Source organism: Biomphalaria glabrata, chromosome 7 (assembly GCF_947242115.1).
Source record: "Biomphalaria glabrata chromosome 7, xgBioGlab47.1, whole genome shotgun sequence".
NCBI classification, from domain to species: domain Eukaryota; kingdom Metazoa; phylum Mollusca; class Gastropoda; family Planorbidae; genus Biomphalaria; species Biomphalaria glabrata.
Window position 1 is genome coordinate 15,544,987 of NC_074717.1, and position 107,346 is coordinate 15,652,332.

The following is a 107,346-nucleotide window of genomic DNA, read 5'->3' on the forward strand; positions in this document are numbered from 1 at the left end:
AAGAGGTTTTGAAGATCAAGACTAATACCAAAAGATAGTCCGACTGTTGGCAGAAGCTCCATGAGAATTTTTTTTTGGCAATTGTGGCTAGTAAACAATGGCAGATTAAAACAACAGACATCAAATCTGCGTTTTTACAAGGAAAGCCCAGGGATAGAGATGTACATATTATACCACCAAAAGAGAGTAATACTCCAAGTAAAGTTGTTTGGAAACTAAGTATGGGCTATATGGACTCATGGATGGTGCAAGACAATTCTATTTAAGTGTCAAAGAAGAGCTTATTGAACTTGGTTGCAAACAGTCAAATCTTGATCCAGCACTGTTCACATTAATGACTGATGGAGATGTATGTGGCATCATTTGTTGCCACGTCGACGATTTTCTTCATGCTGGCAATGACGTCTTTGAGAAGACTATGTGTGAATTGCGTCACAGATTTGTGGCAGGAAAAATAGAAGAGCGAAATTTTAATTACATCGGATTCGACATCAGACAAGTCACAGATGGGATCATCCTGGACCACACAGCGTGCATCGAAAAAACTTGATCGCCCATAGCTAGACCCAGCAAGATGTTTGCAAAAGGACTTGCAGTTGAATGATGCAATGATGTTTAGAAAACTCATTGGCCAGTTAAATTGGGTCGTTCAAGGCTCCAGACCTGATATGGCTTTTGAGTTAGTTGATCTCAGCACAAAGTTAAACAAGGCTTTGGTTACGGACCTAATGCGAGCAATAAAAGTCATCGGAAAGCTAAAGGACTTAAGACCCATACAGTTGTATAGAGGTCTAAATGGAAAATCCGAAAAAGACTGGAAGCTGCTTCTGTTCTGTGATGCCGCCTTGGGTAATCTTAGTGGTGGTACAGGAAGCCCAAGTGCCCATATTGTATGGATTAAAGACAGAGACGGGCATTGTTGTCCAAATTTTTTGGAAAGCCTCGAAGATCAAAAGGGTAGTGAGATCTACCAAAGCTGCTGAGGCATTAGGCTTGCAAGAAGGCCTAGAGTCTACCATCTTTTACAGAACTGCAATAGAAGAACTCTGTGGTGTTGAGAAACAGTCGTTGCCTATCACAGTTTTCATTGACAACAGAAGTGTCATTGAAGCGTTGCAGACCACCAAGCTAGTGGAAGACAAAAGGCTGCGTATTGACATTGCTTCCATCAATGAGATGCACAGGACTGAAAGAATTGAAATTCGCTGGTGTCTTGGGAGAGCACAACTAGCTAATATGATGACCAAACGAGGCGCATCGGGACTTCTACTTCTGACCTTACTGCAAGAAGGAAGACTCCCTGATGAGTTTGTGTAAACAGCACTGTTATTTCATTTTTTTCCCACCATATTTTTGTTTCTAGTTTTATGAACAATGACACGAAGAGAAAAAAAAAGAAGAAATAAATAAATAAAATAAAACTGACTTTGTATGTTTGAGTTATTTTGCTTAACACAACTCGTCTACATTGTAGGCCTACTATTGTCATGTATTAAATACATTATAATATGTACTATGCTATTTCTAAATTGATTTCTTCCATTTTTCCTGATTCTGGTTTTTCGCCTTTAAAGTTAAAAAAAAAGAATGAGTGAGAAAAAGAAAAGAGAAATTGTAATGAATGTTGACATTGTTTATAGGAGTAGCTTGAATGATTCCCCTTGACTAAGGGAGTGAATGTTGTAATGTCATGTGTGTTAACACATGTGTAAAAAATTCACTCATGAATCTGGGGTTACAGTGTTGGCGTTGTTTATTAAGTGTAGCTTTCCTGCAAGAAGATTTTTTTACAATATAGGCCTGCTACAAGATGTCTTGCTGAACAAGATGTATACTCTACTGCTTAAAGGACTCTAACTAGAGTATCTTCTTAATTTCAATTTATTTGACCTGGGATTTCCTTACTAGGAGAAATAGTGTATTATGGATACCTGACGAATACATTTCTGAAGCTCAGAATGCAGGATGTCACTTGGCTGTTCCCAATTATTGATTTACAGGGATGTTACTAGTAAGAGTTTGAGAAACGCTGATGCAGACAAAAATGATACTTAACTTTGGCAAAAACCTAATAGTCATAAAACATATATGTGTTTTATATTGTATCATTTTTATGATAATTTGTTATATTTAAATAGATAAATAAAATAGATCAATATAAAAATTGCACATAAACACATGTCATAATTTTTGGGTAGAAGAAGCAAGATAAAATTTTCTTTTCACAGATGATAGATATTCTGTCTTTATTATGAAATTTATACCAAAAGAAATGTTAGTTTTAGTATTATGTTTGATTAAAATAAAAAAAGTTATTCAAACAATTCTATTTAATATTTGCCAGTATGTTAACATAAAAGAAGTAAATAAAATTAAAAGAAAACTAGACTAACTTGTTAGATTCAAATTTTCCTCATCAGAAACATAACAATTATGGCAAGCATTTAATAAGGTAGGTCATTCAAAAAGGTTGGTAGGCCTATGCGAGTTTCATCTAATTAAAGGTAAAGAAATTAGAGACCTGTAATCATTTAAATCTAGTAAAAAAAATCTTTTTTTTTTTAAATAGAACAAAGAAAAATATTTTAAATCAACTGTTTTCACACTGGTCAAGACATCAAACAACTGAACAAGAATTTTTAGATATAAATACTGATTAGATCAAAACTGCTTCATTTTAAAGGCTTGTGTAGCTTAGATCCAAAAAATATCACATAGTATAGTTACTATCGAAACTTGTCCATGGCAATTCCTTATAGCCCTCTGGTGCTCTACCATCGGATTGTTGGGTTTACACTATTTCTTTCAGCTGTTGCATATAAAAATATCACAGGGTGAACCGTCAATTACAATAAAGGTTGAAACTAAAGTTGTTAAGAGGGAAATATGCAGACATCATGGCCTAAACATTTAAATACTTATTATCTTTAGTTTTTAACTCACTATATTTTACAATCTACTAGTTAGATATCCTTCTATTACCACAAGGTTGTGGTATTAGTTAAGATAATAGATCTTTTTTTTATTCAATGTAATAAGAAATGGAGAGACAATTCAATAATAGTTTGTAAACAAAACAAAGTCATTTCAATATGTTTGAAGTGCTGAAAAGATTATGCAAATTTGTTAGTGGCAAACAAATGCTAAGAAAAACAAATGAGTTAGTATATATAAACAATTTGCACAATATATGCAAAACATTATTTCAGCTATTTAGGAAACTTGTAAAAACTCTTATTGGGGAGGTAGAGGATTTGGCTACATCACAGGTTTTGGTGTCACACAAGGAAGGTAGCATGGAATCACACAGTGTTTTGTAGAAGGTAGTAAAGATTCACACATGGATTCTGCTCTGTAAAATATAAACAATTTTTATGAATATTTAAATCACTAAAAGTAGTTGTCCTTTTTTTATTTTTTGCATTACCAAAATATTTTTAGACTAAAAAACCTCATGATTTAGTCTCAATCCATTGTAAGGGAATGTATTTTTATTTCCATATTCTAAATGTGAAAAGATGGATCCAGGCATTAGAGTTATTGTTCTTAGTTTAACCTAAGTAACTAAATATTTAAAAAAAAAAAGATCTAGCATGCATGTATAATAATCATTTTAAAGCATTCTTAGGATAAGTAGGTTTATAAAGGTTTATAAACTAAAGTGACTATTTATGTATCTAGTTTCTGGCTAAAATATCAAGCTGTAAAATCTTTTCCAAAAGCAAATTTATAGAAACAAATTATTATGGAATTGGATTTTAAAATCTTTCCAGAAAAGATTTTACAATGTCTAATAAAATGCATGAAAAAAAAAATGAAAGGCCGTTTACAGTGTGATAGTAAGATTCATAGTGATTTACAAAGCAAGTGAGCAGTGTATTTGGGATCAGTGTATTTTTCAAAACACAGGTAGCACACATGAACAGAGACTAGGTGTAAAGCTTCAACAGCGAGTCTTTATGAACAATGTGCAAACCTGTTCCAAGAGATTAATTCATCCCAGAAAATGTTTTGACTCAATTATTTTATCTATTTTAACTACCGGTACCAGAAAATATGTATGAAGATGTGAAATTAAGTCAGTGCACCTAAACCCCTAAAAGTCAAATGAATTCAAATTCAGTCAATGAGAAAAACAAGTGTTAGAAATACATTCAGATTTTAAAGAGTAAAAGTGACAGTCTTCATTTATTTGGGAACAGATCTTCACATCAATTGGTTACTGCCTCTTATAATGCTGAATAATCAAGCACATAGTCTAGTGCCACTAATTAAGACTTATAACCTTCAGGGCTGTTTACCTGTGAGTGGTCAGTCTGACAAATTATTTTATGACCTTTCTTCCAGGCCTCTTTCTGGCAAACCACACCACAGTACCAGGCTCGCTTACATTGACCACAAGCTAAAAATTTCTTCCCATCTTGAGCCTTAAGATGGCAGTTAGTGCATTCATTAGGCTGTTCTCCTTCAAACTCACACCGCTGACATGAACACCAAAAATTGAAGGATTTATATAACCAAGCTTTTCGTAGTAATTTTGGCATAGCAGTGTCTATATAAGTTATGCAGATCTCTTCTTCTTTTCTAAAATTGGAAATGTAAATATTTGATATTATTATTTATTACAATACAACCATAATACTAAACATAAAGCAGCTTTAAATCGATTAAAAATGTTGAAAATATAAATATTATAATAATAGTATTTAACTAAATTTAGGATATGAAATTCATGAAGATCTAGAAAATAATAAGTCATCATATAACATTTATGAACAGTAAAAAAATTGGGGAGTTTTTAAGTTTTTAGTTTGTTCTGAAAACCTTCTTGACAAAACACAAATAAAGTAAATTTACTGTGACTTTAGGTACTGTACTCTGAACTATTTTTTAAATATATATATTTTTTATTGATAATATTTTTGCCTCAGTTTGCTATTAACAACAACAGTCTATTTCAGAATCTTGTATTTATTGTCAAAAAATAAGAAATAGCTTACTTGATATCTCGTTTAGCTATCATCTGTATCCCTGGGCGGCCATTAATGTCTAAGTCACAAACCTCAGCATTATTAAAGCAAGAATGATTACTGCATGCATGCAAAGGACACATAGCTGCAAACTGGGCCTCTGGTGGTCTTTCTGTCAAGTATTTCAACATACCAATCTAGAAAAAAAAAAGAGTAAAAAATAATATACCTCAAAAAAAAAATTTCTCTGCTAATTGGATGTAGTTAATGTGAACAACCTTTGTTTAAGCCTTTTGCTGTTGTTTTAAGTATTCATTAAGCTTAAGTCACAAAAAGAAACTTGAAACCTACAGCTCTGATGTCTTCCTTGATGTTATCCATAAATTTATGATATGGTGTGATTGATGGTGAAAAACACTGCAGATTGCAAGCAGCTTGGTAATAGCGACCATTAAATTCTTCTTCTGTTATATTAAATTTTAAACCTCCTCCACAAGTAGCAAATACAGATTGAAACACTGGCAATATATGAGGCATACGTTTGATAGCAGGCATGGTACCATAGGCAATGAATCTAAAACAGAAAATTGTTAGAAAATTTAAATCTAAATATTTCTGTTGACCAATATTTTATTATTTACAACAGAGACAACTATCAACAATGACCTTCTAAATGGTGCTTTTGCTTTAGCCCAATGTTCTGTTGTTGGCTCTGTGAGACCATCTTTAGTCATCATATCTTGAGCTTGAGATGCAATAATGGCCCAAATTTTAACCAAAATCATTGGGCTGAAAATAAAAAGATAAAAAAAAGGAATGTAGCTGGAGAAATCCTACTTTAGACGTGTACCTTGATCATTAAAGACAACAAAATCCCTACAATCTAAAATGCAAGCTAAACTTATTTCTTAAGGCATAATGAAAAAAGAAAAAAGCCAGATTTAGAATAGAACAGAAATTAGAAAAAATAATAGCTCTCTATATTTTATAGAGCAATCTCAATGCTACAGCTCATTGCAAATACAAATTCTAAATACTGGTACCAACCTTTTAGTCTCTTTTAATCTCAGCTTGCACTACCCTATGTATTCTAAAAAAAATCTAATACTCACAGTTCAAACTAACATATTACCTGTAGTGTCCTCCCCATATCTCAGTCCATTGTCCATCATCAGTGTACCCATAACCTTTGGTTTGACAAATAGAATAAATCTTTGCTGCTGCTGGGTTCAAACTTGGACAAATGATACGATGGTATGTATCCCAAGCCTCAGAGAAAAGAAGAAAGCTTTTTTTTTTCTGATTTTACACATTATAAAAACAGAAAGTCATCTTAAAAAAACTTTTTTTGGACTCTAAACCTGATTTCTTGAAGTTTTTAAAAAAATAAATGCTTGAAGATATTGTTGGCTGGCCATGGGGCAATATATCTTAGTCTTATGTGACTAGTATTGGTAGCTATTTAAAGATGTGTGCTTCTTCTTCAATGCCCTATTGATATTTTCAGTAATTTCTTTTATACTCTTCTAGTAATCATGTTCATTATGTCTGAACAGTGTGCTAATTAATATGGTAAATTTCCAAAACTAAGTTGTGTAGAAGTAAAAACTGGTCAGAATTCATTTGTTTTTTCAGCAGGGGATCAAAAGAATTCAGTAGAAAGTATAGGAAGAAAGCAAGTTATGTAATCTTTTGAAATAGATTGGAATCCAGATAATTTAAACTTGCACAAAACAAAATTCTGCATTTGAATTTGTTTCATTGTTTGGGTTTTTAACATTCTTTGTTATTTGAAGAAAGTGATTCATTTGAAATCTTCATTCCCAGTTCCTGATTTAAAAAATAATAAAATTTTCAGTATCTATTTCAATTACTCATTACAAACCAACAGGTTTACTCTGTGAAACACTTTGTCAAAACAAAAGCAAAAATGATTTGTAAAAAGTTTAACCATAAAATACAAAATACCCTAATGTTTGAGAACTACCCCAACCAAGGAATTAACTTTATACATATCCATATTATTCTGTTATTTCCCTTGTTGAAATGTAATTTGATTGATAATTTAAAGTCACTCCATATTCCCTACCACTGCATAAGAAAATATTAAATCATTCTTTCTTAGCAATATTTGACAATAGCCTATGAAATGATAACTAAAAACAAGAAAATGTAATCTGCTAGTATTTGCTTAAAACATTTCAAATGCTGAAAAAAAAATTATAAAACAATTTGGTAAAACCTTTACACTAGGACTGGTTACTGTAAAGGTTCATGAGAAACATTGGAATGAAAAGGAAAAATGTACTATTCTGGATCCTAAATAAAAACCATGGCCAGGGACTGGCAACAAGCAACATATTATGGAGCCACCTGTTGCCACCTTGACAAATAAAAATGCCACAGTACTTTTGACAAAATTTTTTAAAATGGTAATATTTATGAAGGTATATAAGCATTTAGTAGAGGAAGAATATGGTGTGCTAAGAACAGGAGAGTTGCTAGTTGGCCTGATGGTATGCAGGGGCATTTGGTGCGCAGATTGGTGCCAAGGTCAGTCAGTGACCAAGGGTTGTAATAACTGATATCAAATGGGGCTTTAAAATGGACATAGGTAGGCCTGTAGAGGTAGGTGTCAGAGTTTTTAAATACCCCAGAGTTGTAATTCAGACAAAATAATCAAACCTGAACTACTGGCCAGAATTGATGTCAGTAAAACTTTACATCAAAGGTCCCTGGTTTTTCAGGTCAATTATTTGGCAGCTGTCTCTCCACATGTATGATGATGTACTGACTTAACATTCTTCAATGGAAGCCTTCGATGTAAAGTTTTACCAATCCATCTTCAGCAGCACTTATGAAGCTGAATTAAGTCAAGCTAGTAAGACAAATCATAGCCCTGGCATTAAAATCAGACTGATGTCATGTCAACTTTCTGACCACTGTAAAAAAAACTCAAACTTAAATAATGTGGCAATGTCACAAGGTCCACAGGGCTTACAAAGGGACCTTCCTGATGGGAACAACAACATAGAAAAAAGAAGAGACAAACAGAAAGAGGGCTGGAAAGACAACATTAAAACAATTCTATAAATCTTTATATTCTTTACTGAAAACAAATGCATTGTTGTCAAATGTCTAAGTAATGCTTAATAACAATGACGATTTCTTCTATATTCTAATAAAAGACAAAAAGATCTCTATTGAAATGAAGTTACAGAATAAGAAGGAAATGTTTACAATGAAAGATATATTAAAGAATATTCACTTAGGGCTACATTTCTGATATTTGAGAGAGGCATAAATATTAGTTTTGCAATATAGAAACTAGATCTAGCTGGATTGTCATTATGTAATGTACATCTACTGTTTTAAGATGTTGATCAAACACTTAGAGACCTATGTTTGGCATGGAATACTTTACCAAGTATCAGTACTGCTACAAATAGTGATATAAAGAATTTGTGTCAAAATAGTAATTATTGCAACTATCATTTTACTTTATGCAGAATTAAAACTAATTTTTTAAACATGTTGTAAGGAAATTCATAATAAAAACAAGCAAAATACAAAAAAATACTTAAAAAAAAAAAATTTTATTAAGTGTATCGATTAGTTTGGAGTAATGTAATTAAGTTTGTAATAGATCTAGACGAGCAACAATAAATCTGTGCAATAAGAAATATTTTAACCAATTATTTTTGTTAAGTGCAATTTAATGCTTTAAGTTTTCTCAATACGCTATAATCCTGTCACCTGTCTGAACCAGTTGGAAAGGGATAGAGGAGAAAAAAAAGGGGTATCTGGGTGATCGTTTATTAAATGTATTTACAAAAAAAAAAGTGAACAACCTGAATTTGAACTCATACGCTAAAGCCTTCTCGGGCTTCTTAAGCCAAAAACGGTAACCACTCTACTATGAACATGGAAGACTGTATAGTTATCTATTGTTTCTATTTCATGTTTGTGTTCATTAAGCCACAGAAAATGACCTATATTGGGGATTAATTCAGCTCCACAATAATATTATTCTCTATAGTCATGCTATAGTTAGTTTAATCAGTATAGAAAGAAGGAAAGTGCAAGTATACATTGAAGTTTTTTATATTTATTACAAAGTTTATATCAACTCACTCGTCTCTCTGCATGTCAGACTGGTAAAAGTTTGACCATGTTATTTCTCCCACACCCACTTCACAAAGTTTTGTTTATTACTTGATAGATATAAGCTTTGTTTACTTAAACATTTTATGGTACATTATATTTTCCATTTATTCTTATAGCATTATGTCTATTCATTATTTTCTACTAGCCCCATTCCATTTGGTGATGTTTTGTTTCTTCTTGATTTTTTAATTCTTGCTATTCTAATTTTTTTATACATAAGGAAAAAACAACAAGATTGTTGACAAATAATAGCTAGACATGATACCTCTTTTCTACATAGTTTGCTACAATAGATTTCTTCCTTGCAATGAGTACATTCTTCTATAGACACATTGGGCCAGTATTCTTGAACCAGATCCAGTTGATCTTTGTCCATTAGTTCAAGCCTGAAAATGTAATTATATTGAAACACTAAATTTCTGTTACTTTCTTTTTACTTAAAAAGTTATTTGAAAATAAAGCAAGGTAAGTAATCTTTTCTGAAATTAATTACAAAAGACTAACTTATCATTGAAGTAAGCCTTGGGGGTGATTAGTGAGACAGCACAGTTACAACAAGCTGGTATATCCCTGGAACCAAGGGACTGAGCCATCACCATTGGAATATCTGTCATGACAGTGTGACCTTTAGGGATATCACCTAAAGAGAAGTTTTCACATACATTGCTAAATAAATATAATACAAGTTAAGTAATGGTGCTCAACTACATCTGTAATTAGCAATTAACTTGGAAATTATTTGACAAGGACAATGACCATTTATCTGACAACTAATTCACATATCAATCTTAAGATTGGATCTAGTACACCTGACTTTGCTGAATGTAAACAAAAAAATGAAGGAAACTTATCTACTTACATTTAGCAAATACTGCCCTGCCAAATTTTGTGAAATCAACCTTAATTGGTTGATCTTCAGTAAGTGGTTCATATAGTCTTCTAACTCTGACTTTTTGAAACAGAAATGCTGCCTCTTCATCATTCCCTCCTGATAACTGAGTTGCCTTACGCAGCCAAAACTCAGCCAGTACGGGAAGCCAGAGTTCTAGAAGAGCCTTACCTTAAATGAAAATGGAAATTTTTAGCTCCATGCATTACATTCCCAGGCACTATTGAAGCTGTTGATTAAAACTGTTAGCTCAATGCATTACATTCCCAGGCTATTGAAGCTGTTGACTAAATCTAACAGACTAACCTCCTTGTTTCCATACTTCAGGTTTCCTCTTTGGTTTAGGGATAACCCAGTAATCCTGAATGACTTTATGCCATTGTTTCATGTTGAAATACACCTAGAAATTAAAATGAGCAAAATTGTTTAAAAATAATTTGCCATTCTAAAAGACTAAGTATTTTGGAAAAAGTAAAATTGTTTTTTAAGTATAAAATTCATTTCACCTGAGCTCTAAATGATCTGTAAAAAACATTCCCAGGATCCATACTGACAGCTTTAGAAATTAGATTTAATGAATCCTGTAGTTGCTCAGCAATCAGACACTCATAGGCTGCTTGCACTAGATGAGCTTCAAGCTGAACATCTTTCTGTAAAGATTTTCTTTTAAAACTTTTAGGTTGAACTTTTGGATAACTTTGAATTACACTAGTCCTTATCTAACACAAAGTTGTGATCATACTCAATTTTTATTTTGATTTTTTAAAAAAAGCTATAATTTGTTCAAATTCAAAGCTATTCAGGAGAAAAAAAATTAATTGGCAGTAATGCATTGGAAAACTGAAAGAGTAAGGTAGAGACTTTTTAGGAGCTGACCAAAAACTAAAAGGAAAACTTTTGGCAGACCATAAGTCAATTTGTATTTCAAAAATGAAGTGCATAAATGGAGCCCTTTATATCGTATCAAAAATTGGAAACTGCCCCGCTAGTGTCTGTCAAATTTTGAAAAGTTATTTTGAACACTGAACTGTTCAGCAGACAATCTATTTTTGACACAGCTTTGTTAAAGTTTTATTAGAGAAAAGAAGCTGCAACCAAATTTATAAAGATACAAACATTACACAAACTCTGTAACCAAATAAGGAAAACTGAATTTTTACAAAATCTTTTTTTTAAGAGATAATTGTTGAAAGATGATTGTATTAGATTATAGCTCAATTAATTCAAGCTTTAGGTCTGATTTCACTTCTTCACAATCCACAAGATTGCTGAAAATATCAAAATCTTTTTTTAAATCTACCTTACAATGACATCTTGAAATCTTCTTTACATTTTGCACTGAGGTTTTCTCTTAGATTCTCTTCATGTTTCCCATGCTTGTTTTCTTTCACAACCATAAGTGAATTTAACCTTATGATAGTGAACAAGTTGTTTACAGCTAGATGATTTGCAAATAGAACATGTTGTATGGAACCTTTAAGAAGGCCCCAGATATCAACAATAATTTTGTTTTCTTTAATTTCATTTTTTCATGTTACAGATAAAAGAACTTTAAAAATTATAATTTTTACATTGTAACTGTAAAAAAAGTAAAGTTCCCTTTTCAGGCCTTGTGATCTATGAGTCAGAGGCAGATGATGTAAAGGTTATCTGTTTCTGTGACCCACTGTTAATGAGGGTGTCATATGTGGCCAGCACAACCAATAACCACCTTTACTTTTACCCAATTAATGTCAGGTACCCATTAGAGCTGGGTGTACTCAGAGGTTTCCTTAAGATCCCAAAATTTAAAATTCCAGCCCACCAGGATTCAAATTAAAGCCAAGCACTTTACCACTCAGCCACCTCAGCACTATTGTAACTGTGATATTCTTTATTTTATTTTTAAAAATGTGAAGGGCCAGATTGAATCTTACACTATTGTGGGTGGGGTGAGTTACAGCAATGAGGCAAATAAAAAAAAATGCTCCTTAAATCAATCAATCATATAAAATAAATCATTATTCTAGTAAACTAGTGAACATACTAGCATACTTTTTTAACAAAAAATCACTGTAATGTAGCATGTGCGATTTGTGTTAGGACAGTGGTAGGCATAACTAATGTCTAAATATAGGTATATTCCCTATATATATGCTCTTCTAAAAAGTGATTTTATTGAGCAGTCATATACAGACTATTTTCAAGGTGGAAGGAATTTAAAACTGGAAAAAAAAGAACTATTTAAGCCCAATACATAACTTGAGCAGTATTAGTCAAATACATAAAATAGTAAAATTAATAATTCTATGACCTAAATTTGTCCTTATGAGTCAAATGATCTAAGTGTTTATAAAGAACAGATTATAGCTAACAATCATGGATTTTATATTTGCAAAATACCACTAACTGAATAGCCAAACGGATTTGCCTGATTTTTACCTTTTATATTTTGCTAAAAAACAGTTTTGATAGATTTGTTGTCTGAATGCAAGAATTCACAAAAAAATCACAAGCTTTCTATTAAACCTTTCTATTTATTTTTTATATTTAAAAAAAAATTGGCTCTATATATAAAGCTTAAATACAAATCGCATAATGGGCATATTTAGCATATTTTCTTCTTTATCCCTAAATAGAAAATAGCTGCATAAATGTATTTGTTTGTATGTATGACATTTTCTTTGTGTGTTATGGGTGCAAGTGAAAGAACATTACAACCCCTAGATTAAAAAAAAAATGGAGGGGGCAAATCCCCATTTCCCTGGGCCATCTCATTGACTGGAGTCAACAAGATGTAATTGTTCCTCTCCAGTCAAGCATGCACCAACCCTATTTTTCCTGCTCTTCTGATCTTTTCTTTCTGAACAGAGAGACAAAGAGGCACAGAAGACACAAATTGTTCCTACTGTTCATACCTGGTCATCTTGTATCAGGTCACCATTTTGGTGTTAAAAGGTCCCTTTCCTTCGCCTTTTATGGGCCACCACCCTTCACACCACCATTCTGTCAGTTCTAGCAATGGGTCTACATTTTAATTTTTTTCTTTCTTGAACATTGAGACCAACTGAATGCTGTCCCCTGTGCTCAATCTATTTGATAGACCTGCTTGTGTGACCTAATTGTGTAACCTTTAACCATTAATTCTGGCACAATTCTAATTCAGTGTAACAGATACCAAGATTCATGGGACAAAAGTTTGTTAGGAGAGAGCATTAAAATGATGGCTGTTTTATTTGAAGTGCCAAAAAAAAGTGGAAGGGTTCTAATCAAAATATTACAAATATTACACTTGATATTCATAATGGAACTTTAAAAAAAAAGTTTGGATGAAAAAGTATCACAGAGCCTATAAATTATTTTGATAAAGCAATGAAAAGCCAAAGAAAAGTGAGAGATTGTATGTCAGATTGTTTTGGAGATGAGTGAGATAAGTGAAAATTTAATTCATAATTCAAGTATAGCTTGGGGCGTTATAAAGCATGCAGCTCCAATTCAAGATAACAGAGCCTGGGAACAAATCAAGGGGCATAGCCGGTGGGTAATGCTAGTTATAATTACATATGTATGGCGTGTGGTTACTATTTAAATAATACATTTGTTCATTGCAACAATATTATCATTAAAACAAAGATTGACTTTATAATAATGAGTATTAGTTAGAATAAAATAGATAATACATACGAAAAGATATATTAAAAAAAATGTTTTATAGTTTTAAGAGAAATTATTTCATTGCAAACCTTTGCTTGACTTGCTCTATTGTAAAACTCATCATCAAGAATTTTATACTTGATTGTTAAAATTTCTTTCTCCAGATTTAGAAGTTGATCATCTCCTGGATATATTGCTTGTGAACAAAGAGAGACAGCTGAGTACGTACAGTCCTGAGTATCTGATTCCACCTTTTGTTCCTAATCAAAACACAAGTATTAACATTTTAGCTTAAGGTTGTTTTTGTATTATTTAAAACATATTAAAGAAAACATTTGTTCATTACTTTAAACATCTGTCAAACTAACATATTATAAAATTGTAAAGTTCCACTCTCAGACCTTATGATCTATGGGGCAGATGATGTAAAGGTCATCTATTTCTATGACCCACGATTAATGAGGGTGTCATGTGGCCAGCACAATAACCAACCACCTTTACTTTTCCCCAACTAATGCCAGGTACCCATTAGAGCTGGGTGTACTCAGAGGTTTCCTTAAGATCCCAAAATTTAAAATTCCAGCCCACCAGGATTCAAACCCAGGTTCAGGGGCCAAGCGCTTTACCACCGAGCCTCTAAACTAACAAATCTGTTTTAAAAAATCATTCTTACATTTAGAATAGTGGTTTGCAATAGTTTCAGTTCTTGAATGATTATTGCATTTTTAGAATCCAGCTTAAGACCATCTTTGAAATATTCAAGAGCCTCTGTATAAAAACCAAGCTTTGAACATGCCTTTAGTAGAGAAAAAATATTACATTATTAAACAATTTAAAAATAAAATCTTTACGAGACATCTGTATCTTACTGCGATAAAAAAACAAAAGACAAATGACTTAGGGATGAATTTAAACATGATACAGGATTAAGAGAATTAGAGATAAATGATATAAAATATAAATATAAGTGAAATGTATCAGTCAGACAGTGTTTGGCTTTAATATACTGGTAGTTACTAAATAGTATTACGTCTAATATGAAAAAGTATAGGCTACAATCTTCATTATTTGGCAGTAATGACAAGAGAGAAAGATATATGAACAAAAGGAGGATTAAATAACATAATTTAATAAAATAAACAAGAAAGGATTTGCTATTTTCGAAGTGTTTTTTTATTACCCAATTAGTTTTTTACTTTCTGGTTTAATAAGGTAACCAGATATTTGAGCGAGCAAAAGAGGATGCAAGTTGATCATGGAATGTAAAAAAATTTTTTTTTTTAGTGTTTCCACCTGTAACTGCATATTTTCAATGTTCCACATTGTGTTCACTGCAGAGAATACTCTTTCAGTAACAGTGTTAGGTCCTGGTAGATACAAAACAAACAAATGAAGGAAAATTTCATCCCAATTGAGCATCAATGTTTGTCTTCCTGAAATCCCAATCAGATATCTTGTCTAAGGAAAGTGATCTATGCCACATAGTTAATTTTGTCAAATAACTATCTTGAAATTTAGTGAATTTGCTTTTGATTTTTTTTATTCAAGAGGAGGGAGTTAAAATTCTATGGAGGGTGTTTTAAACTCAAAACCATCTGAATTTTTTTTAAACTCAACCCCCCCCCCCATGACTATGCTCATGGAATTTGGTGACAGTAGATTGTTTTAGTTTTTGTTATTGAAGAAGAATGATAATGGACAGTATGTCTGCAAAGTAGAAGCACTACTAATGCTCCAACACAGGGACTCACAAGCATGAAATAAAGATCAATGCTGAAAGGCAGTAACTTTAAAGTTATTAAACAAAAGGCAATGAGTAAATTAGATTTTGAAATAAGTGGTTGTTTTTTTAATTTGGCAAATAGGCCATCCCACCCAGACATTTTATGAAAAGCATGACAAGTGTGACTGTTCCATCTCTTATCTTATATAATACAGACGTTACTTCAAAAAAGAAGATGATTACGTCCTATGCATCATGCATTCAGTTATGCATATTAAACAATGACTTAAATTCTGCCAAGTCACTGGTTTTCCTGGCTAGCTCAGGCAACCCATTCCATGCTCTAATAGCACTAGGGAAGAAGGAGTATTTGTACAAATTTGTCCTAGCATATGGGACGAGGAATGTGCCTTTATCTTTGTGTCTTTCTGAGTATTTTATTAGATTTCTTTTTTGTATTTGGAGATTATGGTTCAGTGTTTTATGTATAATTGCTACTTTACTTTTAGGCTTCTGTCCTGAAGGCTTTCTAAATTTAGTGATTTTACTAAAGGTGTTACTCTAGTTAAATGTCGTTTGTTATGACTCTTACTGCTTTATTTTGTGTCTGTTCCAGTTTCTTAATGTTTTCTTGAGTTGAGGGGTCCCAAACAGAGGATGAATATTCTATTATTGGCCTAATAAACGGGGATCTAGTAATTAGATACAATTTAACAGGGATCTAAATCTACTAAGGGGATACGAATCAACGAGGGTCTAAATCTATTTAGATGATACGAATCAACAGTGATCTAAATCAAGTCAGGTGATGTGAATTAAAGTGGATCTAATCAGATAATACAAATCATAGCAGGCTTAGTAAGGTAACGTGAATCTCATTTTTAAAAATGTGTATATTTTATCAATAGTTCTTTCAAACAAATAATATTCTAGCAAAGAAACATATATTGACTGACACAGGATTCTAATTTAATTTTTCAAGTCACTGGTTTTCCTGGCTAGCTCAGGCAACCCATTCCATGCTCTAATAGCACTAGGGAAGAAGGAATATTTGTACAAATTTGTCCAAGCATATGGGACGAGGAATGTGCCTTAATTTTTTTGTCTTTTTGAGTATTTTATTAGATTTTGTTTTTGTATTTGGAGATTATGGTTCAGTGTTTTATGTATATTTGCTTTCTAAATTTAGTGATTTTACTAAAGGTGTTACTCTAGTCAAATGTGAATATTCGTTTGTTATGAATCTCACTGCTCTATTTTTGTGTCTGTCTTTTTCTGATAAGAATGTTTGTTGAAAGTTTAATGCAGCTTGGTGTAGTTGTGTTAGGTTGCATTTGTTCCAGAGTAAGATTTTTCTTTAGGGTTTTATATTGGCTACTGCTTTTTTATCTGACTGTGTATTTTAGTTATCTCATTGTCTGATAGACCAGGGATAATATCATAATCAACTACTAATCCAGTTCTGTTGGTTAAGAAGAGATTTAATGGGTTGTTTAATCTAGATGTTTTTTTAATGATTTGATCTAAACTTAGGTTGTGTAAAGTTTCTATGAAAAGCTCATTTTCTCCTTTATAAGCTCACACTCTTCTTTAGCCCATTAGTTTTAGTCTTTAGATATAAAATGCCATTGCTAAGTCAAAAACAATTGTCGTGTAGTTTAGACAAGTGTCTTTTGCTTTCTCTCCACTCTGTTAAGATTTTTTCAGCTACTCATAATCCTTGTAAGGGGTGAGAGTACCCTGTATTTTTGTTTTGAATTGTTTGCTACGTCATAAAGTCCAGTGACATTTATTGGTCATTCTTTGTCATGAGGCAGTTCACCCTCTGAATTTGGTTGAAACGGTGTGTTGGGCCATAAAAAGATTATTAGTTTGTGTTAACAAATACTAGTTCATTGGACTTATTATTCTGTAGGATTTTTGGACCCCTGTTTAGGGTGAGTGACTTCGTTTGTGATATCTCTTATTATAAGTTGTATGAGGTTGTCGCTATTTCTAGTTTTAGAGTAGAAGTTGAGTTTTGTGTTTATTTCATTTATAGGGTGCCAGTGTTGGAGTTGTATTTACTGAACTCGATTCTTTGCCAGTGGGGGCGTTGCTTATCTTCTCGGAAGTATCTATTACAGTCTTGAGTGTCTTTGTCTGATTGGCAATTATTGATGGCGTTGAAAGTCAGTGGCTGTTACACAACAGTTCATGCCAGTTGGGGATCAGTTGAGGTTTAGCTCAATCATTGCCAATGTTGACAGTATTGTGACGCCAATCGGTCAGCATCTGGTTTACTACGAAACCAATATGGTAGCAGTAGCAAGGTGCTTGTAAGGGGCGAGATATATATATATATATATATACTTTTATATATATTATCTGTTCATCATTCTATTATTCTCATTGTACATATACATATACATCAGTATATATATCAGTATCATACAATTAAAGTCATAATTGTGTTATTTAAATTCATACACTTAGTTGGTTACTATATGTACGACTGTGTGTGAATGATGTTCTTGTCAGGTTGAACCTCGGGACCTTAATTTTGTTCAACTATTGAACAACCTAAATAACTCCTAAAGCTGACAACAATAAAGCCCCTTTGCTCCTTCCCCCCCCCCAAAAAAAAAACAACAACAACACTAATAAGGCCTACATGAGCAGTGACAGTACTAACTGAGACTCAGCCTCATCAGTTTCTTTACTAATCCTGAATGATAAAATACCTTTACTTTGCAATTAATGTATTTATTGTAACACTAAAAATTTAATCCACACACTTGCATGCACATAATATAATATAATTTTAAAAAATTATTCCTATATAACTTTCCTTTATAAAAAGTTGTCTTACATTTCCAAATAAAGTGAAATAAAACAAAATTTAATATAGAAGAGTTGATGCAGGTAGTTTCAAGGTGCCAAGGAACATGAAAAGTGCTTACTCATTTCATTGACATATTTTTTAAAAAGTATTGGTAAATTTCACATTCTTTTATTCTCCAAGAGGAAAAATTATAAGATAAATTCATGAAATGCATTAATTACCTTTCCACACAGAATGGATGCTCTAATAATAAATTCATCAGCTGATGTATTCTTGTCTTTATAGGTCTGACTTTCCTGTATTGCTTTCTTTCCATCTTCTAATGCCTTGTTCCAATTGGTTAATTCTAGATAACATTCTGCTCTTTCTAAAAGCCACCTTAATTAAACAAAAATATTTTTTCAAAAGCCCTAAATCAGTTTGGTGCAATGTGTTAATCATCTTTTTTTTAAATTAATAATCCCTAGAAGGGATTTAACCCAATTGTTATGTTGTTCCCTCAGAATATATGTTTGCATTGGGATGTTTTCAAATCCACTTTAAAAAAAAAAAAACATACTTTTAGTATTAATGTTGTGAAATAGTCATTTTTAAAGTATATGTATATTTAGTATTAGAATAATATTTCAGAGATATATAGAGCTACATTGTATAAACTATAAAATACAACACGTACTTGACTGAGTTAAAACTGTCTAGATTTATCAACTCTGTATATTTAATTAAAGCATCAGCAAAATGCCCATCTTTATGTAGTTTTTCTGCCTCTTGTTCTATGTGTAGTAAGTCGGACATTGTGAAGACAATGAACTGCCAAATTATAACCTGGCAGACAATGTTTTCTTTGAAGGTTATGTAAATCAAAGAACCTAGTTTTAAAAAAAAGACATTAAGAATAAGCAGTATTGCATGACATTTAACTAGATCTATAAATAGTATAAGCATAAATATTCTAGATGTCTTTCTTAGTAATCTTAGGCAAGGGTAGGGCCTACATACTTCAAGAACTTTGATACCAGCACAATCAGTAGCTTAGTAGACTAATCGTAAAACATACAAAGCCAACACACAACTGACGAAACTCAACTCACGCAGTTACACATCTGGAAGAAACCGCAGGTAAGAAAGTTAATGATCTAGAATCTATTTATAGACGTGAGCGATGTTTTTTTACACGGACCAAACCCATAATTTAGATCTAGCTTACTAGGCTACTTAACAAAATAGACACTTTTCAAATCTAAGCCGCATTTTATATAAGCCTATATCTATCTATCTATCTATATATATTTATATATCTATATCTATCTATCTATATTAGAGTATTATAATTGGACTTACCGATCTACAGAACCTATTTTTTTTTTTACTGTTAAAAAAAGTCAAAATTTGTGTCTTGCAATATCTGTTTGAAGAATTGAAAACGCATGCATTTAATATTTTTATTGTCACAGTTAAAGAGATTTCGCACCGCAGATTCATTAACGTGAAGGATATGCTTATTTAGTTGTATACATAGAACTATACTACACTGTGCCGTGCTTGATGTGCTTATCTCCCCATAATCACAGTCGGATCGCGAAAAAGGGGGGGGGGGGGGGGAGCGGTAGTGGCAGACAAAATTTGGTACATGCTGAATCTGTGAATCATACACATTTAATAGGAAAATAGAAAGCTAGACACTTTTTGGACATAGTATTTTCTAAAGAAACGGATGTTCAGAATTGAAAAAAAAAGCATAACATATCTGATAGGCTACTCGTTGAAATAGTTGTAGGCTATATACATATCACCTGGGACCCTTTTAAATTCATATATAAAACAGCCCGTACTGCAATTGTATTGCTACCTCACATCTAAAACATTCTTCTAGCAAGTCTCCTTTATTGTTGTCTCATTCATCTTTTAATCATTAAACGGCCCGCAAACCCCATTTATGCACAAACACTTCTTTGGCTCATCAGTTGTAGTCTAGCTTCCAGCTCACTGCATTAAAATGCACCCCTTATAAACACAAAATATTTTCAAATGAGACGCCCCATCCCCCAACGACACAACTTTTGGTCATTGCATCTTCTAATGAAACGGCTGTCCTTGAATTCTAAAAGCGCATAACTATACATGATACCCGTACGTGATACGCTACTGTTGAAATAGTTGGTAGGCCTACATGTGTAGGCCTATATATCGCCTGAACACTTTTAAGCCCATCAATAAAACGGCACGCATTACAATGCTACCATACATTTTCAAGCCCTCAAATTCTATAAGTCCCTTTTATTTTTGTCTCTTTCATCCATCCATCGATAGACCCACAAACCCCTATCATGTAGTATGCACAAACCCCTATCATGGAGTATGCACAAACCCCTATCATGGAGTATGCACAAACCCCTATCATGGAGTATGCACAAACCCCTATCATGGAGTATGCACAAACCCCTATCATGGAGTATGCACAAACCACTAGCGGATACAGAACTTTGGAGGGGGGGGGCGATTTTTTTCCAAACCCTAACCCCCAGTAAACCCTAACCATGATAGCTTGGGGTCTGGGAGAGCGCTGTAAGCCTCTTCAGTGTTGTTCGTCGGGGCGAAGCCAAAAGCGCTTTCTTGCATTTCTTACTGCAGAAATGTATTGTCCTGACATTTACAGCTCATTAATCATCAGTGGGGTTCGGGTCGAAGCCCCGATATCAAAAGCGTTTTCTTGCATTTTTTTACTGCAGAAACGCATTCTCCTGACATGTACAGCTCATTATTCATCCTATTAAAAACTTGTGAAAAATGTTTTACTTGAAAAATATTCTTATATGAATTTATAGGCCCTTACTACATTGCAAATAAAACGATTTGAAGATACCCCACATATTTAGATTAAGGCTTTGAGGATAGGCGCCGAAAAAAAAATTCCAAAAACAATATTTATAAATTGGTCATTTGTAAATGATACATTATGTTCAATAGCCATGTTTTTAAAACTTTGTTTTGTTACAGAACTAGAATTCAAAGCTCTAACAAAACATGTCGGAAGTTGGAGGTAAAATTAAATGGACCAATTAGATTCTACTCTAAATTTGTTTGCATTTTTAGGATTCAAGCATAAATTGTGAGCTATAGTGCCAAATTTATTTAACTAGAAAAATGACAGATTGAGTAAATGTTTGAAAAAGACGACTAGTAAAAGGTTACCTGGGTTTAGAACGCATCTCAATCGTTACTCTTATACTGAAACATTTCAAATGAATTCTAACTTTTCCAAAGCAAAGTCTTTCGTAAAATAATTATGATAAATTCATGTGAAATTACATAAACTCTATCGCTATATTTGACTGTTTTAAAACGTCATATTTTCGTCTGGAAAGTGGAGGGGACGGTAGACTAAATGTGTTAATATTAGAAGATATTAAGTCATTGTTTGTTGTTTATGTTTTATGCGAAAGCAAAGAATCGGACGGAAATAAAAAGTTAGTTATATATGTCTACCTTGATCAAGACAGTCTCGTTATTATCATTATTAATTAGTAAACGTCTACAGTAATTTATTATTAATCTGTGACAACAGAACATGGTGTCAGATTTGGTTTCAGATCTTGTGTCAGATCTGGTGTTAGATTAGGTGTCAAATCTAGTGTCACATTGCTTTAAAGTGCTGGTAACAGGTAGATTTAGATCTAGTGGTTTCTAAATTGCTTAAAGTAGGCTACATTTTATTTGTGGTGTCGTTAGTTCATGTTGTTAGATCTAGATCTAGACATAGAATCTAGAATCTGTACGAATAATGGAATTATTCGATCCTCCTAAACCGTTGTCACTGGACGGTAATCTATCTGAAAGATGGAAAAAATGGAGACAAAGTTTTGAACTGTTTATGGCTGCCACTGAAAAAAATACGAAGCCCGAGCCAGTGAAGAAAGCTTTATTGTTACACCTGATCGGTGAACCCGCTCGAGACATCTACAATACTTTTCAAGTATGTGAAGATGAGACTGTAGACAAAGTAATTGAAAGGTTTCAGAATCATTTTTTGCCTAAGTCCAACACTGTGTATGACAGATTTAAATTCTTTTCAAGAAAGCAGAAAGACGGAGAAACGTTTGAACAGTATTATACTGAGTTAAAGAATTTGGCAAAAGAATGCAAGTTTGACAACCTTCGAGATGAACTCATCAGAGATCGATTGGTATGTGGCATACAGTCGGATCGAGTGAGAGAGAGACTTCTGAGAGATGTAGACTTAACTTTAGAGAAGGCAGCAAGCATAATTTGTGCTGACGAGCATACCCAGAACCAAATGATAGATATGAAAGGACTACATGTGGATGCTGCTAATAAATTAAAGAAGAAAGAAGATAGAAAGCCAGTCAAAACCTCACAGGAAAATATGGCAAAGAATCATGTAACAAGTTTCATTAGAGATTGCAGATCTTGTGGTGGATCTCACAGAAAATACTATTGCCCAGCATTCGGACAGACATGCCGAAAATGTAAAAAGAGAAATTTCGCTGTAAAATGTCGTTCGAAACACTTCAAGGCTGTTGATTTACTGGAAGATGAAAGTCAGTCAAGCCAAGTAAATGAGTTGTGGTTTGAGGCAATTGGTACTGACAACAATGTCAAAGTTTGGATGGTTGATGTCAATATTATGGGAAAAATAGTCAAAATGAAGATTGACACAGAAGCACAAGCTAATGTGATATCAGAGTCAACGTGGAACAATTTAGAAACTGATACTCAGTTAAAGAATTCAAATACTACCCTACGAGCATTGGGGGATGAAGCATTAGAACTGAAGGGAGTTGCATCGGTCACATTTAAAGTCGGCGATGTAGAAGTTAAAGATGATCTGAACGTGATCAAGAAAAGTATAAATCCTATACTAGGTCTGAAGACATCTATTGCTTTAAAACTAATTGAGGCAAAGAGAAATGTCGAAGTACACGATGTCAAGCAACAAAATGAAGTTCCACGAGTGTTGATGAAAAAATATACTCAAGTATTCGAAGGACTCGGTACATACAAAATGAAGTATCACATTAAACTGACGTCAGATGCAAAACCAGTTATTCAATGTGCGCGCAGAGTTGCACCATCACTCTATGAAGAATTAAAAAGAAAACTCACACAAATGCAACAAGATGGAGTGATCACAGAAGTTGATGAACCAACAGAATGGGTTCATAACTTGGTTATAGCAAAGAAGAAAGATAATTCTTTGAGGTTGTGTTTAGATCCCCGAGAACTGAACAAATATATAATGAGAGAACATTTCACTATACCAACATTTGATCAAATCAATAGTTCACTGGGAGCAGCAAAATGTTCTGGAGAGAGCTAGAAAGAACAATGTAAAGTTCAACAAGAACAAGATACAATATAAACTTTCTGGTGTTAATTATCTCGGAAGACAAATTGGAGCAGATGGTATTCGTCCAGATCCAGCTAAAATCAAAGCAATAATGGAGATGCCAGCACCAACAGATCGAACAGGAATTCAAAGACTGCTAGGAATTTCTGTCAAGTTTCATTCCAAACATGTCAACAATTACCAGTCCATTGCGTGAATTGCTAAAGAAAGATGTATTGTGGCAGAAAATGCTTTTCAACTAATAAAGAAAACACTTAGTGAAGCTCCAGTTCTGCAATTGTTTAACCCTGAAAAGTCAGTTACTATTCAGTGTGACGCTTCTTATAAAGGGTTGGGAGCATGTTTAATGCAAGAAGACAAACCAGTTGCGTATACGTCAAGATCATTGACAGAAACAGAGTGCAGATATGCACAAATAGAAAAGGAAATGTTAGCTATAGTGTTTGCAGCTGAACATTTTCACCATTATATTTTTGGAAGAACTGTGACTGTACAATCAGATCACAAACCTTTGCAAACTATTGTGACTAAGCCTTTACATAAGATTTCACCAAGACTTCAGTTGATGATGTTAAGACTGTTGAGATATCAATTAACAGTAACTTACACTCCAGGTTCAAAAATGCAAATAGCTGATACGTTATCGCGTGCGTACATCAATGGTCAAGAACAATCAAATTCAAATGATGACATGGTTATGAGAATTCATAGCGCAACAGCACAGTTTCCGGGAAGTGATCAGAAGATTATTGAAATTAGAAGGAAAACTGAATCTGATGCTAAATTAAAACTTGTAATGAATTATGTCAGAGAAGGTTGGCCAAAGATAAAAACTCAAGTTCATGAAACAGTGAAAGTGTATTGGTCATTTAAAGACAGTATTCATGAAGAGAATGGAATATTGTTTTATGAGAACAGAATTATAATTCCTTCAAGTATGAGAAATGAAATTCTCGACAAGTTGCACATAGGTCATTTTGGTCTCGAGAAAACCAGATCGATGGCAAAACAGAGTGTGTTTTGGCCAGGATTGTCTAAAGATATTTTTTCGACAATAATGAAATGCGCAACATGTGCAACGTTCAAAAGAAATAATGTGAAGGAAAAATTGCTACCTCATGCTGTACCAGACAGACCATGGAAAAAGGTTGCGACAGATTTGTTTGAATGGCGAAACAATGACTATTTGCTAGTTGTGGACTATTTCTCCAAATATCCTGAAATAAAACGACTAGAGAACTAAACAGCAGAATGTGTTATCAGGGCAATGAAAGGTATTTTTGCTAGACATGGCATACCAGAAGAAATAGTGAGCGACAATATGCCATTCAATAGCTATCAATATAGAGAGTTTGCTTCTGAATGGAGTTTCAAGATAACAACATCAAGTCCCAGATACTCTCAATCAAATGGACAAAGTGAGGTGTATGTTGGTATCGTAAAGCAGATATTCAACAAAGCATACAAAAGTGGGAAAGATCCATATCTCGCTATGCTCGAGTATAGAAATACTCCGATAAGCGGACTGCTTTATTCGCCATCACAACTGCTGATGAGTAGAAGACTCAGGGACATCATTCCAACTGATCCCAAACTATTGAAACCATCGGTAGCTGAAAATGCAGAGACATTACTCAACGAACGACAGAGGAAAAGCAAAGTGAGGTACGATGCAAAAGCAAGGTTACCTAAAGACTACTCTGTCGGGGAGAAGGTGAGAGTTCGTCTAGGACAAACATGGCAGAAAGCAGTCGTCATTAAGAAACATCCATCACCCAGATCTTACATCATAAAGACAAATGATGGGAAAACATACAGACGAAATCAACGGTTTTTAAACAAGAGCTACTGTGATAGGTGGGGAAATGTGACGTGTGTTTGGCGCGTTTTATGTCTAGGGGATGATTATTTTTAAAGCTATCACTTATCACTTATCAGCATATGAATCGGGAGCAGACACGCAAACGAGACAAAGCAATGAAAGATAGATACAAAAGTTAAAAATGAAGAATATTTATTTACATAAATATACATATAAGAATAAAAAGAGGGAGGGTTTGCATCTATCTCTAATTAGTAAGGTATTTTGATCATCACTCTAGCACTTAATAAGAGAGCATGTCACTTTGTCCTCTGACTTAGCTGGTTGTACTGTTGATGTCGCAGCTGGCTGTGTCCTGGCTTGAGGTTCTGCAGCTGGAGGTGGCGCTCTAGCGGATAGAGGGACGCCGGTGATATAGTTCTTGTGGAGTTTCAATCCCAAAATCTAATATCTGTAGTGGGCACAGTAGGGCGGGTGGCCGGCTACCGTGGGCACACGTGTACTGCGGGCAGAGCGGATCTGCCTGGGCAGCGTAGTGAACAGGATATGTCCAGTGAGTTGCAGAGCGTTGGCGTAGCTATGACGTCTCGCACAGATCTGAATCCATAGGGACGTCGCACCTAATAGCTTGACAGGTGGGCTGTCGAATAGGCGGGCAATGCCGATAGCGCCAAGTGGTAGAGTTGAATAGTTCTCAGTAGGCAAGTGCAGTGCTGAATAGCACTAAGCACAGATGCAGGTAAATAGATCGTTGATCCAATGAATAAATAGGCAGGTCAGTGAGCTAGTGCAGTGCTGAATAGCGCTAAGCACAAAGAGAGTAGGTGATTCTTGATACCAAACAAATAGGCAGGTAAATAGGCAGACACCTGAGGGAGGCTGCGGATAAATAAAGACAAGTTAGGACATGTCTCTCATGCATCTTATCGATGTCCTCGACTGAGGTGCATTCGTCAGATTGGTAAAGTTGCTTTAGAGCACAAAGGGGAGTTGATGACAAATGGGAGTTGGAGAATAGATGGCAGATAGTAGCAATATAGAAATGCACATAAAAGGGGAAATAATAATATAAGAATGTACATAGAAGGGGAGATAATAATCTGAAATAAACAACACAGGTGGATAGAGAAAGAAAAAGGGGGCGGGGGTGAATTGGGCGGTGGTCGGCGACCAAGACGGTTTGTTTACATATTACCGTAGGTCGAGAACAATGGAGCGCGCTTGAATGGAGAGGGTGTCATTAATAGATTAATGCAATACATAAAATATACATTAGACATGTTTATGTTCTCTACTTACGCCAGTGAGAAATGCAAAATACACATGATAATATCCAATGGAAATAGCACAAAAGTAATTAAGATGGAACTTGTGATTAAGTTCGGCTTACCACCAGGTATTCCTCTAGGAGTGAGAATAAATGATATAGTCCAGACTCGATAGCTCAGCTCGAATGAGAAAGAGAGAGTCTGACTCTATTTAATTTATCTTATATACAAAGGCCTGGGAAATGTGAGCGGAAACAGGAAATGTCCTAGGCTTAGGATTATCTTACACGTGGGTGAAGTCCGACAAGAGATGGGATTCGCACATTGGGAGGTCAATGGGCGTGTTTGTCCTCGTGGTCTCCTAGATCAAAGATAGGCATAGGAGAAAAGGGTGGGGGGAGTGACTTGCATTCCACACAAGGTGGTGTCCACTGCGGCTGTCAGACATCCTGCCGATAAGATCAAAGAGTCTGCGCGTATCTTTGCCCCGGTCAAGGGAAGATAAATCGAAAGACGTGGCCTAGCTATCTCCAATGTGGTCAACTAAGTCTAGCCTGGAGCGGAAAAGGTGATGCGGGTGAAGAATTTTGGGGGTAGGATGGGGAAATAATTAAAATAAAATAAATAAATAATGAAAAATAATAATTAATGCTGTGATAAATTTGAGTGACTCTGACAGCGAGTTTTTGACTTGTCACAGCTACGAAGAAGACATCTCTGGGTACTATGACACCGACGAAGACAATGAACAGCAAACTGTTAGAACAAAAGAAACAGACAATTATAAACCAACATCTAGAGAACTTGCTGTGCCGGTCAAGACAACCAGAAGTGGTCGAGTTGTCAAAATTCCTTGTAAATATAAGTATTAAGAACTTTAAAAGGAAGGATGTGATGATAGCTTCAAAAGGAAGGATGTGTTAATATTAGAAGATATTACGTCATTGTTTGTTGTTTATGTTTTATGCGAAAGCAAAGAATCGGACGGAAATAAAAAGTTAGTTATATATGTCTAACATGATCAAGACAGTCTCGTTATTATCATTATTAATTAGTAACGTCTACAGTAATTTATTATTAATCTGTGACAACAGAACAGTAAAAACGATTAATCCTCGCTCCTTTTTTTAAAATTTCTGCTAATGATTACATTTGGCATTAAAGAATAGGGGTGGGGTGACTCGATAAAAGAATTAATTTATAGCATATTAGTGACAGATTCTTTTTTATTTTGTAATTTCTTAGCTATAATACAAAAAGAAAAAGTATTGGTTTGTCCGATGGGGGGAAGGCAATTGCATGTATCGCCCCTCCCACCTGGTACAAGCCTTTTTCATTTTATATTTACTAATAAATTTTGAGATTAGAGTGTGGTGCGACATAATATACAAATGGGTTCACATATCAATACGTAGCTTACATTATATATAGGCCCTATATTAAACTAATTTTGTTCACGAGCTATAATTTCTCCATAAAAATAGAGCCGCCCCCCCCCACTCAGAGGGCTATAGTGGGGAGGGCATTAGATGCAATCGCCCCCCCCCCTACCCCAACGAATCGGCCGAGATACCAGAAGGGGAGCGACATAATATAAAATGTATATATCAAATCAACCAATTTTGTTCACAAAATATGATTGCTCGATAAAAGTAGAGCCGCCCCCCCCCTCAAAGTGTTTAGGTTGGAAGGGCAGTAGAGGTATTCACCCACCCCCAATCAGCCAACAGGGGAACGACATAATATATAGATCGGTTAAAATATCAAAAGTCATATATGGCTCCTTTTGTCTCGAAAGGCAATGGATGCGCCCAAATGAGTCACTGGTTTTGGCTTAATCTTGAGACGGGGCAGAATCTGGTGTGGCTAATCAAGCCAATTCCAGAACGGCAGACTTTGCCACAATTCGTACATGTGTATGCCTCTGATTTAGGGCTAGCAGACAGGGCAGCTTTCTTTTTATCCCTCTTGATTAAAGCCGCTTCAATTCTTTTGTTCTCAGCAAGGGTTGTCCCAGCACGCACAGTCTGTCTCCATGCACTCCGGTCTTTGGCTATGTTTTCCCACATACTTTCGCTGATGCCTGAGGCTCTCATGTCTCGCTTGCAGACATCTCTATATGTTAGTCTTGGGCGGCCCTTGGGTCTGACTCCTTCCAAAAGCTCAGCATATAAGATATCTTTCGGGATTCTGCCATCTGGCATGCGGGTGACATGTCCGAGCCAGCGTAATCTTCTTTGTGTCAGGAGAGCATACATGCTGTTCATATTGGCCAATCTTAAAACTTCCTGATTGGAGACATGGTCCCTCCAAGAGATGCCCATTATGCGTCTCAGGCAGCGCAAGTGGAAACTATTCAATCTGTGCTCTTGGTACATGTATGTTGACCAGCTCTCACTGCCATAAAGGAGAGTGCTCACAACACAGGCGTTGTAGACTAGGATTTTGGTCGCTGTGGTCAATTTACCATTTTCCCAGACGCGCTTGGAGAGTTTTGCCAATGCTGTGGTAGCTTTTCCTATCCTTTTTGTCAGCTCGATGTCTAAGTCTAGGTTACTGACAATTGTTGAACCCAAGTAGGTAAATTCCTGCACCACTGAAAGGGTGTGGTTCCCAATTTGTATTATAGGTATTTCTGCGACGTCTTGTGCCAGGATTTCGGTCTTGGAGAGACTTATACTAAGGCTAAACTCTTGACAAGCAGCTGCTAAGGCGTTCACTAGCTTCTGTAGACCTCCTTGTGAGTGAGATACGAGTGCCGCGTCATCGGCAAACAGCAGCTCCCTTATCAAGATACGACGCCTTTTCGTTTTGGCTTTAAGACGTGCCAGGTTAAAGAGCCTTCCATCGGATCTGCTATGGATGTATATTCCGTCTTCCAGGGATTTAAAAGCACTGGATAGTACGACTGAGAAGAAGATGCCAAATAATGTAGGGGCCAGTACACATCCTTGTTTGACACCGCTCTTAATGGAGAATGGCCTGGAGGAAGAACTTTCAAACTGAACGGTGCCCTGCATATTTTCGTGAAAAGCTGACACTAGTATATATATATATATATATATATATATATATATATATATATATATATATATATATATATATATATATATATATATATATTTGATTGATTCTGTTAGCAAGCTGTGATTTCTACTAATAAATTGGACCGCCCCCCCACTCGGAAGTTTATGGGGGGGGGGGGGGCTTGATGCCATCACCCGCTCCCAACCCCACCAAATCGGACAACATACTAGAGAAGGTGGGCGAAATAATCTAAAAATAGGTTGAAATATAAATAATTAGTATATATTATAATAAATTCGTATACAAATTGTCTGAATTCTACGGCCGAGTGGGGTGGGGGGGGGAGGGCGATCCGCACCATTTTATTTTCATCCTTAAAATGAAAGGCCGGTAAAGCACAGTTTTAAACAAAGCATATCCTTCTAGCATGTAATAATGCACCCGCACGACACATATTTTGTACCCTTAAATAATAGAAGTACTTAGGCCTACTGATAAAATTTTTTAAGCTTTGTTCTTACCGCGTCACAGTTTGAAAGAAGAAACATTCACTATTAGTCCACTCTTTACATCATTTTTTGTTAGTCATAGATCTAGATCTATAATAATAATAATAATCTTTAGTATCCATAAGGAAGACACCTTTTTAGGAAAATACGATTTTTCCAAACACCTCCCCAAAACACACACACAATTTTAAAAAGCGCTCATATTCACTGTGACAATTTTTAGGACTTTTTAATTTTTTTTTATTTAGAATAGAGGCCTAATTGTAGATCTAGATCTATTCATTTTGAAATTGTTCTACACATTGTCATTAAATAGTCTTAACATTTTTCAAATTGTAGTAATTTTCTTCACACACACACGCGCGCTTTCATACTGGTGATAATCACATGGTCTGAGGATAATCCCTCTCATTCACTCTGACAATTATCCACACCTAGAGTTAAATTAATTAGATTTCAGATTTGTGAAGAAATAAACAGAAATAATAATAATAAAAAAAAGAACGAAAGAAAGTTACACACCAAAAAAAAAAAAAGAATAAGTGCTTGACGCAGAAGGAATTATAATTTTGTACTTGAAACATTAAAATGTCGGTTTTCAAAAACATATTGCGAATAAAAAGTTTTTTTTTTTTTTTTTTTTTTTTTTTTTTTTTTTTTTTTTTAAATTTAACCGCAAGGATTTTAATCTTGAAAGTGGCTTTATATTTGTCCTAAGCTTCAGTTCAGTAAGAGCATGTTAAAGTTTCGTATTTTATCGTCCACTGTAAGTGGAAGAATTAGTGATCATGAGCATTATTCCTTGTCTCGTTAGAAGCAGAACGCAATGGCGCATTCGATTTTCCTAGAAATTAATTCATAAAATCCATTTATCAGAACAAACTGTTCAAGGATTTAAGTCAATTCAGTTAATCACAAATCAAGTCTTTTGGGTATGTATGCTCACCATTTTGCCTGACTGTGTTATGTACGGTAGGCCTACATCACTAGCGGATCCGCGAGGGGGGTGCGGTATGGGCGAAATCGCGAAATACCTGATAAATGTGAAGCAATAATGACCAGTTCGATAAATTGTCAGCCACTTCGCGAACTGACCGATTTCGGGCTTTGGACGTAATATATATGTAGGTTATGGTTTTAAAAAAATCGCCTCCCCAATTCAGGGAGATGATCTCATGAGGGACACGCATTCGAAAGCTGGAGAGTTTCCATCTTCCAACTATGTTTATATAAAGGGCGAATTCAGTACTTAAGATTGTGGGGGTGGGTTTCCAAATAGAGAATTCACAGCATGTGCCTTGACTGACCCTCACAGACACCAACACTCTTAAAGGGAAACTCCGATAGTTTTTCAAATTTTAGTTATAGACATATTTAAATTCTGCGTAAAAAGTTGTAATAGTAAACATTATATCATTTTTTTATTTAAATGCTCGGAAAATTTTATATTTAATAAATTAGACAGAAAATTCTCCACGCCCCCCAAAAAAACGGGGTTCTGCGAGATGTTTTAGTTTTTAAAAACGTGACGTCACGAGGGTGCTGGCTAAATATAGATCTAGACCTATATAACCGATAAACTCTCTAGTCTAGATCTAGACCTATCGGATCGCATTTATTGTTACGCTTCACAGCTAGATCTAGTCTCCACGTTGATTTATAATCGGTCATTGTTTATAAACCTCTATTTCTACTTGAAGAAAATTAAATATTGTTCTTCAGCTTGTTGCAGTAGTTCCAATCACAAAGATAAAATCAGCAAGTATGCTGACACAGAAATTAGTGTCTCTTTTCATTTGTTTCCAAGAGATGAAGTTTTTAAGGGAAAATGGGGAAAATTTATTCGCCTGAAGAGCAAATATTTTACAAAGGCATTAGCTAATTCGTGTTTATGCTCAAACCATTTTGAAAGAAGCTGTTTCAGCAACTTCATTGCTGTGGAAATGGGATTTAAAAAAAAAATTGAAGTTAATACCAGGTGCAGTACCAACAATACATTGGATTTCCAGGCCAAAGAATTCAATTAATGATACTACTGAGACATTTTAAACAACTGAAGTTCATAAATATAAATGAATCAGAATTGTGAGCTAGAAATTTACTACGAATACTACATCTACTATTAAATTTCTTATTTAATAAGTAGATCTATCGTCTACGAAACTCAATTCCAACTTTTTAACTTTTGACCTTGGGGGTGTGTCTCGCCGGCTGAGCCAGCGTCAAGCTCTCTCATCACTTTTTCCATGTCAACCAATGTTAGGTCGAAACAGCACACAAAAATCATAATTTTCTTACGGTCAAACATAGTCATAATTTATACACCATTAGAAATTTCTTTTAAAGTATTTTAATGATGTAATAACGAAAAAATTTTTTTATCAAAGATAATTTCTTTTTCGCCTCCCTATCAATGAGTATCAATAGGATTTGAGTGCACCGTCGTGACGTCACACAGAAATTCAGTGAAAATCTGACTGTTTTGGATGCGCAGAAAAATTATGTCACAAAAACATCAATTACTAAGTTATTCTTGCAAATAAAAAAAAAAAGAATAATATATTCATTATCTATAAATCAAAACACATATTATATCAAAAATTGTCAAAACCATCGGAGTTACCCTTCAATGTGTAACCATTTTGTAATGTCTAATGAAAGAATGTTCGCCAGGAAATCTGTAGATATCAGGAACTAATTTATGTAAAAAATGCTTTTGGATAATCTAGTGGATTGGATTTAGATGTATGTTAAACGTAGCTAATGATCCTTTCACGTTATTTCTGTTTCGCTACGAAAATAAAATTAGTTTTCAGAAAATGGGTTTACCCGAAGGAAGTCGATACATTCTTATCTATTAAAAACGAAAAGAGCGATAGCTTTGTTAAATGAATGGGATTATAAAGTGAACAATTAAACGAAATAATGTTTAGTACGCGATTCATGAATGAATATAGATCTAGGCCTATCTCAACTCGGCTTCGCAGCTTTCGTAAACGAATGTAGCTTTAGAAAACCAAATTTGAATGTTTATTTGATCAAAATATGAAATGAATGGACTTTAATTAATATGTTTATGTGTTAAAGTATAAAACTATCTGTGCGAAGAGAAGTTTTATCATCTTAGAGTTGAATTAGAGTTTTAGATCTAGGGATGGGATTATAAAGTAAACAATTAAACGAATTAATATTTAGTACGCGATTCATTACGGAATTGTCTAATGAAAGAATGTTCGTCAGGAAATCTCTAATCACAGATATAAGGAACTAATTAATGTAAAAAATGCTTTTGAAACACAAAATTGAAGGTTAATTTTATTATATAATGAAATCAATGGATCTTCTTTTGTATTTTCATGTGTCAAAGTAAAAAACTATCTGCGCAAAGTGTATTTCTTAAAATTAGATCTAGGTCTAAATCCTTTCTATCTTTTCTCATGTCAACATTGTAGACATGGCCTAGATCCATAAAATACTATAGCTGTAATAGAGTCGGACAACTTTATTTTTTTTGAGGGTCTTAAGTTTGTTTTAGGGCTACAATACATACACTACGGTCTAAGTTGGTACCCAAGGAACATTCCTGCCTAGTTTTATCAAGATTGGTCAAGCGGTTTTGATGTCTATAAGTAACATACATACATACATACATACATACATACCCCTCACATTCTACTTTATAATATAGAAGACTAGACATATGTTACCCGCGACCCGCGGGTCTTTATTTGCGCATTACTTTCGATATAGTCACTGAGAGTGTTTTGTAAACAATTAAACGAAATAATAATGTAATAAGTAAAGCGAATGTGTCAATGTAAAAATAGCTAATAGGCTTAAATCCATTTTTTTTTTAAATTAAAACATTTGCTTTTGAATAATCTAGTGGATTGGATTTAGATGTATGTTAAACGTAGCTAATGATCCTTTCACGTTATTTCTCTTTCGCTACGAAAATAAAATTAGTTTTGCGAAAATGGTTTACCCGAAGTCTATACATTCTTATCTATTAAAAACGAAAAGAGCGATAGCTTTGTTCAATAAATGGGATTATAAAGTGAACAATTAAACGAAATAATTTTTAGTACGCGATTCATGAATGAATATAGATCTAGGCCTATCTCAACTCGGCTTCGCAGCTTTCGTAAACGAATGTAGCTTTAGAAAACCAAATTTGAATGTTTATTTGATCAAAATATGAAATGAATGGACTCTAATTAATATATTTATGTGTTAAAGTATAAAACTATCTGTGCGAAGAGAAGTTTTATCATCTTAGAGTTGGATTAGAGTTTTAGATCTAGGGATGGTATTATAAAGTGAACAATTAAACGAAATAATTTTTAGTACGCCATTCATGAATGAATATAGATCTAGGCCTATCTCAACTTGGCTTCGCAGCTGTCGTAAACGAATGTAGCTTTAGAAAACCAAATTTGAATGTTTATTTGATCAAAATATGAAATGAATGGACTTTAATTAATATGTGTATGTGTTAAAGTATAAAACTATCTGTGCGAAGAGAAGTTTTATCATCTTAGAGTTGAATTAGAGTTTTAGATCTAGGGATGGGATTATAAAGTAAACAATTAAACGAATTAATTTTTAGTACGCGATTCATTACGTATTGTCTAATGAAAGAATGTTCGTCAGGAAATCTGTAGTCACAGATATAAGGAACTAATTAATGTAAAAAATGCTTTTGAAACACAAAATTGAAGGTTAATTTTATTATATAATGAAATCAATGGATCTTCTTTTGTCTTTTCATGTGTCAAAGTAAAAAACTATCTGCGCAAAGTGTATTTCTTAAAATTAGATCTAGGTCTAAATCCTTTCTATCTTTTCTCATGTCAACATTGTAGACATGGCCTAGATCCATAAAATACTATAGCTTTAATAGAGTCGGACAACTTTATTTTTTTTTTGAGGGTCTTAAGTTTGTTTTAGGGCTACAATACATACACTACGGTCTAAGTTGGTACCCAAGGAACATTCCTGCCTAGTTTTATCAAGATTGGTCAAGCGGTTTTGATGTCTATAAGTAACATACATACATACATACATACCCCTCACATTCTACTTTATAATATAGGTACCCAAGGAACATTCCTGCCTAGTTTTATCAAGATTGGTCAAGCGGTTTTGATGTCTATAAGTAACATACATACATACATACATACATACCCCTCACATTCTACTTTATAATATAGATATGACTCCTTCTGTCTTGAAAGACAATGGATGCGCCCAGATGAGTCACTGGTTTTGGTTTCGTCTTTAGACGGGGCAGAATCTGGTGTGACTGATCAAACCGATTCTGAAGCCTCTTCCCACCTGCTCTGAGGACCTCCATGAGAGTGTGGCGCCAAGTTGTATTAGGATGTCCCTGTTTGCGTTTTCCTCGTAATGGCCTCCATGTCATCGCAACTCTTATTATGCGTAATTTATTTTGTCGGAGAACATGTCCCGCAAACATCATCTGAAGCTCTGTCACAACATTACAAAGGGATCGACTCCCAGTTCAGCAAAGGATTTCCTTGATTGAGACCCGATCTCTATAACTGACTCCTAAAATCCGTCTTAGCCATCTTTGTTGAGCCACATTTAGTCTTTTTCAATTTTGACAGATGACTATGGGGCCCAGCCACTGATAGAAATGTGTAACCTCTCTTGGCTACGCTCTTGGAATTAGGTGACTGTAGTTCACTTTAGATTTTATATCGTAAAGGGAAGTGTTATCGTCATAATCATTTTTGGGGAGTTTTAAACTAAAAATCTGTGGAATTTGTTTTTTTTTTTTAATTCAAAACCCCATTAGCTACGCTCATAGACTCTGGTGACTGTAGTTTGCTTTAGAATAAGATTGAAGAGAGGTTTTCTCACATCAATCACATTTATTTTTCCAATTGGACATTATACCATGTCCAGAAATTTAGCGTTGTAGAACGGGAAATAAATTGTCTATGACAGTTCAAAGTGTGTATACATTTTTTTGACGTACCTTTTACATTTATTTCGGATTATTTATCATTCACATTATTCATTTTAATATCATGGTATAAATATCATTATATTAAATTCATATTTTATTTTAAATCATCATACACACGTCACAGTCTCAGTTGACATTGCCTGATCTAATGTTCACGTCATGTTAAGAGTTTAAAAGACACCTGATGTAGAAAACAGGAAAGGGCGGTCGTACTCTGATTATTTTGTGGACACATTTTTTTGACACAACACTTGTTACAATTGATTACTCATCGATGGAATCTATTGATGCCATATTCTACGTAAATGTTGATTGTATTAGTACACATGACACTTCAAAAGGTCATATGTGTTCAAATTTTTGCATATGTGTAAATTATTTTTATGAGTCCATTTGAACAGAACTCAGTCGTATTGGAACCTGATTTTTTGAGAAGATTGTAATTCCTATGAGAAAACTATTGGTGCATTATTAATGGTTCAAAGCAATATATTTGATGATATGTGATGTAAGTACTTATTTTTAAAAGAACATTGTATTTGATTGATGAAGACTATTGGAGCACTATTAATGGCTCAAAGTAATATATTTGATTTTTTAAAAGAACATTGTATTTGATTCATGAAGACTATTGGAGCACTATTAATGGCTCGAAGTAACATATTTGATACTGTGTAATGTAAACTGATTTTTTTTTAAAAGGAGATTGTAACTTATACATATGTTAAAGCAACCTGAGCTCACACTAAGACATATGAGCCTAATAAATATCATGATAACGACCTTCATGCTCTAATATGCTTATGACTTTGATGATTTACAAGTAATATGATGATTATGATGATTTATGAGGAATATATTTTTTTGACTTGTCAAGATTTTTCATTTGATTATGTAACCTGATTGGATAAACTAAGTATATTTGTATACGAGCATTTTTATGGCTGCTCACTCTGATGAAAGATTGAGTAAATATTGAAAGCATTCTATTGATATGTTTTGAATCTACTTTGAAATTTTGTGTAAAGAAGAAACACTTGCTTTTTTTAAAATAATGTTGACAACTATGAGTACTGTCTACACACACAAATATTTTTTTCAAATATTGTAAAGTCAAAAGAGACCATATATTAGTCTCATCAAATTTTTTGATGGCATGATAAGACATGTGCAAGAGATTATAGCACATATTCTACATTTGTATAAATTATTTTTTCTCTCAAAAGATGTGACTTTACACATAATTGTATTGATACTTAAATTTTGAAAGATTTTTAAAAAATCTTTTTTGGGGGAAAGGGCGTAATGTCACAGTCTCAGTTGACATTGCATGATCTAATGTTCACGTCATGTTAAGAGTTTAAAAGACACGTGGAATTCCTGATGTAGAAAACAGGAAGTAGAATGAATAAAGTTGACTTTGAGTTCAGTCAAGTCAGTCAAGTAAAGTCAGTCGAGTGTCATCCTCTGTACGAGGCAGTTATATATTATTACCTTTTTAGTCGAGTTGATGCCAGTGGTCTTTTTGAGATATGTATTTATAGTTGTTAATCTGTATTATTCTGCACAGTGTTACCCGCTGAGATGCGGAAGTGATTTGTAATATACTCTGGAGAGTTTAACGTATTGGATATTTTTGATCCCGCTGTTACGCGGATAGAATTTTCTTGACTTGTAGCACTAACAAGAAGTGCAGTATTATTATGTTGTCAAATAAACTTTGTATTTGTCTGCTGAAACGGACTTAAGTCAATTTATGGTACATATGTTTGTCACGTGTCAAGAGTACTCCAGGAAGCACGAACCCAGCATTCCACGACATTCGCATTCTTCAACATTACACCATTTAACGTCATTTACAACACATTTTTTATTAATTTATGTACAACTGAATCTATGTGGTGTGTCTGTTAGGCTGAACTTCGGGAATAATATAATTATAAAAAGAAAACAATTATTCTTTAACTAGTCGACCGGCATACGCCGCTATTTTGCAGGGCCGGCCTTAGGTCACTGCAACCTATGCAACCGCAGTGGGCCCCGCACTTTCATAGGACCCGCGCTAGTCCTAGGGGTAAATTATTAAGTTAAACCATTTTATAACTTATAAAAGAATTCCCGCAGCCTCCTGATTTACCAGGAGCTCTTTGAAATCTCCTGAAATTGCAAAATATACGAAAAAGTCCCGGAAATCTCCTGAAAAGATTTTTAAAATTTTGAAAACTCATACAAATCTCCTGAAATATATAGACAAAAATTGTCATTTTGGGGTGTCATTCAATATGGAAAACGCCAATCCTACGCGCGATAAGTAAAAACGCCATTTTGCATTACTTGTAATTGTGTAATCTGGCGAAAGAAGCTTCTTGCACCTCAAACTAATGAAGAATTACTTGAGGTCAACAATTCTCGTAGATAGATTGAAACATTTGGTAATTCTTGATATTGAGCGTGATCTATGTAGGAAATAAAAAGTTCATGATATACTGTATGACTTCGCTAAACGCAAGGCTCGTAAAGTAGTTCTGTACGTAGTAAAGAATGAATAAAATGCAAAGACAAATTTACTTTCTAATACAAACTCTTAAATTTCACTTATTATCCGTATCCCTACCCAAACTTGGCCCCGCAAAATCCGTTTTGCATAGGGCCCCAGAACTGTTGAGTCCGGCCCTGCTATTTAGTGACTAAAACTAGAAATAAAAAAGAGTGATCTTTCCATGACTACTTTGTCACAACGGTTAAGTCCGGCCCTGCTATTTTGTGTCGGGAGAATACTACTTGTTCTCCCCCCCCCTCTTTTTTTTTCGTAGGGTAGCTCTAGTCCGTCCGACTTGCGTGTCCAAACTCTTGAGCCATGAAGAGAATTATATATATATAGATACACACACATATTGTCTGAAATACTTAAGCTACCTAGACGTTTAAAATATCTAATAATACATAATTAAAGTCCTGACAGGGACCATTCCTTGTTCCCAGCACAAGCTTAGCAGTTCATGGAGTGGCTTGAATAGGGCATGCGTTCCAGCCTGAATGGCCTCCACAGAACTACCATCTCCTCCTGGAGCTTTCCAGTGTGAAAGCATGTCAATGGATGTGCTCAGTTCCTTTACTGAGGGCGTAACGTCTAATTTGTTCAAAACTGAAAGTGATGGGAAGTTAGACAAAGCAGTTGGTGAGATGACATTTTCAATCTGGTAAAGTTCTGCATAGTGCTCTACCAATTGATCCATTTGCAGTGCACGATCACTGATGATTGAACCATCTTTTGACTTGAGCGGGGCACACTTGCTGGTGTGAGGTCCAAAGGCTTTTTTCATGCCCTCGTATAGTCCTCTGATGTTACCACATTCGGCACGAGATTGGATGTTTCCACAAAGGGTCCTGCCAGTATTTGTAAGCGCACCATCTCGCTATTCGTCGGGCGTTGTTCTGTGTAGATCTAAGCGCTCGTAAGTTGCATGGATGGGCTACCTCTAGTATTTTATAATGACTTCTCTCTTGTTCTTAGTTGCAGTTTCCATTTCTGACACACTTGCTTCAAACAAGTTCTGATTTTTCCTCTTTATACTTTGCATCACGTATGAAAGTCCAACTTTTTTCTTCATCAGTCACTGAGAAATTTTAAAAGCTTCCTCTAATTTGTTTGTAAATTCGATGCGAATGTCAGGATTGTTTGTGCTTGTGCTACTTAGGCGTGTTTTTCTTTTTCCCTGTAATATGTGGATCTTAGTAGGCAGCAGTCTTGTGAAATCATTCGGCTTCTCCGTGTATATTTTCAGATTGTACTTTGACCATTTTAATTCATGTGTAGTCTCAGCCTCTAACAGCTCTTGGCATTCACGTTGGATTCAAAGTCGGAGAAATTGTTATCACTGATAGGAAAAGGGATAAAGGTGAGCAACTAGCGCCTAAACCAGTAAGCTTCGGGTAAGAGAGGCACGAGAGCTTTAGCTCTCTACCCACCTAGGAGAAGGAAAACTCTTAATCCGAACCTCTGCTGCCTTGCGGATATAGCCAAACATTGAAAAAGCTTTGGGAGTCAACACTGAGGTAAAATCAGCTGTGCTATTAGCTTGCAGAACACAATGCTGCACCCTGACAAAACCTGCTACGCCGCTGACCCCAAAGAGAATCGGCACCTGCCGTTCCTTAGGCCACATCAGCTGTATGTAAAGAAGGGTAACTGCTTTGTGAGCGACCATTATGGTCAATCTTCTCCTCATCCTTCTACTCAATTCCTCTTTTTTATCCATTTGCCTCTCTAGACGCAAGACTGGGGCCTCTGTTAAAACTTTAACAGATAAACAATCTTGCAGGTCTATTTAAATGGAAAAGTTCTTAGCTGACTAGACATTGATTTATATACTTCTACACGTCACTAAGCAAAACATTTGGGAAAAGAATTTAAAATGTTTATTAACTCCCGACTTTTTCCTGCTAATGTAGTGCATCAAAAAAAATCCATAATTTTTAGACATCTTTATTTGCAAATTCAGCTATTTCAAATTGTACACATTGGACGTAAAAGCAGTAACAATGAAATAATTAAAATAGAAAAAGACTACAAAGAGAGTTTGTAATAACACACATTTTAGAGCAGGAATATTAGAAGCTATGAACTACAAGTTACCAACAACCACAGTCCTACCTTCCTGTGCTCATTTAAAGCATGATTGCCTGAGATCACTAATACCAAAAGGTCGGTGCCCGTCTAAATACGGCCAGCGTGAGCATTGACTGATTTTCTACATGTAGACAAAGAGATAGGAAATTTAGGGCAACATTTGTGCCCTGGTGTGTACTACTTTTAAAAGAACACTGCCAATTCAATCTTAATGGCAACATCAGGCGTATGTGGTCTTTTCTCATGTTCATTGTGCCACTCTCGTGTAAACGTACACGAGAAAATAGGCAAACAGGGAACCATAAACTCCAGTTGGCTTCTAAACTACCAGATGCATTGAAGCCGCTAGCAGCTCCAACACGCCACTCCTCACGGGCACTCAGATGTGGGTCAACACATTGTGGGGTTGGACATCGCCCTAGCATGAGCATCTGGAGCAGTGGTTCCCAAACTTTTTAGTCTCGTAGACCCCTTGCCATGTTTTCCAGTTTTCGGTAGACCCCCTGCATTTTTTTGTAATATTCATCAACCTCAAATGTGTTTTTCTCTGTGATTTCTAGGCCATAGGCTATATATTCATTGATGAAATTCAAATTAAAATGAAGCAAAATAAAATAAAGCTTTAAAATATGTTACAATTTTAAAATGTTATAATAGAGAAAAATTAATTCGATTAAAATTCAAAGGATTAACTTAGGCACAACTCTTTAATGGGAAATGAAATTTAAAGTCTCGACATGCTTCAATGAGATCCGCTATCGTAGACCCCCCGTTTACAGGCCTTAGACCCCCAATTTATTTTTTCACTTCCGTAGACCCCTTGGAAGTCCCCATAGACCCCTGGGGGTCTATATGGACCACTTTGGGAATCACTAATCTGGAGAAAGGCTTAATAACCCAGAATAACGGGTGTGATGGTGGCCATTTGGACAGTGGTTTAGCAAAGAGCCTTTCTCATTTCTGGCCTCTGGAAAAAAAATCATTCCCTTTGGTCAAGTGTCTCTAGACAGAATAAAATGAGCATGCGATGAACACCTAAGAGAAGAACAGGCCGGATTTAGAAAAGGGAAATCTTGTACTGACCAAATAGCTACACTCAGAATAATTGTAGAACAATGTGTTGAATGACAATCTCCTCTCTATGCAACTTTTGTCGACTTTGAAAAAGCTTTTGATAGTGTAGACAGAGAATCTATCTAGACTGTAATAAGACATTAAGCGGATCCCCAATAAAATAATAACCATAATCAAGAACCTTTATGATGGTTTCACCTGCCAAGTAACCCACTGTGGAAGGTGTCAGAGGAATTTCCAGTCACAACAGGAGTCAAACAGGGATGTCTTCTTTCACCACTCCTGTTCCTTCTAGTATTGGATTGGGTCACAAAAGAAGCCTACTCTAACGCAGGGAAAGGAAGCCAATGGACTCTCACACAAAGCTGAAATTCGCAGATGACATAGCCCTATTATCACACAGACTACAGGATATGCAAGAAAAGGTCACATCTTTAAGCGAAGTAGGAAAAAGAGTAGGCCTCAAAATAAACCACCAAAAAACAAAAGTACTTAAAGTAAACAATAAACAAATTGGAGACATAGTACTGGATTCTCATTCAAAAGACCAAGTAGAAATTGTATATACCTTGGGAGTGTAGTCGGTATATCAGGTGGAACAGATGAAGACATTAAACGCCGTATAAATCTAGCGCGTCAGACATTTACACAGCTAAAACCAACCTGGAAATCTCCTCACATCTCAAACAAGACTAAACTAAGAATCTTTAACTCTAATGTCAAGGCGGTCCTACTGTATGGTTCTGAAACATGGAGAACAACTGAAGCGACAACAACAACAAAAAAATACAGACCTTCATCAACAGATGCCTGAGAAATATCCTAAAAATACACTGGTATGACAAACTGTGAGAGATGAGTGGACAGAAAAATATAGAAGTGCAGATCTTAGAGAGGAAGTGGAGATGGATTGGTCACACCCTTAGAAAAAATACCAGCAACAGAGCTAGGCAGGCCTTAGAGTGGAACCCCCAGGGAACAAGACGCAGAGAAAGACCAAAAAGAACATGGCGACGCAGTTTACTTGAAGAAGCCGAGAGGACTGGGATGAGCTGGGAAACCATAAAAAAACTAGCAAGAGACCGTAGAGAGTGGCGTATTTTTGTCGAGGCCCTATGTTCCATGAGAAACTCAAAGGAGTGATGATGATGATGATGAAGTGTCTTAAGGGCCGTTGGCAAGACCCTACAGATATTTAGACAGGAGCGCAGCATAGCACTAATAAATATTTACCTGCACCACGTTTTAAAAGATCTGAAATCTACATACTATGTACATTCTTAGTTTCTTTGAAACGAAACGAAATTGTTAGTAGGTAATACACAAGAAAACACAGCAAACAGGGAAGTTTAGCATATATATATATATTTAAGCAATTTAGGCAAAGATGATAAGGTCATCTGTTTCTTTAGCCAATTTTTGTTTCTTTGGCCAACAGTTAATGAGCAGGGTGTCATGTGGCCAGCACAACGACCAACCGCCTTTACTTTCCACAACTTAAGTCAAGTACCCATTAGAGTTGGGTAGACAACAGGGGGCGCCCAAAAAATCCTAACGTTTAAAATTCCAGTCTTCACCGAGATTCAAACCCAGGACCCTAGGTTTAGAAGCCAAGTGCTCAACCACTCAGCCACAGACCCCCCCCCCCCCCCCCAACTTTGCAAGCTGCAAATATCATGAAATTGGATTTTTGGGTTAGGTGTTTAATTTTTATATACTTTTTGTAAACTTTCTGCCTTAGTTTCTTTAAATTTTCTATATAGGTTTTCCTTCTGTTTACAAAGCTTCTTTATTCTATTATTAAACCAGCATTTATTTATTTTGTTTGATGTGTATTTAGTTGGTATACGATTTTCTATAATGCTTTTAAGATGGTTTAAGATGAAATTCCAAAGGTCATCGACTGGTTGGTTAATGTTTGTTGAAAGTTTAATGCAGCTTGGTGTAGTTGTGTTAGGTTACATTTATTCCAGAGTAAGATTTTTTTATGGGTTTTGTATTGGCTACTGCTTATATCTGACTGTGTATTTTTATGACCTCATGATCTGATAGACCAGGGATAATATCATAATCAACTACTAATCCAGTTCTGGTTGTGTAAAGTTCCTATGCACAAGTATTGAAAAGTACTTTGAAATGCATATATGATCAATCTAATGTTTTAGATAACTAAATACAGGTGTAGGCCTACATATTTAGTTTTTAATAGCTCTTAAAAAAAATTAATTTAGAATGAAACAGAAAATCAATGTCCACTAGTGTGTAAATGTTGTGTCGATATTCAATACAAACAAATGCATAGAACTATAATTAATTTATTAGTTTTAAAAAAAAATCTAAAAAAAATGTATCACAGGATACTAAAAGTAATAATTGTAAGTTAATGATCTAAAAGGAAAACTCACACACAACACACAAGTAGACATCACAGTAGAATAAAGGAATTTAATCAAAGTCAGAATACCTGATTAAAAATATCATAAGATTCAATAGTGAAACTGGCCAAACTTATAGTTATAAGTTTAACTAATAAATAAATATTGAACTAATCAGAAAAGACCAACCAGAGCAGTTTAAACAAGTCAAGCTAGTTGGTATAAGAAGTCAGTACAGTTTTCACTTATCAATCAAAATAGGTGAAACTAGTCAGTTAATAATGAGACAATTCAATGAGCATTTCACACTTTGCCTAAAGCAGGTCTAGTCATTCTAAAGAACGCATGGGGCCTAAAGGACATGCCTAACATATATATACTGTCCTAGATTGTACATGCAAATCCACTATGAATTTATTGTTCAAATGACAGTAACTATAACAAGGTTTTCAAATAGTTCAAGGAAATGGTTTTCACTTGTTCAGTCATGCTCAGTCCAATGTACATCAGATAGTTTATTTTAAAGCTGTTAAAATATATTTTGAAAATATGGATGTTTTACTATACATATATTTTTTTTAAAAATAGAGAATTAATTAATATAAAAAAATAGACAAATAACAATAGAATAAATAATTTATCACAACATTTTAAAAAATTCTTATCACAACATTTTAAAAAATTCAAGGATTTCAATAGATACAATAAATTAATTATTGTGACACTCCATCACAATAGAGTTTTAATGCACATGTGCTAGATGTGAGCAGGAGATGAAGCTTTTTTTTTTTTTTTTTTTAGGTTTTATTGAAAGAAAAGTAACACAATTTTCTTCAAAAGTAACATTTTGTAAATGTTACAAGAAAATTTCTAAATGCAGACATTTTTAAACAAGTAAATCTTCCTGTTTCTTTTAATTCACTCACTCATTGCATTTGGTATCAATTTTCTTGTCAAATATAAATTTAAAAACAAACAGTATTTTGAATATATACACAAAGAAAATTTTGGCTTTTGTAATAGAGTAAAACTAGAATTAAATTTCAGATAAGTGTAACCTGTAATAGGCTTAAGTTTGTAGTTAATAAATGGCCCATAGGTTCAATATAGCTCAATTTGTGGCTGGAAGTAACATTAAATTAAAACGAACTAAAAACTGATGTTCCAAAAAAGTCTCATGAAAAAAGCAAATCATATTTTTCATAATAAATTTAAAAAAAAGAAGACATTTTTTTCTTATCGATCAGTGGAGACATTTTTATAAAATATCTGTCCATCACTAAATATACTAGTGTTATTCAACTCCACCAAAACCTTGCATGCTTTGAGAGGTTTTATTTTTAGTCGTATCTGAGGAAGCAGTATTTGCATAATAAGTAATTTATATTTTCAAAAATATTATATATAAAAATAGAACTATTTAGCACTAATACCAGATAATTCTTTTTATTTCTAAAGTTGACTAAGTTTTTAACAAACCTTTAAATAAATACAATTGATGTTGTTATAAGAATCCTGATAATTTTATCACAAAGATTATATAGTAACTTTAGGTCATAATGAATTAAAAGAAAAGACTTGAGCTTAAGATATAAAAACATTCATACTAATACCTTGCGGCATGTTTGCCCACAATGAACGAGATGACAAAGGATCACTCCACTGCATCTGTATAGGTCTGTGTATATTATACATATCTGGAGGCTCAAGAAAATCAGATGTTAAACCTTGGATTGCCTCAGAAGACCTATTCAAGAAGCCTGCTTGCCAGGGTGAATGAGTCTGTCATTTACGGATACAAAATAAGTAACTAAAACATGAAATTTGATGAAAAAAAAAAAAAGAAGACAGATCCTATTCAAGGCAAAAGCCAGAGAGAAATGGAGAAAGATAGTCAAAAGATCATGAGTGGGGCCCCAACTATTCAACAGACTAAGGGATAGGTGAAGGTAACGGTGAAGTTATATACTCAACATAGGTGTCTAGGATGTGAGTCAAACACTTTCTTTATATCAAGTAGAAGCGTCTGATTCCTATTCTAAACTGAAGTCTAAAGTGACTAGACATATCTTATTTTATACAGACGTTACTTCAAAAAAGAAGATGATTACGTCCTACGTGACACAGGATTCTAATTTAATTTTTCAAGTCACTGGTTTTCCTGGCTGGCTTAGGCAACCCATTCCATGCTCTAATAGCGCTAGGGAAGAAGGAGCTTTTGTACAAATTTGTCCTAGCCTAGGGAACGAGGAATGTGCCTTTATCTTTGTGTCTTTCTGAGTATTTTATTAAATTTTGTTTTTGTATTTGAAGATTATGGTTCAGTAATTTATGTATAATTGCTACTTTACTTTTAAGTCTTCTATTCTAAATTTAGTGATTTTACTAAAGGTGTTACTCTAGTCAAATGTGAATATTCGTTTGCTATGAATCTCACTGCTCTATTTTGTGTTTGTTCCAGTTTCTTAATGTTTTCTTAAGTTGAGGGGTCCCCAAACAGAGGATGCATATTCTATTATTGGCCTAACCAAGGTTAAATAACATTTTAGTTTTATGTTCTTATTTGATTTATAGAAATTTCTTCTAATAAACCCTAATGATTTGTTGAATTTTTTTATTGTTTCATCAATATGTGGATTCCATGAAAGTTTTTCATTTATTATAACACCTAGGTATTTTGCGTTTTTAGTCTGTGTTACTGGTTTACCATGAATAAGATAAGTGGAATTAATTTGTTTTAGTTTTTATGGCTAGCGAGCACAATGACCAACCACCTTTACTTTTAGCTAACTATTGTCAGTTAACTTTAGAGCGCCCTAGATAGAGATCATGAAATAAAAAATCCCAGTGTTTATTTGTCACTAGTGTAATTGTGTAGCAAGGTCGTAGTTGAAAATTGTTTGCTAGATAGTTAAAAACTAAGACGAAATTAAGAGGTTAAAAATAGCTTAGATAGTTCCAAAAAGGGAAAGACTAAAGAGAAGCATTAACTGTTTTGATCTTGAGAGACTGTTGTAAATGTATTGAAAGTAAATTGCGTTGTTTATTTATGAAGTGTGTTTATCATTATAGTGATTCCAAGTGCTAGAATAAATGTTTTGTATTTATTTAAAAAATATATCTGCTTGATTTTATACTTTAAATTATGATGTTGTTTGAGTGATCAGACATTATTTTGAGAGAAAATTATACAATATTGTAACAACAAAATCTCAACCAAAATATATGCAATCACATTGTATAATCTACACAAACCGGTCATTTCAGAGATGTATAGGAAAAATTTCCTATGTTGCTTCTATCTACATAAGCAATTTTGAAAAAAAAAATACAAATATTTCTGCTCATTCAGGATAGTAGTAGCTGTTGCCCAAGAAGATGTAAAATAAGAAATTGGATTATCCATCTCTTCTCTAGTTTTTGTGATCTAAATGGGACAAACAGACCACAAAAACGTAATAGAGGTTTTGTCACACTGAAAATGAAGGCATATAAAAGTGTCTGGGTGTGTTTGTTTAGGGGAGGATATTTTGTTTAATTATTACAGTCCATAGTGGTGGGTCTATTTGATCTCCATGAGCTTTAATGGAGTTTAAGTGTGAATAGAGTGCAACTCTAGATAAAGGCCCAATGTAAAGATTTGATCTATAACTAAAGAAATAAAAAAAATGTCATGTTTAAATAGTGGGCTAAATTGCGATATAACTGTTTCAAGGGAGGAGAAAAGCTTAAATCAAAATTCAAGAGTCAAAAGTCAATCTGCAGAGACTTATGATGCACAGGGTGTCAAAGAAAAAGGAGATAGAATATATTAAATTAAATATTATGATATTGAGAAGCCAAAGAAAAAGTCAGAGATTATATGTAGAACTAACTTTTTTGGTGTGGGCGGGACAGAAAAAAGATACTAGAATTCACTGGCCAAAAGTATGTTAGCAGGGGTGGGGGTGAGAGGGGGTGTTATAATGCAGGTCGCTATGTCGGAAAGCATTATGGTGCTTTGGGTTTAAAAAACACACACACACACACAAAAGGGTTCCAGTGAGAAAGAAGGAGAGAGAGTCTTTCCAATTCAACCTAACAGACAGTAGAATTCATGGACTAAAAAGTATGTCAAAATGCAGGCCTTTTTATTGCAAGTGAATAAATAAGAAGGGGATCTTATAGGCAGGGAAAAACTAAACAGAATAGTTTATCCATAAACATCTAAAAAAGCAATCTATTCTTTAACAAGCTGGCTTAGACGTACAATGCAACTTTCCGTTCAAGCCATACCAGTGCATATTCCAGTCCCTCAGAAATTTCTCATGTAAGCCAACAACCCAACATCCTTAGCATTAAGGATTCCACACATGACTTAGATTGTTATATTTATTTTAAAATGTGTACAAGTAGCTGAAAGGGCAGGTTAGGAACAGGAAGATTTAGGGAATCATGTTATAAATTGATCTGGTATTGCATTAGTAGAAGCTATTAGCCGATAAAGTTAAGAACAACTCAACTATTTCACTTTAAAAAAAGGTCCTTTTCAAAGCTTATGATTATCCAAGTAAAGGTCTAAAACTAAAATTCAAATAATTGTGAATTGACAGGAGGGGGGGGGGGGGTAAATATTCTGTGAAGCTCATTTGGTTGGAAACAAGGTAGAAAAAAAGGAAAACAAATTAGGGCGGAACCATCACATGATTGAAGGAGGGGGTAAAGATACCATTCAGACCTTGCAATCTATAGGGCAGATGATGTTAAGGTCATCTGTTTCTTTGGCCAACGGTTAATGAGCAGGGCGTCATGTAGCCAGCACAACGACCAATTGCCTTTACTTTCCTCAACTAAGGTACCAATTAGAGTTGGGTGGACTTAGGGGAGCCCTAAAAATCCAGAAATTCAAAATACCAGTCTTCTCCAAGAATCGTACCCAAGATCCCAGGTTTGGAAGCCAAGCAACCCCATTGCAAAAAAAAAAAAAAAAAGAAAGTTTAACCAATAAGTGAGTCAGAAAGGGACCAGTTGTAGACTTCAATTAGAAGAGAGTGAAGGAATTATTAATGGGACCAGAGCAGGAGTTTTAAGACATAATGGCTATTTTGAAGTGAAATGTAGCTTAGTTTTCCATACCAGTACATACATTAATAAAAATTTAATTGTATGCAAACTTAGTTGTTGCTTTTTAAAAATAATTTTTGTTTAATTATGTAATTCTTCTTCTTCATCGTTCTCATTGTTATGTTGGAGTGTTCATATGACTAGACCAATACATGAGATGAACTGCGCAGTGGTTTCCAAATCAGGGAGCTCTCCATATAGTTTTCTTTCTATTGGGGTGATTTGGGCCCAATGTCTTATACCTATCTTATCTTATATAATACAGACGTTACTTCAAAAAAGAAGATGATTACGTCCTACGCGTCATGCATTTAGTCATGCATATTAACCAATGACTTAAATTCTGACAAGTCACTGGTTTTCCTGGCTAGCTCAGGCAACCCATTCCATGCTCTAATAGCACTAGGGAAGAAGGAGTATTTGTACAAATTTGTCCTAGCATATGGGACGAGGAATGTGCCTTTATCTTTGTGTCTTTCAGAGTATTTTATTAAATTTTGTTTTTGTATTTGAAGATTATGGTTCAGTGTTTTATGTATGATTGCTACTTTACTTTTGAGCCTTCTGTCCTGGAGGCTTTCTAAATTTAGTGATTTTACTAAAGGTGTTACTCTAGTCAAATGTGAATATTCGTTTGTTATGAATCTCACTGCTCTATATTGTGTCTGTTCCAGTTTCTTAATGTTTTCTTGAGTTGAGGGGTCCCAAACGGAGGATGCATATTCTATTTTTGGCCTAACCAAGGTTAAATAACATTTTAGTTTTATGTTCTAATTTGATTTATAGAAATTTCTTTTAATAAATCCTAATGCTTTGTTTGATTTTTTTGTAGTTTCATCAATATGTGGATTCCATGATAGTTTTTCATTTATTATAACACCTAGGTATTTTGCGTTTTTAGTCTGTGTTACTGGTTTGCCATGAATAAGATAAGTGGAATTAATTTGTTTTAGTTTTTTTGTTACTCTTAACAACTGACATTTTTCTGGGTGGAAAGACATGCTCCAATTTGATTCCCATTTCTGTAATTCATTTAATTCTCTTTGTAAAATATCTGTGTCTTGTGTTGTTTTTATTGTTCTATATATTATGCAATCGTCTGCAAATAATCTGACTTTTGTTCCTGAACTAATGCAATTTGGTAAATCATTTATGTAAATTAAAAATAGTAGTGGACCCAAGACTGTTCCGTGAGGTACACCTGAGTTTACTGTTATCGGTGTTGATTTAGAGCCATTTATTATTACAGTTTGTTCTCTCCCTATCAGAAAATCTTTAATCCACTGATGCAGTGGACCATTAATGCCGAAATATTTTAATTTTTTAAGCAAACTATGGTGGTGAACTTTGTCAAAAGCCTTAGAAAAATCTAGTAAGATAGCATCTATTTGTTCACTATTATCTAAACCTTTTGAAAAATCATCAATTAGTCCTATTAGTTGTGTTTCACATGATCTATATTTCCTAAAGCCATGTTGGTATGGTGTGAGGACATTATGTTTGTCTAACAGGTTTATGATGTTGCTACATATTATGTGTTCTAGGATTTTACATGTGATGCTGGTAAGTGATACTGGTCTGTAGTTTCCTGGGTCAGATTTTTCTCCTTTTTTTAAATAGGGGGGTGACATTAGCTTCTTTCCAGTCCTTTGGTACTCTGCCCTGGTTAAGTATACGGGCCTCTTGGTAGAGAGAGAGAGCAGTTTTGGAGGACGTGGTCGGCATTTTCTGGTGATACTTCACATGGGCAGATTTCACTGGTTCCAATTTTGAGCTTCCGGAACATGTGTTGTCGCATTCTGTTTTGTCCGGTCCTGAGTCGAAAGATTAGACGTTGGTCTTGTCGGGATAGCTTATAGTAAGCGTCATCTTTCTTGTGATTTGGATGAGAGCTCGTCCATTTCTCATTTATTTTATCTACAATTAATTTCTTCATTTCTTCTGGATAGAGTGCAGAGTTTACTTGTGAGTTTGTTCTCCCACTCTTGGCGAGTCTGTCAGCCTTCTCATTTCCTGCTAGTTGTATGTGAGCTGGTATCCATTGAATAAGTTTTTTTGCTGTTGTTGTTGAGCTTTGTAAGTGCTGTTCTGAGGTTTTTAATATAAGGGGAATCAGAGTTTTGCAAGCTTTGGAGGGTTGTTTTCGCGTCTGTTAGAAAGACAATCTGACTGTGAGGGGAACTTGGATGATTTGCTAGCATGGTAGCAGCTAGTGCTAGTGCTTCCCTTTCTGCTCTGTGACTGTCAGAGAGCTCTCCAGTTGCAATGGACTTTTCTAGTTTTCCTCCATCTGGCCATTCGATAAGTATTCCAGCTCCTCCATTTGTGGTGGCTTTATGGGATGAGCCATCCGTGTAAACTCTGATCCACTGATTGCTAGGGTAATTGCTATGTAGAAAACAGTTCACTATTTCCTTGAGCTCTGTTGGTCTGTAATCAGATTTTCTTTTTATGTTTTCAATATGGTCCCTTATAGTAGGACGAGGGCTTTCGTCCCAGGGTGGAGATTCATTATAGTGTATCGAGGATTCCAGAGTAATTTTTTTCAAGTTGGTGTTTCTTTTTTAGGTTTAGAGATTCCTGTATGAAATTGGTCCTTTTGAGACGTTTTTTTGTGCCAGTTTTGTGGATTTTTGTTCTGAGTGGGTGCCTCTCCAAGGTTTCCAATTTAGTAAATTGGGAAAGGATTTTTATTTCTCTTCTTTCATCCAGAGAGATCAGGGCAGCGGTTTCCTCCATAGCTCTTATGGGTGTTGTTTTGATTGCTCCTGTCATTATCCTTAGACCAATATTTTGAACCTTGTCTATTTTTCTTAGGTTGGTTTGGGCTGCTGAGCCCCATGCTGTGGCACCATATTCTAGTACAGGTCTTACATAACTGGTATAGGTCTTTTTCAGGATGTTGTGATTAGCTCCTCAATCTGTGCCAGCTAATTTTTTCAAGAGGGATAGTCTCTGGATGCCTTTACTCTGTGTTTTATCTATTTGGTTTTTCCAGGTTAGTCTCGGGTCATAGGTGACTCCAAGATAAGTAGGGCTGTCATTTTTTTCTAAAGCTTCCTTATCTAATGTTAATTTTATTGTTTGTTGTTTTGTTGACAGTGAGAATATGGTATATGTTGTCTTTTTTGTGTTGATGGACATGCCCCAGTCTTTGGACCAATTATGAGTTTATCAAGAGCATCTTGGAATCGAAATTTCGATGTTCCTACATATTCTTCTGTGCTAATTAAGGCAAGGTCATCTGCATACATGCTGCTTTTAACTTTTCTTGGTAGGTTTTGATTTAGATCGTTTATGAATATTAGGAAAAGTGTTGGGGATAGGACTCCTCCTTGGGGGACGCCATTTTTTATACCCACTGTGTGGCTTCTTTGTCCTTGCATGCAAACTAAGGCTTTTCTATTATTTAGGTATTCCTTTATCCAGTTGTACATTCTGTGGGATATGTGATGCTGGATTAGCTTGAGCAAGAGACCTTGTTCCCAGACTTTGTCAAATGCTTTTTCTAAGTCAACCCAAACAATTGTTGTTGGTTTCTTTTCTTGAAAGCCGTCTTCTATTTCTTGTGTGATGAAGGCAATTTGATCTTCTGTTGATCTGCCATTTCTAAAGCCAGCCTGGGCTTCAGTGAGTAGGTTATTTGACTCAACGATCCATGTCAGCCTTCTATTTATCACTCTTTCCATCAGTTGGCAAGTACAGCTAGTGAGGCTGATGGGACGGTAGCTATCCAATTTATTTCTTGGTTTGCCGTGCTTTAGTATAGGGATCATAATGGCTTTTTTCCAGATGTTTGGAATTCTGCCAGATTTCCAGCTAGCATTGAATATTTGTAGCAGTTTTCTTTTGGTTTGAGGACCCAAGTGAAGAAGCAAGTCATTTGATATTTTGTCTGGGCCCGGGGCTTGTTTTGGTTTGAGGACTTTTAGGGATTCATCTAGTTCCTTCATTTTTAGATTAGTGGTCATTCCCAAGGAGTAAGCTGGATTGTTTTCTTTAATTTTATCTTGGATTTCTGAGTTTACATCTTTATTTCTACTTTCATTGATTTGTATTTGTCCTACGCTTTGGAAAAACTTAATGAATTCATTTGCTGCTTCTTGGCCTTTCAGGGGTTTGTTGTCCTTTTCTATTACTATAGGAGTTGTTCTGTTTTCTTCCTGGTTGAGACATTTGGCTATACGCCAGAGTTTGTGGCCATCTCTATCTACGTTTAGTTGTTCTGTTTTTTCATGCCAACTTTTCCTCATGGCGGAAAGGTAATTTTTCCTGAAAACTGCGTTAGCTGCTTTTAGATTTATGTTATTTTCTATACAAGGGTTATTTTCTACTGTGTTTCTGGCTTCAATAGTGGCATTGTGGAGTTGTTGAAGGTGATAATTATGTAATAACATCCCATTATTATTATATTCCGCAAGGTTGTCAATGCCGGAAGTGGTAGTGGATGCAAGCAATCCACTACCTATAAAATGCTTCCTAATGGCGTGCGTCTCAAATAGCCTCAGACAACCTGCCCAACTCTGGCAGAACTATTCTCACTAACAGGAGAAGAGGCAAAGGCGAGTAACTGGCGCCTAAACCAGTAAGCTTCAGGTATGAGGGGCTTGTAGCTATGGCTGGCTACCCACCTAGAAGGAAAACTCTGAAGTCAAACCTCTGCTGCCTTACAGCTGTACCCAACCATGGGAAAGGCTTCGAAAGTCAACCCTGAGGAAAAATTAAGAGCAGGAGACCCTAAGGCAGTTTGCAGCACCCAGTGCTACACCCTGGCAGAACCTGTAACAGCTGTCAAAGAGAATGAATGTTGATAAATCTTCACCAACTCAAATTATGAGATGGAAGGTGATACAATTTCTATTTTAAAATTATTATTTACCAAATACCCCCACTCACTGATTTATGTATGCGCCTATCAAGATATCTCTTAAACTAGCAAACAGATTCACATGAAATTTTGTACACTGGTTCCTTTCACCTCTTAGGTGTTCACTAAGACATGGCTTTGACAATACAAAGTTTTTAAAAGAAATTTGAGAAAAAACAGAAGTTTTCTATTAAACCTTTGTATTTTATTTTCAATATTTAAATGGCCTCATCTACTATATATTAGCAAAAATACCACAAATCTATCACAAGATCTCTCAAACTTAGGTACATACACAAGTTCTTTTTACCTCCTAGGTGCTCACTAAGAACGTTTTTTGTCAGATACCCCGGTACGCAACCTGACCACCTACCTGACCACCGCATCTCTCGAAAAACTGCAAGCTCTGTCTAGGGGTTTTTGTTTTGGATCCACACTTGCACAAAGGTACTGACAGGCACAGTTAAAAGGCAGGCAACTAACACAATTAATACAGGATTATATACAGGTTTATTATTATTATAGAAGGTTAATGATTGAGTGGTAATTTACATAGAACTGGGATGTAACCTAATATATAGGTAGAGCATCATAAGATGTTACGGGCTTAGTGGTTCAAGTGTCATTAGACATATTCACTTAGCTTTATCCGAGTCTGGTGCCGCCTTAAGGAGACTAACATGGCTGGTGCTGAAGCTGTCTGCTGGTGGGTGGCGTGGCTGGTGCTGAAGCTGTCTGCTGGTGGGCGGCGTTGCTGGTGTTGAAGCTGTCTGCTGGTGGGCGGCGTGGCTGTTGCTGAAGCTGTCTGCTGGTGGGCTGGGGGAATGGGTCCAGGCCGTGGGCAGTCCAACTGTCTGTATGAGCAGGGATCAGCTGCGGCTACGATCAGCAAAGTCATTGACGGGTCATGGCAAGCGTTGTTGATTAGACTTCAGGATAGAAGACGAGCAGGTCTACAGCGAGTATGTGCTGACAAGGTGCTGACCAGGTGACAAGGGCTGAGGTATCAGCAGGGCAGAACACCTATAGATATAAAGCTGGAGAAGCTGGCTAGCTATAATGACACCATTGGAATGTAGATGCCTTTCTGAGAAGGACATCTTCAGAATAATAAACTATAAGCTAGTTCCATAAATCATAACAATTTAAATATAGCTAAGGGAGCTAACAAATGCCTACTGTAGCCCGTCAGGGCAGATAAACAAATGGTAAGAGGGGAATCCCATAAAGGGGAATAACAAAATAATAATAATATTATTATGTAACTAATGTTCACCAGTCACTGTGAATAGCAATTACAGACATTGCTTAAATAAATAAGATAAAAAGGAAGGGAAGATCAATGAGTGATGCTCGCCCATGCTTTAACATAAGTATACATAGTTGGGACAAAGTCTCCAAACTAGAGTAAAATAAAATAAAAATGCCTTCACCAAAGTAATACATTTTGGCCAACATGGCCGATAATATAGAATACATAGAGATAACTAAGGGATTCCTTACAAAGGAATGAAATATAATACATATTTGGTAATATGACATTGTGCTACATAAATGTTATGATAATTCCCTGCCAAGGAATTAATAGATGGTATTGTGTTAAAGGCTCGTGACGAGGGATAATTACTAATACCTAAAGAGCTAGCTACATGTGATAAGAATTAGTAAAACATTCTAGTCTACATAAAGGGGATGATGTGGAATATTTTGCCACAGATGTCATAATATAAATTATGAACATAAAATTAAATCTACTTACATTATTGATAAGGAATACACACATATATATATATATACACACACAAAAATGCAGTAAATAAAAGCATAAATATAGACACAATAAAGTAAAGTGGTTCTCAAGCACTTTACTAAGTTACATACCACCAATCCAAAGTAACAGAAAAGGGAATAATAATGCGCAGAGCTCAGAGACAGGAGAATGATCCACCCCACGCCAGGTCGTTTGATTGTCTAAAGAGCTGAGCTGAAGGATCTTTAAGCTCTAGGCATGTTTGAACAACCGTTCTGTCTGGAAGAGATCCAAGTCAATGCCTATGTAAAGCATTGCTATTTCCGATATATCTGGCACTCAGGGTGCATGGACTAGAATGCATGGCTGAAGGCCGAGTATACCGGGAACCTCCGCCATTTTCCTATGTTATACCAAGCTAACCATACAGGACTCGCCATTCGTGTAACGGTCCCTTGAGGAACGGCACATGGATTGTCAACAGGGACATGGAAGCTCTCTTTCAACTCCGCACCATGCAATGGGAAAGCTCTCACATTCCCTTCAACACTCCCACATGAGTTTTGTTTTGCTATTCATTTGGCCTAATTACTTCCTCAAATGATCGTTTCCACCCGAGTGCCACGTTGAGGCAGAATAGCGTACCCGGGCTACACCAGGTATCGAGAAAAAATGGTCTTGGACATGAGGGTTGTCCAGATAAATGTTTGAAGAGGGGATGGGGCAAGAGTGATGGGGCGATAAGCCAAAAATGTGATGTAGACAATCTGGCGCCATCCAGAGAAAAGTCCCCGTTTGAATTGAGACGAAAGTTTCTCCACAAGAGGCATTGCGTCAAGGTGTGAATTGGGGGACCAGGAAACTCAGAGGCTTGTCCGTGGCATCCCTTTGTCTTCCCGCACAGGTGGTCAGAGAAGGTGAAGGGGAGATGACCAGGGCTTGGCCAGAGCTAGGAAGAATACGTCTTGACCATGGTCAGCGCGAGTCAAGTCAATCAGGGAAGTCTGACCCGCAGGCTATGACTGGAGAGGATGCTGACAAGCCACCCTAGAGAGGAGGGGGGATCAGAGGGGAAAGCGTTACTTATTGGTCCTGGCGTGGGGTGAGGTCCTGCCCATCATTCGTCCATGTTGGTCCAGTGAATAGGAGGAGGGGCTTGCCCTGGTCGGATATTCAACCAGATTGGTCAAAGAGAGGTTACTCCTGTCAAGAGTTTAGTGTGGTATTTGTCAAAAGGAAAGGTAAAATGTGACATCAGTGCTTGAAAAGGGGTGGTGTATAATGATATAATAATATAATGATAAATAGGTAAAATAAAATAATAAATGCTTAGACCTGAGTGATACCTTGAGTGAGCTACGACATGTCGTCACAGCAACTCTACTTATTTTTAATATGTAATTTCTACTTCCCTTTTAGACGCTGTCTAAATATAACACAAAACCAAGCCTAATAGCATTATCAAGATAGATCTAGTCTTTTTTTTTTTAGAGAAAGAGAGAGCACAAGTAATGGTACTTTGTAACACTGTCAAAAAAAAAAAAAAAAAAACTAAATCTTAATAAAGTTGAAAAAATCTAGATCTATTGTCACTTCACTTCATTTAAAAGGGGTGAGATAAACAATTACAATTAATAAAACAAAATGTAAAAAGAGGAAAATGAATGTAGCATTTCATTTGGGCCTTTGGAAAATGCATTTTTTTCTCTATCCCTGAAAATGATGGTATGAAGAATGTATGCAGTGTCTACTTCCATACATTGCTTGCATTAAATAAAACTAACCAAAATGAGGAGGGAAGGTCACCGTTGAAATATAATATAGATTGAATAGAGAAGCCAAAGTCATATGAGTGCGTGTATGTGTCAGGGGCGCATAATGGAGCGTCAGTTTCAAAATCAAGTCAAAAGTCAATGTCTGAGAAATTACAATTCACAGGTTAAAAGAAAACAAAATGGGGGTTCCGGAGAGCAAAAAGAAAAAGAAATAGAGAGCAGGCTGTAAAATTTCATTGCAACACATACACTAATTCACAGGCTAAAAAAGTATGTTAGGATGATAATTAAGAAAAAAAAAGAAAGGGGTGTTCGGCAATAATTATCAATATAAAACCTGGGAACAAATCAATGGGTGTAATGGCGTGTCATAAATAGAAAGAGTAACAAGTTAAATTTTTTAAAAATATTTTTAAAAAGTTAAATTAAAAAAAAAATATTAAAAAAAAAAGACAATTCCTCCTCTATGAGCGAATATTTTACTCTTAATAACTAATGAATGATACATTTAAACAAAAATGGACAATTTTTTACCCCCCCTCCCCCAAAATAGAGCATATTAAATACTAAATTGAGGAGCCGAAGAAAATTCAAAGATTATACGTAGGTAAAACTTTAGTGTTGTGGGTGGGAGAGTGGATAAATAAAAGTCTATGTCAGAGAACATTATGATTACATGGTGAAAAAACAAAAACAAATAGGAGGTTCCAGAGAGAGAGAGAGAAAGAGCAAGAACTCAGAAGGAAAGAGAACAGGCCGATAAATTTCAATGTAATATATATAATTATTCATGAGCTAAAAATATGTTAAGGGGGATAGTTCAAATGTGCCCCCTTTATGGGAAGTTCTAAAATAACAAAGGGCAGGATGTACCAGTTATAAAATAACAGTATAAAGCCTGGGAACAAATCAATGGGCATAACCAGTGTGTAATGCTTGAGTAATAATATCTCAAGAAGAAATGAAGATGTTAAAATGAATATCAGTACAAGAAAACTAGACACAAATAAATGTGAGACAAAGTTGGATTTGGTGAAATATAAAATTAAAATCAAAGTTTAAATTGCTTGAAGAATATATAGAATGTGCTCTAAATAAATATTGATCAATATGTAACTGTGAGATATCTGTGGTGAGAAAAGATTCTAAATATATATGTTACTCTACATCTGTTAAACAAATTTTTTATGAGTTTGAGTTTTGAGTTTTTGGCACATAGGCACAATTTAGGCCATGTCGTGCCTGTAATCCTTCAAGGATCTCTCCTTTACAAGAGCTAAATTCCATACAGTTAAACCATTAAAAACAAGGTCTATTCACAGTTAAAATAGTAAAGGTAGTAAAAATTTAATAATTTGGTAAAAATCTTATGTAAATATTATATGTTCACAATTCATAAATCTGATCTTTGTAGACAACCCCACCTCCCACACAAAGCCCAGTACCTTCCCAGGGTCGACATTGTCATATAGTGTTTTTAAGTTGTGTGCTCTAAAAAATTTCTCCCTGACATCCTGGTATCTGAGGCAATCAATGAGGATATGTTCCACGGCGAAGCGAAAGTCACAGTACTTACTAAGTGGGGGCTCCTCTCTCTTCAGTACAAAAGAGTGCGTGATGTAGGTGTGGCCAATCCTAAGTCTGGATATGGTCGTAATACCACGCCTTGTCAGACCCTTAGATGTGAGCCGCCACCTGACATCCGCCACAACCTGTCTAAGTTTGTTGTGAGTCTCAGCCTCCCATTGGTCCTGCCACTCTCGATAGGTGGCAGAGGCAATACTTTGTCTCAGGTCTTAGCAGGGAATTTGGGTTCCTGACACTGCTTGATCAAATTTTTATGTCTTGATGGCAGAGTAAGGAATAGCAAAGTATCTAAGTGTATTGAAATTAAATGTTCTAATTTATTTTGCTCAATAGTGAATTAATTTTTAACATAATAAAGTTCAGATTGATGACGGCGTTATGTGAGCCATGTTTCTAGACTATATTTACACTAGCTTCTGAGGAATCATAAAACTGTTTGACTTGATAATAAACCTATTCGCAAAGCTAAAACAATTGTTTGTAAAATGTTTCACAAGTTTTGGATGTTCCTACAGGGTTGAAGATTATATACATCCTAGCCCAATCCTTCACAGAATGACAGGGGATGGCAGCGGACAGTGTATGAACTCAGGAACATTGAGAGAATCGAACAACAGTCCAGCCCGAATGAACAGACAGTCAGTATTCTAAAACTAAAATTCATGTAAGAATAGCCAAAAACAAACTTGAAAAAAAAAATGAGGTTATAAGTAACTTCAAAGAAACATTTTAAGTATTATAATTTCAAAGTAATTGGTGAGAAAATAAAAATGTATTTTAAACACATTAATGTTTAAATATGAATAAGAGGTGACAAAAAGAAATTGTTTTAAAAAGTTGAGCTTGATTTAAAACAAAGTGACAAAGATGCTATGTTCAAGAATTTGTTACAAATAAAGAAAGTTCAAATAATTTGTTAAAAATCAGAGGAAAAAAAAGTGTTAAATAGAGAGCTCAGGATATGGTTCATAATGCCTTCAGACAGTCAGCAAACACAATTCAGCTTTTAGGTTTCAAACTGGAGCCCCCTTAACAGGTAGACTAGCGGTGTATGCCACTCATCTACATATGGAATTACTTAAAGGTATTGCTATGTTTTGATAACTATATTGAACTTAATGAATACATTTATTATTTACATCTTCAGGAGCTGCCAGAGTTTTTTATGCCAATTTTGTTTATAGATATAATTTTGTGATGTTTAATATTTTACTATTTCGCTTTCTACTGTGATAATTTTGGTGCTTTCTATGGTTACAAAAGGGCAGAAACACTTACTTTAATTGGACCTGGATGATCTTCATCGCTGCTTCCATCTCTTAAGAAAAAACAAACATTTAATTTTATTTGATGTTACAGGCATTTTTAGTCAAGTTGTTTTTTTTGCAATGCTTTTTACTATGCTGCTCTTAAGAAGCTACTTATTAGTACCCTTCAATAAGTCTTAACCACTTTTTAAAATGCTCTCCCATAATGATCCTAAATTTGAAAACTTGAGTATGGAAATGATTCATATGATAAGACTCCATTCACAAGATACCCCAGTACATCTGTGTATGTAAATACACTAACCAAGACCAATCGTTATTGTAGGCCTCAAACTGACCTGCAATGTCGCAACGTGTGGGCAATGGAGACCGATAGCTCATTGCCACAGGTCATGAAATGCTAGTTTTGTGAGCAGTATTTGATCTATCTGCCAATGAGGATGCAAGGCAATCAGCAATATCCTTCGGGCATGTGATAGACTGTCCTTGATCATTCAAAAAGACCTTTTGCATTACATTTTTGGCAGAAATTCTATTATTTACAATTTTAAAAATCTCTAAAAAAATTTCACTTGACTTTATGATGTACCTCGCATTACCTCTAGGTGTCTTAAATAGTTAACATTTTTCTGGGAACAATCTTCAGTTATGCAGCAATAGTTTCAATCTGTCACCAATAGCACTTTAGAAATTTCATCAAATCATGGTTTATTTGGTCATCTAAGATTCAGAGAAATTTATGGTATAAACTTCCTAGAAATTTAGCAGGCATTCATTCCTTCAAGACATCATCAGTGATATCCTGGTTGTTTTTTTCCTTATAATTTATCTCACTTTGCATTGCTTAACTTCCATCCAGTCCAATAAGTCATTATTAAAGGGAAGGAGTCACTTTCACCTAGGTCATTATCCTCCAGCATCCAACTTCTTACATCAGTGATTCTAGAGCCCAAATTGTATTATGGGCATTGAAGTCTTTCAGAATGTATGAATTAATTATGAAGCAAAATGTTCCATGAGATTATCCAAGTCCATGGCATTGACTGAAATGCCTGGTAAGAATAAGGATTATGAAAGGTCCAAGGAGCTTTTTTATGATTACTCTCAATTCAGTTTCAGCAGCTGAGTTTTTATTCTATTGTAGTTTGGTTTTGAAACATAACCTTTTTTGGGTAAGTCACCTACCTGGATTAGGGGAGGATATTTATCTGAATGAGAATCTACTTCTAAAGGGGCACCTGGCAATGGTATCCTGATGGGTTTTCCAAGGGCAACAGCCTTCTCCTGGTTCTCCCAAGAAGGACACCCTTCTCCAGTAATTCAAACTCCATCCCCTCATCTGCAAGCACAGATAATGGGTTTTTCAGTTTGTTTTTTGGGTGTGGGTGATATCTTTCTCTATGTTTGAAGAGGTGGCCAGGACAGTGTGACAGTTTGTGTGGTTAGTCTTTACAACCTTTGCCACAGCCTGTAATTAGTTCTACAGCAAATTTTGCCTGATCCAATGTACAATTATTCTTTGCCTTGTAACATCCACCTTTTGTTCCTACTCTTCCTCAGATGCACATTTAGTGCAAAATATTTTGTTTTTATCCATACAATGATTTGATATTCAGCAGCTATAGGGCCCACCAAATGGATAAGCCACTTAAGAATCTAGAATGAGCTTATCAGGGCTATTTAGGTGCTATGCAGTCCAATACAGTAGCCTCTGACCAGATAGTCACCCTCCATGCAGGTAGCTCAGTAAGACTAGCCATTAGCCAAGAGTAGGCCTTGGCTCAGGTCAAGAGAAAAAAACAAACAATTTTTAAAGGGAGATAACCCAAAGTGACCATTGATTTTCTTTTCTAATTTCTTACATTCAAAAACCTATAAAACAACAAACAAATTATAGAAATATTTAAGCTCTACAAAAACAAATCCTTTTAAATCTAATAAACTATTTTTAAGAGGAGGCAAAACAGAAAATGAGAAACTATAAGATTCCACCAATTACAATTCTAAAGTAGAATGTAAGGTGTATGCACCTATTAGTGTCTTTCATAGAAATCAAAACCTTTATACAAATCTTGGTAAAACTTGGCATGAATGGAACTTACATAATTACAAAAAAACAAACTAGTGCATGTCCCTCCAACAATCAGAGGACCATAAAATTTTGTTTAAAATGCCTATTCATGAAACGTAAACCATTTTCAGACTGCTTTCCTTTTCATAACACAAGAAACATCTCGCCATGTTTTACATCAACCAGATATACTGATGCCCAAACTAAGGCCTGCAGGTCATATTTAGCTTGTATTAATATAAATTCAACAAAACTTCAAAAACATACCTACCAAGTATAATCAGCAAAAATATAAATGGTAACAACAAGAAAAAAAAAGGAAAATGTATAAACAGATATTTGACCTATATTAAAAAAATTAAATTATAAAAATTTAAGGTAATCAGGATAAACATTTTTATTTGACCCAATAATGTGGAGGAATAATACTGTTGATCTTTACAAATGGATCTGAAAAAAACAAACCTGGCTGCACTAAACTTCTAATTTCCAATATGACCTGGCAACTGTTCTATGCAAAGTCATGAACATGGAAATCAACTACCAATACTGTAAGACTAAAAGGCCTTGTTCTCATAGGGCAAAGGTATCTTTTTAGAATAACCACATTCAAAATTTATGGGAAAATGCTGGCATCTGACCCATACCCTGAGAAGCTTTAAATACTTAAAAATCAAATACAGTTTCCCTGACATGAAATCATGAAACCTATCGACCCAGAGCACAAAGGTTTATATAAAGAATGGAACTTTAAAAGCATACATTCAACATTCAAACAAAAGAATGTCATTTGGTCTTGTAAACTTATTGAAAGCATGATTTTTACTGACTATAAAAAATGTCATAACCATGTTATATATTTCTTAAAACATAAAGTAATATAATAATTATATTACTTTATGTTTTATGTGCTTAAAGAACTGGGAAAAAATTATTATTATATAAAATTATTTTGAAAAGTTTTAACACTAAATTATACATTTTGACACAGTCTGAAAATCTCCACACTAAAAGGCAGTTGTTTTATGTTGGTGTTCCAGTGCATCAACCTCATTAAGTTCGGCATAAGATTTCATTGTTTGTGACCCAATGTCTGTAAGTGACTCCTAAAATCTATCTTAGCCACTTCTGCTGAGTGATATCTTGATTTTTGTACATGGTTTCCATGTTTCACATGCATATGTCAACCATTAGGATTACAACTATCATCTATTGACAACAATTGTGTTAAATACTTGGGTTTTTGTCTCACATCACAACTAATAGCTTAGCTTGTCCAAATAGGCAGTAAACCTTTGAAAAATGACCCCATGCCTTTCCTATTCAGCATGCTATGTTATGATAAACCCCCTCATTTGAAATGAGGCTCCCAAGGTATGTAAACTTATCTAGCTGTTCAGGTTTGGACTAACCGATTTTGATGGGGACACCTGTTGCCTTCAATCCTACTCACATAATTTTTGTTTGATCCAAATATACAAAAGCCAATTTAGGGTGCAGTGGACACCAGTTGGTAAGACACTGCAGACATTACTGGAGACCGAATTCTGTGGAGACAGCTTGCCACCCAATATTTGGAACAGGGAAGGAAGATCTAAATTTAAGTAACCTTGGAAACCCCAGCTACACCCATAAAAAAATAAAGTTCCCCTTTTAGAACTTGTGGTCTAAAGGGCAGATGATGTAAAGGTCATCTGCCTATGCTTAACGAGGGTGTCATGTGGCCAGCACAAAAACAACCAACCACCTTTACTTTTACCCAGCTAATGTCAGGGAGTGCTGGGTGAACTCGGAGGCACCCAAAGATCCCGAAATAAAAAATTCCAGTCTTCACCATGATTCAAAACCCGGTCCCCGGTTCGGAAACCAAGTGCTTTACCACTCAGCCACCGTGCCCAGCTACACCCATGCTTAAGAGTAAATATCCTAGTAGATTTGAATAAAGCCCAATTAGCAGGATGGATGTTAAAAATATTAAAATATCTACTTAAATTCAGTTTATTATTATAAAAATGTAATGATAAATCCATTTAACAGAAGTGGAAGGCTTGTTCTGAAATTTTCCGGTAAGGATCCAACAATGCCATACTATTTTAATTTTTTTTCTTCATTAAATTTTTTTTATTGGCATGCCTTTTAGAGTGAGAAAAAAAATGTATAGATATCGACCCCAGTACCAAATTCTTTTTTATAATTTGATAAAAAATATTACTTTTCTAGTCTTAACTAATTCACTAAAATTAAGGGAAAGAAAAATGGGAAAGTGAGGGGACACTAAAACTCTATTCACCAAAATAAAAAGAAATATACAAAGGCACTTATTTTGATTAAATTTAAAAAAAAAAAACATTTAATGCCTATAGTATAGCAAAAGTTATTCCTTTCTCAAACATTTTTTTTTCACTATTATTTATTATTCATATCATTTATTTTCTTAACAACTAGGTTAATACATGGATATAATAATTCTTTATTTTGAAAAAGTCTGCAATTTTTAAGAAATTAAAAAAATATAAATCATTTACCAATAGCAGGCTAATAGTTTTACTCTTACAAATACTTACTTTGAATAAATGACATCTGATAAATCTTTCCCAACAGCAAAAAACTGTTCTTCTATAGATGAATCATCACTCAAATCACTACAGTCTTGAACTCCAGAACTTAAGAAAAATATGGAATGATATCACTATTTTTAAAAATCTAAATATTGTCATAGTTAATTAAAAGAAACAATGTAACATTTTATTTTTTGTTGAACAAAACTTGAAACCAGCTAAATAACACTATCATAACCTACATCATAGAAAAATAATGGGCTATATAAAGACAATGAGTACAGACCGTAGGTATTTTCAACATAGTTACAAATTAGAACTAAAAAATTAAAATAATAAATAAAAACACTTATAAAAAGTTGAAAATAATTTGTTTTTTAAAGCTTTAGATATGTTTAGTATGAGTTGAACTGAAATTCACGCCCAAAGCTTTAAAAAAAATTATTTTCCACTTTTAAGTGTGTGCTGTTTAAACAATTTTTTAAACTTTATATTATTTTGGCATCATTGGTCTTCGACTATTACAAATGTGTCTGGACACTGATGTAAGTAAGTCAATGTATTTTTTTAGAAAGAAAATCATTTGTTAAAATAATAATTTTGACAATGTTAATTAACAAATCCATTAAAAGTTTTCTTTATGATTGATTAATATACATACTTTCTTTGATATAATCTTTACATTAACATACAGTCTTTGATATCTTTACATTAGCATTTAATTTTATTTTACTTTTCAATTCTTATCAACTAATTCTCTACACTTATCTCCCCTTAGCTAAGTACATTTTATATTTAAATGTGAGGCTCTTTTATTTGAGTGCTAGATGTGAAGGTTGACTTGAGGCTATTATAGGATTGTGTTGATCAGACAATGCTCTTCCGGCATTATGATTTAGTGAAGATTTATATTTCTGGTATGTACTAAACACTCAAACAAAAACCTCATGCCAGAGATTCAAATACAAATATGTTTAGCAATTCAAACAAAGAAGATCCTTCAACAATAAATACAAAACTTTAATTCAGGAACTAGGAATCACTTTAGTAAAGTACACAATATACAAATAAAACAATTCAAGTTCAAATACAAAATTAATTAATTATGACTAAATGATTAATTAATTGGTTGAATTTTTGAATTGATTCATGTGTTGTCATTCAACATGACATTGTATGCAAAATTTGGATAAGTAGAAGTTGTAGAAAAATCCATTGCAAAAAATCTAAACTTCCAAGAAAGACACAGAGCGATGTAATATAAGTGTTGTGCAAAACAAAAAAGAAAGCTAAACAAAACAAAAAAGAAAGCTAAATAGAGTAGATGGCTGTTCTTTGTTATAGGTTTAGAATGGTGATCGTGAAAATGACGAGACTATAAATAGACTATTTTAGACGGAACTAGGGAATGATGGGAAATTAACAAAATAAGGAATTATGGGAAGATGACAGTTGAAGTAACGACCTCACTCTTTAGCAAGCAAGATGTTAGTTTTGTTTTAGAACTGTGACATTAGGACTGAGCCCTATTATTGTGTATTAAATAATATTTCTCAAGTTTATAAAGTCTTATCAAGTTATTCATAGACTTTAATATATGTTGTGTGGTTTGAATCGAACTCCAGTTAGTAAGACTTCATTATAGATCTACATTTTCAACGAAACACCACATCCAACATCTTCATAGCTTATTGTTTAAACCAGTCAAATATTTGTTTTCAAGGGCCAACTTCTGTTATTGTGAAAACTCAAAGGCAGTAGCCTGGCTGCCTGGTCATGCAGTTTGCATGTTAAACTGTTGTTTGGACTTAATGGTGGTTCTTGGTTCAAACCCTGCCAGCTCCCATCACATGCCCGTCATCCTGCGGGAGGTTTGGACTAGGTAAAGTAAATTATCTTCCACTCTGAAGGAACATCCAAAACATAGAAAACAATTTACAAACAAACGTTGTTTTTTTACAGCAGCGCAAGATGTAGGTAAAGTGGGCAATAGCCCACAGCTAGGCGGTTCTAGGGGACTTGCATCTCGAATGTTTATCCATTGATTAATGGTGCATCTGGTAGTACAGAATCACCTGAATCCACTACTTTGACTTGTATTCAAAATTACAAAATAAATGACCAACCATATATTTAAAACAGTTACTAATGAAGTAATTTATAGGATAATATGGGAAAAATAATCAATAGAAATTGTAGTAGAGTTCAACAAATGTCAGTTTATATTTTGTCAAAACTTGCCATGAATAATATCAAATATTTTGTAAATACCAACTGCCGAAGGGAGGGGAAGGTGGAATTTTGTGATGTTTTTTGCTTTCAATTTGTTGTTTTTTTAGGTGAGATTTTAATGTTAACCCATCCCTTGCCCCAGTGAAGCCAAGGGAAGTTTTGAGTTTAAAAGCTTCCTCTTCTATAAAAAAATAATAATTAAAAAAAATAATTTTGAGTTTAAAACCTCCTCCAGTGGGGTATAAAACTAAATACCACCTCTTCAATACAAAATTAAAGCAAACTACACACACAAAATTCTATAAGCATGGCCAAGAGGGTTTTTTAGTTTCTACCCCCCCCCCCCCCCCCCGCCACATTGCTTATAACTGTTCAAATGAATTACTCATAGAACGTCTTTATCATCTGCTATCAAGAAGAACTTGTCCAAATGTCTTTGTAATAATGCTTTTCAACCTATTCTTTTCAAATTTTTAACATGACTTTTTCACAATCTGCTTGGGTAGAAGACATATATAAAAGCAATTATAGCATATTTGCATGTTCTCCCTTAATTCGGTTTCACTCCTCGGCGTCTTCTTAGGCAAATGGACTTTAACATACAAATCCAACTCTTCGTCCTCAAATCTTTTTGTCTGCCATCTCACCTGGTCATCTGCTGCTTTCTTCATAACATGTAAATCTAATTTTTCTTGAAGTTGGTTATACTTATACATAGGCCTAACATATTATATGCTCTCAAATCATTACGTTCACTTATTTTAAGGTAATTTAATATCCTTAAGGTACGTTCAAAATGTTGATAAAAGCAAATATTGTCAATTTTGTTTTATATTTTAGCAATCCTAAAATCTTGGCATTAGTGTTTTTTCATTGGCTAACGTGACTTATACTCCAGGGATAAGTGGTGTTGTGACAGAAGAAATATAGACCTAGGCCTATGCTTGTTAATCATTAAAGGGATAAAATCTACTAGATGCACTGTATATAGCAATGACATAATTTCAGGAAATGAGTTAGATTAGTATTACCCTGAAGAATCTTTAAGATGAAAAAAAAATGATTTGATTTGAATTGCAAGAAATTTTATAGATATTTTCCTGAATTATTAAAACAGCATAGATGTCTTTTATATATAAGTAAACAAAAACAAAAAACAGAGGAGTGGAACTGCTTTAAAGACCAGTTTATGTGCCAAATTGCATAGAAACAAGCACCTGCAGGTCGCTTTAGAACAAGACAGCTGGAAATCACAATGTTTTGAGACCAAATGAAAATTCACTGCGGAGGACAGACGTAGACGGTGAAAAGAGAATCTTAATCAATGTTAATGGTTATGTCTGCATTAATTGTGGCAAAATATGTAAGCCACCGCTGGGGCTGTATAGCCACACAAAATATTGCACTCCTAATTAATTTTAGACTCAAAGACAAGACTTTTATTTATTTATTGTCTATCCTCCAGTTTACATAAATCGTTTGAAGAATATCCAAGTTCTTCAAAACACCTATGTCAATCAATTACAGTAGCTGAAATAGTTTTTCTTTTTTTTTCTACTTTATCCCAATTTATCCATTGAATAAAAAAAATGTTTTACATTTCTAACTAACTAAAAACATTATTTCATAGAGAATTAGGTTAATACTTTTACTTTAACATTTGTTGTGGTCTTTTTCACACACATGTTAACAAATATTAAAATACTAGCCCTCTATTACCCACACCCGCTGGTCTTTATTTGCGTATCACTGATATAGTTACTGATATAGTGTAGTAGAAACAATTAAACAAAATAATAATGCTATAAGTAAAGCGAATGCATGAATGTAAAATTAGTATGAATGGAGCTATTAAAATAGCTTATCGAACTAATCCATTTTTTTAATAAAAACATTGGCTCATATATATATATATATAGATCTAGTGTCTAGATACTATTATAAAAGATTTAAATCTACTATTATAATAGATATAAATCAAAATGTACATTTGTGTCTATTCATAATCTCTGTCTATAGGCCTACTTACTAAGATCTATATATAGGTTACTTTAAAAAGTATGAATAGCGGTTTGAGCATTGAAGCATGGCACATGACATAAATCAAATTTTTTTTAAAAATACATTTAGTAGAAGTGCTATAAATATTTACCCAGTTGACAAAGGTGAAACTCCATCACAGGTTGACCAAGGTCTGGACTGACTTACTTCACCACCAGTAGATCCAGTCACCCATTGCAATGGTGACAACATGTTGGGTCCAACAACCAAACCAACTCCTAAAGTGTTTGCATAGTGACTGCGGAAGGGAGATGGTGGGTCTACCCTCAGATACTCAGGACTGGGCTGGTCTTTGGCAGATTGAGGGGAAGGCAAGTCACAAACATAAGAAGGAGCAGGTGATGGTGTATCAAAGCCAGATTTTTGACCTGTAGCAGAAAAGATCTGAACTGATGGTAAACTGGCTCGATGATGATGGTGTTGTTGGTGTGGCCAAAAATTACGACTAACTGAAGACAAGTCAAGACACCCTTCTGATCTTCGATGAATCTAGATAAAAGAAAAATGCTAGTTTAGTAATAAAATTAAAATGTATACAATTATATATAAAGTGTCTGACTGTCTCTTTGGATGTTATGCACTGTTTAACTAACCTTGATTAAATTTGGCATTAGATCACAACAGAGTCTTATGATTTATTTAAGTCTCCCCAGTTTTAAAAAAATGACTAAATCTGTAGCTGAATAGGCAGTGTGAGTGGAGGCTGCCAGACCTGAGAAAGCTTTACTTAAACAATTGTTGTTGTGGTGGGTTTTTTTTTCTATAAATGTAGTGTTAGTTAAATGTCCTTTTCAGACAATGCAATCTAGTGTAGATGATGTAAAGAATGTTCACTATCAAACCCAGAAAGATGGAACTAGCTTGGAATGAAGTAACATTTTCTAGGCTACAAAGTCAACTACATCTCTTTAAAACCTTAAGATCAAATCATCAAGAGAAAATTAGACATTCAAGTGCCTTGCTTAAGTCAAAGAAACAAAAGCATATTAGGACTATGCAATTTTTACTGATGCTTCATACCTAATTACACAACACTTACATCCTTGACAAACCTTATCGAATAAGGTCAGCCAAATAAGGAAGAACTGGAAGACACTATAGAGAATATCAAGGACACCTTTTCAAACGAGTCTATCCTCAAGTTACCAGACAAAAACAAGACATTCCATCTAGCAACAGATGCATCAATAGAAGGAAATTGGAGCCTGTCTGATGCAAGAACACAATGTGTTTTATATCAGCAGTACATTGTCACCGCCGGAAAAAAGTTATTCTGCAATTGAAAGAGAGTCTTTAGCCTTAGTTAGGGCCATAAATAGCTTTAGCAAGAATCTGTTAGGCAAATCATTCAATCTTCTCATATATCATTTTCCTCTCCAATTTCTAGGTACTAGAAAACTGGCTGATAGCAGATTAACACAATGGAATTTAATGTTAACAGACTACCAGTTTACAGTTTAAACAATACCAGGAAAGACAAATATATATATCTTAGCAGACACCCTGTCAAGATGTACTTAGATTACATGATAGTACAAGATAATTCATAACAATTACATAACATATTGTTATTGTCTTGTTTTGTAATTATTATTTATTCCAAGTAAATTTGAATCATACATCAATTAAAAATAAATGATTATAAATACAATTTATATGTATTTTGATTTAAAATTGTATAATTAATTTAAAGTTTCATGATATTCAATGTATTAATATGATAACTTTTTTTCATACACCCATAAGTTATTGTAGTTATAAATTCTAAATGTAGAATACTGAATTTTATTGAATATTATAAATTTGCTTTGTACATGGAAGAAGCATCAGTAAGATTATTGTATGTTGGTAACATTATTGTATGTAGGGTTGCGCGATTGCAGTTATGCGTATCATGCAATTGACTTTTCAGAAGAGGGGAGGTATATTCACATCCTTGTTGACGCTCATTGTTCATAAAATGTAGGACAGTTTATCTACTCAAATTAGGTAACAGTCCTCTTGGTAAGAAAAAATACCAGACAGATGTTGATAGAAAAAGTAGTTCAAGGCTACAGCAGGGAAATATTAAAATCTTTTGAAAACCCATACAAATCCCCTGAAATATATAGACAAAAATTGTCATTTTGGGATGTCATTCAATATGGAAAATGGCAATCCTACGCACGATAAAAGAAAACAGCATTATGCATTACCCGTAATTGTGGAATCTAGTGAAAGAAGCTTCTAGTGCCTCAAACTAATGAAGAATTACTTGAGCTCAACAATTCTAGTAGATAGATAGAAACATTTAGTAATTCTTGCTATTGAGCGTGATCTATGTAGGAAATAGAATTTTTATGATATACTGTATGACTTCGCTACACGCAAGGCTTGTAAAGTAATTTGTACATAGTAAAGAATGAATAAAATGCAAAGGCTAATTTATTTTCTAATACAAACTCTTAATTTTCACTTATTAAGCGTATCGCTACCCAAACTTAGCCTCACGAAATCCGTTCCGTATAGAGCTCCACAATGGTTAAGTCTGGCCTTGCTATTTTTTTTTTGCCTTATAAATTACGTAGGGTAACTCTAGTCCGTCCAAAAAAAAATAAAAGAGTGATCTTTCCATTACATGGTGTCCAAACTCTTAAGCCATGAAGAGAATTATATATATATATATATATATATATATATATATATATATATATATATATATGTATGTATGTATACATATTCAGTTTATATTAGTTTTCTATTACTTCACTTTATTTTTACAGGTTAATCTCCCAACATGTGGACAAGAAGGTTGTACTGACCAAAATTTCAATGGAATATTATTAAAGCCATAAGTTGAGTAGATAAAGATTGGAACATCTTTTTCAGCTTAAGCCTTTTTAAGCCTATAGAGCCAAAATCACAAATAGCCGCTGATAAGTGGCTTAATTGGTTAAGAACTATAGAAACCTTTTTCTCTTTGGTATCCACTTGACAATAAGAAACTTATGTATCCTCCAGTGTGTTTCAGAATATTGTGAATGCAAATCCTTTGAAGACTATCAAAATTCTTCAAAATATCTATGTCGAACCCAAGAACATAATTATGATTTTGAAATCAGTCGACTAATTCATGCTTAAGTTCAGTGTAGTAATGGGGGTAAAACACCAAAATGTTTTTACAAGAGATGCTATTTTAATGGGACTAGCTTCAACTAGCTTCCAGCAACATAGGGATAAGATTTCTAGAGAAGTGTTACAAATAGGTCAGACAATTTGAATGTGCCAATAATCATGTGGAGCAAGTGCTAATGGAGGCAGGCTTTGTTTATCGCCACAAACGGATGTAATCAAAAACCAAACTATCTAACATGAGGTTAGTGTGAAGAATGGTAAAAGATACTTTAAATAAATAAACCACACCAACACTTTAGATGCTACTTGTAACGTTTGCAGAAAGATAAGTCATTTCCAGATATTCTGTAGATCAACCAGTGGAAAAGCCCCAGGACCTGACCCCATTCCAGCAGAGGTCTACAAAAAAAGGTGAATTAACCCTGATTGAAAGACTTCATGAGCAGATGAGCTGTTCTTAATTATGTGAGAACAAGAGTCAATACCACAAGACTTTAAAGATGCCATAATTGTCCATCAATACAAGTGAAAAAGTAACTGCCAAATCTGCAACAACAACACAAAAATCCTCGCACGCATCCTACTAAATCAGCTCAAGCATCATCTAGAACATGGTCTACTACCAGAAAGCCAATGTGGCTTCAGAAAGGAGCGTGAAATCATTGACATGATCTTTCCGTAAGGCAGCTCCAGGAATTGATAAGAACAAAATGCTGACCTCTTCTCGATATATATCGACCTAACAAAAGCATTCGACACTGTTAGCAGACAAGGACTCTGAAAAATCATGTCAAAGTATGGCTGTCCACAAAAATTAATATCCATGGTGAGACCATTTCATGATGGCATGAAGGCTCGTGTCCAGGAAAGTGAAGAGCCCTTCGGGGTAAAAAAAGGCTGTGTCCACACTCTTCAGTATTATGTTCTCTGCTATGCTGACAGATGCATTCACAAATAGAGATAATAACAGGATAAATATAACATATAGATTAGATGGTGGCCTATTCAACCTGAGGCGTCTCAAAGCAAAATCAAACAAAATCAGTAGTAATCAGGGACCTGCTATTTGCTAACAAAAATATAGAACTGAAGCTAGGTGCTGAAACTAATGATGATACATACATATTAAACATAAATAAACAGCAGCACCAGGGACCAAGTTTTTTCTTCCATTTAATTCACTACTTTCTCTCATTTAAAAACTTGGTTGAAGGACTGAGTATACTTGGAATGCTAATATTTGTTGTGGTTTCTTAATATATAACTAGTCGACCAGTGGTGTAGCTAGCATACGCCACTATTTTGCAGGGCCAACCTTAGGCCACTGCAACCTTTGGGACTGCAGTGGGCCCAGCACTTTTATAGGACCCGCGCTAATTTTAGGTATATAAATTATTAAATTAAAACATTTTATAACTTATAACAGATTACCCGCGGCCTCCTGTTGATTTAACAGGAGGTCCTGGAAATATCCTGAAATTGCAAAATATATGAAAAAGTCCTGGAAATATCCGGAAATTATTAAAATCTTCTGAAAACTCATACCAATCTCCTGAAATATACAGACGAAAATTGTCTTTTTTTTTCACTCTTAATTTACCTAGGATAACTCCCTCCGTCCGAGTTGCAAAAATAAAAGAGTGATCTTTCCATTGTGTCCAAACTCTTGAGCGTGCTCTATCGCTTCGTTAGTTACTACAGAGTAGATTACTCCCCCCCCCCTTTTTTTAAACGTGAGGTAGAAATAAAAAAAAAAAAAAGAGTGATATTGCAACGGTCCTGCACTGCTATTTTGCGACGTGTTCTCCCCCCCCCCCCCCCCTTCTTGGTTTCTCATGTTCCTTTACTCCTTACTACTCGTTTAAACTGTTGAGGGAAGAAGAGAATTATATATATATATAGATTGTTTCATATTTTTCAAAATCTTACAATGCACAATAAGCAATGTTTTCTTGAAATATTTCTAGTTACCTGTGACTTCTGAGTTTTAAGATCATCAACTTGTGTATCAGAAGAAGGACTAGGCCTACAATAAATCTGAGGCACAGTAAGCTGCATTGGACCCTGAGGAGGAACTATTTCAGGTAAAGCTTGCATGGAAGAAACTGACACGCATCCCATTCCAGACAGTAAGTTGATGACACTTTCTAGCTCTTCTTCTGTTGCTAATTCAGGCTTCATGCCTGTAGTAAAACACAGGTAATGTACAACATTTTAATAAATCATACAACAACATAAAATAAAGATAAGCTTGACAAAGATCTTGTTTTTTTAAGACTTCTTTTTAGAAAAGAATATTATTAAAAAAAAAAAGGATATCTTTACATAGCAGGAAGGTGATTATTAGTTGCATACCTGAATCTGAATCAGTATGGAAATTAAATGACTTAATCACATTATTTCTAATTGGCACTTATGTTTATTGACCCAAAAATATATATAAGAGAATAAGAAAAAAAAATAGCAGCCAGGAGCACTCCAGGAGTTTTGCTATCACAATAAAATATACAAAATGCAATAGCATAAATAAAATTTTGGCAACAATTAGATGTTAGGCAAAACAACACTAAGTTGGCACCTCTGTTAAGCTTACCACCTTTCAGCTCACCAAAAAGAATTGCTTTGGCATACGGTCTTACCCTATAAGGGATATGTTCCCTGCCCAGCATAATGGTCAAAGAAGTCTTATGTTAAAAATTGTCAAAAGAATTGAGTTTTAAGACTTGAAAAACTAGGCCAGCAAAAGTAAAGCTTTACGTGGTTCGTATCCAAAGATGCTCAGGCGAAAAGCAAGGCCAGCATTGCGCCAAAGAAGTTAGCAACAAGTAGGAGCAAGTACACAACCCTTCTTTACACTATTTTCAATGCGGAAGTGATCAGATAGGTCATAATTGTGTCTAATTTGGCTTTTCTGTCCAACATGAAGCTGCTTGAGAATGAATAGGAACCTTGAAGGGCATCCAAGCTTGGACAAAATCAATTATTGCGACTCATGATTGCAACTCATGTGTCAAAAGCCTTAGTAAGACCCACTCAGGCAGATGCTGTTGCTGTTATCATCATCACAACTCTGTCTGTGGTCCATAAACAGCTTTCCTCTGGTGCTTTGATTCTGGACAAGACTTTTCAACTGTCTCCTAATTTTCCCTATCTGCTTGTCTTTGCTGTTTGGCATTTCTGGTACTGGTGGTTTTTCAACATGGATCTTCCTTGGCAGAACTGTAGTTGTGTCTCTAAAATCATCAAGCCATTAGTAAATCTGCCCTTGGGTTTTTGTAGGTAAACTAGATTCTCCTCTCTATTTTCTGACATTTTTTAAAAGGTGGCCTGCCGAGGGTCATCTGCTTTTTATATTTGTCCCAGTAGATGGGTATTTAAATAGTTGATTTCATGGTTTAAACATTTCCATCCAGTTTCATCCCGCATAGCTCCATATATTTAAAGGATTTTTCTTTAACAAACATTTTAGCAGGTTTTCAATTGTCTGCATTAGTATTCAGGTCTCACTAGCATACAGAACTAATGTGCCTAAATCAAGTGTTTAAAGAAATACTAATGAGACAGTCAAACCAATATTACAATACTGAAATGGTACTGCTGTCCAAGTAATGCTTTATGTTCTAAATAGAGGTGGGAATCGGACCTACTTCAAAAAGTTCAGGTTCAGCTAGATTTATGTTCAAGTTTGGTTCAGTAACAAGTATAGTTTACGTTCGGTTCAGTCAGATCTTAAGTTTAAGATCTTTATGTTTGGTTCGGTTTTATTAAATTAAGCAAAAGCAAAATTAAATAATAAGGTTTGGTGTAATGCACTAATTGTAAGACAAATTTCCTTATGGATAATAAAAATTAATATTATTATTATGTTAGAAACAAACGAGTATTCATTCTCTGGCACTGCCAGGGTCGAGTTTCGTTAAAGAGAAACAAAATTCAGTGAAGTCCCTTCATCAGTGTCCACTGAGTAATTTTCTGGGGATGTGGCAGGTCTGCAGCAGTACCACCCTCTTGACAGACAATGAGAATCTTTTTAGGAATGTTAAAGGCCTTAAAGGTATCTATGAGGTCATTAGTCAGTTGTTATTATTATTATTATTATTATTAATGGAATTTATTAATTTACAAAACACTTTCATTCAAAACTTACATAAATAAAAATTTAAAAAAATACTTAGCAACATATTAGCTATTGCAACTCAAACTAAAATTGCTGCTGTTAAAAGTACACAGTAAATGTGATGAATAATGATATTACATTAAACACAGGTAATGTTATCTTAAGTAGCCTACTGTCAGTTCAACAATTAGGGCTGAATGTTATACTTGGGAAATGTCAGCATTTGTAATGTTTCTGGGTTAAGACTAGCTCTACGCTCACTCATTGTCACTCCACACATTGAAAATACTGTTTCACTTGTAGCAGAAATTGCCAACAACTTTTTAGCAATTGATGCCATTGTTGGAAGGGTATGCTCAGAATTATTATCTTTCCAAAATTCCAATGTGTCGCAGTCAGTCACTGGCAGTGCCAAGTATTTTCAAATTTAATAACTCTTATCATTACTATCAGCACTAGACAATGGAGTTCTGGCTGTCTTAATGTCTGTCAGTAAATCATATAATTCAGAGTCAACTTTACTCTTTTTGGAAAGAGGCTGTTGATCCGAATGAATGCATTCACCAAAGCTGTCTATACATACACCGGACAGAAAAGCTGATTTAAATCATGCATGTTTTCACTGTATGAACCAATGATCTTACAGACTGACTGAAGATGAAGTAGCATTGGCCATACATTAAAGCATGTTGGCAGTCATAGGACAGTTGCACAGTAGCCTTGTGAAAGGATTACTTTTTTAATGGAGAATGGAGTTAGTTGAGTTTAATTAAAACTAAAAGTAAATTGAAGTTTTTGAAGTTATTCAATTTGTTTATTACTTACTGTGTAATTATTACAATATTCAAAATTACTTAATAGCTAATATTAAAATATTCCCAAGCACACATTGGTACTTGTACCTTAAGAGGTGGAAGAAAGAAGAAAATTATATACAACTGAATAGTTTCACTAAAAGCCACTTTATCCGATTGGATAATATGAATAAAAATCAGCTTATCCCTCACTACTGTTTTATATTTCTATTACGAACTTGACCTAAACCGAAGATTTGAAGACATACTTCACTATGATTTTTCCCGACTGGGTATTGAAGCAGATCCCATTCACAGAAGAATCCATGCTAAAACTAGTAAAACACATACTAGGCCTAATTGTAATTCTACAAATTTAGACAAAGATGGACATGAATAAGAGATCTAAATTTTTTAATCCAACTAATTCACACAGTTAAAATGACGCATATTAATCTAGATCTACGTTTTTTGTTGTATTTTTTTATACATAAATTTTTAAGCACTTTACTTTTTTGTAAATTTTTTTTTTTTTTTGCTTATTGTGACATAATAGGGAAATAACTATTTTGAGCTATTGTAAAGACAGGAGTAATTCCCCTTAAGAAGCTTATATAAGGGCATGTAAAGTGTGTTTAGTTGCCACTTGCTCTTGAGTTACCAGCTTGACCACTGTTGAGTACTGTATACATTTTTTTTGTTAGTTATTGGTCATGTGTTTTGGGGTACTCAGGAGAAGTGTACCCTGCTCTGGAGATCTTTGGGCTAAGTATATCTTAATCATTATTGTATTTTATATGGTACCCCGACAAAATAGCGCGGACAAAACAGCTCCAACAAAATAGCGCTGACAAAAAAGAACAGAAAAAATATATTTCAGTCATTTTGAAAGAAATACTTTAGATATCGTAAAATATGAATAGAGCCTATTTTTTGTTGTTGTTTTTTTTTTTAATGTTTTCATTATTTTTCAGTCATTTTGCAGGAAACACTTAAGATATATTAAAACATAATATGCAAACAGTAAGCAAAAATGATAATAAGCTAAAATGAATAATTTTAAAATATATCATTTATTTATATTCCAAAAGGCAAAAGATATATATTTGTCAGATTTTTACACACACACATACAAACTTTCACTAAGTTAAATTGTAGGAAATGTCACATACAAATTCCATCACTGCTTGATCGGGGTCACCACATTTCAAAATACTAATTTTAGCAAGTTATGCATTTTAAACATTGGTGAAAAGGGGAAATGATATAGAATTTAAAGTACTCTCGTTCTCTACAAATATGGCATACTTTCAGATCTATTAATATTGAAAAAGATAGAGACATCAACAAAAATGCTGCCCAAGACATTAAATTACTAATAATCTGGTACTTTTTACACATCATGTATTAATCCGCGCTATTTTGTCGGGAACCTTTGCGCTATTTTGTGGGGTCACCATTTTATATATTGTGATTAATGAGTAGATATAGCCTCCAGGCAGTATGTGCATGTTATGCATCCGGGGGTACTCCTAACCGTGACTTTTTCTAGCCTTGTCTCTGATGGATTCAACTTTGTATTGAATCATCAGATAGGCTTAACCGAACGGATGACTATAATTGGGATTCCATGAAGCTTATAGATTTCTCTGAAGCTTATAGTTCATCATGACCCTTTTTTTTTGGGGGGGGGCTAAGAGTGGATCTGTTGGTCTGAAGCCTGTAACCCCAGAGTGGCCAAAAGTGGTTGTGTGTTGACCTGATGCCTGTGACCTTCATTTTTGTTTACACTGATGTGTCATTTCCCTGAATTTAACAGTAGATTATGTATTAGTTGTAACATATGACTAGGGCGGTTTGCCATACAATTTTTAACTTTTGTTTATTTTGTGTTGAGAAAAGTGCTTTTTTTGTAAAAAAAAAAAAAAAAAAATAGGTGCCGGTACTCAGTGATGGAATGCCTAATGTTTAACTACTAATAAATTAATAATCAACATTAAAATAGAAGAAAAGTAATATTTTTTCCCCACATTGAAAAAGGCGCCGGTACACCGTACCGGTGCATACCATCACAAAATAGCACTGGTTGAGAAGGCCTGTGAGTTGACAGCCAGTTTAATTTGCACATTTATTTATTTTTTGTAAATAAACTATTTGTATATATGTTTACCTGCGACTTTGTTAAGTCTTGTTTTGCATACATTAGTATCATTGGATGAACGTGCCAGCACAACTTTAACACTGATCTGTTGATCTAAAATACCTAATTGTAGATATAAGTAAGTCTCATTGAATCTTTTTAGCTATACCCGCTAATAGGTAATATTCATAGATCAAAATTTTGTTATGTAGAATGGAGTGCTCTTTTAGAATCAATCCCCATTATTATGTTACATAGGGTGCTCTTACAAGCAACATCATTTGTTTGTAAAACTCTCGGTTAGCTGAGTCGGTAGAGCATCAGACTTTCAATCACAGGGTCAGAGGTTCTCTATCCTAAGATTCTAAGCTTATTTTTAACACTCTATTAAAAAAATAATAATGTAACATATAGACCCTACACTGGCCAAAAGTGGGGTTGTTGAAATGTTGGCAGTTTTATTGAAAGAGCAAAAAAATTATAGAGTGGGGAGTACGGCCAAAGTATTATGCAAGTATTTGCAGGAAAATAAGATAATTAAGGCCCAGACCAAACTTATCATTGAGCCTATCAAATATTTTGAGTAAGAACTGAAAAGCAGAACAATTGTCATATACGGTAGTGTAAATAAAACAAGGCCCTATTTGTTATGGAGAGGAGTTGTGGGAAGGGGGAGAAGTAATACCTGAATTTACAGGTTAGTCCTATTCAACAGAAAAGATACTAGAATTAGCTGGCCAAAAGAATGTCTACATTTTTATGGAGGAAAAAAAAAAGCTGTAAAGAAGCTGTCATTTACTCTTTGTTTGTTGGTATTTGTGTTCTTGTGTAGTATTACATTACCTAGTATGCTGAACCATCATAATGTCAAATTATAGGGCAAAGATAGCTACTCACAGAGACCTATACCTTTGTGAAAGCTTTTGAAATCAAATTTAAGTTTTTTAATAGTCATGTTGTTAAAAGTGCTGCAAAGCTGGTACCAGGGACTTCTATGAAGTAGAGAGGCCAGCAGATATTCTATTTTTATGCAGAATTGTTTCCTGTGCTATAAGTGTATAATGAAAGATTCAAAGGCATACATGTAGCCTAATGTTCTTATTATATATTGAGAAGCCTAAATATAGAATTTTGACATTTTGGACCAAATTTTCATTTAATCAACCCCCTTATGTAAATAATGTTGCCATTCTACCAAAGATATTCTCTAAAATCATGGCACACTAATATACTAGCTGTAATGATATATGTAAGGGAAACTACCATAAAATCATGAATGTGCATTTAGATATACAATTACTTGACTTAGAGGTACAGAATAATTATTCCACATTCTCAATGCTACCTGCTACTTACCAGAAGATTGAAAATGTTCACTGTCTCTAGATAATAGCATGTGGCATGTGTCATCATTATTGAACTGAGACTCTGTTAATGAATCTGGACTAACTACCACTTGACTAGAAGTGAGAAATGTTTGGTTATCATGACTGCTGGTAACACTAGGCACTGATGGTACTTGTTCTTTAAGCTGTGATTTCATGTCTTCAGACTCCCCTTTCCTCCCATGTGATGTTTTTTTTTCAAAGAATGACAGAATTCTAAAACCTGCTCCAGTAGGATTTTTTACAGTATTTCTATCCTTTCTCATTTTTGGACTACCCCAGGGACTGCTGGGAAGACTAGCATTTGACTTTTTTTGTGGATCTTGACCGTCTGCAAGTCCCAGTTTGAAAACTAATTTTGTCACCTCATCCTCTCCATTAAGAGAAAGCAAGGAATGAATAACTTCAATGATCTTGGTATTACATAATGCAAAGTACTGTTTCTTTAGTTTCATCAGCAGTAGGGAAATATGACAAAGAATCTGGAGAGAAAAACAATCTCTAATTTTAAATTTAAAAAAAATAATTTTATATGACCTTTACAAATTATGCTAAAATCTAAAATCCAATTAAATAAAAAAATATAAACAAATAAGCATACCTGGCCATAAGATGGTGATTGAAATAACTGTTGATCAGAATTCTGGATATCTACAAGCATGGCTTCCATTTCTTTCAATATTGACACATTATTGCTGGACACAGCCAATGAGAAGACAGAAGACAATCTTTCAGTTAGCAAAGAGCCTACACTTTTATATGGCGTATTTTGTAACCCAAGAGCAAGGCATTCAACCAGATGGTTACCAGCCCTATCCAAATGTATAAAAGCTGTGTGTAGGTTCACAATTCCCTGATAGCATTCTTTAAGCAATGTTTGTGGGCTGATGGTACAGTCTTGAGCCAGCCAAGTCTTAATGTACCCTGAATGAGCAGTTACAGATGACATTGTGGTTTTCTTTTTAATAAAATTAGGTAGAAACTCCTTTATTTAAGTTCTTAAAATACATTGCAGAGACAAATGCTTATGCTAGGAGGAGCTGAAACTATAATCTCATGAATGTGATGATGATCTGAACATTTTGGTTTCTTGAGAATTCTGAACGGCAGTTTCTGTAAAAAAAAAAAAAAAAAAAGACAAAATATTATGCCATGACATATAAATAAATATATTGTTAATTGCAAAAACAAAGGAACATATCTAATTGAATGAATGATTTATTACAGATTCTATCAAACTATTATTGGTGTCCCCCTCCAAACCAAATAAATTACGTTCTAGCCCCTCCAGCCAGAGTCTGAAGAGCTTTGTAAACGTCCCCAGAATTGTCTGGAGAGAGCTGCAGTACCAAACACTTTCCTGCATTGTGAAGTTAAGAAAAAAAATTCTCCTTGCCCTGGGTTTACAAGGCTATTTTATCCTAGTGAGGATGTTTAATTAAGAAGGTGTAGGATGGGCTATTTAGAAGTGTGAGAGAATATGAGGCAGTAATGCATGTTATGTTTGTAATGTGATTGACAGTTGTTTTCAGAAAGACATTACAAAACTACCAATATTATACAGTACTCAGAAAGAGATAAAAAATAAATAAATAGCATAAAGTAACTCTAACTGATTTTCTGCCTAAACTAGCCCGGAAAATGAAAACTTCTAGTTAATAACAACAAGATTGGGATAAAATTAACATATTTTTGAAGGAAAGATGTGAACTACAAGACACAGCTCACAAACCTTTTTTTAGTCTGTAACTAGTGAACCATAAGTAAAATAATTAGTTTTTATTTCTTTCAGTGTTTTTGATACTCTAAATAACTGGCATTTTACTGGGTAGAAAGACATGCAATGATTTGATTCCCATTTCTTCCTATAATTCCTCTAATAAGATGAAGGTGAAACAACATCACTGTCAGGTTGCAACAGTGTGACTTACTAAATTTTTTGTTAAAGTTAAGTTTTTTGGGCAACATCTTACAGACCTTGTGATCTAAGGGACAGATGATGTAAAGATCATCTGTTTCTGTGGCCCACAGTTAATGAGAGTGTCAGGTGGCCAGTGTAACAAGCAATGTTTGAACCTGAAGTCCCTTGGTTCAGAAGCCAAGCGCATTACTAACTAAATTTGAACATCATAATACAGAGACTTTTTATTATAAATGTATTGAGAATTAAAGTCTTAAAATTTGCCTTAACTAAGTAATATAGCAAAGATTCTAAATAATATTTATTTAGATACGGTAACCTAATGTTGATTTACTTTCTTCAACTGAGAAAAGCTTTAAGAAAGATATGTCTACCTTCAGTCATACTAATAGTCAATTGTTCTTGTTTTGAGAATATCCATGTTTTTCAATACAAGAAAGCTTGCCTTTGTGTGTGTGTGAACATAATTCCCAGAACATTCCATTTAATTGTATATATTTGATATTAACATGTGTTACAAAGAAAAAAATAAATAAATAAAAATAAAAGAAATGTTACCTTATGTCTTTATAGCAACATAAGACTCATTTAGGTAAAATATATTACAGATAAATATAACACAAAAGATTGCTACTAGCACCCAATACATGTATATCAAATCATTCAATTTAAATGAGTTTCTACTAGTGCTGCCCATTATAAGAGATATGCATTGTGAAGTGTGTCAACAAAACTGTGTGTAAGAGGTCAGGGGATGATGTCTCTAATCAAATTCAATATTGACAAACTAAACATCTCAAAGCTTTGGCAAGCTGTTTCCTCACTCCCACACAATGCATACCATATGTTTATGCAATCCAACACAATATATTGTCTAGATCCTTACTTTCTCACAATAGGTTCAACGGTCTCCTTCAGTTGTGCAGCAACTATGGATCATCTCATTTCCATTAGAGGAAAGCCTGGGCATTAGCTGTGGTCAGAACGATGTCGCCCACACATACAATAAGTATCATCTCTTCTCATATGTTCCTTCACTTTTGTCATAAGAGTGCTGTGAAAGTTCAAGTAACCAAATACCTCCACTTTTCCTAGTCAGCAGCTGTTCTTAACAGGATATCAAGAGAGACGCTGACCCATTCTTTTATGTCTTTTATGTTGTCCAGCCAGCTTTCCTTTCTTTGTGCTCCCTTCACTGTACCTTGAAGTATGACTTTTTAAATGAGTCAATATGTGAATATGACCAAACCAGTTCAGCTTTCTTCACAATATCGAGGAGTTCTTCCTATTAGCCAGCCAGAGTGTTGACTTCTAAAAGTGCAAACTCATTTACCTTCTTTTCCTGGTATCTGATATCCAGCATTTTCTGTGGCATTTATTCTCAAAGGCTTGAATTCTTCTTTACTGGGAAGCTGATGTTACTCTTAGAAATTTTCCACCATGATATATGGATACAAGAAAGTATAAATAAATCTAAATACTGATAAATAAAAGATTGCCACTCAATACAAATACCGTAGTGTATGCTTACACAAATCACACACAATAAATCTTTTAAATAAATCAAATAAAAAAAAATCAACATCAATAACAGTAAACTCAGGTGTACCTCAAGGAACAATCTTAGGCCCACTACTGTTTATAATTTTTTATATATGACCTACTTAACTGCATTAGTTCAGGAACAAAAGTCAGATTATTTGCAGACGATTGCATAATATATAGAACAATAAAAACAACACAAGACACAGATATTTTACAAAGAGAATTAGATGAATTACAGAAATGGGAATCAAATTGGAGCATGTCTTTCCACCCAGAAAAATGTCAGTTGTTAAGAGTAACAAAAAAACTAAAACAAATTAATTCCACTTATCTTATTCATGGCAAACCAGTATCACAGACTAAAAACGCAAAATACCTAGGTGTTATAATAAATGAAAAACTATCATGGAATCCACATATTGATGAAACTACAAAAAAATCAAACAAAGCATTAGGATTTATTAAAAGAAATTTCTATAAATCAAATAAGAACATAAAACTAAAATGTTACTTAACCTTGGTTAGGCCAATAATAGAATATGCATCCTCCGTTTGGGACCCCTCAACTCAAGAAAACATTAAGAAACTGGAACAGACACAAAATAGAGCAGTGAGATTCATAACAAACGAATATTCACATTTGACTAGAGTAACACCTTTAGTAAAATCACTAAATTTAGAAAGCCTTCAGGACAGAAGGCTCAAAAGTAAAGTAGCAATCATACATAAAACACTGAACCATAATCTTCAAATACAAAAACAAAATTTAATAAAATACTCTGAAAGACACAAAGATAAAGGCACATTCCTCGTCCCATATGCTAGGACAAATTTGTACAAATACTCCTTCTTCCCTAGTGCTATTAGAGCATGGAATGGGTTGCCTGAGCTAGCCAGGAAAACCAGTGACTTGGCAGAATTTAAGTCATTGGTTAATATGCATGACTAAATGCATGACGCGTAGGACGTAATCATCTTCTTTTTTGAAGTAACGTCTGTATTATATAAGAAGATATAAGATATAAAAACAACACAAGATAATTCAATTTTAAAAAGAGAATTAGAGGAATCAGGGAAAGAAATGGGAATTAAATCATTGCATGACTTTCTACCCTGCAAAATGCCAGTTATTAAGAGTATCAAAAATCTAAAAGAAATAAAAACTAATTATTTTACTTAAATGGTAAACTATTTACACAGACTAAAATATCAAAATACCTAGGTGTAATAATTAATAAAAAAATTATCATGGAATAAAATTAGATTAGTAAAAAAATCCAACAAGTATTAGAGTTTATTAAAAGAAATTTTTACAAATCAAACAAGAACTTAAAACTAAAATGCTGTTTAACCTTGTTTAAATATTAAAATAGGCATTCTCTGTTTGGGACACCTCAACTCAAGAAACAAATAAAATAGAAATTAGAGTGAATCAATATTCACATTTTGCTAGAGTCACAACACTAGTAGAATCACTTAATTTAGAGACACTTCAGGACAAAAGACTAAATAGTAAAGTAGCAATAATACTGTTACAATGGTTTTGAGAGGTGAATATGTCATGGTATTTTCAGAAGTGAAGTGATTACGATTACTAAGAAAACTGTCCTCGTTTAATTTTAGCGAAAAGGCCTTGGCTATGTTTTATCACTCTCACATCTGCAATATTTTAAGTTTCAATATCACTGCCTGGTATGGCAATCTGAGCATTTAAAATAAAAATAAACTTAATAGAATCCTAAATGCTGCTGGCAAAATCATTGGCAAAAAACAAACCCCATTTGGGCAATTGTTTGAGACAAAAAAGCTAACAAGATCCTCGAAATAAAGAATCACCCTTTGTGTCAGGATTTTGTGATTTTACCATCACAAAAGAGATACAAGACACCGATAGCAAAGACAAACAGACACAAACACTCTTTTGTTCCCCTGGCAATCAAATCATTAAATAAGAACAATCTGGTATAAACTTTGTCACATGTAAATTGTTCCCCCGGCAATCAAATCATTAAATAAGAACAATCTGATATAAACTTTGTCACATGTAAATTATGAGTGAGTCTGGTGTGAATGTACACTTTGGTTTCTTATAGTTATAATGGTTTTGTTTGGTGTAATGCACAAATTGTAAGACAAATTTCCTTACGGATAATAAAGATTATTATTATTATTATTATTATTATGATCTAATACCCAACTGTGTGCTGGAGATTCTAGTACTGGTAAGAGCCAACAAAACTTTTCTTTTCAAAATAGATAATTTAATTTTCAAAGTTGAAACCATAAAACAAAAGAACTGATACTGTGGGCTACTTTATGTAAAAACACAAATTGAAAGTTATCAAAATTTCTAGTACAGGAAACAAACATTTTCTATTTTCATAGTTGGTGGTATATTTTAGGAATACATATGAAACCCTGGTGGGCACAGCCTCACAACAATTCATGAGATTAAATGATCATATAGTGTAGTGTAACTGAGTTGTTTATTTTCAGTGTGCGTCCAGCTTGAATAAAGGTCATGTCCAGTGTGTGTGTGTGTTCATAGTAGTTAAGCGATGTCGTGTGAGATGTGTTTGTGCTGGTTCACTGTCTACTGCTATCTTGTCGAAAAAAGCCATGTTATTGGTATTGGTATTCTAGTCATTATTATTTCATTACAATGTATTCGACAAAATTATGTGTCTGGATTAGTGTTGGAATTCTTAATCAACAATGGATAAATTACTCTGAACAAAAGAGTTGGACATTGATCCAAATGGATTCACTGGTATGACACATTTCAGAATTTTCTGTCGTCCACATTAACGAAGACTTTAAACTAAAGTTGTTGAAGAATCACGTTTCCTCTATGGTTTACATGCTCATCAGTGATGTATCGTTCTATTCGATGGCCATAGACACACTCAAGGCTACTTACATTAAGGTAAAGAACGACATTTTTGCTAGACATTTGGTTGCTACATGTAAACAGCAGCTGAGCCAAACGGTCGAGTCCTTTATGCTAAAGTTGCGAAGCCTGGCCCGGGACTGTGACTTCAAAGAAGTAACTGCAGAACAGCACAGAGACATTTGTATTAGAAACGCCTTTATAACTGGTCTGGCATCCAACCCTATTAGACAGCAGCTACTGGAAAAGACATCTCTTACTCTACAAAGCGCTTATGGCGAAGCTTAAGTGTTAGAAACAGCCACAACGCATGAGCTGAAATTCTACGAATGAAATCTCTTGTGGTACAATGAAAGCGCCTTCTTACTTTCATCTAGAAACATTCATATCTAGTGAAGACCAGGAATCGAATGTTAATGTTGCAAGCACTCATAAACACTGGCAGCTGTGAAAGCTACATGAAGCCATCGTCAAGAAAAATAAATGGCCAGTACCCTGTTCTACAAACAGAATATTGATGGCCACTACACATCTTTCTGAAAAGGCACTAGGACATACATTTGCTGATGTCCAGTACAAGGGAGAACATTACGAAAAAGTCAAACTTTCTATACTTGCTGGATTTTGCTAGGATGTAATACTTGGTGTAGACTTTATAAGTCTTCATTAGGATTTGACCATACCGTACGGAGGAAAATGAAATCCTTTACACATCTGTGGTCTTAAGGCAGCACGAGTTGAAACACCGAGCCTATTCAGTAATCTAACTTCTGACTGCAGGCCGGTGGCTACTAAGTCCCGAAAGCACTCAATAAGTGTCACAAAATTATTGAGGCTGAAGTAAGAAAACTCCTCTCAGACAAAATCTTCGAACCCTCAAAGTCTCCCTGGACAGCCCAGATACTGGTGACAACAAACGAGAGACACAAAAGAAGAATGGTCATTGATTACAGTCAACCAATAAATTGCTTCACCTTACTGGATGCATACCCAATGCCCAGAGTCGATGAACTGGTAGAATGGATATCTAACTATTCCGTTTTTAGTACACTAGACCTCAAAAGTTATACAGGCAAAAACCAAAAGGCAGGCGACCCAAAGGCAGACCCCGAATGCGATGGATAGATGACGTGGAGGCAGATCTGAAGCGGCTTGGGGTTAGGGTGTGGAGACGAAAGGCCCAGGAGAGATCTGAATGGAAGGATGTGTTAAAGCAGGCCAGAGCCCTCCATGGGCTGTAGCGCCACTGGGATGGATGGATGGATAGACCTCAAAAGTGCCAACCATCAAACACCAATCAAGACTGAAGAAAGGCAGTTTACTGCCTTTGAGACATGTGGCAAACTCTATCAGTTCTGTTGCATCCGATGTTACCAATGGAGTTGCATGCTTTCAGAGAACAATAAATCAAATAACTGAGAATGAAAAGTTGCAGGACACCTTTGCATATGTGGACAATGTAACAGTATGTGGTCATGATAAAGAGTGGCATGATGAGAATCTTCAAAGATTTCTAAATGCTTCTAGAAAGTGTGGGATAACGTTTAATGAAGACAAAAGTATGACAGCCACTGACAAAGTTTGTGTATAGAGATATGAAATTTCTAAAGGCCTACTCAAACCAGACCCTGACAGATTCCAGGCTTTAAGAAACCTTCCTCCTCATGATATACGCTCAAAAAAACGAATCGTGTGCATGTTGGCGTACTACTCACAGTGGATCCCAAATTTTTTCTAACAAATAAATGTTTTGGCAAATAACATGTCATTCCCACTTTCAGAAACAGTAAATACAGCCCTTAATGAATTAAAGCAGGAGCTGGAGAAAGCTGCCATCTTCACCATCGACTATACTCGACCTCTGATGGTTGAAATGGATGCCTCGGATATTGCAATAGCTGCCACCATCAACCAGGATGGCCGCCCCATGGTGTTCTTTTCGAGAACACTCTCCAAAAGTGAAAGGCGGCACTCAGCAATAGAAAAAGAGGCCTACGCCATTGTAGAATCTTTAAGAAAATGGCCCACTACTTAGTAGGTAATTGCTTTGTCCCTGATCAACGCTCTGTGGCCTTCATGTATGACAAACAGAGCAATGGGAAATTAAAAAATGAAAAAATTCAAAGGTGGAGACAGGAACTAAGTTGTTTCCACTATGATGTCTTGTACAGACCAGGCAAACACAATGTAGCTGCTGCTAAGTTTTCTAGACACGGATGTGTGTCAGCTATGAGTCGAAATGAAACTGCTCCATGACTCTCTGTGTCATCTGAGAGTAATAAGACTACAGCATTTAGTGCGAGCCAAAAACTTACCTTTCTCTTGTGAAGATGTCAGGCTTGTTGTCAATCAGTACAGAATCTGTGCCGAAGTAAAACCCAGATATTTCAGTAATTCTAATGGAACTCTAATTAAGGTGATGCCATCTTTCCAGGGACTAAGTATGGATTTCAAAGTACCGCTCCCTTCTACATCTCGGAACACATACCTGCTAACCATTGTGGACGAATTTTCAAGATTCCCTGTTCTGATATATCGGCTTCTACAGTTATCAGATGTCTCGATAACTTATTCTGACTATTCGGAAAGCCTGACTACGTACACTCTAATAGAGGTACGTCATTCATGTCAAGAGAGGTGCAGGATTGTTTTACAAGAGAGAGGGGTAGCTACCAGCAGGACGACCCCATATAATGCCAGAGGAAACTCTCAAGTAGAAACGGCTCATTATGGAAAGCTATAACCCTGGTCTTAAAAACTCAAGGACTCCCAGTTTCCAATTGGGAGCAGGTGTTAAACCAAGCTCTGCACTCTATTTGTTCTCTACTCAGTACTACTGGAAACGAGACACTGCACGAGAGAATATTCAAATTCTATCAGCAAATCAATCCCAACATGGTTAACTCAACCTGGAAGAGTGTTGTTAAGAAAGGGAGTCCGTGAATCAAAATATGAAGACGCTACAATAGCTGTAGACTTAATCACATTCAACCCACAGGAGAGCGAGAATCGGAGGTGTACCAACATACAGAACATGAAGACTTAGAGTTGGACACAGTCTCTTTCATTCAGTCGCAGGTGCCTATTGACCATGTGACTATAGAACCAATGGCTACTCCAAACACACAAGTACAACAGGGGGAAAATGAACAGCAAGAGGTAAATAGGGCAGGGGCTGAGTCTCCAGCTCGAGAGCCGCCAATGTCACCGATTCAGAGGGACTGCAGCATTTGGTCCTGGGAGATACAACCTAAGACCAAGAATAAACAGACCTAATTACAAGGTCTAACATTGTATTTATTGGTTTAACTTTATATTTATAGGCATAATGTGGCACACTTAGGAAATGATCATGTAATAGTGTGTAACTTTTCTAGCTAGACATTTTTATTGTATTAATTGTTACATTATTACTCTAGACTACAATTTCTGATAGTCTAACTTGATATTTATACACATAATATGACACACTTATGAACTGATTATTTTATAGTATGACTTGTTTGTTTATGGTTACATAATGCCTTTTTAATAGAGTAATACTGTAAGAATTCTGTAGGGATACTTAGGACTCCTTAGGAATCTATCATTGTTTATTTTCTATTATGCACATGTTTATGTAAGTATTCTGTAGGGATACTAAGCCCTCCTTAGGAATCTATCATTGTTTATTTTCTATTATTTACATGTTTATGTAAGTATTCTGTAGGAATACTTAGGACTCCTAAGAAATCCATCATTGTTTATTTTCTATTATTTACATGTTTATGTAAGTAATCTGTAGGGATACTTAGGACTCCTAAGGAATCCATCATTGTTTATTTTCTATTATTTACATGTTTATGTTCCTATGACTTCTAGGCGGGAAGATTAGAGTGTAACTTAGTTATTTTCTGCGTGCGTCCAGCGTGACGAAAGGTCATGTGTGTGTGTGTGTGTTCATAGTAGTTAAGCAATGTCGTGTGAGGTGTGTTTGTGCTGGTTCACTGTCTATTGCTACCTTGTTGAATAAAGCCATGTTATTGGTATTGGTATTCTAGTCATTATTATTTCATTACAATGTATTCGACAAAATTATGTGTCTGGATTAGTGTTGGAATTCTTAATCAACAATGGATAAATTACTCAGAACAAAAGAGTTGGACATTGATCCAAATGGATTCACTGTCTACTGAAATCTTGTCGAATAAAGCCAAGTTATTGGTATTCTAGTCATTATTATTTCATTACATATAGTTGAAGGGGGGGGGGGGGGGGGTCTCTAAGCAGATGATTTGTTGAAGAGTCATCTCTCATTCATGGTTAAGTCCTTCTCACTAGTCAAAAGGTCATAAATGGATACAAGTCAACCTTCTAGAGACACTCACAGAGGCACATGAAACAAATTATCTTCTCTACTCTTCTGTGTAGAAACACAAAGCTACCAGAATCTAATGTGTAAAAAAAACTTCCTGTTTACATCTCTATGGCAGCATACCATAACATGAAAAAAACATAAAACACTGTAACCAACAACTGAGTGTTTTTATGACATTTTTATGAATTTACTCTAAAGAAGGTTCCTCTAACGGCTAGTGGAAAAAAACTTTTTTTTGTCTCTTACTATTTCCAAGATATTTTATTCAGAAAAATTAGAATTCTTTAAATAACAAGGAAAAAAAAATATGTCTCCGTACTTATACATTTTTAACCACACACTAAGAAAATTCATTCAGCTTTCTCATGACACCAAATTTATTATGATTACACAAGTTGACAAGCCTTAAAAACTTAGCACACTTTTTTTCATTTAGCCTACTAAAATTTCACTAAGGTCAGGATGACCTTTATCAATAATGCCCATTTTTTACATTAGTAAAATAAAATTAATGTACACTTGAATTACACTTGTAAAACTGAATTAATTACTTCTTTATATCAATATCATTTATTATTAACATAAAATATAATAAAGATCTGTATGCTTGGCAGTTCTTTTGAACAGTCGATGTCGAGACATAAGTAGCTAAAATCTGTAAATCTAGGTATCTAAAATATTCTTTCAAAGAAATATACTTATATAGATCTAAATCTTAAATCTGAAGATTCTTTTTCTGATCTACACTATCTATATATATAATTCTCTTCATGGCTCAAGAGTTTGGACAACAAGTAATGGAAAGATCACTCTTTTATTTTTGCAAGTCGGGCGGACTAGAAATATCCCACGTAATTTTAGAGGCGAAAAGAAAAGGGGGGGGGGGGGAGAATAAGTAGTATTCACCTGTCACAAAATAGTCATGGAAAAAGAACAAGTAATCTACTCTGTATTAACCCATCACTATATAGCAGGGCCGGACTTACCCATTGTGAGTCAGGATACGGATAATAAGTGAAAATTAAAAGTTTGTATTAGAAAATATATTCGTCTTTGCATTTTATTACTTTTTTTACTACCGGTACGCACAAAATTACTACACGAGCCTGGCATGCAGCGAAGTCATACAGCATATCATAAGAATTCTGTTTCCTACATAGATCACGCTCAATAGCAAGAATTACCAATTTCATACAAATCTCCTGAAATAATATAGACAAAAACTGTCACTTTGGGGTGTCATTCAATATGGAAAACGCCAATCCTACGAGAGAAAAAAAAACTTCATTATCACGTAATTGTGGAATCTGGTGAAAGAAGCTTCTCGCGCCTCAAACTAATGAAGATTTACTTGAGGTCCACAATTCTCAAAGATAGATTGAAATCAAATTGTCAAATTTTTATTTTATTTTTTTATTTGGTGAAGGTTTAACTTACAAAAAAACTGAAAGCAGATTCTTATTCTGCAACTAAAGGACAATAAAAATAGCTGTGTTCCTTTGTATTACCACCCATAGTCAAGTTTTATTTTAAAATAAATTGGGTCAACTTCATGCTCCTATTTTGAACGCAGTTTTTGGTCTCCCTCTCCCTCGTTTATTTATTTAAATACCTATATAAGCTATGTGTAAAAACAGACAGAAATAAATTTATATAGTTTATAGAGCTATAAATTAATTATTTTAATTTAATAAACATGATATTTTCAACTAGGCTACTTCTATTTTCTCTCTGTCTTTCTTTTAATTACCATCCAAGAACCCTCTTCTTGTTTTCATAATTTGAATGTTCGTTTTATGACACCTTGACATCCCCTCCCTAACCCATAGATGCTTATAATTCTTTTCATGACTCTCTCCCCCTTCCCTCCACTGCCTGTTGGATAGTTTGTGACACTACACGCTTAGTGTATACCTCTCCTCACCGCCAGCTTATCTGGCCTGATCACCGTTTGATCGTCTTAAGAGCTGAGCCAAGGCTCTTCGAGCTCTAAGTTTGAAAAAAAAACAACCTGTTTGGACGTCAAACAGTAAAAAAAAAAACCTGTGTGAACACAGTTCTGTTTGAGAGAGACCTGAGTCAATGCCTATGTAAAGCATTGCTGTTTCCAATGCCTTTGACCCCGGATGCATGCTTGACTGAACATGGCCAAAGGCCGAGGACTCGCCATTTATGTAACGGTCCCTTGAGGAATAGTGCATGGATGTGTGACAGGTTTATGGGGACTCTTTTGCAATTCCGCCCGTGCAAGAGGTGGACTCTCGTCTACCCGTGGGCATTCCCACAGGAGTTTTGTTTCGCCATTTATTTAGCCTAGTTACCTCCTCAAGTAACCGTTTCCACCCGGGTGCCACGATGAGGCAGAACAGCATACCCGGGGGCGTGATCACCTAAAGTGGGCATGGTCTCTGGCTTCATGGGCCAGGGAGGTTAAAACAACAGCTTTGGCTTTAAATCGAGAATCTAATTAACTTCCCTCTGCTTAGGAAAAATGGAAGAAAATTACAGTAACTTATCTAAAATTGGACATGCGCAGTCCCGAAACGTCGTTTTTAGCTCCAAACATAAGAATAAATGAATTACAAACAAAAAAGAGACCCGTTCAAGTAAGGATAATTCGATGGAGTGTTCAAAATATAAGAATTAAGAACCTCTCTAGTTTAGATTCTAGATCTAATATGACAGTCTAGGACTAGAGTAACTTACATCTATCGAACACCTTGGTTTTAAGGTACTTATCAAACACCCCATTGTATTTTTTAAAATTCTCCTTTATTTCGATGATTATGACGAAACTAGTCCATTCCTATTGTGCATCGTCCATTTCTTTATAGTTAAGTTATATTTAGTTTCATTTTCACCCGAGGATAATTTTTTTACTTATATTCAAAGTGCATTGGTAATATTGGTATAAAAATTTCACTTTTTTTTACCTCTTGGGAAGAGTGAATTGAGTCTCGGGTTAAGGGTATTTTTTAATGCCAATGATGCTTCAGCTCAACAAAACCGTATTTAATAAGCTTCTAATTAGGCTGAGAAATATTTGCAACTATTTTTTACAAGTGTCCTTTGCTACCTAAACATGAAAATTGAGGTTTAAAAAGGGGGAGTTCGATAGTAGCTGTTTTTATATAAGCAATCTCAGCTTCGTAAAATATCGAACACCATTTTAATGTTAAAAATAAACATCAAAGGGATATAACCCAAAGAAGACAAAATATTTAAATTATATTATATATTTTTTAATTGTTATTTTCTAAAATAATGTAATGCAAAGTACAGATATAAATTACTCATATGTTACAATTTGTATCAGCTATTTGTGGTTTACCGTAAATGTGCTTTATTTTTTTTAAGTAAATAGATTTACATCGATATGCACTAATTGTACCCATTTTAAAAGCTTGATTTTATGACACATATAGCTTGATGCTAATAGCATTATTGCGACCACGTCATACTAAAGGAGTGGAATGTATTCAGTTGTGTTTTTTTTCCCATTGCCCCATTCTATTAACTTATGAATTATGTGTTATAAACCAATACCTAGCGCATGTGCTTGGTGTGAAGAGATATTAATAAAACGAAAGGGCAAAGGGGGGAGGTATAGAATGTAGATATGGTATTTTGAAATAAAAATGTCTTGGGCAGGTAAAAAAAAAAGGGGGGGGGGGGGGGAGAAACATTCAAGATACTGTATCCAGAGATCATCATTAGAATGTGACGTCAGCCTCAAATACATAGAGTCAGTTGTGCTTCTCGATCTAGACGTGTGGCGCCGGGTCTATAAAATTATATATATATTTTTTATTTTTTTTTTGCCATAAAGTATGATAAAGCTCATAATGCGCTACAAAGACACTTATCTTATCTTATATAATACAGACGTTACTTCAAAAAAGAAGATGATTATGTCCTACGCGTCATGCATTTAGTCATGCATATTAACCAATGACTTAAATTCTGCCAAGTCACTGGTTTTCCTGGCTAGCTCAGGCAACCCATTCCATGCTCTAATAGCACTAGGGAAGAAGGAGTATTTGTACAAATTTGTCCTAGCATATGGGACGAGGAATGTGCCTTTATCTTTGTGTCTTTCAGAGTATTTTATTAAATTTTGTTTTTGTATTTGAAGATTATGGTTCAGTGTTTCATGTATTATTGCTACTTTACTTTTGAGCCTTCTGTCCTGAGGGCTTTGAAACATCACAAATACACAAAATAATAACAATAACACATTTAACCACTCTCTTATTCTGCCTACACCCCCTTACCCGCGCTTCTTCTTACACAATTCCACTCTCCAACATTCACACTTTTTCAGTGCAAAGTAACAATGTACATTTCAAGACTCAACCTAAACGCAGCCACCAGACTAACTAACACACATTAAAAGAAAATGAACAGTGATAGCGTAACATACAGGTGTAAACTAGGCCATCAACACAGTCCCAAAACATTGTTCAAGTTGTAGTAAGAACAATGTTGAGGGGAAAAGGAGAGGAGCTATCAGTCAAGTACCTACGGTCAAGCCGCTAATTAGGTCACAAACACTAGGCGTGATAGATACGTAGTATATATAGATATGTTGTTTGTGTGTGTGTGTGACAAATACAAAGCGTGCTCTAAAATACGTTGTTGTTTTTTTTTGGTCGACCAGGTGGTTTAGGGAGGGCGGATCTATCTACATCTATAGGTAACACAGCTCACAAGCTACCATAGCTTTTCAGCCCCCCCCCCTCGCACGCCCCGATCGAAAAATATCTAGCACTGACTTTTGGGCTGTTACATACACTGAGCGTGCTAAATCGGTGGCTAGTCACGTAGGGCCGCGTACCGTATGTTGTTTTTTTTTGTCAAGTAAACTGTTGTATCTTACAATGACTTGGGGAGGGTGGGATTATCTATTGGCTACCAAAGCTTATTAGGCTCTCCCCCAAATAAATAATATCTGGATTTATTAATGGCCTTATATCTCAAAATAGCTTAGACCTAAAGCCTAAATAAGTACTGGTATGGTAATGTGTCGGTAATGCTTTACTGGGCTTAGCACCGTCAGTTTCTCAGCTGATCAGTGATAGATTCCTTCGATGTGGAGCATGTGAAAATGACTAAAATCTGTCTGTCTTGACATGGCGTAAAAAGAAAATGATATAAATAAAAAAAATATAGATTATAACACTTTTGAAACACCATACTTTTCAAAAAATTTTAAGATTATAACACTTTTAAAGCACCATACTTCTCGTGTGTTCGATAGTTTCTTAATATGTTCGATAAGATCTCTGTAAAACGATGTTCGATAATTTAAGCTTTTGAAAGCATCGACCTGACCCACTTTAACATCAAATATAAGTTTAACTATGAGTAGTAAATAGTTTAAAATAGACTTAAAAAGTTAATAGTAAAAGAATAAAACATGTAGATCTAGAATCTATTCTTTTTAAGAAAAATGGATGAGGAATTCATAGATTCTAGATACAATTAGTTTTTTTCTAGGTCAATCTAGGAGAATCTAGGTCATCTAGGTCTAATTTTTACGGAGATACACAAATTCAAACATAAAAAATGTCGGCGACTGACTCTGACTGAGCTTAACTTGTTCGATAAACGTAAGTTACTGTAGATCTATCATTTACTTTATTTAGATCTAGATCACATTATTATAAAAATAAACTATATAGAATTATCTAATAGTAGTAGTAGTAATAATTATATAATAATAAGTAATTTAATACTAATAAGTTTAAGTTACAGTAGAATTCTAGTATTCTAGATCTAGACTCTATAATCTATCACTTGATTATGTCTAACAGTAGAGACTTAGATCTACTATAATCTATATTCTATAGTCACCCTATAGTCTACCTAGGACCTAGTCCTAGGGTCCTAGAGTCATAATAATAATATAGAATCTAGAGTCTACCTAGATCTAGTTAATCGGAGAAGGAGACCCCGGCTGCACCATTTTTGTTATTTACATTTCAAAGATATCCCAAGATAGCATCTTTTAAAAGACCCAGATTCGAAACAAATCCTCAGTTCGGAATCACAAAAGCTGCTACTATAGTATAGCCAGTGGTGTCACTAGGGGGTGCGGCCGCACCGGGTGACACCCGTTAGGGGGTGACACACATTTTAAAAAAAATTGCACTTTGGGAATAACTGACAATAAACGACAGAGGATAAATATTGGAACATGTTATTCACAATTAATAAACAGATCTATATACCTTTTTGTCATTTCGACTTCAATTTTTTTTTTTTTACATTTTTAATGAAATTCTATCAAAATTTTCAAAATGTTATATCATATTTAATATCACAAGGAAATAGTGAAACCTTACTTTCGGATGTATACCAGCTGCATGTATGTATACGAACACTGTTTTGATTTTTTAAAAAGTATTTTAGTTAAATTTTCTTTGAATTTGTAGCCAGCACCGTATCTATAGTATGATATAGTATCATGCCAACTTTTGCCAACCAATAGTCTTTATTCAACGAATGATGATATAATCTACTTAAGGCACAAAAAAAATATTGAAATCTCATTTGTAATTATGTTAATTTTTTTAGAATAGGAAAGTAAATCCGTGGCCATTTAGATTTCTGAAGATGGAGATATAATTTCATTTTTCTGTAAAAAAAAAAGCTCTAGCCAAGATGACACGTGACATATATAGATACTACACATTGACTTAAGTCCGTTTCAGCAGACAAAATATAAAGTTTATATCATAACAATAATAATACTGCATGCACTCCTTGTCGGTTACATAATCCAATAAGAAACAAAGTCACATCCGTATAATAGCGGTATCAAATATGTCCAACATGTCAAATTCTCCAAAATAGACTTCAAGTAACGTCCGCATCACAGCGGGTAACAAACACTTAATAATAATAGTACATAATAATAACTACTAGAAATACATGTCTCAAGTGACCATTGGCTTCAACTGCCCAAATGATACTTCTTAACTCAAAATTACTACTTGACTCTATAAGTCACTACTGCCCGTACTGGACCAAAAGATACTACTCGACTGCTTTGTCCAAAGGATACCACTTGACTGACTGAACTCAAAGTCAATTTTAGTAATTCTACTTCCTGTTTCTATATCAGGAGTTTCACGTGTCTTATTACCGTCTTAACCCGAGGTGAACATTTAACAGGCAATGTCAACCGAGACTGTGACAATCTGTCAATTTAACCTTCTTTCTCCATTCTTCTCCATTCTTCTCTATCATTTGCCTTTGAAAGAATTTCATTCTGATATTCTTTCTGAAAATATTTAAACCTGCCTTTTTACCTGCTTGGGTGGACCACTTCGGGGGCTGATTTTGAGTTCCCACAAAAAAACTGTCTTCGTAATTTGTAAAATATAATATAGATCTAGTAAAGATATATTTACAATCTAGACCTTTATATAATAATAAGGCTTATTGTCTTCGAGTCCGAAGATTTATGAGGAACACAGTATTTCCCGTGGCTACGCATCCCCAGCTGCGACCTAGATATTTTGACACATGCATATTTTTACCCAAGGCATTGACCGCCGGTGGTCGATTCAGATTTTCTTTCCGCCGTTTACCTCTCTCCTTGGCAACGGATTTTCTTTAGTGACAATTGGTAAGGAACGAAATTAGAATGAAGAGGTCCCGATAAAACTTAAAACAGACAGGTAGTATAAGTGGAGGTGAAATATATGTTTGCAAAACGGCGTCTCTCGCATGCTTCCAGAAAAGAGGAAAAAAGTAGGGTGGCAAGGCTTTTTAAAAGTGTAATTGTGTCATGTTATTAAATTTTTAATAAATCTTGACTAACATTAAAAAAATCGATTAAAAATAGTTTTTTTTTTTCATTGCGCTATGATCCCAACATTGTCTGGACTACGCTGGACGATTTGGGAAATGAAGGGAGGAAGGAAGTGTAAGTAGGCCTACACTTAACATGATCAGTAATTTATTCTTCGTACCTTTTTGAGCAGGCTTCCTCATGAAAAGATATTGAACAGCATCTGTAGTGCATACATAGACAATTCTTATTGTCAGCTGCCCTTAAAGAAAACTAACATTCTAAAAAAAAAATACAAACAAAACAAGGTTACAAATTAAGACAGTTTGTGTGGAAACACAAACTTAAAATCGGCCCCCGAAATGGTCCACCCAGGCAGGCTTCAATATTTTTAGAAAGAACATCCAAATGAAATTATATCAAAGACAAATGAGAGATAAGAATGGAGAAAGAAGGTTGAAAGATCTTGAGTAGTGCCCCAATGGTGCTGCAGATCAAAGGATAGGTGAAAGTGAATGCAAAGTTAGATGTGAGCCTGGCCTAATTAGTTCCCCTTTCAGACCTTGTGGTCTATAGGTCAGATGATGTAAAGTTCATCTGTTTTTGTGGCCTACGGTTAACGAGGCTGTCATGTAGCCAGCACAACGACCAACCGCCTTTACTTTTCCCCAACTAATGTCAGGTACCCATTAGAGTTGGGTAGACTCAGAGGCGCCCAAGGATTCCGAAGTTAAAATCCCAGTCACCAGGATTCGAACCCGGGACCCTCGGTTCGGAAGCTAATCGCCTTACCGAGCCTCTCCTGGTCGTTACATAATGTAATTGTTTTGTAAAGGAAAAATCTTTAATTTGAATTCGCAAAAAAAAAATACATAATAAAACATGTTACAAGTCTAACTTATAATGCATACTAATTAGCTTTTTCTCTTTAAAAAACTGCTTGCATAACTGATTTCAAAAATTAGATTTTTCGCTTTCAGGAAAAAAAAAAGTAGCCCTTGCATCAGAACTTTGAATGGTCTAAAATATTGTGATGTCAGATTTTCAATATCTTTTCTAGTTTACGAGATCTAAACGGGACAGACGGACAGACATTTCGCACAAAACTAATAGCGTCTTTTCTCCTTTCGGGGGCCGCTAATAAAATTACAATAAAGACAAATCCTGAAATGTTTATAGTATGGTGTATAAGAAAAACTGTTGTTGCTATAGCCTAATGATGAGACTGTATTTTTTCTGTAACAGTATCCACACAATGAAATTTTAAGAAGCCTAAGCCTTAGCTAAGCCTATAGAATGAAGCCTAGATCAAATTGTAGAAAATTTATAATATAATAATTAGTATTAAGACCTCTAGATATTCTAACTAGATCTAAATATGATAATCTAGATCTATGTCTAGTTTATAGATCTAGAATTTCTAGATCTGTATAGATCTATTTAATTCTATTACCTAGACAGGGCTGGCGAACCTATGACACGCGTGCCCAAGGTGGTACGTGATTTTGCGTGGCATGCGACGACGATGATATTAAGAAATTTGTTTTTTTTTTGAAAAATCACGGATATCTCAAATTACCATAATTAATAACGTTCAATTATTTCCGAGAAAAAAAAAGTTCTTCTAACTTAGTGGCTGCAAGTTTTGAATTTTTTTTCTTTTACTATTTAAACAAACATCCGGAACAATCTATTATATAAACTTTTCAATTGTGTTCATACCTAAAAATTATTGCGATGTTTTGAAACGTAAAATAAAGGTTAATCAATATTTTTTTTTTATATTAAGATGACAGACAGACCGACTGACAGACAAAACGCAAAAACAATGCGGCTTTAATCCTTTTTAAATAAATTCTATTAGAACTCAGTGCACCAATGTCTATGAACCCTTGTTAAATATCTCGTGTAAATAAAGACATTTTTTTTTATGGTACCGGTACTAGCCTATTGTGAGGTAATGGATTTTTTTTCTTTGACGTCATATGAATGGACTCTTTAAATGTAGGCTAATGTTAAAAGAACGCCCTCAGTGCACCAATGTCTATTAACCCTCAAAAAATTGCTCGTATTAATGAAAACATATTTTAGTCTAAATAAGCCGTGTGATGTAGTGTGTTTTTTTCCTTTACGTCATATGGAATGAATTCTTTAAATGAAATGCTAAAAGAACGCACTCGGTGCAACAATGGCTATGAACACTCGATAAATGGCTCGTATTGATGAAGTTGATTTTTAGTCTAGCTAGGTCGTGTGACGTCGTAGTGTTTTTTTTTACCTTTGACGTCATATGGAATGAATTCTTTAAATGAAATGCTAAAAGAACGCACTCGGTGCACCAATGTCTATGAACACTCGATAAATGGCTCGTAATGATGAAGGCGATTTTTATTCTAGCTAGGCCGTGTGACGTAGTGGTTTTTTTTCCTTTGACGTCATATGGAATGAATTCTTTAAATGAAATGCTAAAAGAAAGCCCTCGGTGCACCAATGTCTATGAACACTCGATAAATGGCTCGTAATGATGAAGGCGATTTTTAGTCTAGTGTGACGTAGTGTTTTTTTTTTCATCTTACGTTCGTTATATGGAATTAATTCTTCAAATGAAATGAAAAAAGAACTCGGTATAGTAATGTTTATTAAGCCTCGTTATGTGACTCGCGTTTAAAAAAGGAATGATATCTTGATTTAGATCAAATCTAGATTTTTTTAAACTAGATCTAGATTTTTATTACAGTATATCTAGATCTGGATTTTTATTCTAATTAAAATTATTTTAGAGTCTAGATCTAGAATTTCTAGATCTAGTTTAGACTAAAATAGACTAGATTAAGATGTAGAATTTCAATTTCTAAACTTAAAGTGTAAAAAAAAAGTGTAGATTTTCATTTCCAAACGTTTTGATCAATATTGTAATGTTTTAATATACTAAAACTAATCTACTATTTTTTATTTACTTTAAATTTAAATTTACGGCAAATGAATCTTTGAAACATTATTACTTTTGACCATCAAAATTAAATCACCTCTTGAATATTATTTGCGAATATGCAGATCCGACAGGGATCCGACTTCGACGGGGGCCGCCTCTGAGTTTGTGTAACACAAACTCTCTTTGTAATCTTGTTTGCTTTGATTTTGTTTATTTTAGGTGAGATTTTAATACTAAACCATCAATTGCCCCAGCACAACCAATGGGGTTTTGAGTTTAAAACCCCTTACCAGGGGCTTTTGAGTTTAAAACCCCTACCAGGGGGGTTCGAGTTAAAAAAAACCAACCAGGGGTTTTGAGTTTTAAACCCCCTACTTGGGGTTTTTGCAGTTAACCCCCTCCCTCTTCTATAAAACAAAACAAAACAAAAATGCTAACGAAAATCCCCTAATTCCAAGAGCACAGTTAAGGGAGATTTTGATTTTAAAACCCCCTCCAAAATTTACGATAACGCCCTCTTCAATATAAAAAAAAAGTTAATTACGCACTCAAAGTGTTATGAGCGTAGCTAAATGGGTTTTGACTTAGTTTTTAGTTTAAACCCCACTTCAGCGGGGTTTGAAGGTAAAAAATACCTCTTTAATAATAAAAACAAAGCAAATTATACACTCAAAATGTTTTGAGTGTAGTCAAAGGGGTTTTGAGTTTAAACTCCCCTCCAGTGGAGTTTGAAGCTAAAAAGTACCTCTTCAATATAAATAAAAGCAAATTACTCACACTAAAATCTATGAACACAGCCAAAGGGGTTTTGAGTTTAAACCCCCCGCTAGGGGGGTTTGAGGCTAAAAAATACATCTTCAGTTTAAGAAAAAAAGCAAATTAGGCACTCAAAATGCTATGAGCGTTGCCAAAGGGGTTTTGAGTTTAAACCCCCATTCAGAGGGGTTTAATGCAAAAAATACCTCTTCAATATAAAAAAAAAGCGAATTACACACTAAAATTATTTGAGCGTAGCCAATCCAATAGGGGGTTTTGAGTTTAAACCCCTCTTCTACAGATGGCGTTTGTTTAAAGTTAAAACCCCTCCAGATGGTTTTGAGTTTAAGATCCCCCTACAGAGCATTTTGAGGTGGAAAACCCCCAACAGATGATTTTGACGATAAAACTTCTCTTTTCGATATAAAATCTAAAGCAAACTACAGTCACTTAATTCCAAGAGCGTATTCAAGAGTGGTTACACATTTTTACCAGTGGCAGGGCTCCCTTAATAAACTGCAGTGAATATTCATCTGCCGAAATTGAAAAACACTAAATGTGGCTCAACAAAGATGGCTAAGACAGATTTTAGGAGTCAGTTATAGAGATCGGGTTTAAATCAAGGAAATCCTATGCCGAACTGGGAGTCGACCCTTTAGTAAGATTGCGAGAGAGCGTCGCATGAGGTTTGCGGGACAAAATGCATATTCTGAGGTATCTACAGTGTATTTTCCTGCTATTAAAAAGTTTTATTTCAAAAACCTAATGTGCTATTCTTAATGACTTAGACCCTACCGCGCCGTTCGGAGCATTTGACGTCAAGCTGTTTCCATAAAAATCTGTCACTGGTAATGTCTGAAGCCTCTTCCCACCTGCCATGAGGACCTCAATGAATGAGTGACGTCAAGTTGTACTAGGATATCATTGAAACTCTTCTTATGCGTAATTTATTTTGTCGGAGAACATGTCCCGCAAATCTCATGCAACACTCTGTCACAACCTCACTAAAGGGCCGACTCCCAGTTCGGCATTGGATTTCCATGATTGAGACCTGATCTTTATAACTGACTCCAGTAATCCGTCTTACAGCCATCGTTGTTGGTGACTGTAGTTTGCTTTAGATTTTCTATCGAAAAGGGAAGTTTTATCGTCAAAATCATCTGTTAAGGGATTTTAAACTAAAAAATCTTTGGAGTTTTTTTTAAAACAAACTCAAACTCCCCTTAGCTACGCTCATAGAATTTGGTGACTGTAGTTTGCTTTAGAATAATATTGAACCTCAAAACTATCTGTGGGGGAATTTTAAACTCTAAACCATCTGGAGGGGTTTTAAACCTAAAGCCCTTTGGAGGAGGGAGTTTAAAATCAAAATCCTCCTTGGCTACGCTCGCAGAATTTTGAATAAGTAATTTGCTTTTTTTTTAATTGAAGGAGTGTTTTATAGCTTCAAACCTCGCTGGAGGGGGTTTTAAAAACTTAAAACCTTCTGATGGCGTTTTAACTTAAAGCCCTTTGGAGGGGGGGGGGTAAACACAAACCCCTCTTGGCTACACTGGTGACTGATGTATGCTTTAGTCTTATAACGAAGAGGGGGTTCTATCATTTTAAAAAATTCGGAGGGGGTTTTAAAATAAAAATCCTCCTTTTCTGTGCTCTAGGAATTTGGGGACTTTCATTTTTTTGTTTTATATTATTATTAATCGCTAAACCCCACGGAAAAGGGATTTTAAACTCAAACCCCCCTTGGCTGCGCTGGGGCAAGTGATGGTTTAATATTAAAATCTCACATAAAATAAACTAAATCAAAGCTAAAAATCAGTCACAAAATTACACCCAAGGAAATCCCTCCCCCGGCTACGCCCATTATTACTACGCTACCAACACGATCTAGTTCACATAAAGTGGAATATCAAACTGAAAAGACATTGGTAATCTTTCTTCAAATACTTCATTGAATATGTAAAATAAATTCGATTAGTGTTCGATAAGTTCAGGCTATCTCTTATTTCAATCGCTTCCCCTGTATATAAGAAAGGATGTTCTTACCACACCACTGATCACATTGATGTCATTAAGTATAAGAAACACAAACTGTCTGCAATTAATAAATTCATCGTAAGAGATTTCCTTATTCAGACTATATCCATTCAGTTGTAGCCTACTCGATCTACTTGGAACGAACAAAAAACGCAGATTACCCTCGACAGGCCACCTTGAAAGAATGTCAGAAAACCCAAGGCAGATTTACTAATGGCATGATGATTTTAGAGACACGACTACAACTCTGCCAAGGAACGTCCATGTTGAAAAGCCACCAGCACCTGAAACGCCAAACAGCAAATCAAAAGACAAGCTGATAGGGAAGACTAGGAGACAGTTGAAGAGTCTTGCCCAGAATCAAAGTACCCGAGGAAAGCTGTTTATGGACCACAGGCAGAGTTGAGATGATGATGATCGCTTTCCTGCTGATCCTTGTGTACATATTGTTAAAGGGCATAAGAATGAGCAAATAAATATCAAATTATATGTCAATGGACTCTGCCCAAATGGTCATTACGAAATATGTGGCATTTTACGTCTCGAGAGACGATCTTTTCCCTTTGCAACTTTTTGTTTAAAACCTCTATCAATGCAATGGTAGGCCTGTCCATTCTTTTATGTTGTCCTCCCATCGCTTTCTCTGTCTGCCTCTTCTAATTTTTCATGGTACTGTTCGCTGAAGGAAGGTCTTTGCGAGTCCCGTGGATCTTGAAATATGGTCATATATTTTAAGCTTGCGTTTCTTTACAATAGTTAGCAGGTCATCATGGGGTCCGATCGCTGCAGCAACCCTGTCTCTAATCTCTTGATTTGTGATGCGATTTTTGAAAGTGATGCCTAGGATCCTTCTCTAGCATCTCAATTCCATTGCTAGGATCCTCCTCTCTAGCTCTGCAGTCAGCGTCCAAGACTCGCAAGCATATAAAAATGTGGCCATGACCAGGAAGCGCATCAGTCTGATTTTGTTGCAGAGGGCCAAGCCCTTGTCTTTCCAAATTATTTTCAGTTTTGAATGTGCTGCTGTGGACTGTGCTATTTAGGCCAGTAGTTCGGGTTTTGTTCCCTCTTTTGAGACAATAGCTCCTAGGTATTTGAAGCTGTTGACACTAGTCAGCTTTTCATCTGCAATACTGATGCATCTTTTAAAGCCCTGTTGGCTATTGGTCATAATTTGGTTTTTTTTGGGTATTTATTTGCATGCCATATGCTGCGGAAGTCTTGTTAATGTGCATCACTAGGTCAGCTAGTTCTTCTTCTGTCCCTGCTAGGCCATCAATGTCATCTGTGAAGCGCAAGTTAGTGATTCTTCTTCCTCCAATGCTAACAGTATCGTCATAGCCCTCGAGAGCATCTACCATTATCCTTTCAAGGAAGATATTGAAGAGTGTTGTTGAAAGTAGGCAGCCTTGTCTTACTCCAAATGTGGTTTTGAACCAGTCCCAACATTTATAACTTTGATTATGTTTTTATTATTGTTGTACTTCTCCATTGTTGCCCAGAGTGCCCTGTGCCATACTTGATCGAAAGCTTTCTTGAAATCAATAAAGACATGGAAAAGATTCTCTTGGTGTTGGAGATATTTTTCACAGAGTATTCTTGATGTCCAGTTATGTTATAGTTTTTGTTTTTTTTAACATAAATTAAGTTTCAAAATCCTTTTCTATCCAGAAAAACTTAGCAAATTTTAATCATACATTGTTAAAAAATTCTAATTTAGAAGGTTTTTAAATTAGGCCTACATTTAATAATATTTTACGCTACAATGTAACTTGCATATTATGCAGCTTTCTGAGAAGTGTCAACTATTAAACAAAAATTTTGGTGACCTAATAATTCTTTTCAGAGATCTTCAGCTTTTTTTTTTCTTGGATGTATAAAAATGTTATTATTTTTTTTTTAGAACTGAAGTATGAGAAATATTATGTCCTTATAAACGGCATCAGTTTTATTGCATATATATAAGACAGTAATTTGTCTTGTTATATAAATGATGGCAATTTAACTCATC

At 34.8% G+C, this 107,346-nt stretch overlaps 2 protein-coding genes across 16 annotated transcripts; both read right to left on the reverse strand.

The window, feature by feature from the left end:
* Nucleotides 1–1,356: 1,356 nt before the first annotated feature.
* LOC106069588 (uncharacterized) lies at nt 1,357–43,538 on the reverse strand. Of its 8 annotated transcripts, none has more exons than XM_013229301.2 (16): nt 19,206–19,468; nt 18,883–19,075; nt 18,428–18,584; nt 14,333–14,455; nt 13,749–13,919; nt 10,533–10,676; nt 10,333–10,426; nt 9,997–10,197; nt 9,642–9,777; nt 9,403–9,523; nt 6,103–6,239; nt 5,637–5,759; nt 5,322–5,544; nt 5,001–5,167; nt 4,302–4,584; nt 1,357–2,809 (listed from the first exon to the last, which is right to left on the reverse strand). In XM_013229301.2, exons 2-16 carry the CDS (start codon nt 18,999–19,001, stop codon nt 2,792–2,794), a joined length of 2,217 nt encoding a protein of 738 aa, XP_013084755.2. In that variant the 5' UTR covers nt 19,002–19,075; nt 19,206–19,468; the 3' UTR covers nt 1,357–2,791. The 8 variants fall into 8 exon arrangements, with proteins under 8 accessions (XP_013084755.2, XP_013084750.2, XP_055890260.1 ...); XM_013229296.2 differs by having other exon boundaries at nt 1,357–3,352; nt 19,206–19,467; XM_056034285.1 differs by lacking the exon at nt 1,357–2,809 and adding an exon at nt 19,548–19,796 and having other exon boundaries at nt 3,361–4,584; nt 19,298–19,309.
* LOC106070740 (uncharacterized) lies at nt 26,673–97,862 on the reverse strand. Of its 8 annotated transcripts, none has more exons than XM_056034287.1 (9): nt 97,736–97,862; nt 81,698–82,209; nt 81,068–81,578; nt 74,632–74,843; nt 69,638–70,035; nt 65,260–65,358; nt 60,635–60,674; nt 45,888–46,056; nt 45,055–45,624 (listed from the first exon to the last, which is right to left on the reverse strand). In XM_056034287.1, the coding sequence occupies exons 2-9, from the start codon at nt 82,043–82,045 to the stop codon at nt 45,569–45,571; spliced, it is 1,833 nt and encodes a 610-aa protein (XP_055890262.1). In that variant the 5' UTR covers nt 82,046–82,209; nt 97,736–97,862; the 3' UTR covers nt 45,055–45,568. The 8 variants fall into 8 exon arrangements, with proteins under 8 accessions (XP_055890266.1, XP_055890262.1, XP_055890263.1 ...); XM_056034288.1 differs by having other exon boundaries at nt 97,666–97,776; XM_056034290.1 differs by lacking the exon at nt 97,736–97,862 and adding an exon at nt 92,796–92,936.
* Between the last annotated feature and the right edge of the window lie 9,484 nt (nt 97,863–107,346).

What these genes read in the sequence shown, in the direction of transcription:
- LOC106069588 (XM_056034284.1), bottom strand. Translation starts at nt 19,001, where the DNA reads ATGTCCGACTTACTACACATAGAACAAGAGGCAGAAAAACTACATAAA. An exon ending in GACAGTTTTAACTCAGTCAA is followed by an intron (nt 18,585 to 18,882) that starts GTACGTGTTGTA and finishes TGTTTAATTAAG; the next exon opens with GTGGCTTTTAGAAAGAGCAG. An exon ending in ATAGCTAAACGAGATATCAA is followed by an intron (nt 4,585 to 5,000) that starts GTAAGCTATTTC and finishes TTCCAATTTTAG; the next exon opens with AAAAGAAGAAGAGATCTGCA.
- LOC106070740 (XM_056034287.1), bottom strand. Translation starts at nt 82,045, where the DNA reads ATGTCATCTGTAACTGCTCATTCAGGGTACATTAAGACTTGGCTGGCT. An exon ending in TGAACATTTTCAATCTTCTG is followed by an intron (nt 74,844 to 81,067) that starts GTAAGTAGCAGG and finishes GTTTTACTACAG; the next exon opens with GCATGAAGCCTGAATTAGCA. An exon ending in TTAAAACTCAGAAGTCACAG is followed by an intron (nt 70,036 to 74,631) that starts GTAACTAGAAAT and finishes TCTTTTATCTAG; the next exon opens with ATTCATCGAAGATCAGAAGG.